The 141,785-nt window shown below is 40.0% G+C and overlaps 8 protein-coding genes and 20 non-coding genes across 53 annotated transcripts; 12 read left to right on the top strand and 16 right to left on the bottom strand.

Moving 5' to 3' along the window:
- Positions 1-11,795: 11,795 nt before the first annotated feature.
- LOC145518451 (olfactory receptor 2M4-like) lies at positions 11,796-37,959 on the bottom strand. Of its 2 annotated transcripts, none has more exons than XM_081523072.1 (4): positions 37,649-37,959; positions 36,747-36,835; positions 20,434-20,499; positions 11,796-13,243 (listed from the first exon to the last, which is right to left on the bottom strand). In XM_081523072.1, the coding sequence occupies exons 2-4, from the start codon at positions 36,747-36,749 to the stop codon at positions 12,287-12,289; spliced, it is 1,026 nt and encodes a 341-aa protein (XP_081379198.1). In that variant the 5' UTR covers positions 36,750-36,835; positions 37,649-37,959; the 3' UTR covers positions 11,796-12,286. The 2 variants fall into 2 exon arrangements, with proteins under 2 accessions (XP_081379198.1, XP_081379199.1); XM_081523073.1 differs by having other exon boundaries at positions 37,793-37,959.
- ZNF322 (zinc finger protein 322) lies at positions 25,541-37,959 on the bottom strand. Its single transcript, XM_081523049.1, has 3 exons — positions 37,649-37,959; positions 36,747-36,835; positions 25,541-29,933 (listed from the first exon to the last, which is right to left on the bottom strand). The coding sequence occupies exon 3, from the start codon at positions 29,750-29,752 to the stop codon at positions 28,544-28,546; it is 1,209 nt and encodes a 402-aa protein (XP_081379175.1). The 5' UTR covers positions 29,753-29,933; positions 36,747-36,835; positions 37,649-37,959; the 3' UTR covers positions 25,541-28,543.
- A 6,082-nt stretch (positions 37,960-44,041) lies between these two features.
- On the top strand, positions 44,042-44,114 carry TRNAA-AGC (transfer RNA alanine (anticodon AGC)). The gene has a single exon. It is a non-coding gene; the product is annotated as a tRNA-Ala (tRNA).
- Positions 44,115-44,676: 562 nt separating this feature from the next.
- TRNAA-AGC (transfer RNA alanine (anticodon AGC)) lies at positions 44,677-44,749 on the top strand. Its single transcript has one exon. It is a non-coding gene; the product is annotated as a tRNA-Ala (tRNA).
- A 6,493-nt stretch (positions 44,750-51,242) lies between these two features.
- On the top strand, positions 51,243-51,315 carry TRNAM-CAU (transfer RNA methionine (anticodon CAU)). The gene has a single exon. It is a non-coding gene; the product is annotated as a tRNA-Met (tRNA).
- Positions 51,316-52,505: 1,190 nt separating this feature from the next.
- On the bottom strand, positions 52,506-52,578 carry TRNAA-AGC (transfer RNA alanine (anticodon AGC)). The gene has a single exon. It is a non-coding gene; the product is annotated as a tRNA-Ala (tRNA).
- Positions 52,579-53,038: 460 nt separating this feature from the next.
- On the bottom strand, positions 53,039-53,111 carry TRNAV-AAC (transfer RNA valine (anticodon AAC)). Its single transcript has one exon. It is a non-coding gene; the product is annotated as a tRNA-Val (tRNA).
- A 2,274-nt stretch (positions 53,112-55,385) lies between these two features.
- Positions 55,386-55,458, bottom strand: TRNAM-CAU (transfer RNA methionine (anticodon CAU)). The gene has a single exon. It is a non-coding gene; the product is annotated as a tRNA-Met (tRNA).
- Positions 55,459-57,313: 1,855 nt separating this feature from the next.
- Positions 57,314-57,386, bottom strand: TRNAA-AGC (transfer RNA alanine (anticodon AGC)). Its single transcript has one exon. It is a non-coding gene; the product is annotated as a tRNA-Ala (tRNA).
- Positions 57,387-60,506: 3,120 nt separating this feature from the next.
- On the bottom strand, positions 60,507-60,579 carry TRNAM-CAU (transfer RNA methionine (anticodon CAU)). Its single transcript has one exon. It is a non-coding gene; the product is annotated as a tRNA-Met (tRNA).
- A 5,388-nt stretch (positions 60,580-65,967) lies between these two features.
- Positions 65,968-66,040, bottom strand: TRNAM-CAU (transfer RNA methionine (anticodon CAU)). Its single transcript has one exon. It is a non-coding gene; the product is annotated as a tRNA-Met (tRNA).
- A 1,498-nt stretch (positions 66,041-67,538) lies between these two features.
- Positions 67,539-67,611, bottom strand: TRNAA-AGC (transfer RNA alanine (anticodon AGC)). Its single transcript has one exon. It is a non-coding gene; the product is annotated as a tRNA-Ala (tRNA).
- A 2,219-nt stretch (positions 67,612-69,830) lies between these two features.
- TRNAM-CAU (transfer RNA methionine (anticodon CAU)) lies at positions 69,831-69,903 on the bottom strand. Its single transcript has one exon. It is a non-coding gene; the product is annotated as a tRNA-Met (tRNA).
- A 3,958-nt stretch (positions 69,904-73,861) lies between these two features.
- Positions 73,862-73,934, bottom strand: TRNAR-ACG (transfer RNA arginine (anticodon ACG)). The gene has a single exon. It is a non-coding gene; the product is annotated as a tRNA-Arg (tRNA).
- Positions 73,935-79,112: 5,178 nt separating this feature from the next.
- LOC145518477 (transmembrane protein 225B-like) lies at positions 79,113-82,501 on the bottom strand. 24 transcript variants are annotated; one of them, XR_014062934.1, is made up of 6 exons: positions 82,392-82,501; positions 81,595-81,802; positions 81,089-81,313; positions 80,694-80,831; positions 80,114-80,266; positions 79,113-79,323 (listed from the first exon to the last, which is right to left on the bottom strand). XR_014062934.1 is itself a non-coding variant. In XM_081523104.1 (6 exons), the coding sequence occupies exons 1-6, from the start codon at positions 82,434-82,436 to the stop codon at positions 79,166-79,168; spliced, it is 846 nt and encodes a 281-aa protein (XP_081379230.1). In that variant the 5' UTR covers positions 82,437-82,501; the 3' UTR covers positions 79,113-79,165. The 24 variants fall into 24 exon arrangements, 5 of the variants coding, with proteins under 5 accessions (XP_081379230.1, XP_081379232.1, XP_081379231.1 ...); XR_014062920.1 differs by having other exon boundaries at positions 80,694-80,716; positions 81,089-81,232; XM_081523104.1 differs by having other exon boundaries at positions 81,089-81,232.
- A 3,555-nt stretch (positions 82,502-86,056) lies between these two features.
- Positions 86,057-86,150, top strand: TRNAI-UAU (transfer RNA isoleucine (anticodon UAU)). The gene is made up of 2 exons: positions 86,057-86,094; positions 86,115-86,150. It is a non-coding gene; the product is annotated as a tRNA-Ile (tRNA).
- Positions 86,151-91,653: 5,503 nt separating this feature from the next.
- On the top strand, positions 91,654-91,735 carry TRNAS-GCU (transfer RNA serine (anticodon GCU)). Its single transcript has one exon. It is a non-coding gene; the product is annotated as a tRNA-Ser (tRNA).
- A 7,237-nt stretch (positions 91,736-98,972) lies between these two features.
- On the top strand, positions 98,973-99,044 carry TRNAP-CGG (transfer RNA proline (anticodon CGG)). Its single transcript has one exon. It is a non-coding gene; the product is annotated as a tRNA-Pro (tRNA).
- A 6,615-nt stretch (positions 99,045-105,659) lies between these two features.
- On the top strand, positions 105,660-105,741 carry TRNAS-GCU (transfer RNA serine (anticodon GCU)). The gene has a single exon. It is a non-coding gene; the product is annotated as a tRNA-Ser (tRNA).
- Positions 105,742-106,873: 1,132 nt separating this feature from the next.
- Positions 106,874-116,097, bottom strand: LOC145518502 (histone H2B type 1-J). Of its 2 annotated transcripts, XM_081523158.1 has the most exons (3): positions 115,661-116,097; positions 109,913-110,227; positions 106,874-109,601 (listed from the first exon to the last, which is right to left on the bottom strand). In XM_081523158.1, the coding sequence occupies exon 1, from the start codon at positions 116,042-116,044 to the stop codon at positions 115,664-115,666; it is 381 nt and encodes a 126-aa protein (XP_081379284.1). In that variant the 5' UTR covers positions 116,045-116,097; the 3' UTR covers positions 106,874-109,601; positions 109,913-110,227; positions 115,661-115,663. The 2 variants fall into 2 exon arrangements, 1 of the variants encoding a protein (XP_081379284.1); XR_014062941.1 differs by lacking the exons at positions 106,874-109,601; positions 115,661-116,097 and adding an exon at positions 115,046-115,122 and having other exon boundaries at positions 110,150-110,227.
- A 237-nt stretch (positions 116,098-116,334) lies between these two features.
- On the top strand, positions 116,335-119,112 carry LOC145518495 (histone H2A type 1). The gene has a single exon (XM_081523150.1). It carries the CDS (start codon positions 116,365-116,367, stop codon positions 116,755-116,757), a length of 393 nt encoding a protein of 130 aa, XP_081379276.1. The 5' UTR covers positions 116,335-116,364; the 3' UTR covers positions 116,758-119,112.
- A 2,074-nt stretch (positions 119,113-121,186) lies between these two features.
- LOC145518510 (histone H4-like) lies at positions 121,187-124,756 on the top strand. Its single transcript, XM_081523166.1, is given in 2 exon segments — positions 121,187-124,508; positions 124,510-124,756. Coding segments are annotated over 2 exon segments (306 nt in total). The 5' UTR covers positions 121,187-124,449.
- LOC145518505 (histone H2B type 1-K) lies at positions 124,112-125,477 on the bottom strand. Its single transcript, XM_081523162.1, has one exon. The coding sequence runs from the start codon at positions 125,437-125,439 to the stop codon at positions 125,059-125,061; it is 381 nt and encodes a 126-aa protein (XP_081379288.1). The 5' UTR covers positions 125,440-125,477; the 3' UTR covers positions 124,112-125,058.
- Positions 125,478-125,744: 267 nt separating this feature from the next.
- LOC145518497 (histone H2A type 1-H-like) lies at positions 125,745-128,846 on the top strand. Its single transcript, XM_081523152.1, has one exon. It carries the CDS (start codon positions 125,778-125,780, stop codon positions 126,162-126,164), a length of 387 nt encoding a protein of 128 aa, XP_081379278.1. The 5' UTR covers positions 125,745-125,777; the 3' UTR covers positions 126,165-128,846.
- Positions 128,847-130,605: 1,759 nt separating this feature from the next.
- On the top strand, positions 130,606-130,677 carry TRNAH-GUG (transfer RNA histidin (anticodon GUG)). Its single transcript has one exon. It is a non-coding gene; the product is annotated as a tRNA-His (tRNA).
- Positions 130,678-131,112: 435 nt separating this feature from the next.
- TRNAV-UAC (transfer RNA valine (anticodon UAC)) lies at positions 131,113-131,185 on the bottom strand. The gene has a single exon. It is a non-coding gene; the product is annotated as a tRNA-Val (tRNA).
- Positions 131,186-134,828: 3,643 nt separating this feature from the next.
- TRNAT-AGU (transfer RNA threonine (anticodon AGU)) lies at positions 134,829-134,902 on the top strand. The gene has a single exon. It is a non-coding gene; the product is annotated as a tRNA-Thr (tRNA).
- Positions 134,903-137,233: 2,331 nt separating this feature from the next.
- TRNAI-AAU (transfer RNA isoleucine (anticodon AAU)) lies at positions 137,234-137,307 on the bottom strand. The gene has a single exon. It is a non-coding gene; the product is annotated as a tRNA-Ile (tRNA).
- Between the last annotated feature and the right edge of the window lie 4,478 nt (positions 137,308-141,785).

Here is a 141,785-nt window from a genome sequence, read left to right as displayed (position 1 = left end):
CTCATGGTCTTTGTTGCCCTGTGGTATGTGGAATCTTCCCGGATCAGGGATAGAACCCATGTCTCCTGCAATGGGAATGCGGATTCTTAACCATTGACCTTCAGGGAAGTCCCAGGAAGAGAGCATTTTTAATGCCATTGCTTATATAGTAAAGTAAGATAACTACAACTAATAACCTGTTATTAGTTGTAGACATATTACATTTGCATTTATGTAATTTTATTTGTGCACCAAACTTAGAGCACAAATAGGACTACTAGTTATACAATTATACAAAAGATGACCCTCCAGTGCAGAATAATTGGTAAATAATTTCAAGGAATCTATGCATTATGAATAGGCAACTTAGTTGCAGATGAGGAAATGAAAAATCAAAATCATCATTTATGAAGAAAGTAAGATGGGTGGAAGGCAGAGGTAAAACAAGCATTTATGTCTCAGTTTGAGACAGGTAGTATCTTAAGACTAGTTTTCACATTCACCAAAATGAAGAAAATTTAAGAAGGTATATAAGAAGGTTCAAAAATTAGATAACCTGTTAGTCTGCCGAATTCTTAAATCAGTATCTAATGGGGCAAAAGAAACAAATGTCTTATATGTCTATCAGTGTGACAGTGAGCCAAGACCAGTTTGTTGTGTTTAGGGAAAAGAGGAATTGTTTTACAAAAGATTAGACAAAAGCAAAGTAAACAGAGACAGCTTTTTATGTTGTTGAAACATCAAGGAAGACGAATCCTTCCACGCCAACCTCATGATGTAATTATTTTGTCATTAAAGGAAAGGCCTTCTCTCATGCTGCCCACTGCTGCCTCAACCCATCTGTGTTTAAAGATTGGACAGATTTCATGCTTTTATTCCCAAATGCTGTTGAAGCCAATTTTCAGTGGTCCTGGTCTAAATGTCTCTGGCTTCTCTAGTTCATCTCCATCCCAAGAAATTTTTCAGGCAAAGAGGTAACACATTTTTAAACCTCCTCATTCTCATACCTCTTTTATGTATTTTCATCCTTACCCAGAAGAGGATTTAACTGAAGCTTAAGTCCAACACAAGGACCTAGCAGTTCTTTATTCGACGTTGTGTATCCCTTTTTCTCTTAGGACACTCAATGTTTTAGATATTTCAAACCCAGCCAGAACTGGCCTGCCTTTGCTCTCATCCCTTCATTGGTGAAAGGCCTGTGCAATTCTTTCATTCAGAGACTGCTTTTCTTGTATTATCTCTTTAAGTTGTAAAATATTAAAATTCTATTTCTCTTTTTATTGGATTCATAAGAAATATGAGCATCTAATATCTCTCGTTGTGTTACTTCACCATCATTTCCATAGAAACATTGTCCCTGTTGATAACATTTATATATTTTCAAAAGATTGCACTGATTTGTCTATCAATTTAAATACTATAACCCCAGCACAACTTTTGTAATTTTAAGTCTATGCAAATCTTAGGAGCACAAATTACTGTCTTTTTATAGAGGTCTGCTGAAGGGGGTAGCTGAATTGTGAAAGCTGGTCACTTAAGTGGAGCCTGCAAATGAGAAAATGAGATGTGGACGTTGTAAGTGGAGAGTTAACCATTAAGATGGGCTTGCTGTACACCTAATTAAGGAGAGCTTTATGTAGGGGTGCCAACACCTGAGGAGAAATCTTAATCTGAGTCAGTTTGATTGTTGTCCTAGAGAAAAGCGCCAGTTTCGTTTGTTTGGCTTCCAGGTATGCTGTTTGCTGCCAACTGCTCTGCATGATGAGTGAGGGTGAGGGGGAATGGTGGTGGGGCTGATTGGAACAATACTCTTTAAACAGATCTTCAGTTAATGTCTTTTCACAGGGGATCTTTGTGTGTGATTCAGAACTGCCTCAATTTCTGATTTGTTTTGTTCATCAGATATCCATGTGTTTTTGATCCTTCCATGTATCCCTTGTAATATTTAGCTTGCTGATCATCTCTTCCCTCTTAATTATTGTCCTTATTTATTGCTACATATACTTCTCAGTATTCTTGAGTTGGAAACCTTCTACCATTTTCTAAACATACCTCTATACCAGCACTTATCAAATTGTATTGTTATCATTATTATATTCGTACTTTTGGATACAAAGGTATATGCAATACATGTTCTCACCTCCATGAGATATAAATACATTATTACCAGTGTCCTTGGCCGTTTCTTTATTTTGTCTTCTGAAAATATTTATAACCATAGTCTTCCTTAATTCTTTCATTGTCCATCTCAGTAATCATAAAACACAATTCTGAATTTTTCACTCTTTTTTATTCCCAAAGTCTCAGTAGCACAGTCATACAACTTTGTCATAAAAATTTACGCTGTCATTTATACAAAAGCATCAGGTCTTACACCCATAACCCAAATCCTAATCATCATATGTTGATTGTCACTATACAAGGTAATTACCTTTTATTTCTGAAGATTCTTATATTTCTCGCATATCCTGAACATATATATTACTGGTCATAATTGTATTTCACAAACTCTAGAAACTTCAACTCAGAGTGTTCAATGATGTACTTGATTTGCTAAATAAATTTTCATTTTCCATAGGAAGCTTGTACTTCACTCAAACCAGCATATTTACTGTTTGTTATATACGTTAAATAACAACATTGAAAACATTGAAATAAGCCAAAAAGGCAGTTGGCATTGCTTTTCAATATCATACAAAGGCATTGTTAAGCTGACTCTCTCAAGAATTACTTAATTCAGGGACTGTACCTGTGTCTGTGTAGATGTTTGTGTACATATCAGTACATAATGGAAATATGTAGTGTTTTCTTCATCCCTTACAAATTAAGAACTTGTGATCAAAAACTAATCTTTAAAATTTGCTAGGGAGCTTTAAGAAATAACTGATTAAAACATCTCTGCATGGTCACACCTGCAAAACTAATCTTACAGTAATATTAGTGGCCAAAGAAATTATGGCTCAATAATTTTCAAGAACATCGTAGGCTGTCTTTAGTTATACAAATAGTAACATACATTAGTATATAAAACCTAATACACTGAAAACTTTAAATTGTCTTAGTTCAATCTTTTGTAAATTATTTTGCTTTCTTTCTCACAAAAGAAAATTCCCATCCACATGCTCACAATATGCTTTCTGCTGTGTAATCCTGAACTAAGGGCCCATGTGTCAATGATCATCACCAACACTATCATTAAACACTACACAGCTATGCATAATTACTTCATTAGAGTACAGAATTAGACTGAACTTACCTATATTACCACTTATAAGAGGAGGATGCTTTCAAAAATAAATTAAATGCATATATATGTAAAAGGAGGGAACAGAGAGGAGGAACAGAGAAAAACCTCTGTTGAGGAAGATGACTGGATTAGTTTAAATTCTGAGCAAAAATCGACACTTGTGAGGAAGAAGAACAGAGGCGAGGCCACATGGAGAGCACAGATAAAAATTTAGGCACAGTCAGGGCATACCAAGTATGAACAGGTCAATTCCTCTGTGGATGCCAGACTAACTTGTATTTTCCCTTAGTTACTACCCAGCAACACCATCCTCCAGTGGAACACAGTAATAAGCCTGCCACAAGATAGGTGGATTTTCATGGCACATAAGCATAATGTAAAGATGGTTAGAAAGTACTCATTTAACACAGTGAATCTCACAGTGTGATCCCCTGACCAAGTACTAGCATCACTATCACCTGGGAACTTGTGGGAAATTCACATTCCCAGGTACCACTCCAGACCTACTGAATCAAAAATATGTCTCAATAAGCCTCCAAGTGATCTGGATGCTGGCTAATGTTTGAGAACCACTGCTGTAGTCTATCTTCCTGCTTCAACGATGACCTTTGTATGGTATTCCATATACAGAACAGCTAGTACATGTTGGAAGACAAACTTCTATGTCTGAAAATTTCCTCTGCCTCTCCCAGTGTCATTAAATTTCCAATACAGTAAATCCTTTATTTTCCATCCTGTGGATACAATATCCCTGATTATTCTAGTACCGTTATGTCACACTTCTCATCAGAGACTTCCACAGGTTCCAAACTGTGAGACAATCCAGTGACAACTATTTATTTTGGGGTTCAGGATACTGCAAAAGAGGTTTCCTCTCATTGTTTTTTAACACAATCCCTGAGAACTCTACTCCTTCATCCCCAGGAATTTCTAATGTGAGAACTTGGCTTAGGTTACTTCCCTTAAGAAGAATAAGCTTTGTTCTCCAAGCCATTTCCAACTTTTTAAATTTATTCCTTGATTCCAACTCTAGAGCAACCACATCATCCTCATTAAGTCTATTTCATTTTAATAGATAATCTGCTCCCCGCTCGCTGAACTCAGTCGTATGGTCTCTTCTACTGCTCTTAGAGCAGAGGGCTGAACTGTGACTCTGAGATCAGACAGAATCTTTGCTCTACTGCCAATAGTGATATTATCAGGAATCTTCTATTTTTTTTAAACAAAATTCTATAGTAACTAATGTCATTTCTCAGGATTGTTGCAAAGATAATAAAAGATAACATAATGCTTAGTTAAGATATAGGCACTCAGAAAATATAATATCTTAATCAATCAAATATCTTAATCATTGCCATTGTTTTACTTTTGGTATTTAATCTCTGTATTAGTCTGTTAGACTGCCATAACAAGGTACTGAAAACTAGGAGGACCGAACAATCAAAACTTACTGTCTCACAGTTCTGAAAGCTAGAAGTGTCAGATCAAGGAGTCAGCAAAACTGGTTCTTCTGAAGGTTGCAAGGAAGAATCAGCTGAACGCTTCTCACCCAACTTCTGGTGGTTGCTGGCAATCTTTGATATTCCCTGACTTATAGACAATAACTCTGATGTGTCCTTCATCTTCACATGGCAATCTCACTGTGTCTGTGTCTGTGTCCAAGTTTCCTCTTTTTATAAGGACACAAGTTATTTGAATTAATACTCACCCTCGTGAAATCCTGTTAACTTGGTTACCTCTGTAAGGACCATATCTTCAAATGAGGTCACATTGTGAAGTACAGAGAGCTCAACATATAAATTTTGAGGCACATGATTCAACCCCTAAAATATATATTAATTTCCATCTTTAATTTTATCCTATCATTTTGTATAATGATTTATTCTCGACACCGGAGTATAGGCCACCAAAATGTATTGTCTTACATTTAAAAAATACTATTTTAATCAAACAGAATTGTGCTTTATACAGAGTTGAATATGTGCTTCTTAGAGGGAAAAAACGCGCTGCATTAGTGAAATAGATCCATGAAAAGATTCTCTGAATGAGTTTTAACCTAGTATACATGATAGAACAGTCAAATTGTGATAATGCCTTGTGTTCACCTAACACCATTTAAAAAGAACCCAAGACATAGTCAAAACTAATATTACTCAAGTTTTAATATGGGATGAATAAGGTACGATGGAAATATATCTATTGCTTTGGAAGTATCTAACACAGTATAGATTTTCATCCATTTCTGCTTCGTTGAAACCCAGAAAATGCTAAAAATTTTGTGATTTAAACTTTTTTTTCCCAACCTTACCTTCTGGTGTTTCCCAGGAAAATACAAGAACACTGACTGAGTAAATAAAAAGGCTTAAATCCTAGGTTTTTTTTTTTCCAAGTTAAATTCCTTTGTCCACAGGGACTTAGTCCCTTGCCTTTAATTACATTGATGATGTTATCTTCAATTTTTTCCGAGGTTCTCAATGTAATTTTTCCTGTTTCCAAGATAAGCTTTGTTTCTTTTTATACCAGGTAGTAAGGGGTTATCTGTTTTTTTCATCATCATTAATGTAGATTGCTTGAAATATTCACCTGTCTAATGTCTGGCTTTTAAAATCTTAACAATTTCTCATGCCTCTATCCCAGTGGTTCTCAAATTTAGATACTTATTAGAATTGTTTGAAGAGATTTGAAAATGTTATCTAGACCAGACTTTTCCGAACTCATTAAATTAGAATCTCTTCGGAAGAAGCCAGGCATTGTTATTTTCTGAATCTCCCCAGTTGATTCTATTGTGCAGGCTCTATTCTTTGCAAAGTTAACAATGCCATCTTGGTCCTTGGATTCCACTGTTCTCTATTCCATGGCAAAACTTGTTCAACAAACTTTTTTAGTCCCTCATATTTTTTTGGTCAGTTGATACTTTTAGATTAAACTACTAATAAGCCCAAAACATGCTTGTTCTTCTTTAAACAGCTTCCATATAATGCATAGGCTTGCTGCCAGAGATGTTTCACTTTATTATGGCTAAGGAGCAGAATTATTTCTTACCTCATCAGCATAGAGCTTGAGATAATTTACAAAATAATGAAGGATTTTCCCTTTTTGTACCACTTTATCATTATTATTTTTGGAGGGAATATTTCAAATGATCAAGAATGACCACACATTGTCTTAAAATAGACATCATCAGTCATTATTGATCTCTTTTTCCTATTGACAGTAGTTCTTATTTCTCTCTCTTTATGACTCTCCCTAAAATTTCCTGCTTGACACTAGTCTTTAAAAGCTCAGATTCAAATGCCTGGTACTTCTCATCAGTTGGACAGTTTGGGAAAATGTGTTAGTTCCTCCAATCACCAGGAAACATGGAGTTGTCTCATTTCTTTGAGAAGGACCCATAGAGGAAGCAGTCCAGTAAACACTCAGAAGCCCAAGTATCACTATGAGTAAGGATAGTTGGAGAGCCTCTCCCTACAAGTGACAAATGAAGGATAGATGGAGGTTTACCAAAATTCCACCCACCTTATTTTATTTCTCTCCCCCCGCCAACCTGATTAAACTACTTCATAGCTGATTCAGAGTATTGAGCAAGTTGCTCTGTAACTGGGCTTTGTGATACCAGGTCCAATGGTGCATACAGGGTCTGTGTTAAATGGAGATGCTCTATTGAGCTTCTCTCCATTTCCAGGGAAAGAATACTTGAAAAGAAGCTCCTTACTCTTTAGTGGATTTGTAGAGACTTTACATTGCACAAAAAATGCCCCTGTGACCTGAGCTATCCTTTAAGTACTATGTATCATCTGTCCCACTATCCATAAAATCATGCCTGCTCAGCAGATTCATTTGTCCATGGAACTATCTCCTACTGTTATTTCTAGTTTTCAGAGAATGGACACCAGAGAGTCTTTGAATTCATTGCAATTATTATTTATAATGACTTAGAACATACAGCAACCCAAATATCCATCAATAGGAGTATGCATGAATAAGTTGATGGTATATTTATTCAGTGGGATATTGTATAAGTATTTAAAAATTCATGTGAATAGACTTGACATATCAAAGTAAGTTAATTTTAGAAAACATAATGTGTGAAACATGCAAGTTGAAGAATTATGTGTAGAGTATAACATCTATTGTATCATATTATGTAATTTTTATGAAGACATACACATTCAGCCAAATATAGTACCATTGCTGGTAATATTCCATCAAAAATTAAAGTCTGTGATTATGGCAGGAAATGTAAGAGGTGCATGGTATGATGGTGAGGAGTTACACAAAGAGCATCAACTCTAGCTGGAATCTCGTTTCATTAAAAACAGGAAAAGGAATAAATTCATCAGGTTAAGATAAACTCTCATATGGGAATGTGTCCATACTTCTTATACCATTCCTTTTGTACTATGCATTATTAAAATATTTTAAAATAATAAAGCACTTTTTAAAAATAATAAGTTAATGCCAAGAATAACAATATATTTCAGTTTTATTTATATTTGCAAATTTGTTATTTAGAGAGTTATGAAGCTTGATTAGATGATTCAGTTGGTTGCTGAGAACTATACAGTGTTGCTATTATTGGCTTTTAAAAAGAGAAATATTCTAGTCTGACTCAGTGCATTCAAAGAAGTCTATGTAAAATCAGTTGATGAAATAAATAATCTCTTATGGTCTAGTTATTAAGATGAGTATTAGATTATTTTCTATATAAAATATTCTAGATTCATAAGGAAAAAAGCACTTTTAATTACAAATACATAAATTTGTAGTGATATGATTTTCACTTTACACAGTTACACAGCACAAGGCAAAATTTACATCACAACAGCCCTAGCACATGCTCTACTATTATATTAATTAGCATGGAATGTTTATATGCTAACTGGTTTCTCAAGTGTATTTATTACCCTTAGATTTATTTCTCTGTCAAATGTCACCAAAGTAACCAAACAACTCTGTCCTTTTGAGTTTGCTAATCAGGACAGCTTCTGCCTTTCACTAGTTGGCACTTTGGTCTTCGGTCCAAGGAACCATATAAGGCTTTATACTTTTCCAATTAGGTAGCTATATAATTGAGGTCTTCAACTTTGCATGCTCGTTAAAACTTTTCAGCCCCCACAAGACACCTCATTTAGTGAGTCCTCGAATAATTTCTTTTCCTAAGAATAGTACCTCTCTTTTGAACTTGAAGCAGAGAACCGAAGTTGCTAGTGATCACCTGTCTGAAATGGTGTTCCACTCCAAATGATGTTGGAGAACATCAGGAAACTCAGAATAAATTTTAGATTATATGGAAACATCTTGAAACCTACAAGATTTGTCATGTATGTTACAAATCTGATTATGAAAGATATAGCTGGAAATGACTCTACACAACCTCATTCAACAGACAGGTAAATTTACAAGTTCAAATAGGAATCTTTAAACAATATTATATTGGATCAGAAAAAAAGTGACCGCTATAGAAACAATCATGTTTAATTATGTTAGACTCTGTTGACATCCTCTCTAAATTTGAATACTGGTGTGGTAAGTTTCCTAAATTTTCAAGCTATCTTTGATGTGTTTATGCAATCATCATAAATCTGTGACTTGGATAAAAACCATTTCATATCTCTGGACCTCGTCAGCTACATCTGATTAGTGATGGGATATAGAGGTCTTTTTCAGCTTTACTATGTCATAGTGAGGAAATAATCACTTTAAAGTTAGCTTAATGGATTCTGAAAATTCTAAAGCTTGCAAATTTGTTTAACCTCAGTAGAGATGATGGTATTTATGCCAACCCTCAAGATCACAGGTGAACAGTGCAGGGCCTACCACCACCCACCCTCAGATCAGAGTAGCCTGGAAGAAATTATTTCAGAAGCCACTGTCAAATAAATACACATTTATGACTTTCATAATATGAGCCCCCTCCATTATCTCAATTTAATTGTCATGGAGTTGGATTAAAGTGCATGCTAGGAAAAAAAAAACTGTCATATAACATAATAGCTGGCCAAGGGGTTTCTCTGCCGTTTCCTGACTATGTTCATGGATAAGTTCAGCCCTGTACACTTACCTCTCCTGGTGAGGAATCCCTATAAGCCAGAAGGGGAGGAGAGAGAAAGCATTCCCTGAAAATTTAGAGGCACACTTGATCTAAACCATCCACCCAACATCCTCTCTAGGAAGAACTGTTTACTGGCAGAATCTATTGTTCCTCACTAAAAATACTGAAAAGGAGATATTTAACCCTTTCCCCATTCACACTAAGGTTCTCTGTAGTCTCACTATAGCCCAGTATACATCCTTATTAGTGACCCACTAGTACCAGCACTCCTGCCCAGGGAGTGGAACAGAGAGAAGCAGGTAAGTAGGGATTGAGCTACTCTAGGGACAAATATTCTCCCATGTTTATTCTTTTTTCTTGGAAACCTGGATATATTTACTATCTGGGTCTGTAACTATCCAGATATTTGACTCCATATAGGTTTTCAGTGGAACAGTGGTGGCCCTCAGCTTACTCCTTATGGTTCCACTGCCCACACCCAGCAGAATATCCATACCTTTTGGTACAAATAAATGTTCATTTAGAGTCTTTGATGCAGGAGACATGGGTTGGATCCCTGGGTCTGGAAGTTCCCCTGGAGGGATCACAAAGAGAACGACTAAGCATGGCAACCTGCTCCAGTATACTTGGTGGGAAATTCTCACAGACAGAGGAGCTTGGTGGTTATGGTCCAAGGGGTTGCAAAGAGTCAGATTCGACTGAAGTGACTCAGCCTGATGCATGATTAGAATCTGTGAGGTCAGTCAGAGTTTCTCTTTGATGATGGTGATGAAGCAGTATGTCCTGAAACTGATTAATGGACCAGAAACGCACTTAATGAAGTCCTTCTTGGGGTCCATTGCCTTTTCTCATCATGAAGGGTGGTCAGCGAGTTTGTACAACTCAGCTCATCACTCATCATTATAATATGTACCAGATAGAGTTTCACCCAAATAATGTTAGCTACCATTATGTGAAATTAGATATGAAATAAATAGTGCCACCACCCTCTTCTCCACTTATCTATTAAGATACGGATTCCAATAACTCTTGCAGAGTACTGAGTGCCTTTAGTGGGCCAACTTCCATTTGAATATACATAGCTGCTTTAGCATCTCATTGATACATAATTTAAACCTTTGTTTACGTGTATACAAGGTCCAAATATTTCTGTGGTTTTCAGAAATTAAGAGTATGATAACACTGTGCTCACATGAACAAAATTTACAGGTTGTAGTAGCCACTTCATATATAAGCAGTAATTAATTATTAATCATACTTTTTCTAAGGCAAAGTCAACCTCCATAAAGTCAATATAAAAAAATTAAAACTATAGTATGTTTTTCATTAATAGTATATGATATCTCAGAAAGATAGATATAAAAAAAGAGAAACAGATGAAAGAAAGAAGAAAGTTTAAAAGACTTATTTTGATCATGTGACCTTATAACCTCAATCAGGAAAGATCTCATGTCAAGAATTCTATTTTGGCATTGTCTTTTTTTTTATCTTGGTAAAAAATTCTACAATTCCTTAAATATTAGGGAAAGAACTGTGAAATATTTCTATCTTTCAAAATTAAAATATATTTAAGAATATTTCATGTAGGTGTCATCATTTCTGTAAGGATCCACTCTCAATGATACTCATCACATTCTCGGAAAACTCAACAATCCCCTTTTCCATTTACTCATTGGTTTCAGTGTTTTAAGGTGGTTAATGAAGGGCTGTAATAAGAGTACATATCTAATCATAAGACTCACAACTCCACCCTCATGTAAATGAAGCCACGACTTTTTTCCCCCTATTTTTTAAGTAAATTAATACCAGTGTCTTATTTTTAGATATATCTTTTTATAGCAACTCCAAATATCAGGTGTAGATTAAAGAAGTATATGCAAGTTCCATGAATGAAATCCCAATCTTTATAAGGTTTATCCAATTTCCCAGGTAGAACCAATGTTATAGAAATCTGGTCTTCTATGGACACAAAAGTGTTTCACTTTGTGCTGTTACCTGTCCCAAGATGAGGAGTTTCTACTGGATTTGAGTATATTCCTTTGGGAAGACCATGTACATTGTCCCAGAATGGGAGATGGGGTTTCCACCAAGGCTATCAGAGACCAGTCAACATTTTCATTCAGTTACCAACCATGTTCATCAGGAAAACAAAGAAAAAAGTAGGCAGCTTCTGTGATAATAATATTATTACACCTTTACTGCAATAACTACTAAATTCATGGAAACTTTTCTACACACATTCAAAGGGTAATGTTCTGATATGAAGAATAACAATATTCCCATCATGGTTCAGTATGTAAATATGATATAGATCATAGCTTCTGGGTAGGACTCACAGCCCTGGGATTTCATTATATCATAGTGGATTTTTAGGATACCAAAAAAAACCCTATGAAATATAGGTTGATGATACTGCATCATCTGTCAAAACTCTGGAAATAAGTGGTTCTGCTATAAGAAATCTTCAGATATACAAATGTTCAGTGTATTAGAGAAGTCAAACAAAAGAAAAAAGTCTTTTTGGCCAAAATAAGTAGTATTTATTATAGAATAAGATTTTTGGTAAATGAGCAAATATCCACGACTCTCTGGTGGCTATATTTTGAAAGAACTAATGACAAAATGAAATAGACAAGTGTGGTATTTAACTCAGTACATAAATCATTGAATAAGAATTTCAATAAGAATCTGGTTTGTGAAAATAAGGGAAAGCATTTGAAACAGTTTTATTTATTATTTGGTTCTATAAATAGGAGTATATCTGTTTGTTGACTTAATTATTCACTTCTCAAGAACTTTGTTGAGTGTATTTAAAACCAAAATGAATATTCAATGAATGCAAAATATATCAATAAACTAAATGTGTACCCAGAGTTTATCAACTTTGATGACTATTTTAGAAAAATTATACATTTATTGCTAAATTTTGTTATTTTTAAATAAATGAACTTGCCAGAGAGAGAGACAGGAGTTATGAAAGAAAAAAATCCCTGCAACCATTATCCAATTTATTCTCTAAATTTCCTCTTCCCTAGTACCTTACTGAATGCTTTGGCCACATCTTTGTTCCGAAGGCTGTATATAAGGGGATTCAGCATGGGAGTGAGAATGGTGTAGAAGGTCGATACCATTTTATCCTGGGTTGGCGAATGATTAGAATTGGGTCTCATATATATGAACATAGCTGCTCCATAATACATCCCCACAACAATAAGATGTGAAGTACAGGTGGTGAAAGCCTTGTGCCAACCCTCCCCAGAACTCATGCGAATGATGGTTATAATTACACGTGTGTAGGAGATGATGATGAGTGACAAAGGGAGGAGCAGCATTACTACACAACAGATGAAAATAAGTGTTTCGAATGTGGAAGTATCCGTGCATGAGAGATGTAGGAGTGCTGGGACATCACAGAAGAACTGAGCTATTTCTCGGGATCTACAATAGGAGAAAGACAAAGTAGCAGCTAACTCAACAATCCCATCAAAGGCACCAAGGAACCATGTAGAGACAGCCATGAATCCACAAAGTTTCCAGTTCATGAGACTGGGATACTGAAGAGGGTAGCAAATGGCAACATAGCGGTCATAGGCCATGACAGCCAGCAAGAAGCACTCAGCGCCAAGGAGAGACACGTAGAGGAATACTTGGGCTTCACATCCTGCTACAGAAATGGACTTCCTGCCAGACAGGTAGCTGTGGGCCATCTTGGGCACAGTGGTGCAGATGAGCATGAGGTCCATGAGGGAGAGCTGGCTGAGGAGGAAGTACATGGGGGTGTGGAGCCGCGCGTCCAGGTAGATGAGGAGAACCATGAGAGTGTTTGCCAAGAGCGCCACTGTGAAGAGGCCCAGGACCAGAGAGAAGAGAAAGATGTGAGTGGGCGTGTAACTAAAAATTCCCATCAAGATGAAGTCAGGGTTGAATGTCTGATTGTCCCACTCCATGATGAATGGCTTCTTTATCTAGAAGCACAAGAAGTCACAAACGTTAACTATCCAAGTTATTATTTATTCATCATCCACTCTATGTGTGGTACTCTAGTAAACCAACATACATGATATGGTCAGGCCTGAAAAAGAATGAGCAGAGACTTTGCAGTCAGGTGGCATTAATCACACTCAAGCTCCACCACTGCCAACCTACATGTCCTCTGACAAGTTACTTCTCTGTGCTTTATTTTATTTCCTTTACACGGCAGAAATAACTTTTTAATTGAGTTGCTATAATTATTAAATAAGATATCAATGCAAACCATAGCATCCAGACAGAGTGTATGACTCCTCAAGAAACATATAACAAATTATTAAATAGGATCATATACATAAATTTAACATGTGTCAGGATGTATAAATTCTGTAACAGAGGAAAAGAGCATTTTGAATGTCATTGCCTATATAGTAAGATAACTGCAACTAATAATCTGTTACTTCTAAGAGACATGAACATTTGCATTTATATAACTTTATTTGTGCACCAGACTTACAGATCAAACAGGACTACTAGTTAAAAAATTATACAGAAGATGAACCTCCAGTGTAGAATAATTGGTAAATCATTTGAAGTAACTGATGCATCATGATTAGGTGACTTAGTTGTAAATGAAGAAGTAAAAAAATCAAAATTATCATTTATGAAAAATAATAATATAGGTGGAGAGAGGGGGAAAATTTATCATGTATGTCTCAATTTGAGAAAGGTAGCATGTTGAGATTTCCTTTCACATTCACCAAAATGAGGAAGCTTTAAGAAGGTGTATGAAGATACCCAAATTTCATAACTTGTGGTTCTGCTAAATTTCATTAATTAGTATCTAATGATGCAAAAGGAAGAAAGAAATGTCTTGATATATGTCTATCAGTGTGAGAGTGAGCCAAGACCAGCTTATTGTGTTTAGAGGAAAATGGAACTGTTTTACATGGGATTAGACAAGAGCAAAGTAAACAGAGACAGCTTTTTATGTTGTTGAACCATCAAGGAAGAGGAATCCAGGCAACCTCGTGGCATGATTTATTTCATCATTAAAGGAAAGGTGTTCTCTCAAGGTGTCCACCATTGCCTCGACCCAATCATGTTTTTTTTTTTTTAAAAAAATTAATTTATTTATTTCAGTTGGAGGCTAATTACTTCACAATATTGTAGTGGTTGTTGCCATACATTGATATGAATCAGCCATGGGTTTACATGTGTTCCCCATCCTGAACCCCCCTCCCCAAACATGTTTAAAGATTGGATGGGTTTTGTGCTTTTACTCTCAAATGCTGTTGAAGCCAAGTTTCACTGGTCCTGGTCTAAATGTTTCTGGCTTCTCTAGTGCATCTCCATCCCAAGAAACTTTTCAAGCAAAGAAGCAACACATTTTTAAAGCCCTTTATTCTCTCTACACTTTGTTTCTTCATCCCTACCTAGAGGAGGATTTAACTGAAGCTTAGGTCCAGTTCAAGGACCTAACCACTCTTTATTCATCACTGTGTATCCTTTTTTTCTTAAAGTGGGCCCCTCAACATTTTAGATATTTCAAGTCCAGCCAGAATTGGCCTTCCCTCGCTCTCATCCCTTCACTGGTAGAAGACCTATGCAATTCTTTCATCAAGAGACTGCTTCTCCTTGCTTTGATGTTGGACTGTGGCAGGTGACCCGTCATTTCCCTCTGGGTATCATTTGCAGACAGTATTTTTCCTTTTCTCTCTGACTCTCCTTTCCTAACCTGTGCAGATTGCATGTCCATTCTAGATTGCCCTTTCCTGAAAATTTTATGTTGCAATTAGTGATTCACGTGTGTGATTTATGGAAGGAAACTACAAGGGCTATAATGTGCCTTGGTCTAGTCTTTCAAACAAAACTAACTTACAACACCGACCAAATCCATATTTAGCCTTTTGCTTTTCCTAGAATACACTGGGTTTTAGGTCTAGAGACTTTATAATGCAAAAGAAAGTAATGGTAGGTACATTTACCTCTATGTACAGTTACACAACATCTCGATTTTTCTATAGTATAATATTTTATGCTTAATAAAATGCCAATGAAGTCAACTACACAAATAAAAATATACAAATTAAGAAAATTCTTGGACTTCCCTGGTAGTACAGTGGATAAGAATCTGCCTGCCAATGCAGGGGACCCATGTTCGATCCCTGGTCTGGGACAATTCCACATGCCATGAAGCAACTAAAGTCAGTGTGTCACAACTACTGAGCCCGCGTGCTGCAACCAGTGAAGCTCGTGGGCCTCGAGCTTGTGCTCTGCAACAAGAGAAGCCACCACAATGAGAAGCCGGTGCACCACAAGGAAGCGTAGTCCTTGTTCACTGCAACTAGAGAAAGCCCACACACAGTAATGAAGACCCAGCGCAACCAAAAAAAGAACATTCTTAATTAAATTAATATAATTAGCATTAATTCAGTCAATACTGAACTAAAACTTCCATGTTCAGAGGATTATTTTGTAAACATCAAATAATCAATATCCTTATTTACTAATGATAATATTAACTGGCAAGAATCTTACTTTTCACACGCAAAATTATTTTCCTAATAACTGGTTAGAGAAATAAACAAGTTTACATGGAAAGAAGGTTACCAAAAAGAGGGTTTTATCAGATTCATAAGAAATATGAGTATCTATTATGTCTCACTGTGTTACTTCACCATCCCTTCCATAGGCAAATATTGTCCCTATTGCAACATTTACTGGAATATCTTTTCAAAAGATTGTACGGATTGTCTATGAATTTAAATATTATGACACCAATACAACCTTTGTAATTTTAAGTCTAGGCAAATCTTAGGAGCACTATTACTCTCTTTTTGTAGAGATAGGACTGATTTCCTACAGTCTTTACCCTGAAGCGGTAGCTGAATTGTGAAAGCTGGTTACTTAAGTGGAGCCTGCAAATGAGAAAATTGGATGTGGGCATTGTTAGTGGAGAGTTAACCATTAAGATGGACTTGCTGTACACCTAAATGAGGAGAGCTTTATGTAGGGGTGCCAGCACCCGAGGAGAAGCCTTAATCTTCTGAGTCAATTTGACTGTTGTCTTAGAGAGAAGTACCAGTTTAATTTTTTGGCTTCCAGGTATGCCCTTGGCTGCCAATTGCTCTGCATGATGAGTCGGGGTGGGAGAGAATGGTGGTGGGGCTGATTAGAATGGCATTCTGTAAACAGATCTTCAGTTAATGTCTTTTCACAGGGGATCTTTGTGTATGATTCAGGACTGCCTCAATTTCTGGTTTGTTTTGTTCATCAGATATCCATGTGTTTTGATCCTTCCGTGTAATATTTAGCTTGCTGATCATCTCTTCCTCCTTAATCATCGTCCTTACTAATTTTTTCTTTTCTTTTTAATTAGTGTTTATTGGAGTATAGTTGCTTTACAATGTTGTGTTCATTTCTGCCTTACAAGAAAATGAATCAGCCTTACATGACATATATGCCCTCCTTTTTGGACTTCCTACCCATTCAGTTCACCACAGGGCAGTTAAGTAGTGTTTCCTGTGCTATACAGTATGTTCCCATTAGTTATCAGTTTTATACATAGTATCGATAGCATATATATGTCAACCCCAATCTCCCAGTTCCTCTCACCATACCTTTCCCTTTGTATCCATACATTTGTTCTCTGCAGCTGTGTCTTTATTTTTGCTTTGCCAATAGGATCATCTATACCATTTTTCTAGATATTTATTGCTACATACACTCCTCAGTATTCTGAGCTGGAAATCTCCTAGCACTTTCTAAACACAGTTCTACAATATCATTTATCAAATTGCATTGTTATAATTATTATATATGTACCTTTGGATGCAAAGGTATGTGCACATGTAAGTTCTCATCTGCAGGAGACATAAATACATTGTTGCCAGTGTCCTTATCCATTTTTTTATTCTATTTTCTGAAAATATTTATAACCACAGTCTTCCTTCATTCTTTAACTGTACATCTAATCATAAAAAACAATTTTAGATTTTTCTCTCTTTTTTATTCCCAAAGAATCAGTCACATAGTCATACAAATTAGTTATTAAAACTAACTCTCTCAGCGACTTCCCTGTTGGGTCAGTGATTAAGACTTCCCGCTCGCAACGCAGGGGCCATGAATTCTGTCCCTTGGTCCAGGAACTAAGATCCCACCTGTCCCTGATTGTTGCAGCCACTGAACCTACACGCTCTGGAGTCCACGGGCCACAACTAGAGAGAAGACCAGACATTGCAATGAAAGATCCAGAATGCCACAACTAAGACCCAGTGCAGCCAAAACAATAATTAATTAACAATAAGAAAAAAGCAGCTCTCTCATTCATACAAAAGCATCTGTTCTTATATTCATAATCCAAATCCTAATTATCACGTTAATAGCTATTATACAAGCTAACTAACCTTTATTCCTGAAGATTCTTGAGTTTCCAGCTCATCCTGTGCATATATTAGTGGCCATTACTGTACTTCACAAACTCCAGAAACTTCAAGTTAACATCCAGAGTCTTTAAGGATATACTCTACTAACTAAATAAAATTTATATTTCCATAGAAAACTTGTACTTAGTTCAAGCCAGCATATTACTGGTAATTATATACTTTAAGTAACAGTATTGAAAACATGAAATATGGCAAAAAGGCAGTTGGCATTGTTTAACAGACTCTCCCAAGAATTTAATTCAGAGAATGAACCCGTGTTTGTGTGTGCATCACTATTCCTAGGAACATATAGTGTTTCTTCATCCTTTACAAATAAAAGAATTTGTGATCAAAAACTAATGTTTGAAATTTGTTGGGAGATTTAAAAGAGCAGATTAAAACATACTCTTTATGGTTACACCTGCAAAACTGCATCTTGTAGCGATCAAAAAAACTGTTGTTCAGTAATTTTCAAGAACATACTAGACTGTCTCTAGTTATACAAATAGTATTACAAAGGGTTTTCTATGGTGTGTGTTAACCACTCAGTCGTGTCTGACTCTTTGTGATCCCAGGGACTGCAGTCTGCCAGGCTTCTCTGTCCATGGTATTTCCCAGGCAAGAACACTGGACTGGGTTGCCATTTCCTTCTCCAGGGGATCTTCCCAATCCAGTGTAGTGCAGTCAATAATCTTAAATTATGTTAGTTCAATGTTTTGAAAAGTATTTTACTTTCTTTCTCACAAAATAAAATCCACTTTCAGATGTTCACAAAATGCTTTCTGCTATGTAATCCTGAATTAAGGGCCCAAGTGTCATCGATCATTACATGTATCATTAAACACTACATGGCTATACTTAATTACTTCATTAGAGTACAGAATTAGACTGAGCTTACCTATATCCTTACTTAAAAGAGGAGGATGCTTCCAAATATAAATTAAATACATATATATGTAAAAGGAAAACTGGAGGAGGAACAGTGAAAAACCTCTGCTGAGGAAGATGACTAAATTAGTTTAAATTTTGAGCAAATATAGATACTTGTGAAGAATAAGAAACAGAGGAGAGACCAAATGGATAGCACAGATAAAAACTGGACATGATCAGGGCATACCAAGTAAGAAGCGGTTGATTCTCCTTGGGTGCCAAGAGTAAGTTGTATTTTCCCTTAGTTATAACCCAGCAACACTATCCGGCAGAGCACATTAAAAAGCCTGTCCCAGGACAGGTGGATTTTCATGGCATGTAAGCATGACTTAAGATGGTTAGAAAGTACTCACCGAGTGCAGTGACTCTCACAACTTGATTCCCCAACCAAGTACTAGCATCAACATCACCTAGGAACTTGCAGGAAATTTACATTTCAAGGCACCACCCCAGACCTACTGAATCAGAAATATGTTTCAATAAGCCTCCAGGTGATTTGGATGCTGGTTAATCCCTGGTGGCTCAGTCGGTAAAGAATTCGCCTGCAGTGCGGGAGATGTGGGTTCGATACCTGTGTTGGGAAGATCTCCTGGAGAAGGACATGGCAACCCACTCCAGTATTCTTGCATGGAGAATTCCCACGGACAGAGGAGCCTGGCAGGCTATCGACAGTCCATAGGGTCGCAAAGAGTCAGACACGACTGAGCACATAATGTTTGAGAACCACTGCTGTAGTCCCATTTTTCTGCCTTCAAAGATGACCTTCTCATGATATTCCACATAGAAAAAAGATAGTACATGTTGGAAGACAGACTGCTATGTCTGAAAATTTCCTTTCCCAGTAGCAACATTAAATTTCCAAGAAAGTAAATCCTTTAAGTCCCATGCTCAGTTGTGTCCAACTCTCAGTGACCTCATGGACGGTAGCCTGCCAGGGTCCTCTGTCCATGGGATTCTCCAGGCAAGAATACTGGGAGTGGGTTGCTGTGACCTCCTCCAGGAGATCTTCCTGACCCAGGGGTCAAACCCAAGTCTCCTGGGTCTCCTGCATTGCAGGCAGATTCTTTACCCACTGAGCCATCTAGGAAGCCCACCTTTTTCAGTACCATTGAGTTATGTCACTCTCCTCATCAGAGACCTCCACAGGTTCCAAACTGACAGAAAATCTAACGACAACTATTTCTTTTGGGGTTCAGGATACTGTGCAAGAGGTTACTTTCACCATCTCAAGAAGTTTTTTCTCATTTTTTTTTTTTTTAAAAACAATCCCTGAGAATTCTACTCTTTCATCGCCAAATATTTCCAATGTGAGATTTTGGCTCAGGTTAGTATGCTCATGAAGAATAAACTTTGTTCTCCAAGTTGCCCCTAAGTTTTCAGTTCATTCCTTCATTCCAAACTCTAGAACAACTACATCATCCTCATGAAGTCTATTTCATTATTAGACAATATGCTCCCCACTCACTAAACTCAGTTACATGGTCTCTTCTACTGCTCTTAGAGCAGAGTGCTCAACTGGGACTTTAAGATCCGACAGATCTGTGGTTGAATCACTGCTCTACTGCCGACAGCACTATTATCAGGAATTGTCTCTAAAAACAATTCTATAGTGAGACTAATATCATCTCTCAGGGTGGTTGCAAAAACAATAAAAAATTATAACTCAACATAAAGCTTAATCTAAAATATATGAACTCAGAAAATATAAGATTTGACCATCTTAATCATAACCATTATTACATTTATGGTATTTAATCATATTGTATCTGCTTGCTACATATCCATAACAAAGTATCAAAAACAAGGAGGATTAAACAATCAAAACTTACCATCTCACAGTTCTGAAGACTAGAAATGTCAGATCCAGGTGTCTGCAAAACTGATTCTTCTGAAGGCTGCAAGAAAGAGTCAGTTTCATGGCATTCTCCTCGCTCCTGGTGGTTGCTGACAATCTCTGCTGTTCCCTGGCTTGTACAAAATAACCCTGATGTATTCCTTCACCTTCACATGGCAATCTCACTGTGTTTGTGTCTTTTTCCTAATTTCCTCTTTTTATAAGGATGCTAGTCATTCCCATTAATACTCACCCTAGTGACCTTATTTTAACTACATCACCTTTGTTAGGACCATATTTCCAAATAATGTCACATTCTGAGGGACTGGGACTTCAATATATAAATTTTGAAGAACACAATTCAATCATTGTGTTAATTATTTGGTGTTAACACAAATTAATTTGTGTTAATTATAATGATATTAAGATATATTAATTTCCATCTTTATTTTTATCCTATTATTTTGTATAATGACATTTTCTAAACTAGTTATAGGCCACCAAAATGTCTTAAGTTTTAAAAGTACTATTCTTAAATTATTTTTAAATACTATTTTAATCAAACAGAACTGTGCTTTACACGGGGTTTCATATGTCCTTTCCTAGGGGAAAATGTCTTGAATTAATTAAATAGTTCCATGAAGAGATTCTCTGAATGAATTTTAAAATAGTGCTCATTAGATAACAAATAACAAGAATGCCTTATATACATCATACCCTTTAAAAAGAACCCAAGACCTAGCCAAGACTAATATTATTTAAATTTTAAATATGGGATGAATTAAGGTAGGCCAAGTTAAGAAGAAAATATGTCTATTGATTTGAAAGTATCTAACATAATATAGGTTTCCATCCGTATCTACCTCACTGAAATCAAAAAGGTGTTAGAAATTTTGTAATTTAAGCTTCTTTTTCCAATCTTACCTTCTGGTGATCCCCAAGAAGATACAATAGCTCTGACTGAGTAAATAAAAAGGTTTAAATTCCTAAGTTTTTTTTTCCCCTAGTTAAATTTCTTAGTCCACAGGGATTTTGTCTCTTGCCTTTAATTACATTGATGAAGTTATCTTCATTTTTTTCCAAGGTCATCAAAGTAATTATTCCTGTTTCCAGCATAAGCATTGTTTTTTACACCAGGTAGTGGAGAATGATCCCTTTCTTTCATCATTAATAATATACACTGCTTGAAATATTCACCTAATGTCTGACTTTAAAAATCTTAACAATTTCTCATGCCTGTATGTCAGTGGTTCTCAACCTTAGATACTTATTACAATCTTTTGAGGAGATACAAAAAAAATGTTTTCTAGGATCAGACCCTTCTGGATTCATTGAATCAGCGTCTCTTTGGAAGAAGTCAGGCCTTGTTATTTACAAAATCTTCCCTGTTGATTCTATTGTGAAGGCTCTATTCTTCCCATTTAACAATGCTATCTTGGTCTTCGGATTTTGTTGTTCTCTATTCCACAGCAAAACCTATTTAAGCTTTTTTCAAGTATCATATTTCCTTTGTCAGTTGACACTTCTAGATTAAGGTACTAAAAAACCCCAAACATGCTCGTTCTTCATTAAACAGCTTTCGTATAATGCATAGGCTTGCTGCCAGAGATAATTTACTTCGCTATGGCTAAGAAAAGGCGCAGAATTATTTGCTAACTCATCTGCATAGAGCTTGAGATGATTGCTGAGATGATGAGGGATTTTCCTTTTTGTACCTCGTTTTAAATTATTATTTCTTGGGGAATATTTTGAATGTTCAAGATGGCCACACATTGTCTTAAAATAGACATCATCAATCACTGTTGGTCTTTTCCATATTAATAGCAGTGAATCAGATATCGGGCCCTTACTCAACAGTCATTACATTCTTAGCTCTTTCTTTGTACGTCTCCCCCTAAAATTTCCTGCCTGACCCTAATAGAAATCTTTAAAAGTTCTGATTCAAATGCCTAATATTCATCCTCAGTTGTGCAGTTTGTGGAGATGTGTTAGTTCCTCTGATCACCAGGAAACATGGAGTCATATCATTTCCCTGAGAAGGACCCAAGGAGGCGAGTCATTCAGTAAGCACTTAGAAGCCCCAGTAACACAATGTGTAAGAATAGTTGAACACCTCTTTCCTGTAAGTGTGAGGGATACATGGAGGCTTATCAAGATTCTACCTACTTCATTTCATCTAAGTCCATGAAGTTACTTTGTAGCTGATTTAGATTATTGAGCAATTTGCTCTGAAACTGGGCTTTGTGATACCAGATTCAATGGTGCATAAAGTATCCATGTTCAGTAAAGATGCTCTATTGAGACTCTCAATTCTCAGGGAAAAAGTATTGAGAAAAACCTCCTCACTCTTTACCGGTCTGTATAAAGATTAATGCTGCACAATGAAACACAAAGAATGGCCATTTGAAAACTGCGCTTCCCTTTAAATATTGGTTATCATTTGTCCCACATTTCATAAAATTGTGCCTGCCCAGTAGAGTGCTTTATCCATGGATATCTTACACAGTCACTTCTGATCATCAGAGAATAGATACTAGGGAGGCTAGTGATAGGAAATGAATACTTAGAGGTGGAGGCAGTATGATTTTTAGCTGGTGAATTCTGGAATGGGGAAAAAAGAAGAGAAAAACTAGCATATTAAGGGCAACCTAAACTTAAAAAAAAAAGACAGGGAATGAAAGGACATCTATATTTTTTTGAAGATGTGAGGGAAAAATCTTAATGAAAGAAATAAGTGAAAAATCCATAGAGAGATAAACAAGGAAGGTTCCAGAGGTTGTTGGAGAGAATGAGCTTGGCATGTTAAATGAGCTAGGATATTTATTGCTTCAGGATAAGAAAGGCAGGGTAGAGAGATGTGAAGTGGTCAGGAGGTCTCTGACTACTGGAGGTTTTTCTTGGTGTAGTCGATGATCTTATGGGGGTGGTGGTGGTGGTGGCTGAATAGGGATGGAGAATGAGGCCTGAGAGTGTGGGCTTATGACGTTGACAGAAAAGCCAGGTCATGGCAGCAGTGACAGTTCCATACAACTCCCTTATCAGTCCCCTGCCCAGTCCGAACTACTGATCTGGTTTAAACAGCCTGCTGGCAAACCAGGATATGGCCCTACTGCCCCCAAACTGTCCTCGTGTGTTCCAAAGCAGCACCAACTTCTCCACCTGGGAGACAGACTCCTCATTTAGAAGAGGTGCAGGATTCGTTAGTGACGAGGTCCACTTAGAATTCTGTATAAAATACTTCTCTTTCTCAGATGTATTAATGCAACTTTTTGAGGCAGGAAATTAAGACTAAAGATTCCCGGGTACAAGAGGGTTGCAGAGAATTTGAAAGTGGGTATAAAAGATAAACATCAGGAGTTACTCCACGGGTCTTCTCTTTTCTTCACTGATTACCAGTTATTTGATGTTATCAGTCACTACTGATAGTAGGATCCCTATATCTTTATTTTTAAAGTGCCCTCTGCCAGGTGGAAAAAAGGATTCTTTCTGCAAGGCTTAACAAACAGCCTTCAGGCTCCCTCACTTTTAAGTTCAAGTCTCCACTTGGGTAGAGTAATGACACAAGCTAACGTTTGGGGCGTGAAACAAGAAAGCTTCAGTTGCATTACAAATCTGCCCCACCCCCGTCATCCCAGAAGCAATGTGAACTATTTCAACTCCGGTGGCATGTGTGTGTCCTGGGAAGCACCTTTCCCTTCTCCTACCCAGAGACAGTGTGGCACCATCCCTCCTCTACTTACTTGTAAGGGATATGCCTAGAGTTTTTTCCAGAAATATTTCTCACCACAGCCCAGCATCACTTTAAGTGGGGGGAATAAGCAGGAAGGCCACAGGCCTTTTCACCAATTGTCCCCTCCCCTTTTCACCAATCCAAATTTCAGACAACACAAACTGTCTTAACTCTTATTCGTTTCCCACAATGAGAGCCACTTAAAACATTGGGACCTATTCTGTGACAGAGCAAGTAGATGTAAACTGGAGCAAACTTTGTAATGGGAGGTACACCAATGCCATCATTTTTACCATCTCCAACAAATGATAAGACAAGGTGGGAGAAAGGTAGAACTAGAGTCATATGTGGATTCTACTTACTGGGAATTGAAAGTTCAAAAATCGTCCTTTGAGGGTGTAGCTTTGAAGAAGGAATTCATAGGGCCTGGACTCTATCTTAGGCCTGTTCATGCTGATCATGCTCGGCTACCTCTCTAATGGACTCTGAACTTTGTGCTTAGTGCCTATGCAAACGACAATAGAAGGATAAGACCCCTGCCGGACAGGGGAACCTTGAAGATCATATCCAGGTTACTCATCACCTAAAACACACTGATCCCCCTACCTCCGGACAGGTCATAAATTTTTCTGTAACCTCGGGCTTATTGATTATTGACTCTTTGAACACATAACACATGAATGATGGGGTTATTGTGATCGTATTTACCTTTCCTTTGTTTATGTAAGTCTCAAGGAATTTGGGGTGGTGGGTTCAGACACGTACACATGGGGTATAAAAGATTTTCACAAATGCTGGTCGGGGTCCTTGGCTAAGAGGAGATTCTGCCTTGGGCCCGCCGGTGTAATAAACTGCACTTCACTATCTGCATAGTCCTTCTGAGTGAGCTTGTTTCCTGGAAAGCGTGGCTACAACAGCTTACTAACATGACAGTTTTGCTGGCTTCTGAGTTTTAGCCCCACATATGGTTAGTTTAAGCTATTTCTCCTCCCTGCACTTGGTATGTAATGCAGTGGGGAGGCCCCAAGAGGATCCAAAGTCTACAGCAAAGACAGTAATCCCTTCCAGGTTTCCAATCATCCTCTTTCTTAACATCAAAAATTCCCAGGATCCTATTTTTTAAAAATTCCTGGAATTCAAGCGATGGTCCGATGGCTAGTGTCACCAGCAGGCCTAAGGGTCACATGAATATCCACTTTATTCTTTTTCCCTAGCTTTATTGAGGTGTAACTGACAAAGAAAATGTAAGGTATTTAAAGTATACATGATGATGGTTTAATATATGTACACACTGTAAGGACTCCTGAACATCTGCTTTATTGTAACACAAATATAGGGGAAACACTTTTTCTTAGTACAATGGAGGCAAAGATGGAGTTTTCAGAACAATGTTTTTATTTAAGAATTAAGGGAAAACAAAAACATTAAAGCATAGGAATACACTGACTGAATACAAGTGTTTTGTTTGGTCTGAAATCTTGACAAAGTTCCTCTAACTACTTACCTGAGGTAGATTTAGGTTGGCACTGTCTCAAGAGAACCTCCCTCCATTCCAGAAGTTACCTTCTAGTTTTGGTTACAGGCTCCCAAGTGGTCCTCTCCAACCTCAGGTTATTCTATGAGTAATACCAACACCTTTTTTTCCCCATGGTTAAAAGCCCTCAGACCTATTTCATACCCTCAAAGTTTTGGTTGAGGGATGGTCCATCCTTAATTCACTTAAAAGACTAGAGACAATTACCAGTAAGATTAGTTGAAAGGGGCAGATCATTGCCCTACCAAAGTTACAACTGTGCCCTTCTCCAAGTTCTAATGACTAACAAGTAGCCATAAGGACTAATTTTCATCACCACCAAGCCATACATCCAATACTATTTTAAGAATTACAACTGTCAAAAAAAAAAAAAAAAAAGAATTACAACTGTCAAACATATACTAGTGATAGGCATGATTTTCATCAAAGAGAAACAAATACATCTCGTGTGTCTTATCACACTGAGCAAGTTTTTATGGTGTAAGAGCTAATGAAAATTATGAAAACACATCAGATCAAATGAACTTCCAGGATCTGTTTTCTAAAAGAAAGAAAAAATGGCCTAGAATCAGATTCCTTATCACTATGAGTTATATCCTCTGACCCTAAGATTACCAAGGTCACCAACCTGTCATTAGGATCAGAGCTTGGAGCCACACACAAAATGGCCGTGTAGCAGCTGGCCACCCCCATGAGTCCAAACACCAGTGCTGTCTAGAGTTCAGGATCTGCTAAGATAAATCAGAGGACCGCAAATATTTATTCACCAGTCTACAGTCCCAAATACTGTATGACTCTTAAGTATTTATATTAAATGTCTTTTAATCTGAGGGAAAGGGAAAAAAAAAACCTCACAAGCATGCATTTATAGATCCCTGGATTAGAGTATTTCCGGAGAATGTTAAAGGTAATCATTACACTAAATTGGAGATAAGTGCTTATCCTGAAACCTCTGATGAATCTGCCAACTCCTTTTCCCTTCTAGCATTTAGAATCCTACTTTACAAGCCAAATGTACACCTTATATTGTGGTGACTTGTCTTTTCCCCAGAAATAAAAGAGTATTCTCTTTCCTTGGCAGAACCAAAATAAATGAAAGGTATATCATTATGAGGCTTGGATTTGCTATAAACAGGATGATGGAGTGGGGGGAAAAAAAAACCACCACCAGCTTTTCAGTCAGGATTCTCAAAATCAGTCGTTTCTCCATTAATAATGCATCAATATGTGTTTTACTCTGTGCCGACTCAGACTTGAGTCTTTCTGTCAGCCTTCCCTTAAACATTTTGCAAGGAGTTGATTGAGTGTATCTTACCGTTGAAAGAAACATGATAAAAGAAGTCACAAAAATATGGCAACTAGCAAAATCATAATGATCATCCTGGAATTTGCACTTCTGTGTTGATAAACAAATCCCAAAGCTGAATCTGCAAATACCAGTAATAATCCGAAAGATATTTTAGGGAGAGGCTGAAGGTATGCCTCAATTCACACCAAGTAAAATGCTGAGCATTCTGCCTTGTTATGAGGCTGGTCCTCCAAAGGGGAAATTCTGGGGAGTGTTTTGATTTAGGATAACTACTCCCTAGCTGTTTAGTTCTTTTCACAACCAGCAGAAGGTTTCCAAGCTGGTATCAACACACTAGTCCCCATTCTACCCAAGAATTAGAAAATCAACAGAGGCAAAGTCAATGTACTTCTTTCCCCAACAGTAACACATGCCACACTTTCTATCTCAATTACAGTCCTTTCTTTTATTGGAGTTCCAAATTTTAAAAACTGAAAGTAAAGCAATCATTCAGTGGTTCAGATAAAAGAAAAGCATCTTTACCTGAGTTACCCATCAGGCCTACTCTGACCTGCCCTAGCTCTTCCCAGAACAAGTTTCTGGGTATCTAAACAAAACTGTTTGCATGTCGACTCCATTAAAAGTCATCTCTACTACAAGCGTCAACTAACTATGAGAACAGTTCTTCTCATACATATTAAATGTACACAGTCCACAGTTAGACCTCTATAGAGGTTTATAAAATGCTCTCCAGAGTAGTTTCTTTGGGGCCCAATAAGGTAGAGATTTCCTGCAAGGCTTTTGTTTTTTTCCCCCTAGACTTAGGGATATTTATAGGGTCTTTCACTTATACAAGTTCCCTGGTGTACAAGAACTGATCATTGACAGAAGTTTTTCTCATTCAGAGAATTCATAAGGTCCTTCATCAGATTTTTTTTTTGGGGGGGGAGGTGTTGCAAAACCAAGAAGGCTCTCCATTTAATGCTTCTGCCACATTCAAGGCAAATACACAAATTTTCACCTGTATGGCTTCTCTGATAGGTAATAAAGTCACAGTTATGTTAAGAGGCTTTTTTCACAACTGTTGGGGTTTCTCTCCAGTGGGGCTTTCTGATGTCCAATGAAGCGTGCATACTGTCTGAAGCACTGCTTCAAAGGGCATTAAAAAAAAATATCATCCTCTGGTCTGAATTCTCTTGGAATGAGAGGTGAGCATTGCTAGAGAGCTTTCTCACATTCACCAAACTTGCTAAGTTTCCCACCTGTATAAATCCTCTTGTGGGTGATCAGATATGAGCTTGGACTGAAGGTTTTCCAAAAACTCAGGGCATTTGTAAGGTTTCTCACTGCAGTGACTGATAAGGTTCTGTAAAGACAGCTCTCTGGTCAAACCATTTCTCAAGTTCCTACAACTGCAGATTTTCTGGTCCCCAGTGAAGTCTGGGCTCTGAGGAAAGTCTGAGATTTGCTTTGAGTTCTCCATCTTAAATGAGTTCTCTTACATTGTAAATACATCTTTTTTTTTTTTTATGGTATAACAACTTCTTGTCTGGTCAAGACATCTGTGAGGCTTCTGATACACGGGGAGGGCTGAGCTCAAGACCTTTTTCAGCCACATTACAGATATATGGTTTTTCACCGATGTGGATTGTCTGATGTTGAAGAAGGGCTGAGCTCTGGTGAAAGCTTTTATCACAGACACTGTATTTATAATGCAGCTCCTCTGTCTGAGTTCTCATTTTCTGTTGGGCAACGAAGTCCATGCCTAGGAGGAAGCCACTCTCACATGCAGACCACTGATGCGGTTTCTCTTCCACGTGAATTCTTTGATGTACAATAAGGTCTGAACTACAGCTGAAGCTCTTCTCATATTCAAGGCATTTAAAAGTGTGAGTGTGAGTTGCCTGGTGCCTGATGAGGTTGGCACTCCGGGTAAAACTTCTCATACATTCCAAGCATTTATACGGCTTCTCACCTGTGTGGACTCTCTGGTGCACAATAAGGTCTGATTTCTGGCCAAAGCATTTCTCACAGGCACCACACTTATAGGGCTTCTCCCCAGTATGTACTCTTTTATGAACAATGAAGGCTGACCGGTGTCGGTAACTTTTCTCACACTTATTACATTTGTAGGGTCTTTCACCAGTATGAGTTCTCTGGTGGCTAATAAGATCGGATTTCCCACTAAAAGCTTTTTCACACTCCAGACACTTAAACGGTTTCTCACCTGTGTGAGTTCTTCGGTGCCTTATGAGGTTTGTACTTCGGCTGAAGCATTTATCACATTCACTACACAGATACGGTTTCTCGCCTGTATGGCTTCGCTGGTGGACAAGCAGATCAGAGCTCTGACCAAAATTCTTGCCACAGATATCACATGTATAGAATTTTTTACCTGCATGTGTTCTCTGGTGTCCTGAAAGGGCTAAGTGGTGCCAAAAGCTCTTCTCACATTTACTACATTTATACGGTTTCTCGTAACTGTGGATCCTCTGGTGTGAAATAAGATCTGAGCTTTGGATGAAGGTTTTCTCACACATATCACATCTATAAGGTTTCTCCCCAGTGTGGGTTCTCTCACACATAATAAGAGCTAAGTTTTCACAAAAGTTTTGCTCACGTTCAAGGCACTGGTATATCTGATCATCTATTTGAGTAATCTCATGCACATGAATAAAAATCTTTTTACCCTTCTGAGGGCATACATGATATATTTTCCTTTTTTGAGTTCTCTGATTATATCTCTCTTCTGAAGTGTACATTTTCTATGGCTCTCTCCTAGGGAGTTTTCCACTGGTCTTCCTGACCCATCATTTTCTTCATAGTCATTTTCTCGATAAGAATTTGAAAGATACATCTGTTTAGGCCTTTCAGTCATGAGCAGTTCCTCTCTACAAGTTTCCAACATCACATGCACTCATTCTTTATGTGGTATTTACAACCCTGTGAGACAAAGAAGAAATATTATTTATATTTCCATAACTAAAATGCTCAAAATTAAAATTGCTGTAGAAAAGACAGAATTTCTGCATCGAATTCCACAAGTGCTCTACGTTTCACACGGGTTGAAAACAGTAAGTTTTTCTCTAACTAAAACAAATCAGCAACACATACATGGGAAGTACCAGGAAGAATTGTTTCTTTAATCAACTCAAGTGATCTCAAAACCAGGATTCCTCCTCTTCCCTTGGTTCAACTGAGTAATCAAGACATCTAATAATTAATGTGCCTGCTCTTGAGGAAAACAACCCAAAAGGGACTACAAATACCTGTCCAGTCTTTTCTGTAGAACGTTTGGAAGGAAATGGTTAATGATTATTAGAATTCTCAGTGTTAAAGAGAGAGAAAAGTTTCTCTTACTATCATCCTAGCTGTATGATGTCTGGCAAGTTTCTTAATCACTCTGTAGCTAGTTTCTTCATTTATAAAATGGATGAATGATGGAAGTTACCTCACATCATTGAGTTGAATAATAAGTTAATCAGTATTTCATGGTAAGCATTCTGTGTTAGCTCCTATAATGACCATAGCTAAAAGCCTGGGCTTCAAACCTGTCTTTAATGCCAGGCTTTTTTTTTTTTTTGTACAGTGATGGGATATGGAACAGGTTTTCTTATTTTTAGAAGGATGCACATGTATTGAAATTCCCAAAGATTGAGCATCTTAAAGAAGTGCTTATACACAGAAAGATCACAATTATATAATTCTCCTTTATAACATTGAAAAGGGCCCTGTGCTCAGAGTCTAACCACTCTACTCCTCCTCCCCAGTAAGACAGACAATCACATCTTCAAATGACTGGGAGATTAAAAAGGAGAGACAGACAGAAGAGACACTGAGGTCTTTCTGTTGTTGTCTAAGTCATGTCCAGCTCTTTTGCAACCCCATGGACTACAGCCCACCAGGCTCCTCTGTCCATGCATTTTCTCAGGCAAGAATACTGCAGTGGGTTGCTCGTTGCTTCTCCAGGGGCTCTTCCTGACCCAGGGATTGAACCCTGTCTGTTGCATTGGCAGGTGGATTCTTTATCACTGAGCCACCTGGGAAGCCTGAGGTCTTTCTACTCAGGCCCTAAATTCTGTAGGGCTACACCACTAGATAAGTTAAAGATTCAAGCCCAACAGGAAATACAGGAATATAGACTAACACTAAGGAAAAACAATGGGCTAATTCAAGGGAGAAGACGACAAATGTAATAAGCTATTGTATTTATCAACTGCCAATAACATACTAAAGAAGAAACAGAGGGAAAGAAACACCATTTTCCATGTCCTTCACACTTACTCTTTTCAATGATCATTTCATGGTTGACCTCATATATTCAAACCCCCTCCTCTGTAAGAAATAAAAACTGATGACTGTGCTTTCTAATGTACATAGAAAATCTAAGGAAGGCAAAAAACAAAAACATATAAAACGCTTGCACATGCTCCCACCACAACCAACCTCCTGCAAGTGCGGTCATGCACTCCATCTCTCCTTCTGTTACCACGCATGACAACTGCCCCTCTCAATCCAAGGACAATCTGTTGGTCGGGGAACTGGATTCCATCCCCTTTTCACCACACGGACATCACTCCTGCAATTCTATCCTCTCTTCTGCAATACCAATTTGTTCTTTTCCACTGGATCATACTAATCCCAAACTAGCTGTTACCTCTCCTAAAACAAAAGCACCAACAAGAAACTTCTCTCAACCATCTCACCCTCGAGCTACTCTCACTTCTTTGTTTCTTCTCTTTACAGCAAAATTCCTCAAAAGAAATCAATCTGTTCATTGTCTTTAATTCTTATCTTAAATCTTATCAAGGTTGCTGGAACATACTGCAAATTCTCACTTTCACTGCTCCAACAAAACTGCTCCTATTAGAACCTACAAGCCCCTAGGAAATCTGACTCCTAGCTACCCCTCTGACACACTTCCCTGCTCTTCTCATTTGTACTGCATGCCAGTCATCTTGGTCTCCTTGCTTTTGTTCAAACAATCCAGGTTCACTTCCATTCCAAAGGTCTTTATGCTTGTAAGTCTCTCCCTGCTCAAGTGCTCATCCTCAAGATCTTCAAGGCTCCCTTTCTCATCTCACTCTAATCTTTGATAAACTGTCATATTCTCAGTAAGGCCGTAACTGACCATCCTATTTTAAATTATGACACATCTCCATCCCAGCTGACCCACACATACAACACCTCTCCTCTCCTTTCATGTCCTATTTTTCCCCATAGAACGTAAGCCCCTTAAAGATTTTAGTTCATTTCATTTGCTGCTGTTTCTCTAGCACCTGGGACAGTATCTGGCACAGAGCAAGTATGTTCACATATAATGAGGTACTCTGTAGCTGTGAAACAGGATGAAGGTAACTCTTTTGAACTGATGTGGAGCAGTTTTCAGGATAAATTGTAAATTTTAGAAAGCACTGGTATAAAAAGTATGCTACATTTTCTGTAAGAATGAAGTAGAAATTTAAAAAACTACACATGGATCTATTCATTTGGTCAAAAAGAAACTTAGAAAAGATAGAACTAATGAGTTTGGTTATTACAAGGCAGATGGAAATGGGATCAAAAGGACAGGAAAGTGAAACTGGTACCAAAGGGTGAAGGAAAGAGAGTCATACTCTTCTTTAGTATACATTTTTGTAAAAACACACATTTTAACTTTTTAAACTGCTAGATTTCACATATTCAATAAATAAATAAACAGAAAAGCTAGGGGAGAAAATAATAAAAATAGAATTCAAATAAAAACAAAGAAGTCTGTATTTCAAATTAATAATAAAACCACCCAGGAGGCAGAAAATAACTTAAAAAATCCTGTAATACAGTATTAGAATTATACAAACTGAAACTAAAGATAAAAAGAACTATAAACAATTACTGAACTGTAATTAGTAGGAGTTTTTCCCCATGTTGGTAAAGGTTCACTACTTAACGCACAGACTAGGAATGACAAAATAAGTAAATATAACGGCAACCAGATGTCTCACTGTCAGATAAGGGAGTCAGAAACATAGAAAAGAGAAAGGCTAGAATGAACTCTATATCTACAGTGTTTAACTGGAATTAGAAGTATCAGTAGGAAGTCAAAGTTTTGAAGTATATACAGAAAAAATAGAAATGTTATTTTTTTTTTTGGCTCCTAATGTCTGCTGAGAGGTCACAGAAGCAATGAAATCCCAGTAGTAATGAGCATACCAAGCACTCAGATTTTGGTTTCTAAACACCACTTCCCACTGAAAGGAACCAGGGCTCACTGAAGAAATGGTTAATTTCAGGTTTAGAGTGTACACAATGAACCTGGAACATCTTGTTGTGCCAGAAAACAAGGAAGTGCTCAAAAAGTGATGATAATATGCTAAGAGGACCAGAAGCCTCACTGAAGGGCTGCCACTACACAAATCTGGAACAAACAACATCAAAATAAATATAGACAGTAACAAATTAGTAATACAGTAAGAATCGATGTATCCATACTCATTTAAAAAGTGAGTAAATAGTAAGGGAGAAGGGAAAGTTTTTTCCTTTATTAAAGAAGCCAACAATTAAATGTAGAAGAAATGATGGAATTAAAAACATCACATGTCTAATCAAACAAAGAGCAATAATTGTTTCAAGCAAAAATACAGTGAATGAAAAGCTTTATGAGAATCAGAATATTTACACAATCAGAATATATCTCCCCACTAGATATTTAATAATTACAAAGACAAAAAAAAAGTAATTTCACAGAAACCTGGAAGATGCCATCTTAACTAATGATCAGTTAACATCACCAATAACAAGATATAAAATTGTCTCCTAATATGACACAAAGAGAGGAACAGAATATTAAACATTACAACCCGAATCTCATCAAGAGGAAACACTAGATAAAGCCAAATTGAAGGAAATTCTGCCAAATAAATGGCTGAAACTTAAAAAAAAAAAAGTCAAAGTTATGGAAGACAAAATCTGAAGATATGTTCCACAATAAAGACATGACAATTAAATGAAATGGGTGATGGTGGATTGGATCTTGGACAACAAAAAAAACTTGTTTTTCTTTTCCTAAAAGGACATTAGTGGAACAACCAGCTAAACTCTAATAATGTCTCGAGATCAGATAATAGTATTATATGAAAGTTAATTTCCTAACTTTGATAACTATAATGATAATAAAAGAGAATAGACTTGTTTTTAGGGAATAAAAAATTAAGTATTTAGGACAGGCTTTTTCAATTAGTATTCTGGGAAAGAATGAAGCCCTATGGAAAATGATTTGAGTAACTATTTTTTAAATTCTCCCAAAGATGCATATAGCTAGTAGCACTACATGGGAGAAGTTAGTTCATTAAATACCTATGACTTTAGGAGTTAATTCTCTTAGGATTTTAAGGCTTAGCATGTCTTAGGACTTTTTTCTCTCATCATTTGAGATGAGGCATTATGTCTGTAACTTACTCTCAAAAGGTTCAGAAAAAAAACGTACACAAAGGTACATGTATGTATAGAGAAGTAAGTAGACAGACTCATAAAACAAATACACTAAAATGTTAACATTTAGGGACTGTGGGTGAAGGGTGTATGAGCATTCTTATATTATTTTCCAATTTTTTGTAAATATGAAATTGTTTCAAAATTTAAATGTATCTTATCTTGTGTTCTAAAAACATGGGAGCTGAGAGTTGGTATACTATGCCAGCTGAAGTTGAATGTTCAAACCCTGGAATCAGATTTTGGTTCAAATTCCCACTATGTTCTTTTGTAGCTATGAAAACTTGGGTAAGTTACTTCCTTCAGCTTTTATTTCCCTTTTGATAAAATACGGAAGATACTATTACATGTCTTAAGGAGTTGCCATGAGAACTAGGATACTGTCAATAAAGGACCTGGCTCAGGACCTGGGTGCTCAATTATCAGATGCTCAGTAAAAGGTAGGTTTTATTATTTTCTTAATTCCATCTTCAGGGTCACAAAAACCCTAACATTTCTTGAGGTCATCCTCTGTGCCTGTCTCTTATGCAAAGCCTTGTTCAAAACGCATTAACATAATTAACTAAATAATAAATAATGAAGTAACTCCACCAGTTAATGATTAATATGAAGATTATGCAAAAACTAGAAAAAAAAAACATATACGGAGAAATGTTAGAAGGAAAAGGAAGACTTCAGAATCACAGCTAAGTAAAACTCTGGAGTCATGCAAACAGCCATAAGACAGTGGTTTTCTGGGAGTTCTATCTTATTAAAATGTGTACAACTGTTAAGGTCAATAGGAGAGTTAGAGTATAAACATACAATCCTGAACATGGTCATAGCCTGGTAAATGAATTATAATATTCCCTAATTTTATCAGTTCAGGGTGTCATATTTGCCCTAAATGGCCAATAATTTGTAGGGCACCAAGGAAAAAAAATTAAAAATAAGGAAACCATTTTCTTATTCATATTTGAGTCTTTTAGATGGATATCAGCACCTAGAAAATAATATACAGTCTGGCTGTCAAAATTTAAAGTAAATCATGATACTTCCCTAGTGAAAAATACTGTAACTGTTTCTACCACACTAACAATAAAACCTAAGGTTCTCACTGCACCACCTAATGTAGTTTCCCAGCCTCCCATAACACATCAGAGTCTTTACACTTGCTCCATCTACCTAGAATGCTCTTCACCCAAGAGGTTTGCTCCTTTATTTGACTCAAGTCTCTGACTGAAAATTATTTCCTCAAAAAGAGGCACATCTTGGCAACTTTAACTAAAATAGCTATGTCCTCTTAGCATGTATTATTTCTCTCCATAGCACTTATCATCCAACTTTGTGGTATTTTATATCTGTTTGCTTGTTTCTCTCTCCTGTTAGAATATAATTTTCATTATGGTTAGGACTTAAGTCTTTTGTTCACTGCAATATTCCTAGTGTCTAGAATACGTCTGTTGAATGAATGAAAAATATGAATGAATATCAGAACCAAAAAAGAGTCATCATCATCCTTTAAGCCTCAGTAGCAATCTAGGCTAGGCTAACAGCCCTAGCTGTTTCAAATGGCAAACCAAAATACATCCTTCAAGTCTCAGCTTCAGAGTACCCTTTGCTAAGAGGTTTCTCTTATCTCATCCTAGGAAAAGACTGGTTCTCCCTTCATGGCTAGGACTAGAGTGCACAGAACAGGCAGGCTGGCAGTAAAAGTCCAAGCAGACAGGCTGAGTGTAGAACTTCAAAGACCAAGGCCATCCTTCCAGTTAAAGGATGTATGGAACAAGTAGATTAAAGTCAATAAAGCACCATCTGTTAATGCTTACTGTATCAGGCCCCAGGCTAGGGATTATCTCATTTATTTTTCAATGATTACATGGATTATCTCATTTCATCTTTCCAAGATTGTAAAATAGGTATTAAGAGCAATGTTTGTACCTTACAGATAGAAAAACTGATGCTCAGGGCAGTTAAATAACTAAGAACTCACAGGTAGTAAATAGCAGAGCCAGGATGTAAATATCCATCTTCTGACTCCAGGGCCTGCCTAAGCATCGAGTATGCTGTCTTTTGGGGGCTGCAGATCAATCATGAAGGAATAATTAAAAGCCTATGGTGAAAAAGCATGTTGGAAAGGAGTAGAAAATACACTAACATTGGTAGGCAGGGTTACCTCAGAAGCTAAGAAAGGGTCATGTATCTTCTTTCCAAGTATCTTCTCCCATTCCTTGTTCTCCAGTTTCCCTCACTTGTTCCCTAAAACTCCACCATTAATATAGAAACACAGTTTGCTATGCTACTTACCATAACAAGAAAGACTCAAGACTGTCTTCCTTTTGGCTCCAAAAGGTCTCCAGTCCATAGTTATTAACAATACTCAATTCTTCCCTCTCCTGGAGGAAAAATCAAAAATGTAGAAACTTAAAATTTTTGTGAAACTTTTATTTTTCTGGCGCTGGACATCTAAAAATTGGTCCCCTTTACTTCCCAGTCTGGTCAGTATCTTTCAACCATAACTTACGTCTTCCCACCTCTCATATTGTTTTCTCCTGCAAAAACTACATGCCACTGGTGGCCATCGGCTCCTTCCCAGAGAGCTCTAGACAAAATATTGAAAGCCGTTCTGGGTAATGACTAACTTCATAATAAAGCCCCGAATCCTGTTCTACTTGTTTCAATCTTTCGCCTGTAAGTGTATTATCTCAACTTCTGAGGTCAATGACCCATTCTTCTACCACTATAAACCTCCAGATGCAGTTGATAAGTGCATACGATACAAAGTTGTATATAATGCCGGTTTCCAATAATAATTATGGGATGATAAAACCAGATTCTTCTGCATACAGACTGGATGAAACATGACTGATCTTTGCCTTAAACATAGGGATGGGCTTTGGGTGGAGAACTCCATTCAACGTCCTTGTTTTTTTCCCCCAAAGTGAAAGATACAGATCGCTTAGAAAAGTGTCTGGCAGTGTTTGCTATTATCTCCAGGAACGATAGTACTATGCTTCTCTTCTTTCAACTTTTCATTGACCGCCTTTCGGTCCGCCCTCAGGGGGGTTTCCAGACCTTCCACCGTCGCGAGGAACAGAGGCTGCTCCTACCAGGCAGAGGCCGAGGCATCTCCAGTCCCGCCGAACCCCTGCACACAACCCTGGGCCTCGCAGGCCATGCCCCTCCCAAGCCCCGCGGGCCGCGCTTACCCCGGCTGCAGCCGGCGCCGCCCCTCCGCCTGGGAGGGCACTTCCGGTTACTCTCCGGACACTCGGGGTTTGGCTTTCCCGGCGGCCGCAGGCTCCGGACGGTGAACCTAAGGGCCCACCTTCGGGAAAAGAAGGAAAGCAAACCTGGGAGGCCGACGAGAGCCAGGAGCATCCCTCTTCGCGCGGCTCGGCGAGGGTAGCTGGGGCCAGGCCATCTAGTACGCGATTTAAGGGCCAACAAGGCCAGCTAGCTTCCCGAGCCCTCTCAGCCTGGCTGGGAAGCGGCCGGCGCAACCCCGCCCCCGAGAATCACATGATCTCCCCGGTTCCGAAACCGGGGCGCTTCATCCCCGGTCTCTGGGCCAATAGGGACCGAGTCTTTGAAATGGGGGGCGGGGCCCTGGGGCGCCTGCGCTCCAGGGCCCGTGGTGTTTCGGGGCGGAGCTGAAGGAATCTACTTAAGGGTACTTTCTGACTCTGCGAAGGTATGCGGGGTGACTGGAGGACCCCACTGCCAGCTTGTCTAAAAAGAAGCAACCCTGTTTGTATTACAGTTTCCAACTTCTGTTCTCTTTCTTCAATGCTGTTGAAAGATAGCCGTAGGCCGGAGTAGCATCACAAGAGATGGATGCCTCCGACCCTGGGGAAAACACCCGGGAAGGATCTGGAAGAAACTGAGGCTCCCAAAGCACAGTGGAAGCGTAAGATGTGGCCAGAGAGATGGATGATATCCTTTAAAGAGGGGGTAGTGTTGGCTTTGTGTGGATACAGGAAACTGCAGAGGAGTATAGAACTGCTCTGATTATAGGAGGTTTCCCAGTCCTTCACGATTTTGCTCCAGGGCTGGAATCAACTTAAGTAATGACATGTTTGGGTTGGAGCAGAAATGAGTTTTCTTTCAGGTTGAAGTAAATGTATCTGTATCTACATCTCCCCCTGCTCAGTTGTTCAATGAAAAAGTTTCTTAAAAGCCCTCAGACATCAAAGGGGAAGGATGAGTACTGGGAATACAGAGAACTAAAGCCTGGATAATGTGACCAAGGACTTGAGTTGGGAGCACAATACTGAGATTAGGGAGTGGTAAGAGCATCATCAGGGTCTTAATACTCTTCAGTTCAGTCGCTCAGTCGTGTCCGACTCTTTGAAACCCCATGGACTGCAGCACGCCAGGATCCTCTGTCCATCACCAACTCCCGGAGTTTACTCAAACTCATACCCACTGAGTCGGTGATGCCATCCAACCATCTCCTCCTCTGTCGTCCAGTTCCCCTCCCACCTTCAGTCTTTCCCAGCATAAGGGTCTTTTCCAGTGAGTCAGTTCTTCACATCAGGTGGCCAAAGTATTGGAGTTTCAGTTTCAGCATCAGTCCTTCCAATGAGTATTCAGGACTGATTTCCTTTAGGATAGACTGGTTGGACCTCCTTGCAGCCCAAGGGTCTCTCAAGAGTCTACTCCAGCACAACATGTCAAAAACATCATTTCTTTGGCACTCAGCTTTCCTTATATTACAGCTTACACATCCATGCATGACTACTGGGAAAACCATAGTTTTGACTAGACAGACCTTTGTTGGCAAAGTAATGTCTTTGTGTTTTAATATGCTGTCTAGGTTGGTCATAATTTTTTCTTCCAAGGAGCTAGCATCTTTTAATTTCATGACTGCAGTCACCATCTGCAGTGATTTTGGAACCCCCTAAAATAAAGCCCCCCCAAAATGAACAGTTTCCACTGTTTTCCCATCTATTTGTCATGAAGTGATAGGACCAGATGCCATGATCTTAGTTTTCTGAATGTTGACTTTTAAGCCAACTTTTTCACTCTCCTCTTTCACTTTCATCAAGAAGCTCTTTAGTTCTTCTTCACTTTCTGCCATGAGAGTGGTGTCATCTGCATATCTGAGGTTATTGATATTTCTCCTGGCGCTGTTGATTCCAGCTCGTGCTTCATTCGGTCCAGCATTTTTCATGATGTACTCTGCATATGAGTTAAATAAGCAGGGTGACAATATACAGCCTTGACATACGCCTTTCCTGATTTGGAACCAGTCTGTTTTTCCATGTCCAGTTCTCACTGTTGCTTCTTGATCTGCATGCAGATTTCTCAGGAGGAGGGTCAGGTAGTCTGGTATTCCCATCTCTTTAAGAATTTTCACAGTTTGTTGTGATCCACACAGTCAAAGACTTCGGCATAGTCAATAAAGCAGACGTAGATGTTTTTCTGAAACTCTCGCTTTTTCGGTGATCCAACGGATGTTGGCCATTTGGTGCTAGAGCGACTTTGAGGAAGCCAAGGGCAAATGAGAAGCCACAGCAAGACAGTAGGAGGGGCGAAATCGTGTTTAGAATCAAACCCCATACCGTCCAGAGACACTGAGAGGGCTCAAACATACCTTAACACTCTTACATTCAAGATAAACTAATTATGTTCCTAATTCTGGAATTCTTCCCCAGAGGAGCTTCAGCTTAGTTTTATGTTTGTTTTTAATGAAAATTTCCAAGTAAGGCCCAAATATTCTATACAGAGCCTTTTTAATATTTGAAATCATTTTTAATAACTTCAGAGTATGTGATATATTCCAGACATTGTTCTCATTTTACATGTATTATCTCATTATTGTGTTGAGTCACTAAATCACATCCAACTGTTTTGTATCCCCATGGACCGTGGCCCGCCAGGCTCCTCTGTCCGTGGAAATTCCCAGGCAAGAATACTGAAGTGGGTTGCCATTTACTTCTCCAGGGGATCTTGCTGCACCCAGGGATGGAACTCATGTTTCTTGCATTGTAGGCAGATTCTTTACCACTGAGCCACCAGTACTGCCTATTATCTCTTTAACTTGTAACAAAAATTCTATAAGATGTTTGTTATTATTTTTATCTTAGGAGGAAACTGGTGAAGGAAGAGATTGAGTAACTTGTCCAGGATCACACACTTAGTAACTAGTGAAGCTGAAATATGAACAGTCATACCAGAGCCTGTGCTTGCCAGGATTGTATTATATGGCTACATCAATAGTAGTGACTGTATTGTGGTAAAATATTGAATTCTGATCTCTGCATTGTGGATAGGAAGGTCTCAGTAAGTGTTGAATTGAACTCTGCAGCTTTTTCTTTAGAGATACATTGACCCAAGCAAAGTGCTCGTTTTATTCATTGTTTCATTTACTCAACATATGTTTATTGAACACTTCCAATTCACCAGACAGCAGGCTGAATGTTAGGAATCTAAAGGTAAGAAAGACTCAGTTCCATGCCTCTGAGGCTTCATAGCACCAGGTGTCACATGGTGTGACAAAGGTAGAAGTTACATAAAGTAGTGTGGGAACAGGGAGAAGGCGCACTTGTTTGAGAAAGGGTCAGAAATGACTCTGTACAACGTGAGACTTGAGGTGAAGCTTGAAGATTAGAAGGAAGGAGTTGAAGATGGGGCTGGAATTGAGGATGGGAAATAGGTCAGAGATTTTCTAATATGATTTCAATTCATGAATTTTATCTTGTAGGAAATGGGAACCCATTCATAGAATAGTTCAGTTATCCCCAAACTTAAAATCTTCAAAAGTATGATTTTGTTTTAGTTTTAAATACAGAGAGTGGCAAAACAGGAAGCCTGAAAACCAAGATAAAGAATAAGAAAGAGCAGCCAGCAAATTAGGAGAATGAACAAAAATAAGTCATGACAATCAAGGGAGAATTTCAATTAAAAGGGTGTTGAGAACAATGTCAAATATTATGAAAGATACTGTATGAGATAGCACCAAAGATTATTGGATAAGGTTTACATGGTAATTTCTATCTTCTAGGTGCTGTTTTAAGCACTTGATAGTATTAGCTCACTTAATCATCCAACAACCTTATGTGTTTTAGTCCTCACAATAAGCTCTTGTTGTAAATGAGGAAGATGAGGTACAAAACTTGGGCACAATCATGCCCAAGTTGATAAGAGGCAGAATAGGGATTTAAATTCTGGGAAATCTGGCTTCTAAGTCTGTGCTTGTTACCACTACTCTATTCTGTCTCTCTAAAACAGCTCTGTGGAATTTAGGAAAAAAGAGGTTTTCGTCTTTAGTAAGGGCAGCTTCTGTGGAGTGTGGTGGAAAGGGAAGTAGGGAATGCAGGCAGTGTCATCATCTTCTGAAGCATCTTTCAGAAGCTTTGCTGTGAAGATGAACGAAGACCATCTCTAGCATAGAACACAGGACTTAAACATTGAGCAGGGCCTGAGGCTTCAGGGTGCAGGAGATTTTAATATGTTGTTAAAAGGAAAAAGTCAGTAGAGAGGTTGAGGATTCAGGAAAGGGGTATTTGATGTAGAGAGGCCACTTAGGAGACAGAAGAGGCTGGCGACTGCAGTACGAAGAGGAATTCGCCCTGAACAGAAGGTATCAGACATCAAAGCAGAGAAATGTATCTGTATTGCTTTGGTCTTGTTCAGAAATGATTAAATCCAAATTAAAAACCAGCAACCTGACCTGCCTCCTGAGAAATCTGTATGCAGGTCAAGAAGCAACAGTGAGAACTGGACATGGAAAAACAGACTGGTTCCAAATCAGGAAAGGAATATGTCAAGGCTGTATATTGTCACCCTGCTTATTTAACTTATATGCAGAGTACATCATGAAAAATGCTGGCTGGAGAAAGCACAAGCTGGAATCAAGATTGCCGGGAGAAATATCAATAACCTCAGATATGCAGATGACACCACCCTTATGGCAGAAAGTGAAGAAGAACTAAAAAGCCTCTTGATGAAAGTGAAAGAGGAGAGTGAAAAAGTTGGCTTAAAGCTCAACATTCAGAAAACTAAGATCATGGCATCCGGTCCCATCACTTCATGGTAAATAGATGGGAAAACAGTGGAAACAGTGAGAGACTATTTTTGGGGGTTCCAAAATCATTGCAGATGGTGACTGCAGCCATGAAATTAAAAGATGCTTGCTCCTTGGAAGAAAAGTTATGACCAAACTGGACAGCATATTAAAAAGTAGAGACATTACTTTGCCAGCAAAGGTCTGTCTAGTCAAAACTATAGTTTTTCCAGTAGTCATGTATAGATGTGAGAGTTGTACTTTAAAGAAAGCTGAGCACCGAAGAATTGATGCTTTTGAACTGTGGTGTTGGAGAAGACTCTTGAGAGTCCTTTGGACTGCCAGGAGGTCCAACCAGTCCATCCTAAAGGAAATCAGTCCTGAATATTCATTGGAAGGACTGATGCTGAAACTGAAGCTCCAATACTTTGGCCACCTGATGTGAAGAACTGACTCATTTGAAAAGACCCTTATGCTGGGAAAGATTGAAGGTGGGAGGAGAAGAGGATGACAGAGGAGGAGATGGTTGGATGGCATCACTGACTCGATGGACATGAGTTTGAGCAAGGTCCAAGAGTTGGTGATGGACAGGGAAGCCTGGCGTGCTGCAGTCTATGGGGTCGCAAAGAGTTGGACACAGCTGAGCAACTGAACTGACTGACTGACTGAACTAATGTATTTTTAGAAAATAAATCAACAGGTTCATGCTTCAACAATGTCAATAGGATAGCAACGCTGTTCTTCACCTCCTGATTTCCTAGGGTATCTCAGATTTTTCCACTGAAGTATAACCAAACAAAAGGAGAATGAACAAATGCCTCAAAATGGTTTCTCACAGTTGTAAAATTCATTTGGGTGTCTCATTTATCATTAAAATTCATGCAGTTTGCAGTCTACCCTACGATCTATTTGGGCACTGGAAATAGGAAATTTAACAAAAATTGGTTCCTATCATTAATAAATCATTGTTAAAAATGAAATAGATATTTGCTTAGTTCATGACAAATCTGTGAGACAAATTACTAATTTCCTTCCCCATATCCATAGTACTAACACCAGTCAGTGGTGAATTTTCTTTTCCACTTTACAAAAACTTAACCTCAGATATCTTACAATACCCACTGTCTGTCAGTCAATCAAGATGGATTTTGTTTTGCTATCCCTGTGCATGAGACAGCCAGTTCAGTCACTCAGTCGTGTCCGACTCTTTGCAACCCCATGGACTGCAGCACGCCAGGCTTCCCTATCCATCACCAACTCCCGGAGCTTGCTCAAACTCATGTCCATTGAGTCGTGATGCCATCCAGCCATCTCATCCTCTGTCATCCCCTTCTCCTTCTGCCTTCAATCTTTCCTAGCATCAGTGACTTTTCCAAGGAGTCAGTTCTTCACATCAGGTGGCCAAAGTATTGGAGCTTCCGCTTCAGCATCAGTCCTTCCAATGAATATTCAGGACTGATTTCCTTTAGGATTGACTGGTTTGATCTCCTCAAGGACCTTGAAATTTTCTGAAGTTCAGGCTGCTCAGAAAAGTAAATAAAGTGGGGATGGTACTCTGAAAAGCTAGAGGAAAATACACAAGCATGAAGGTGGGGAATTAGCTCAAGTGGTAGAGCGCTCGCTTAGCATGTGAGAGGTAGTGGGATCGATGCCCACATTCTCCAGTTTTGGCTCCTTCAACTAAGGAGCTCCAGCTGACAACCACAAATCTTGCAACCTATGCAAAGAAGTGAGAAAAGTAGACAGACATTACACTCTCCTCAGGGCAAGGATAAGACTGGTTCAACTGCCTTTTTGGTATGTGTATCTACTCAGTTCAGTCATCCAGTTGTGTCCAACTCTTTGTGACCCCATAGACTGCAGCACGCCAGGCTTCCCTGTCCATCACCAACTCCTGGAGCTTGCTCAAACTCATGTCCATCGAGTCAGTGATGCCATCCAACCATCTCATCGTCTGTCATCCCCTTCTCCTTCCGCCTTCAATCTTTCCCAGCATCAGTGACTTTTCCAAGGAGTCAGTTCTTCACATCAGGTGGCCAAAGTATTGGAGCTTCCGCTTCAGCATCAGTCCTTCCAATGAATATTCAGGACTGATTTCCTTCAAGACTGACTGGTTTGATCTCCTTAAGGACCTTGAAATTTTTTGAAGTTCAGGCTGTTCAGAAGAGTAAATAAAGTGGGGATGGTACTCTGAAAAGCTAGAAGAAAAAACACAAGCATGAAGGTGGGGAATTAGCTCAAGTGGTAGAGCGCTCGCTTAGCATGTGAGAGGTAGTGGGATCGATGCCCACATTCTCCAGTTTTGGCTCCTTCAACTAAGGAGCTCCAGCTGACAACCACAAATCTTGCAACCTATGCAAAGAAATGAGAAAAGTAGACACGCATTACACTCTCCTCAGGGCAAGGATAAGACTGGTTCAACTGCCCTTTTGGTATGTGTATCTACTCAGTTCAGTCGCTCAGTTGTCTCCGACTCTTTGTGACCCCATGGACTGCAGCACGCCAGGCTTCCCTGTCCATCACCAACTCCCGGAGCTTACTCAAACTCATGTCCATTGAGTTGGTGATGCTGTCCAACCGACTCATCCTCTGTTATCCACTTCTCCTCTTGCCTTCAATCTTGCCCAGCATCAGGGTCTTTTCTAATGCATCAGCTCTTCGCCTCAGATGGCCAAAGTATTGGAGCTTCAGCTTCAGTATCAGTCCTTCCAATGAATATTCAGGACTGATTTCCTTTAGGATTGATGACAAATTTAACTCAATAGGATATGAACTAGAAAAAAATATCTGTACAAAATTCCATAAGAATGTTGAAGGAAGTTGGTTATTCCGTCTAAAGGGATCAGAAGAGATTTGACAAAAAGAGATAGCAGTCTCTGGCTGTTAGGATCACTTTGTTCCACAAAATATTCAGGAAACCAAGTTTCTTCCAGTTCACTGTCCACTATTCCTTCTGCAGGCTGAGGAATAATATCTTTAAGTTAATAAAAAGCTTTTGTGCTCTTGTTGATGTTTGTTGATGTGTTTAAGAAAAGAGAAGCCTTCAAAATAAATATAGAAGAAACTTTGGAAGTGGGGGTAAGAGAAAAAAAAGAAAAATCAAGTAAAACATAATAGAGAAGTATTAATAACTTGTGGCTCAATAGATTGTTTTGTAAATTAATACATGGCTCTTCTTTTGGAGGACAATTACATATTAGCTCAACATTAGCCTACTCAATAATCTACATACACAAATGAGATACAGTTTCAATTTACTCATTCAGTTAGTTATAAGTGTGAGTGTACATGTGGGCTAAGTCACTTCAATCATGTTTGACTCTTTGCAACGCTAGGGACTGTGTCCTGCCAGGCTCCTCTCTCCATGGGATTCTCCAGGGAGAATACTGGAGTGGGTAATCATTCCCTTCTCCAGGGGATCTTCCACACCCAGGGATCAAACCCATGTCTCCTGCATTGGTAGGTGGATTATTTACCATGGAGCCACCCGGGAAACTCCTCAGTTAATATATATCAGACACTAACTGAGAGGCTGAGGGACATCATACCCTGAAGTTGCTTTGAATGAAAGAAATGGCAGCGCTCAAGACAGGTATGACTGTAGACTCCTTTGTATTCCCTAGAGGTGTGAATCAGTTCTTTATGGTCCCTGTAACAAAGCCACTGGGCTTCTCTGGTGGCTCAGCGGTGAAGAATTCACCTGCCAATGCAGGAGACAGGAGTTTGATCCCTGGGTGTGGAAGATCCCCTGGAGAAGGAAATGGCAACCCACTCCAGTATTTTTGCCTGGAAAATCTCATAGACAGAGGAGCCTAGTGGGCCTCAGTCCATGGGGTCGCAAAAGAACTGGAAATGACTTAGTGACTAAATGACAGCAATAAACAAATTACCACATACTTTGCCAACAAAGGTCCATCTAGTCAAAGCTATGGTTTTTCCAGTAGTCATGTATGGATGTGAGAGTTGGACTATAAAGAAAGCTGAGGGCCGAAGAATTGAAGCTTTTGAACTGTGGTGTTGGAGAAGACTCTTGAGAGTCCCTTGGATTGAAAGGGGATCCAACCAGTCAATCCTAAAGAAAATCAGTCCTGAATATTCATTGGAAGGACTGATGCTGAAGCTGAAACTCCAATACTTTGGCCACCTAATGTGAGGAACTGACTCATTGGAAGAGACTCTGATGCTGGGAAAGATTGAAGGTGGGAGGAGAAGGGGATGGCAGAGGATGAGATGGTTGGATGGCATCACTGACTCAATGGACATGAGTTTGAGTAAGCTCGGGGAGTTGGTGATGGATGGGGGAGCCTGGCATGCTGCAATCCATGGGGTCACAAAAAGTTAGACACAACTGAGCAGCTGAATGGAACTGAACTGAACTGAACTAGTGGGTTAAACAATAAAAATTTATTGTTTTTCAGTTCTGTAGTTCAGAAGTCTAGTTCAGGGCACACTGGGTTAAAATTAAGGCATTGGCACTGCTATGTTCCTTTCTGAAGACTTTGCTTCCTCACTCTTTCCAGCTTCTAGGCTTCCTGCAGCTTTTGGCTCATAGACTTCGTCCTCCATCTCCAAAGCCTGCAATGAAGGACCATTTTCTTCTCATGCCACATCTCTCCAAGCCTTATGTCATTGCATAACTAAGACTATAGCTGGAAACTTTCTCTATTCTTAAGGACTCAAGGGATTATATTGGGCTCACCAGTGTATTTCCTCATCTCAAGATTGTAACCTTGATCACATCCACAAAGTCCTTTTTGCCATCAAGGTAATAAGTTCACAGGTTCTCCCTGTACTGATAACTGATGTCAGGGGAGGACTCTGACTGCTTGGAGGGAAACAGAGATCGTCATTATTGCCAATCATCAGAAATAGAAGTCCAGTCTGCTCACTGCACCTTGGTATCAGGGTCACCAAGGAAAACACAGCAACACAATCAAGCACAGGATAGAACAATACCTTACTTCCGTAGGGAAGAGACAGAGCAAGGTCAGCTTTAATGATGTCTGTCAGCTCCCCATGTCTAGCAGGTCCCCACAGCAGCCATACACACCCCTCTCATGCCACAGTAGGACCACAACCCCTTCCCTGTGGAGTCTGAAGTGGTGGAAGCTGTGAGCAGGCCTGAGGGTCACTGATGAAAACGTAAGCTTAACAAAAGAATACACATTAACTATGAAACAGGGAAATAGATTGCCACATAGGGCTATAAGCCCGACATAGGCTATGTGGGCTCTTTATCTCTTGGTCAGGATGTGTTTCAGGCAGAAGGCCCATTCTTATATGCCAAGTAGGGGCTAAAAGACTGTGCACAGGAGACTGCCTTTCTCATCACCCACCCACCCCCATTCTACTGAAACGATAGATAAAGCGTGTCCAATCTGGTAGGACCTTTGTTGTTGTTGTTTAGACACGAAGTGTTGTCCAGCTCCTTTGTGACCCCATGGACTACAGCCCACCAGGCTCCTATGTCCATGGGATTTCCCAGGCAAAACTACTGCAGCGAGTAGTCATTCCCTTATACAAAAGATCTTCTCGACCCAGAGATTGAATCTGCATCTCCTGGATTGGTAGGTAGGTTCTTTGCCTAAGCCACTAGGGAATCCAGGTAGGAACCTAGTCTACCTCAAGTTTGGAAGGTAGTCTACCTCATAAGTTGGGTCCAGTGGATTCCCTGAACTATCTGGCAGTTCACTGGCAGAGACTTTCTGTCGTTTTGAGAGAGCACATTACCAGGATCACCAAGAGAAATAGACCCAGGATTATGGCCGGTCCTCCCTGGAGCCTGTTCCTCAGCTATGAACCCCAACTACCAGGGCTGAGGCAGCTGAAGAGGCCAAAGAATGACATGGCCTTTAAGTATGACATCTAAAGCTCAAGCCAAAACAGCAAAACTAAACCATACAGAATTCGAACCTGCCACTTCACACAACCATAAGAATATTCCATGAAATAAATGTCTATATGTGGGGAAAAAAGAGCTAGGGCAAGGTTGAAGATAAGGTTCATTTCCTATGTGAGACCACTCCTTCAAGATTGAGAAAGCTCTGTTTTATCTAGTACATAGAAAAAACACAGAGGAATAAAATGAGGAAACAGGGAATATGTTCTAAAGGAGAAAACAAGATAAAACCTCTGGGGGTGGAGGGTTGTAATAGTAAAATGGAGATAAGTAATTTACTCGATAAAGAGTTTAAAGCAGTGGGTAGTAAAGATGGTCACCAAACTTGGGAGAATGGATAAGCACAATGAAAACCTCAACAAAGAGATAGGAAACATAAGAAAGTATCAAACAGAAGTCACAGAGCTGAAGAAAACAAATTTGAAGTGAAAAACACGCTAGAGGCTTCCACAGCGGGTTCTTTTCCCGGAGCGGATAGCCTCTCACTCTCTCTTGTGTTTATCGATGGTATTGCAGGTTCTGTGGTGTGGCCTCAAGCTGTCAAACTCTCCTTTGTTCTCAGGGGCCCCCAGGCATCCAAAGTATTCGAGTTTGGTATGAGCACTTCTAGTCAAGTGAGAAAGAAACCAAGGGACCCTTGGGCAGACTCCCCCCAACCCCTGAAAACCCAGAATGTTTGGCATATGTTCCATTTTTCCCTTTCCATCCCAAGAGAGAAGCAATCATTTGGTCATTTTCTCCTGATCTCGCTGAGTTTTTTCAACTTGGAGGAAAATCTGTAGTGGGTGGAACACCATAGTTTTATTTATCCATTTCAATGCAGCTGTTCCTGGCTCTGCGCTACTTGGGGCTACTGCTACTTCTTAACTGGTTTCTGGAGAGCTCATAAAAGCTATTTGGACCATATACTGATGTTAAATTGGTGTCTCTGTCAGGGAACAAAGTCTGTGGCTTTCTATTTTGCCATCTTGCTGATGGTCATCCCTTCTCAGCAGTATAATTTAAAGCTCTAGAATTTATACTTATTCGTTTTAGCAGGCTGCCTCTGATGGTAATAAAATATAGCGAGGTTTTGTTACTATCTTCTATATAGATTTAATTTTAAGCAATAAGTTAATGCTCTATTTAATATTCAAACATTTCCAACACTTGGCTATGCCTCCATCAATTTCTTTCTACTGATTATCAGGGATGGTCATCTGACTGAACACTGGCTTGTTCAGTGACAATTGTGATAATTTCTGTCTACAGGAGAGGAGGTTGGGTAGGGGACCCATGATAAAAAAAATGAATGCATAAATACATGAGAATTTTTTACCTATAAATTCAAGATGTATAGAAAAGATTCAGGAAGTCCAATTCACCAAAAGCTGGGAATATAAAAAGAGACCCATAGCTAGTTACATCACAGTGAAACTGTAAAAGAAGAAGAGGAGAAAAAGGAGAGGAAGAAGGGGGGCAAGAGTACCAAAATGACACTAGAGACTAACAATAATTCTCAAAAAATAGAAAAGAGATTGCCTGCAAAGGTGACACTGTTAGCTAGAAAACAGCTCAAGGTAATTTCCAAATTGAAGAAATAAAATAACTCTTCAACTACAATTACACTTAGCGACTCTATTTTTGAAGAATGATAGTGATATAAAGATAGCATGAGACAAAAGAAAAATTGAGACTTTATCCCACAGAGACCCTCAAAAAAGGAAATCTCAAGAATACACTATAAAAGGAAGGAAATTTTCATAGATATACCCCTCAGTAAATATTTTCAGACACACTGCTCTAGACTTTTTGGACAAATTAGTAAACAAAAAGGACAAAAAATTTGCATTCTATTAGAGCGAGTGAGTGAAGTCGCTCAGTCGTGTCCGACTCTTTGCGACCCCATGGACTGTAGCCTACCAGGCTCCTCCATCCGTGGGATTTTCCAGGCAAGAATACTGGAGTGGATTGCCATTTCCTTTTCCAATTCTATTAGACTTACAGTGCAAATGAAGAAGGAATTCATAAGGCCTGGACTCCATTTTAGGCCTGTTTGTGCTGATCATGCTTGGCCACCTCTCTAATGGACTCTGAACTCTATGCTTAGTGCCTGTGGAAACGGCAATAGAAGGATAAGACCCCCTCTGGACAGGGGAATCTTGAAGATTGTATCCAGGTTACTCATCACCTAAGAGAAAACATACACTGATCCCCCTACCTCCGAACAGGTCATAAATTTTTTCTGTAACCTCGGGTTTATTGGTTATTAACTGTTTGGAATGTAACCTTGGGCTTATTGATTATTGACTGTTTGAACACATAACACATGAACGATGGGGTTATTGTGATTGTATTTACCTTTCCTTTGTTTATGTAAGTCTCAAGGAATTTGGGATGGTGGGTTCAGAAACGTACACATGGGGTATAAAAAATTTTCACAAATGCTGGTCGGGGTCCTTGGCTAAGAGGATACTCTGCCTTGGGCCCGCCGGTGTAATAAACTGCACTTCACTATCTGCATCGTCCTTCTGAGTGAGCTTGTTTCCCGGAACGCGTGGCTATAACACAAATCATGGTGAGAAAATGCATAGACAAAAACATAGGTAAATCCAAACACACATTAACTTTTTGAAAAATAATGCCAAGATGTACTTTGGAAAATATGGTAGAACTAAAATATTGGGCAAAAAAAATTACATACATGTTTCAAGGTATGAAAATTTTCTATAGATTCACCCAACTATTTGGTGAGAGTCTATTATTTCAGAGAGAAGACTCTGGATGGTGAAAATTTTACTGTTAACTCTGGGGGACCAATGATCCAGATGAACAGAAAATAAGAGCACTAGCCAGAGGACAAGCACTGGCTTAGATAATTTCTTTATAGCCAAGCCAACGACTTAATTTCAACGCCCTCTTAGCGCAGTGGGCAGCGCGTCAGTCTCATAATCTGAAGGTCCTGAGTTCGAGCCTCAGAGAGGGCATACCTTTTTCTTTTTGCTTGCTTTTCCTTAGGCGCGTTCATTTTCTTTGTGTTTGTCTTTGCATTTATTTACCTCTGGGATACAGTTTGCTCTGCTGTGAAGTATCAAGACGTGAGATTGTGTCAGAGTTTTCTCACGATAACCGTTCCGGGTCCCCATTTAGACGAACACTCCCGCAGTGGCTGTTCCTCCGGAAGTTCTAGAGGATGCTCCGCCTTGACGGCAGTGACTCTTGAATCTTCAGATTAGTCCCGAAAAACCAAGGAGGGCATAAAACTTCTAGTGCCAAAATAACCGCAAGCTCAAAATACACTGTCGCGGCGAACTGTACTTCACTAACTTCACTGACTGGTGCCGGCAGGGTCTATGCCCGCATTCTCTGCCTGCGCATCTCCTTGAGCTCTTGGTCGGTAACCGCAACTTCCCAGTTGACTACAGCTCAATACGGATGTAGAAAACATTGACTTTGGCGGGGTGGGCAGGGAGAGTCTTTGATTTTTTTTTTTTATGAGCCCGAAGAAGACAGAGAAATATTGGACGTGTAATAAATCGGATCTTTCTGATTCCCCCCCCCCCTTGTATTCACATATGTCAGAGCTGGAGATGTCTTAACTGACAAGCCAACTTTGTAGCCAGTGGAGGAAAACAGTGGACGAGAGATGAGGGGTCTCGAGCAGCCCGAGGTGCTCAAAGAGGAAGAAAGTCTGTGAGAGGCTGAGCTGGTCATTTTCCATCTTAGCAATTCGATGTTGGTTGTTGTTCAGGATCAGAGCCACTTATTCACAGCTCGCGGGTGCATCCAGAAGTTAACTAATAACTTCACGTATTTGCTTCCCATGGGGTCTTTCCCGATATTTTTTGGTTACTTGGGGCACTCGGTTTCGGCCCCTGACAAGAAAGTTGGGGCTTTATTGACCCTGCTCTGCCCTGCGCTTCTCAAGATTGGGCACCTTGCGGCCAAGTGCATGAAGAAACGGGGGCGGGGGTGGGGGGTGGTGGAGAGGAATTGGGCGTATCCCTTGAGATGACCCAGCTATTCTGTAGCAGAACACAAGTCATACTTTGGTAGTAGATGCACGAACCAGTAGAGCCCTGGCTATCCTGTCTTGTCCTTTCCCTAAGAAGAGTCTAAAGTGTCTCATTTCTTTCTAGAGATTGGAAGATCGGAGCGCCTCAGTTCAGAGTAAAACTGGAGAATGTGGGCATCGATCCCACTACCTCTCGCATGCTAAGCGAGCGCTCTACCATTTGAGCTAATCCCCCACTATGCGACCCTGTATTTCTCTTCTCCCCCCACCCTCCAGTTTATCAACACACCCTCCTCATTATTCCTTCTTTTGGGTGGTCCAAACTTCAGGAAATGTCAAGCCTACTAATGGGAATCAGAATTTGGGCTAAGGGCACATCGTCTCAGAGATGCCCCGAGGGAAGAGTGCAATTGGTACCTATTTCTCTGCCAGGAAAGGAGAAAGTAGCCATAGGAAAAGTTTGGGACTCCAAAGATTCCCGATTCAGATTTTCTGGGACAGAAGAGAACACGTCCCAGTTGGAAGGAGTCATCCAGAACAGTCGGCTAATGCGACGAGACTATCTCAGGATGATTATCTGTTTCTTAAAAAGAGGACCCAAACAACAAAAAGAAGTGGGTTGATAACTCGTTCCTTTTAGGGGAGGCGGTGAGCTGATTTTTCCCCGGATGACTGAAGGTAAAAAAAGTAGCCACTGTTTCCGCTCGGTTTCGAACCGAGGACCTCTCGCGTGTTAGGCGAGCGTGATGACCACTACACTACGGAAACCCGCACAGTAGCCCACCTTTGAGATACTCAGTTCTTGCTGAAGTGGATCATGAAAGGTTTCACATCTACATCATACAAAAGAATAACCAAAACAAACAAACAAAAAAACCCTATTACAAATAAGACCTATCAAAAATAAGAAGTGAGATCCTATGAACGAGAAAGAGAAAAAAATACGGACATTGAGGTGTGAGGATAAAGAACAGGGTGGAAGGAACAGTCAAGATGGTAGGAATTCCTGTGTTCAGAAGGATACCTGTGTAGTTGGAGTGGAGTGTGCGAGTGTGTGTGTGTGTGTGTAAAATAGACATGGAGAGAAACAGTGATTGAAAAAGCCTGAACACATGAAGATACATGGCAGAAAAAATTGGGGAGGCTTAAAAACCCTTGAAAAACATGCAGGCACGTAGCTTTAAAGTCAAAATATTTTATGAAACTTTTTTAATTTTGAATGCCAAATAGGTAGGAAATGGAGAAAATAGATTTAGAGAGAAAGAAAAAGAAATTGTAAAATCTTAAAGGGTTGAGGTTTATTCTTTAAGCTCTGAGATTAATAATAGCATGAGTCTTTCTGTACCTGTGGCCCAGTACACTAGCTGGCTCGGAATACATTCTTCATAAGCACAGAATGTACAAAGACATAGGTACATGAGAAGAAAGAGAAAGATTCTGGAGAGCTGTGCGGGAAGGGTCTACAGTATTTAAGCACATATCAAGATACTGGTTGTAGAGATTTGAAGGAGAAGAAAGAGTCAAAGGCATGTAGAATACTTCAATCTTGGTGGTAAACACAAGTGATTGTGAATCAATATCTGATGCATGGAAGATTAAATCCTCTCATTTATAATAATAGTGAATTAATGAATGAATTGGTCTGGAGGAAAAGACTAAGTGCAGGGTTAAAGGAAAAGGCTACATTTTAATATAGAAAAAAAATCAGCTTTGCGCTTCTGGTTTTGCTCTGTAGAGCCACACGAACTGAAAAAAAAAAGATGGTTCAATTATTCTAAGCTTCATGATATTTGGGAATAATGATATTTGGATGAACTGCAAAACTAAATCAAACAACTTGCATAAGGTTAATAAACATGTAGTACAATTTTTAGCACCCAGTGCTGAAAAAGGATTTTTTTCATTTCTTTTCATTCTTTTGTATTTGGTATTCCAAGTCCCCAGTGGTGGTCATCCATCTCTCAAAGGGTCAGAGAGGCAGCAAATAGAGGTGACTAGCATGGTGCTTTCTGCAGCCTGAAGGTGCCTCCCTTCCTTGAACCCTTAAGGGGAAGCAACAGCAAGGTCAAATCTGCAGGAAGGAAGCTCCGGACAAGCTAACCTTCAGAAATCCATCTCTGAGTATCATTTTGGTAACGTGTATAAGAAGTAAAACAGAGTATCATTTCTCTTTCACATTTTAAAGGAAAATCAACTGGGCAAAGTTGGAATCCCACAATCCATAATCACATATGTCACCATATTGTTTCTGGTCCCCAAAGAATAAAATGGTTTCAAGATATTTGATTATCCTGAAAAGGCTACTACACTGTCTACACTGTCAGCATGCCAGAAGTGACCTCTGTCTCCGCTTTCTCCCTCCAGCCTCCAAGCTCACAGAATGTCAGAGGTAAAGGGTAAGGACCCTCACAAGCCTCATTAGGCAAATCTTCAAGCTGCCTGCATCCTGCCACTCGAAAAGAAGCGAAAGATGGAGGGATGTAGCTCCACAAGGAAGGAAATTTGGAGATTTTATTCACTCTTGATTCACTGCAACCAAAATAATTGTGTAAACAAGAATTGCTTGTTTCATGATTAAAAGAATAAATGATTTTACATCTTCCATTCCTTAATTGCCATTGGGCGTCCTTTAGAGCACCAGTGTGAAAGAGAAGTCTTCTATCAGATGGAGAAGATACAAAAATATGATATTTTTGTGCTGTGGTCTACATTACTTCATCTATGATTTTACTGAAGTTACTGGAAAGTGCAACAGACTTGAAATCTAGTATTACACTCCTGAGCAAATAAAGGCTCCTTTATCAAATGCTTATCTGGAAGCATTTGATCATTTTACTTTGTCGTTCAGTCCCTCAATCGTGTCTGACTCTTTGCGACGCCATGGCTGCAGCACCCACGCTTCCCTGTCCTTCACTAACTCCCAGAGTTATTTTATGTTGATTTTTTGTTTGTTCCTTTCGGTTTGGTTTTGGTGCAGCCTGTATACGTTTTCTTTTTAACAGAGTAACATTAGGCTAGTTAGACTGGGAGGAAAAAACGAGCTGCCCTCTCTGAGGCTCGAACTCAGGACCTTCAGATTATGAGACTGACGCGCTGCCTACTGCGCTAAGAGGGCAGACAAGCGAAGATTTTCACATTCTAATTAAAATAGGAAATAATATTTTTCAGGCACACCTATCAGTTTCCAGCTTTTAAAAAAATGTAACCAATGTTCCTTGAAAACCATTCCATATAAGACAATGCTGCACCCGGCGGATTCTACACTCTGAAATGATGGCGTCCACACCTTTCCGGTATACAGCCACCAGTTGAAGACTGGCCAGCAAGACCAGGAACAATCCTGTCTTCTGCGGCTCTTTTCCTCTCTTATGTTCCAATGATTGGCCTCTTCTCTCCCTCAGAGATCTCACTCTTGCACTTTCTTTATATTCAAAAGAAACTTAGGCGATATCCAGTTAATATTACTTCACTGACTGAGTGAATGAATGCTCCTCAAATTTGTCTACACTCCATATGTCTTTGTCTCACTCTACATCTCCACTTGCATGAACACAACAGGAGATGTTCTGTCTCAAAAACCACAGACTGGGAAAAAAAAAAATCCAAAAACTACAGACAGAACTTAACAAAAGAACCTCTCTGTTTTTCTTCAGCCTATTAATTAGACTAAGAGATTTATGAAGATTATTCATATATTCCAACTGAATTTTGACAACTAGGTGTCATAATTTGCATTTTCCACATATGTTGGCAACTCAGAGAAGTTATGTGTCTGCTAAGCTGTAAAATCTGAATTGAGAAGCAGATTATCTAATTCCAAATTATGTTATTTTTTTCTCCTGCAGCTGATAATCTCACTGTACATTCTTCTCCACAAGAGCTCATTCATACACACTCTAATTCCCAATCTCCTCTCTGCTGGCCTTTCGGGCTTAGACTTCCAAGTCAAACTTTAGCTCATTCTCTTCCTTCAAAATCCACTTTCACTGAATAATATTGGCAAATCTGAACAGTATTTTGTGAAGCTCTCTTGAATCTATTACTTCCTTTCCATTCAGTTAGCTCATATTCACTGGGGAGCTGCTCTGTGCCTGGTACTGCAGTAGCTTCAGGTGTTTCAGAAGGAATCTGATCACCCGGCCATCTGGAGCTACATGTATAAGAGACAATCCTCTTTCAGATTCACCACTTTGAGTCTTCCTGGCATTTACAGCTAAATAATAACTTTAAAAATATGTGTTCATGATGTCCCTCTGCTTCACTCTGACCATTCTTGATTTTTTAGTTTTAATATGATCTTGCTTTTCTCTCAACTCTTTGGCTCTTCTTTCCACCTTTCTATATTGTGATTTTGCTCTATCGGGTCAATTAGATCCATTGTAGTTTAGTTAACCACTAGATCTATCATTAATGAGAGAGAAGTTTTGACACCTATAATGATAACTGTGGGTTTCTCTATTTTTCCTTTCAAGTTTATCAGTTTCAGTTCATGAGTTTTGAAGCTCAGTGGTCAGGGACATATACACAGAGGATAGTTTATTTCATTGGTAAGCTAACACTTTATAATTATGTAACTTCTCATTTAATAACTGGAAATTCAAAATCCACTTGGTCTGACGTTAATATATCCACTTCAGCTGTTTTTTGATTAATACTGTGTGGTGTCGGTTTTCCCGTATTGACCCTGCTCTGCCCTACGCGTCTCAGGATTAGGCAGCCTTGCAGCCAAGTTGCAGGAAGAAACAGGAATAAAAAGAGCATTTGGGCATATTCCTTGAGATGACAAGCTATTCTGAACAAACAAAGCAGATTATAGGTTGATAGTAGATATACATATCAAAAGGACAGTAGAGCCAGTCTCATCCTTGCCCAGAGGAGAGTGCGATGTGTGTCTACTTTTCTCATTTCTTTGCATAGGTTGCAAGATTTGTGGTTGTCAGCTGGAGCTCCTTAGTTAAAGGAGCCAAAACTGGAGAATGTGGGCATCGATCCCACTACCTCTCACATGCTAAGCGAGCGCTCTACCACTTGAGCTAATTCCCCACCCCTGTGTTTATATTTTTCCTCTAGCTTTTCAGAGTACCATCCCCACTTTATTTACTCTTCTGAGCAGCCTGGACTTCAGAAAATATCAAGGTCCTCAAAGTGAAACCAGGACTGGACTAAGGGCTGCTGCTGAGTCACTTCAGCCGTGTCCGACTCTGTGCGACCCCAGAGATGGCAGCCTACTGGGCTCCTCTGTCCCTGGGATTCTCCAGGCAAGAACACTGGAGTGGGTTGCCATTTCCTTCTCCAATACATGAAAGTGAAAAGTGAAAGTGAAGTCGCTCAGTCGTGTCCGACTCTTCTAGACCCCATGGACTGAAGCCTACCAGGCTCCTCCGTCCATGGGATTTTCCAGGCAAGAGTACTGGAGTAGGGTGCCATTGCCTTCTCCACTCATGTACTAACATATGCATAATGGGAGTTCCAGAAGAAGAGATAGAAAGCAGCCGAAATAGTTGTTCAGAATTAATGGCCCCAACTTTTATAAAAAATTATACATCCAAGAACCTCAAAGAACTTCACACAGGATAAACTCAAGGAGAGCTGTGCTGCAACACATTATAGTCAAGTGTGGAATGCTAAAGATAAAAGAAAATCAAGAAAGCAGCAAGGGAAAAGTGACTAATATTACACAAGGACTAAGGACACATCTTCTCAAAGATGCCTAAGGCAATAGTGTGATTGTTATCTATTCCTCTGCTGAGGAAAGGAGGAGAAAGTCACCACTGGAGAAAGAAGAGACAGAAGAAACATTTTGGGGTTTCACTGTTGACTGAAGAGAAACCAGAAATTAAAAACCCATGTAGAAAAAAATGGTTGAAAGAAAATACATGCAAAAGGAAATAGGCTTTAAATTTGTTCTAGTTTTCACCCAACTTTAAACGGTTATCCAAGAGAAGGGAATGGCCACCAACTCCAGTATTCTGCCTGGTGAATCCCATGGACAGAGGAGTCTGGTGGGTCACAAAGAGTCAGACACAACTGAGTGACTAACACTAAACTGCTATCTGTTGTGGTTTTTGTAACAGTGGTCCTAAACATCTGTGTTCCCTTACATCTTTTTTTGTTATTCACTAATTCGGTTCAGTTCAGTTCACTAATTAGAAGGCAGAAAATTCTGTCTGGGAAAATTTTAAGTCATATAAACTGCCATTCATCAATAAAATTTAAAACATCGAGTAAGGCATAAAGAAAGAGCAAAATAAATTGATGGAAGCAGAGAGTAACATTTTGAAAGTTAATAAAATAGTTTATTAATTTGATCTACCTATTCCCTATCCTTACCTAATACTTCTGTTTCAAGGCAGAAGCCATAATTGTGCCTTAACTCCAGGCACTGAGGACACAATGATTTGAGCCTAAAGATCCTTATACTCTAGAGGAGAGACAGGAAGTTTAAATGAAAATTCATAAGACAATTTCTAAAACACAGTGCTTGTGAGGAAGGTGGCATAATTGATGGACAGATTGAAATGACCATAAGAGGCATTAGCTAGGGAGGGGGCCTCAGTAGCAAAGTAACATTTGACTTAGGGACTGAGTGCCAAGAAGTAGGCATATTACTAAGTCTGATTCAAAATGAGAAGTTAGTCAGGATCTGAGAGGTGAAGAAAAGTCCTCTGTGTGCATTTGGGAAACACAGACAGAGCCCCATTACCAAATACCCACAGAAAAGTCAAAATGTAAGAAAATTTCCAGCTCATTTCAAGACTGTAGTGCCAAAGGCCTAACCAAATGGTGGGCTTGCTGAAGGATCACCCTTTCACAGAGCCTCCAAGGGCAGCATCCATAGGATTCTTTGTGTCTGGAGAAGCTTAAGATCAAGTTGAAGGAGAGGGAAGTCTTTCAGTGAAAAGCAAAGTGCAAGGGCTGTTAACAGTTCTGCATGGTAGAATCATGACCCTCTTTAACGTTCCTTCCTGTTTTTGGACTTCATCAGGATCTGATCACTAATGCTGTTAAATATATTTCCTATATTACCTGCTGGAATCCCTCCTGCCTCATTTAAAATATTTTAGCTGCCTGTGCAAAGAGGAAAAATTCTGTTTGGGATTCTATGTGTGGAAGTCAAATATCACCAGATTGTTTTAATTCTTGGAGATATTTCTGAAGGTGTTAATTTGGACTGTCACTACAGGTACTGTGATGGTTGGGTTGGAATAGATGGATAAGAAACTTCCATAAGGAAGAACTACCCAAAGATCCTACTCCCATTCTTGTTTGTAAGTTTTCTCTAAGAATTCCCCTGATTTCACATCTTCTTTTTTAATTTGTTTTTGACAATCTGGATCTTTCTGGTTCCCTCTCAGACCCAGGCAACTCGGTCCTCAGACCCACAGGTTCTGTTGTCCATCTTGTCTCTCTAAATGTCCCTCAAAAGACTTCCCTCTTTCCCCAGGTCAATAGGTCCCATAAATGTCGATTACAAACTAGCCTTCTTTTCACCAGATTCTCTCTGTTTACAAGGATGGGAGGTCTACTCTCCCACTAGCCAAAAGTCATGAATGTTAAGAAGGAAAGGCCAGCATACTCCAGTACAGATCATGCTCACTCCCTTCACACCACGTTTTCTTTCCTTGTTGTAGCAATAATGACAGAGTGGATGCGTGCGTGCTCGGTCACTCAGTTGAGTTCAACTGTTTGCGACAAAGAGTATTGGTCAAAGACCAAGTCTGCGCTCTATTCTGGGTAAAATAAGAAAAGAACCAGAAATTCATAAATCGTCATTTTAAAAAGAAATCCAGTATTTCCAGAAGTTGGGTTCAGGAAACAACCTCTGAGGACTCAGGTCCTGTGGAGAAGAAATGATAGAGCAAAACTGGTGGAAACAAGAATCGTTCCCACTAGCTTTCAGTGCAAAGAAGGCTTTGTAACATTGAACCTAATTCCCACGTTCTAACCCTCTTTTTGATCTGGGATCTTTCTGGTGAATCTAAACTTCTTCACCAATGATTTTACTGAAGTTACTGGGAATTGCGACAAACTTGAAATCTAATTTCAACCTTCTAAGCAAACATTCGGTCATTTTTCAAAAGCTTTGCTGGTGCCCACCTAATTTTACTTCCTGTTGGGTTTTTCCTTCGACATAACTTTGGCCAGGGCAAAAAAGGTATGATCTGCCCTCTCTGAGGCTCGAACTCAGGACCTTCAGATTATGAGACTGACGCGCTGCCTACTGCGCTAAGAGGGCAGACAAGTATAAGCAGCAGGTATTGAAAGCAGAGAGGAAATAGTATTTTCCAACCACCCACACTTTAATCAGTTCCTAGTTTTTAATAAATACTTGAAAATCATTCCAATAAACCAATGACAAACCCAGTGGATTCCACATTAGGAATGATGTAGTCCATGCCTTTCCAATATTCACCCAAAAATAAGATCATCTGGGCTGCATGGCTAGGAACAATTAATGTGCTGTCTTCTTAGTCTTGTGTTCTAAAAATGTGCTTTTTCCTGCCCTCAGAAATCTCAGCTGATCTTACATTTTCCGTGATCTCCTTGTTGAAAGAAACATAGGAGTTGCCTAGTTAATATTAGTTCACTGAGTGAATCAATAGTCCACAAGTCTGCACTTCTCTGTCTTGCTCCACATCTCCATTTGTACCTACATGGCTGGAGACATTCTTCCTACAAAACCCACAAACTGACAAAAAGCTACCTTGCTTTTTCAGCCTTACATACTAATTCATACTAAGAGATTTAGGGAGATTATTTCATATAGTCCACTTGAATTTAGGTAATAAACCTATATATCATATTTTGTACTTACCAGACAAAATGAAGGCTCAGAGAAGTTAAGTAATATTTCTGTTAAACAGCAAAATATGAATTGAGAGAAATTATTAGATTCCAAATTGTGAGTTCTCTCTCTACTCCAGCTCACATCCACTATCTAATTCCCAACTTCTGTGATGGACTTTTGGGCTTAGATTTCCAAGTCCTTCAAAACCCATATCAACTGATCTGCCAAATGCTAAACATTATTCTTGTGCAGCTTTTTTGAATCTATCACTTCCTTTCCATTCATTCAGCGCATTATTGTTGTGGAGCTGCTCTGTGCTAGGCATTGTAGCAGGCTCAGGGGACTGAGAGGGAATCTGATTATTCCAGGCCTCAGGAGTAGGAAGGATAAATATGGACAAGGAATGATCCACTTCCAGTTTCACCACTTTCAGTCTCCCTGGCATTCAGCTAAATAACTCTTTCTAAAATACCACTTTTCTGCTTCACACTGACAATTTTTGGTTTCTTTGTTTTGATATAATTTTGCTTTTCTCTCAACTCTTTGATCCTTCTTTCAACTGACACTGCAATTTTACTTAATATGGTCATTTAGTTTCAGTGGTGGATAGTGTTTAGTTCCACACTGTATTTGCCAATTTGTTATCTACTAGATCTACCAATTAAAGAGAGAGGATTGTTGACATCTTCAACAATAATTGAGGACTTTTCTATGTTTCTTTTCAGTTTCATTAGGTATTGCTTATGGGTTTTGAAGCTCTGTGGTCAGGGGCATACACATTTAGGATAGTTATTTTATTAGTGAGTTGACATCTTATAATTGTATAGCTTCTCAAATTAATACCTGGAATTTTTCTCTGCTTTGAAATCCACTTAGTCTTATAGTAATATATCTACTTTATTTTTTTCTATTAATGCTTGCATGAGGTCTGTTTTCCTATTCTTTCCTTTCAATCTCCTATGTAACTTTTAATCTTGAGTACAGCTTTTCATCTCACAACTAACTGTATTTGAAGTGGATTTCTTCTAATCAGTATATATTTTTTTAATATATTGTGACAAACTGATTTTGCTATATCTGGATTGTTAGAATGCATTAAAAATAAATTGCTGACTATAATAACTCAAATAATATTATTACTAATAAGTTTGGTTTTAGACTTACTAAATAATTTATTGATAGCTTGTTTCCTTTGTTTCTTGTTTTTCTCTGCTCCTCTTCCTCCCTACCCTTACTTGACTCATTTAAACATTGTTAGTAGGTGGTGTATTGATTACCATATACATCCTTAATATTTCACAGTATACTTAGAATCAATAAATTACCATTCAAGTTGTGTATAGAAACCTCACCACCATCTAGTCCCTTTACCACAACCCCTTCATATAGTACATATAGATACAATGAATATTCCATCAGACAATGTAATGATTTTCACTTTCAAGCATCAAACATACTTTAAAGAATTAAAGAGGAACATAAAAATCTATTATGCTTTCCCAGTTATTTCCTTCTCTTCTACGGTTCCAATGACAAATTGAAATCATAAGGGAGTAATCACAGTTCAGGCATACAAAAATGGGGAGGACAGCCATTGAGGATCTGGCCTTAGATCAGTCCCTATATCACTGTACCAAACCCAGGGCCACCACCAGCCATAGTCGGAACAACATCCACCAGCTGCAAACTTGTAGTCTCAAGGTTCCCCCTTGTAACTAAGTAACCATTGCAGACCCTAACCAATTCTTGCTTAATAAGCTGTCTTTCTTCTCATTAGCATCAATTACAATGCTAGACAAACAACTTATGTCACTGCGTGGCCTTGCAGTTTTTCCCTTTAATAAGCTTCCTTCATTTTGTAGTCCAATGCAACACAACTCTTGTGCTTCTTAAATCTATGTTTCCCAGGCTGCAGTCCTAGTAAACTTCCAATATGGGCTATTTAATTTCAAACGAGTTTCTGTTTCTGAAATTTTGGTTAACTTTCTTCATTTGCACTATCCTATATATTTCTTTCTAGTATCATTTTTCTTCTCTCACAGCATTACTCTTTTTTAGAATTTCCATTAGCAATGGAGTCAGTCACTCAGTTTACCTTCAAATGAGAAGGTAAACTTTATGTCTGTCTGAAGGGTATTTTTGCTATATTTAGCTATTAGATTGACAGGTCTTTTCTTTCAAAACAACATAAAAATCATGTTATTTTGTTATAGTTCTTACAGTTTCTGATGAGAAATTAACAGTCATTCAGATTGCAGTTTCCCTTTCATTTTCTTCTGGTACTTTAGAGCATCCCCTCCCTTCTAGTTTCAAGCAGTTTAATTGTCATCTGTCTGGCTGTGGGTTTATTTGATTTTATCCTGCTTTAGGGTTGCTGAATGTTTTTATTCTGGTTTATATCTTTTGCCAAATCTGGGTAACCAGTCCCCCCCCACCAAAGTTTCCCTTCTTCCTCTATTGGGTCTCCAATGATGTGAATGTAAGAACTTTGCTATTTTCCCGTTTGTCCCTGAGGTTCTGTCCGTTTTTTAAAGTACACTTACCTCTTTGTCATTTGGATTGACTGTTTACTATTGTCCTATCTACACATTCTTTTTTCAGGTCTGAAGTTGCAATTTGGATGTATATTTTTTTGCCAGTGCTTCTTAAAACCTGGAGAATGTGGGTATCAATCCCACTACCTCTCGCCTGCTAAGCAAGCGCTCTTCCACTTGAGCTAATTCCCCACCTTTATCGAGCTCTTTCCCCCAGTGTTTCAGAGTACCATCTCCATTATTCGCTTGAAACCAGGACTACTAAGGAAATGTCTTCCCAAAGATGACCTGAAGCAACAGTGAGATTGGTACCTATTCCTCCTCTAAGGAAAAGGGGTGAGGAGTAGCCATGGGAAACATTCGGTGCCCCAAATTTCACGTGTCAAACTTTCTGAGATAGAAGTGAAAATGTCCCAGTTGGGAGGACTCACCCAGAACAGCAGGCTAATACAACAGGACTACCTTAGGATGATTATCTGTTTCTTAAAAATGAGATGAAAACGACAAACCAACAGGAGTGTGATGATCACTGATTCCTTTTAGGGGAGAAGGTGAACTGATTTTCCCTGGATGGTGGAAGGCAAAAAACACAGCTGTTTCTGCTTGGTTTCCAGCCAAAGACCTCTCGCGTGTTAGGTGGAGTGATGACCACTACACTAAGGAAACTCACGCTTTGTTCTATTTTAAGATATTTTTCCATTGTTACTGAGGCAGGTCATGAGAAATTATATATCTACACCATATGATACAGCAATAAAAAAGTACAAAATATTACAGATAAGAACCATCAGAAATAAGACACAAGAGCATGTTACAATGAAGGGAAAAATATGGACATTGAGTGGTACAGGTGAAGAGTGATGCTGATGCTGTTAAAAGATGATTGTGTTAAAGTGCTGCACTCAGTATGCCAGCAGATTCGGAAAAGTCAGCAGTGGCCACAGGGCTGGAAAGGTCAGTTTTCATTCCAATCCCAAAGAAAGGCAATGAATGTTCAAACTACCACAGACTGTACTCATTTCATATGCTAGCAAGGTCATACTCAAAATCCTCCAAGCTAGGCTTCAACAGTACCTGAACCAAGAACTTCCAGATGTACAAGCTGAATTTAGAAAAGGCAGAGGAACCAAAGATCAAATTGCCAACATCCGTTGGATCATAGAAAAAGCAAGAGAATTCCAGAAAAACATTTACTTCCACTTCATTGACTACGCCTTTAATTGTGTGGATCACAACAAACTGGAAAATTCTTAAAAGAGATGGCAATACCACGTTACCTACCTCCTGAGAAACCTGTATGCAGGTGGAGAAGCAATGGCTAGAACGGGAAATGGAACAACAGACTGGTTCCAAATTGGGAAAGGAATATGTCAAGGCTTTGTATTCTCACTTTGCTTATTTAACTTATATGCAGAGTACATCATCGAAATGCCGGGCTGGATGAAGCTCAAGCTGGAGTCAAGATTGCTGGGAGAAATATCAATAACCTCAGATATGCAGATGACACCACCCTTATGGCAGAAAGCAAAGAGGAACTAAAGAGCTTCTTGATGAGGGTGAAAGAGGAGAGTGAAAAAGCTGGTTTAAAACTCAACATTCAAAAAACGAAGATCATGGCATCTGGTCCCATCACTTCATTGCAAACTACATGGGGAAACAATGGAAACAGTGAGATACTTTATTTTCTTGGGCTCCAAAATCAGTACAGATGGTGACTGCAGCCACGAAATTAAAAGACGCTTGCTCCATGGAAGAAAAACTATGACAAACCTAGACAGAATATTAAAATGCAGAGACATTGCTTTGCTGACAAAGGTCTTTCTAGTCAAAGCTATGGTTTTTCCAGTAGTCATGTATGGATGTGAGAGTTGGACCATAAAGAAAGCTGAGTGCCAAAAAATTGATGCTTTTGAACTGTGGTATTGGAGAAGACTCTTGAGAGTCCCTTGGGCTGCAAGAGATCAAACTAGTCAATCCTAAAGGAAATCAGTCCTGAATATTCATTGGAAAGACTGATGCTGAAGCTGAAACTCTAATACTTTAGCCACCTGATGTGAAGTACTGACTCACTGGAAAAGACTCTGATGCTGGGAAAAATTGAAGGCGGGAGGAGAAGGGGACAATAGAGGATGAGATGGTTGGATGGCATCACCAACTCAATAGACATGAGTTTGAGCAAGCTCCGGGAGATGGTGAAGGACAGGGAAGCCTGGGAGATAGTGAAGGACAGGGAAGCCTGGAGTGCCACTGTCCATGGGGTTGCAAAGAGTTGGACAAGACCGAACAACAAATATAAAACACCTGCCCTCTCTGAGGCTTGAACTCAGGACCTTCAGATTATGAGACTGACGCGCTACCTACTGCGCTAAGAGGGCAGATGGTCAGGCATCCTGGCATTGAAGGTAAAATATAAAATAGTACTTTCTATCCATGTCCATCAGTTTCCAACTTTTAAAGAATGTAACCATGCTACTTGTAAATCATTCCATTTAAACCAGTGCTGCACCTGAAGGGTTCCACATCCAGGAACGGTGGAGTCCACACCTTTCCAGTGTATACCCAACAATTGGACCCTGTGGCCTGCAGTACCATTTGTACTGGTCCAGTAACGATTGTACTGGTCTTTTGCTGCTCTTTTTCCCTCTTTTGGTCTAATGATCTGCCTGTTGCCTCCTTCAGAGACCTCAGTCACTCTTACACTTTCCTTGAAACCTTATATTCAAAACTTATATTCAAAACTTAAGAAGTACCCAGTTAATACTATTAATAGTTCACTGACTGACTAAGTGAATGAATACTCCTCAAATTTGTCTGCACTCCATACTTCTTTGTCTCACTCTATGTCTCCAGTTGCATCTACATGCCCAAAGATATTCTCCTTACAAAAAAACACAAACTGAACTTAATTCAAAACCTTCTCATTTGTTTCAGCCTTATAATTATACTAAGGAATTTATGGAGATGAATTCATACATTCAAATTGAATTTCAGCAACAGAAGTATGCATCATAATTTACATTTTTGGGATATAATGAAGACTCAGAAAAGTTAAGGTCCCAGAGCTGCTAAGTAGCAAAGCATGAATTGAGAAACAGATTTTAAATTTCAAATTGTGATTTTTTTTTTCTGCTGCAGCTGAGGATCTCACTGTCTGTTCTCCAAAATAACTCATTCATCCAAACTCTTAATTCCTAACCTCTTCCGTGCTGGTGTTCTTGACTTAGACTTCCAAGTCAATTTTGGCTCATTCTCCATCTTCAAAATCCACATTCACTGTCCTGGCAAATACTATTATTCTTGTGAAACTCTCTTAAAGCTATCACTTCCTTTCCATTCAGTCAGGACATATTCATTGGGGAGCTGCCCTGTGCTTGGCACTGCAGTAGGCCCAGTTGATTCAGAAGAAATCTGACCACCCAGACCTCTGGAGCTAGTATGTATATTGATGAGGGACAGTCTTCTTCTGGTTTCACTACTTTCAGTCTCCCTGGCACTTACAACTAAATAATACTTTAAAAAAAAAAAAAATGTTTGTTTCCACAATGTCCTTTCCTTCAATCTGACCATTCTTGATTTTTTATTTTTGATATCATCTTGCTTTTCCCTCAACTCTTTAGTAGAACTTCATTGTGATTTTGCTATATAAGGTCAGTTCAATCCATTGATGTATGGTGGTGTTTATTTTTTAATGTGTTTGTTGATTTTTATTATCTACTAGATTTATGATTAATGAGAGATGTACATACTGAAGGCCAATAGAGCCAGGGCTGTCCTGTTTTGCCCTAGCCCAGGGAAGGGTCCAAAGTGTCGAATTTTTTCCTTTCTTTCCACAATTTGGAAGATTTGCAGTTCCTCGGCTGAAAGAGTAAAAACTGGAGAATGTGGGCATCGATCCCACTACCTCTCACATGCTAAGCGAGCGCTCTACCACTTGAGCTAATTCCCCACATCCAGCATGCATTTTTTTCCCTCCATTTTTCAGTGGACTGTATCCACGTCATTATTCATTCTTCCAGGCTGCCAGAACTTCAGGAAATGTCAAGGTTTTTAAGCTGGACTAAGGGTCCATCTTCTCAAGGATCCTCCAAGGCAAGAGAGCAGTTGGTACCTATTCCTCTGCCAAGGAAAAAAGAAAGTCACTGTGACAAAATCTGGCCAAAAAACTATGGGTTTCAGATTTTCCCAACAAAAGAGACCACATCCCATTTGGGAGGACTCACCCAGAACAGTGGGCTAATGCGGCCGGATTATGTCAGATTGATAACCTGTTTGTTAAACATGAAACTAAAACAGCAAAGCAACAGAAATGAGATGATCACTGATTCCCTTTAGGGGAGGCAGAGGGCTGAGTTTTCCCAGATGGTAGAAGGTACAAGGGAGCAATTGTTTCTGCGCAGTTTTGAACCAAGGGCCTCCAGTGTGTTAGGCAAGCGTGATAACCACTACACTACAGAAACTTACACAGTGCTTTATTTCTGGAATATTTATGGGATTCTTGCTGAGGCAGGTCTTGAGAAGTTACATATTTACACTATATGCAAGAACAAAAAAGAAGTACATACTATTACATGCAAGAGCCATCAGAAATTAGAGGTGAGACATAGAGAAAAGGAAAAATGTATGGACATTGAAGGATGTAGATGTAGAGTGGACATAGGATGGAAGGAAAAGGCATGGAGGGTAGGGATTCCTGTGTTCAGAAATATAACCTGTTCAATTGGAGTAGGTGTATGTGCGTTTGTGTGTGTGAAATAGACATGAAGGGAAACAGCGGTTGAAAAGCCTGGATGCATGATGATACACTGGGGAGAAAACTGGAGTCTTAAGAACACTTGAAAAAATTCCGTGCAGACAGCTTACATAATCAAAGTAACATTTTATGATAAATTTTTAATTTCGAATGCCATATAGGTAGGAAATGGGGGAACTGGAATTAAGGAGAATGAAAAAGAAGTTATATTAAGGGATTGAGGTTTATTTTTTTAGCTTCTGAGATTAGCAGTAGCATGAGTCTTTCTGCATCTCCAGTCCAAGACACTGTCTGGCACAGAATACTTTCTCCATAAACATAGAATAGATCAAGCATAGATGCATGAGAAGAAAGAGATTCTGGAGAGTTGTGTGGGAAGGATCTACAGTATCTAAGTATGTGTCAAGACACCATATGTAGAGATTTGAGGGAGAAGAAGTAGTCAAGGACACTTAGAAGTCTTGAACCTGGGTGGCAGACACAGAAGTGATTTTGATTGAGTGTCTGATGAGTGGAAAAATAAATACACTCATTTAAAAATTTGTTCTATGAATGTATGAAGGGAGGAACTGGTATTCCTTATAGACTTATGAGACTATACCTTAAACTAAAAGACACACTCACATCTTTTCATATAGAAAACAAACAAACAACCAGCTTTTCATGTCTGGTTTTGCTCCTTAGAGCTAGCAGACTTGAGAAAAATGATTCAACTCTCCTGAAATTCAATTCCATCTTTCAAATGGGAGTGATGATATTTGAGTTATTTGCAACACTAATCAAATGACTTGCATAAAATCAATAAACTTTCAGGACACTTTCTAGAATGTGGTACAGATTAGGTCTACAGAAACTACCCTAGATCTACAGGTTAGATCTACAAAAGCTACCCCACTCCCTCCTCCTATATATATGCCTTATTTCCAAAATCTTGTAACAACCACAGTTGTTTTTATAGAGACATACACAATGAGTGGGAGAGCCCCAAATTCTCAACTACACCCGGAACAGTACATTAACAAGAAATATTTGTTACATGATTTAAAAAATAAATGATTTTACCCTTCCCCATGTCTTAACTGTGGTTGGACAATCTTTAGAGCATAAATTTGGAAGAGAAAACTTCCCTTGCTTCTTCCACCAGGAGGAGAGGAAGGTAAAAAATATAGTATAACTTTTGTTTTCTGGTGTAATCTAAATTTCTTGTCCATTTCATTCAAACTGCTGAGAGGTGCAACAAGCAAGAAAATTGATTCCATCTTCTTGAGAGAATATTGAATATTGGAACATCCACCCAATGCTTATCTGGCAGCATTTGCTGATTTTCTTTTGTATTGATTTTTTTAAGCACAGATTACACACACTTTCTTTCAACTTGGCTTTTCACCAGGCTGACTATGAAAAAAGTGAGGGCCTGCCCTCTCTGAGGTTTGAACTCAGGACCTTCAGATTATGAGACTGACGCGCTGCCAGCTGCGCTAAGAGGGCAGACAGTTTAATGTCTGTACATTGAAATTAAAATATCAAACAGCATTTTCCAAGCATGTCTACTTCATCTGTTTTCAGCTTTTAAAGAATCTACTCTATGTTATTTGAAAATCATGATGTTTAAGTCAATGCTACATGGGTAGGATTCCATATTTATGAAAGGTAGAGTCCATGCCTTTCCAGTATTCAACCTAAGACAGGACCATCTATACTTCAGCACTAAGGACAATTCATTGTGTCTGTCCTTTGCTGGTCTTGTGTTCGAAAGACATCGTGTTTCCTGCCCTCAACCGATCTTACATCTTTCATGATCTTTGTTGAAGAAACGTAGAAGGTGCTCAGTTAATATTATTTCTCTGACTGACTGAATCAGTATTCTTCAAATTTGTCTATAGCCCATACTTGTCTATCTTTACATCTCCACTTGCATCTACGTGACTGGAGACATTCTTCCCTACAAAAACATAAACTGAACTTAATTTTAAAAAGTCTTCCTTTTTTTTTTTTTTCAACTTTATATGCTATTAATCATGCTAAGAGATTTGTGGAGATTATTTCATATAGTCTAATTGAGTTTTGGCAACAAAACTATTTATCGTAGGTTACTAAACAAAACTTTGGGCTGCTGGCCCCAGAGCAGCAAAGCCAGTCTGCTGCCATCAGGTTGTGATGAAGGAAGGTGAAGGATTTATTGCAGGGTGCCAAGCAAGGAGAACTAGCTCCACAGATTCAGATACCCCAAAGTCTTTCAAGGCCGGGTTTTTAAAGACAGTGTGAGGGTGACTGTCTCAGGGTGTATAATCAAGGGCTTCCCAGGTGGCTCAGTGGTAAAGAATCCACCCGCCAATGCAGGAGATGCAAGAGACTCAAGTTTGATCCCTGGGTGGGGAAGATCCCCTAGAGTGGGAAATGGTAACCCACTCCTGTATTCTTGCCTGGGAAATCCCATGGACAGAGGAGCCTGACCGGCTACCATTCATGGGGTCCTGAAAAGTTAGAAGCGACTGAGCCCAGGACAGTGTGACAGCGTGATAGTGTGAGGGAGACTGTCTCAGGGTGTATTATGAGCCAATGTGCAATTCTTTGATTGGCTGATGGTGAGGTAATAAGGTAGTATTTTGGGTAACAATTGTCAGTTTTTGCCTCCAACCAGTCTGAGATCTACAAACTATTGGTCAGCATGTAGTCAACTTTTTCATCTGGTGGGAGTTTTAGTATCTGCAAAATAACTCAAGGATATGGCTCATAGTATTAACCATAGCCCTTGAGGAGAAACTAAAGGCTCTCCGCTCTATTTTATGGCTAAACTATTGTCTTTTTTGACTGCTTTCCTTTGTTTCTGCATTTTCTCACTTCTCTGATTAAATTCGCTCTTTGAAGTTGAGGGAAGATCTCAGATGCTAAATTTTTTTTTACAAACAAGAGGCAGGGGGGACACGGGGTGAGGCTGGTGTCTGTCTCTGGAGGAGGAATTTGCTTTTAATTTTGAAGTTGAATGCAACAGCCTCATCCAGTAGGGTGATCAGTGAAGCTTTCCTTTCCCATTGTGAAGATACTAATGTGGGGGTTCAATGTGAATTTATTTTTCTGTGTACAGAAGGTCAATCGAATTGACTTGTTTTGAGAAGAAAGGGAATCCAATCAACAGAAATGTTAAGAAAACCTATGCTTCCTTTTACAAATAGCAGGTTTGGGACTGCAATCAGAAGTTAATGCAAACTTCAGGAGAATCAAAATATCTACCTTTATGAAAAATGGGTGGAATGGAAACTGGGATTTGGACAAGAATCCAGGAGCAGAGGGACTGAATGTATGTATTTATTTGTTTGCCTTTGATCAACATGACTGTCTGGGAGAGGAAGAAGAGGAAATTTGGTGTTCTGTCAGCGAGTGTCATTCAGGCCCTATAGAGACAAATAAAGCAGGAAGTGGGTCTAGAAACATTGAGGGCTATGGGGGTAACAGGGTAGGTTGCATTTTAGCTGAGGTCATCAGACTGAGCAGATGACATTTGAACTTTCCTACTGTCAAGTTTCATAGTTACCAAAGTTTCAGGCTAATAATAAAGAGATGATAAAGTCTTCCTAATGAATTTGAAGGAGGGGAAAATACTGGAACGTGGTTTATTATTCAGCTTTCGGGGAAACACTTGAGAGATCTGATGAGGGTGTTAGTTTTCTCACAGTTAGGTTGGTTACAGCCTGCTGTTAACTCCATTACCTTGAAGAAGGAAAGGAACAGGTTGCCCTGACTGGACTGACTCCATTTTTAAAAGGAAAGGAACTCCATCTTGCCCTCTCAATGAACTTTGGCCTACTTATCTGGTAACCATGGAGACAACATACCAAATGGCCTAGCAGCTCCCTTCCCCATCCCCCCCAAGGGACAAATACCCGACCAGGCTGAACTCGCACCTAGCCTCCCTGGAGCCAGGAAGAGTGTAATAAACCACTATATAATCAATCACCTCTGTAATCTTTGTAATGCCCATTGATGTGGGCTACTCTGCATGACTAGGTGACCTTCAGATTGTGAATTATGGCTGTAACCTGATTGTATCTCTTTCTAACATTTTCCAGAGCAGACTTGAGAAATTTGGGGATGTGGGCTTGGGCACGTACACTTTAGGTATAAAAGGTTGTTACAAAAATCGGTCGGGGTCCCTGGCTCAGAAGGAAACTCTGCCTTGGACCCGCCGGTGTAATAAACTGCACTCCACTGTTCACGCTGTCCTTCTGAGTGAGTTTGCTTCCCGGAGCGTTTGGCTACAACTTGGTTAGTAATCTAGATAATCAAGATAGCCATTACCTTGTTAGAAGTCCCCTGAACAGAGTGAATCATAACTACAACGAGTGGCTCGTTAGAGGGAGGGGTCGGTACTGATGAGTCTGAAAGCAGGAAGGGAATGAGAATGCAAATTCGTAAAGAATTTCCTCCTGCCGGGCACACTTTGGCTCAGCAACCCGGGCGGTGGTATTGGTGGTGTCTGTCTTTTGACTCTAGAAATGTACCTCCTATTCCAGGCTTTAAAAGAAAAAATTTGATCTACAGTATCCTAAAAGGCCACAACGCAGCCAGGATGAAAGGAGCCATTCTTCCCTTTCTTTCTCTTTGTTTTCGTTTCTCTTGTCTGTCCTCGAATTTCTTCAGCCGCCTCCAGCGCTCTTGCAGCGTGGATCTCAGGAGACAGGTTGAGAAAAATTCGTCCATTTACTGCCCTTCTGTCAGCTGACCCGGCTGCTTGAGCGTCCTCGGCCCTTACGAGGAGTCACTTCTTGAGGGCAGCGACCGCAGGGACTTCTCAAATTTGAGTCGCCGACCCTGGGCTGCGCTTGCTGCGCTTAAAGCGCGGGATTGGGTTGATGTTCTGCAGACACCTGCGGGGCAGGGAAACATGCTGGCAGCTCCTCCCAGCAGATCCCATTCGCATCGCCCAATCCTTGCTAAAGATCCACATCGTCCTCGTTTACTGTGTGAAGACCTGAACGCTTACGAACTGCTTTTCCTCACTCGAGGTTCTTCTAAGACCTGACCGCCGATTCCCACGCGTTCTGCCCTCCCTACTTACAGTTATCTCCTTTGTTGTTTAAGACATCGCTGTTGCTTGTTTCGGTGTGGACTCGGACAGCTGCACGTTGGAGAAATTTTAGCAGGATTCGTCGAGGATTCTATTCTCTAGAGAGCACTATATTCTCAAGAGGCAAGTGTTCTCAAAAGGGAGAGTTTTCCATGCAACAGGCGATAGTACAAAAGATATTAGGTGATGTGCAAGATTCCGGTCTTATTCTTTTGAGTATCTTTTCTAGCCCCGCCCCGGTCACCTTCCCTCCATTCTTTGTGGTGATCGAACAAGTGACAATAAAGGTTTTAAGAGGACTTCCTCATAATAAGAGAGTCTCAGGTGGGTTGTAAATAACACACCACCCTACCATCCCCCTAAAGGGGGGAGAGGTGACCTCGAGCCAGCCAGGAGTCGAACCTGGAATCTTCTGATCCGTAGTCAGACGCGTTATCCATTGCACCACTGGCCCTATTCGTATGGGTGCTCTTTAAACCATCATTAATTAGCCTTTAAGAGGTTTTTGCATTTTCATATCATGGTATTTCTGGATGTAGCCGATGTACACTCGCTCTTCTTTTGATTTGTCTGCCGTCTACTTTCCCAGATGAGAGGATATAAAGATTTACGGTCTACTCTGAAGCCTCATTATAGCAATAACCTGCCAGCCTAAGGTCCTTGACCTCGTGGTGAAGGGCCTGGAAGGAGCAAATGATGGAGTTCTTAGGACTTTGCTAATGAGAGTGGAAGGAAACCGGGACACAGGGGCCAGAGTAAACAAATAAAATAACAGAAATACTCGCAAAGCTAATCGAGTTCTTAATTCTTCCCCCGTTTGGATCGTGTTCTTTCCTTGTACACCTAGGGTTCAGAGCACACCCCTCATTTCGGCATTTATCACACTGTTGTGAACAGCTGTTTGCTCAGCGGTCCTCTCCACTCAATTGTATATTCTTAAGGCCAGCATGCTCTGTATCTACAATGACTAATTTTATACTAAAAGTCTGCATGCATGAATGAAGAGTTGAGAGAAATGCCTGTAAGCATCAGGAAAACAGTTTGGTACAGGTAGGCATCATGAGTCTGTAATTCCATGCTATCTCAACCCAGATGTTTCAAGAGCAAAGGCATGCTAAGTACAGCAGTAGAATTCTAGTTTCCTGAATATACTTTGAGGCTCATGGTGGCTGTTTATGTACTCAGGGGTAGAGGCTGGGCATGTGTCCATTAAGTCTGAAGCCAGTGACAATCAGACAGTAGGGCTGGGCTGGAGCTAGCGGCTGAGAAGTAGGCCTTCTAAGCGAAGAAAATGCCGAGTCTGCTGATGGCAATGAAAAAACAGTGAACCAAGGGCACACCAGACCAATATTTTTAATACCATTTAGGTAGCTTGTTTTGAGTTTTCATAATGCCAGTGATCAGGAGGACTTGGAACACAATTCTTACAGAACTATAAGACATATAGCCCAAAGATTCTTCCCCAATAAAGGACACTTTCAGTAATAGCTCTACAATTATTCAAACGACAGCATTCAACTGACTTACAATGGATTTACTATCATACATGACAAGTCAAGAAGGTAGGGAGGCTATGAGCCTCATTAATTCAGTGACTCTATGATGCTATTCAGAACCAAGATTTTTTGAATGACCGAGTCTTTGCATTCTGTCATTCTCACTATATGGATCTTATACACCAGCTGGTTTCTTCGTAGTACCTCTGACTCTCACTATATCAAGATAAACTCCAGGAAAATAAGCAGACTTTATTGTATCTCTTGTTGAGAACAACTTCTCTTATACATTCCTTAGTGGATTTCCCCCTCACATTGGCTAGATTCGTATCACACATTCTTAACTAATCCAAGTACTGCCAAGAATGTGACCACTGTGATCAGTTAGATCAATCATAACTCTTCCTCTGCAGCTGAGATAGGGTCCACCTCCTGCAAAGCCAAGGCAGTATAGAAAAGGTTATGTGAATGAAATCATGTTTCTGTTCGAAAGGAGGAATAGGGGCTCTGCTGTTGGTGACTGGTGGTGGAACAAACAAGCAATATTAGTTGCTGTACCCTACACCATCCCCATATTTGAAATAAAATGAAGTAAGCATTTTTTAGCATGTTCAAGACCTCCATTCCTTATCTTATTAACTCACATTGAGGCAGGAGACAGTGGGCCTCTGGGCCAGACACTTGGTGTTTGTCGAGTGGAGTAAAATGGAGCCTTTGTTCTCACCCAGACACTCCAAGGACAAAGCTAAAAGTTGAGCTCTGCTAAAGAGATAAGCTGCCCGCTCCTGAGGTCAAGCAAGACTTCCTTGTCATACACACACAGGAAGGGCTTCTTGGGGGTCGAAAAGGGAGTGGGCTCCATTTCATAATAAATGTGGACAGGCAGTCATAGGCCTCTGTGGTGGGATCCATCTTAGAAAAATGTTGCACACACATCTTGGAGAGCATCCATAGACCAGTCAGATGTGAAGTAAGGAGCAAGATAATTGGCCAAAGGTAACAAAGACCCACGGAGAAGGCAATGGTACCCCACTCCAGTATTCTTGCCTGGAAAATCCCATGGACGGAGGAGCCTAGTAGGCTACAGTCCATGGGGTCGCTAAGAGTCGGACACGACTGAACGACTTCACTTTCACTTTTTCCTTTCATGCACTGGAGAAGGAAATGGCAACCCACTCCAGTATTCTTGCCTGGAGAATCTCAGGGATGGTGGAGCCTGGTGGGCTGCCGTCTATGGGGTCGCACAGAGTCGGACATGACTGAAGCGACTTAGCAGCAGCAGCAGCAACAAAGACCCAGAAGGACTATCCTATATAAGTGGTTTACATCACCTCGTTACTGAGCTCCTCCACGCTCAGGACGCCTTGCATTCTTCTCCGGGTGTGTCTCTCTGCCTGGCTTCTGAGTTAGATAGAAGCTAGTTTTCTATCTAAGTTAGTTAGTCTTCTATCTAAGCTAGTTAGGTAGAAGCTGTTTTCCTGTGTGCTCTCCCATACATTGTGCTGTGTCTCTGATAATAAACTTTGGACCTGTTTTTATAGTTTTTGCCTCCTTGCAACACTCTTGCTTTCAAACAGGGGCAAAAGCTGGGGCCATTTTGCTTCTAGCTTCTAGCCCCCAGTGGTCTAGTGGCTAGAACTTTCAGTTTTCATCCAGGTTCCCCAGGTTTAATTTCTGGGCAGGAAACCAAGATCTCTTTTCAGGACTGCTCACTGCTCTCCTTCTGAGATCATTTGGTACCAAAACCCGGGAGTTCAAGGCAAACTGCAGGTCCTGTCCAAACTGCTGACTGGAGACTCCTGCCTTTCACTCTCTCTCCCATACTTCTTTGATTTTCTTTCACACCTTTCTTGCACAGAAAGGTTTCTTTTTTTTTTTTTTTTTTTTACCTAATACTTTAATACCCTCTTGGGGAAGAACTAACTGAACCCTTGTTGCTGCCTAGTCCACTGTTGTCAGTGTCAACATTAGACATAAATTTCCAGAGCTAACCATTACAAAAAGCATCTGATATACAGCTTATATTCAGTATTTGTATTTAGAACAAGTACATTAGTTGTACATGATTACATGTTGTTGTTCAGTTGCTAAGTCGTGTCTGACTCTCTGACCCCCATGGACTGCAGCATGCCAGGCTTCCCTGTCCTTCATTATCTCCTGGAATTTGTCCAAGATCATGTCCTTTGAATCACTGATACTATCTAACCATCTCACCCTCCACAGCCCTCTTCTTTTTCCTTCAATCTTTCCCAGCATAAAGGTCTTTTCCAACGAGTTGGCTCTTCGCATCAAGTGGCCAAAGTATTGGAGTTTCAGCTTCATCATCAATCCTTCCAATGAATATTCAGGGTTTATTTCCTTTAGGATTGACTGGTTTGATCTCTTTATAGTCCAAAGGACTCTCAAGAGTCTCTCATGATGACATATTGACTTATAAATCAGAACTGTATAAGTGTGGTTGTTACTAATGCCATACATCACAGATCTTAACATGACTGCATAGTAAAATGACACTACAGTTTCCGAATTTAAAGTTTCAGAGGCTAACAAGTGTATGATAGTGTAGCGATCTGAAGCTCAGCCTTAAACAGTTTCAGAGCAGGGCAGGAGTCTTAAATTCCTAACTCTGGAAATCAGTAATTTATGCTACCTAAATTTGTCTATAAAAGATATAATGCTCACTGATCCCCAGGTTTATTTTTGCAGCGTCTTTAACAGTTGACACTTTAAATTTATTTCTTAATCACAATCTGTTCCTTTCCAGCATAAGCATAGTTGAACACTTTCTGTCTTAAAATTTACTCTCTATTTTTTGTATGTTTAAAGTTTTTTCTTTTTAATTTTTATTGGAGTATCATTGATTTACAATGTTGTGTTTGTTTTGGACGTACAGGAAAATGAATGTTATACATGTAAAAAAATCTACTCTTTTTTTTTTTTAAGATGCTTTTCCCATATAGTCCATTACAGAGTACTGAGAAGAATTCTCTGTGCTACACAGCAGGTTCTTATTTATTCTCTATTCTTATCACTGTTCATGTAGAAGAAACTTGATATGGAAAAATGAGAGCAGGCTTTAGAGAGAGACTGTGCCCTTTACTAGAATATGTGAATTTGGGCCAATCACTTAACTTTTAAGTCACCCCATTAGTTTATCTACAAAATGGAGATGATACTTACTTTGCAGGTTTGTGGTGAGATTAAATTACATAAAGCAGGTCAAGTCCTGGCAACTATTTAGGCTGTCAATAAAAAGTAACCATCCTTAATAGTAATGTCCAACTATTCCCAATATTCTAAAACTTAATCTTAATAACTCCAAAGGCATTTACTGAATATTCATTTACAAAGCAGAATGTGAAACTGGAGGATTCAAAGGTAAAGATTAATCTGAGTTCCTCAAAGAACTAACATCAAGTCAGAAAGACAAATCTAAATCCATAATTACAACAGGAGAAGTGCTACTCCAGAAATAAAAAAGAAAATGTGCCAGCAGCCTGAAAGTGCTAATCACACAGTTGTGTCCAACTCTTTGTGATCCTATGCACTGTTGCCCACCAGTCTCCTCTGTCCATGGGATTCTCCAGGCAACAACACTGGAGTGGGTTGTCATTTCCTCTTCAAGAGGGTCTTCCCAATCCCGGGATGGAAACTGGGTCTCCTGTATCACAGGCAGTTTCTTTACTGAGCCACCAGGGACTTCCCAGCAGAATGGAAGTATAGCAGTTAACTCTGGAGGGGAAGTTAGGAGAAGTTTTTCTTGCTATCACATTTGACTTTAATCTTGAAGGAGAAACAAATTTGACCTTATAAAGAAGGAGGAAATAAAAAGCCAGAGTATTCGGTATTTGTGTGAGGAGAAGTTACAAAAGGTCTGTTTGAGGAAAGCAGTTTCTTGAGGTAGAACTACAGTTTTAATTGGCATAGGGAAGAGGAACTGGAGGAGCAGGAAAAGTGGCTGTAAAAGCTTGTTGGGGCGCATTAGAGGCTTCTAATATACCAGCAATATTATTTTTTTTCTAGATATGGTGGTTCCTTGCTTATCCTTCCAACTGTACATATTGTGATATTTTTTGCTTATGTGACATGTATGAGATGCATCACAATAAAAGAATTAAAACGTTTCAAAAGATAGGTTGGTGCCAATTTGTAAATATCTTTATTTATCAAGATAATCAAGATAAGAAATTTATCCTGAAGACAGAAGGCGGCGAAATAGGTCTTCAAGGAGAACATTCTCAGCTCTGTGTTTGAGGATCAAATTGGGCAGTATTTGTAGAGGTAGACTGAAGTGCAGGGAGAGGCCATGTGTAGAGACACCATGGTCTGGGCAGGAATAACAAAGGCCTGTTACAGATAACTAGGTGTGAGGAGGGCTCAGAGAGGGGAACGGAGGTTTGGCTGAGGTGGAAGTGACAGGCTTTGATGATTCATTGAAAGTGATGAACAAATGGAATTTAGGATAGTAGATCTGTGGACTTTAGTATTTATGGATCAGGAAGTTCCATTAACCTTTAATACATAGTGGGGAAAAAAAATATCTTGAAGGAAATGAGTTCCAATTCCACTCCCCAACATCTCTCATGTAACCCTAATTATATCAGAACTTTCTGTGAGTCAGTGAGCTACTCCTGCATCTTTTCCAATATATTCATTTTATGTTGTTGTTGAGGTAGTTTGGATAAGGTTTTGTTATATTCAACAACATAGAGGCCTGAACAATACAGTAGTTACAAGATTCCACTCATAAAATTCCTCAGGGAAAATTTTTTTTTATCAAAACGAAGGCTTCACAGAAGAAAGAGTTTTGTTACTGTTTAAAAAAAAAATCTATTTCCAGGAGACCAGGAATACCAGTGAGAGGGTTGGGAGGTGGATGCCTAGGGAATCTTCAAGGTGAAGAGTTTTTTCGCTTCAAGTCCCCAGAGCCAAACACACTCAGCCCTCCCCACATCCCAACTGTGTCTTCTCTCTAGTGAAAGACCTAAGTTCCTGGAATCTTAATCCATATCTGAATAATGATTAGTAACAAGTCAATTCTTTCTAGTCTTAGTAATTAAACAAGAATGTGTGCATAGCTGTGAAGTCTTGAATTACAGGGTAGACATGATTTTTCTTCAGAAATTGGCCTTCTCACCATCACTGACGTTAGGATACCCATCTCTACCCTGTATCCTTTCTGTGGCTGAGTTCGCATTGTCCACTGATATTTGCATGGGTTTCACTTGGATTGGTTGCACTAGGACACACTGAAGCCAACAATGATGGGTGCTGTACAAGCAGAGAATTCCTGAGGAAAGAGTGATCATGTTGAAGATGAAAATGACTATAACTTGATATTTACTATGAAATTTAGTTTTTAAACAGGATTAACAAATGACAGTATGGTCTAGGACCTAAAGTACCAATCTGTCAATACCAATCTTCACCCCACCCACCCTTCACTCTACTACAATCTATCTTATAATTTCTCTCTCAATCTCTAAGACATGGTTCTTACAGTATGTACAGGAGAAATGCATTCTATGTCTTCTATAAAGGCAACATTCTAACACTGTAGAGTAGGAGGAGCTGCAATGAGCAAATGAGATATCATTGCACCAAATCCATGTCCGAAAATTAGCAGTACTCAAGGGAAATACTTGAAACCCATAAATATAATTGTTCTGAATTCAGTACCTACCCCCACAAACTCCCTAAGCCCTAAGAACACTCACCAGATAAGAAAAACAGTATGGTGCTGAATATAAGGAAGAAAGAGGGGTAGAGAAAGGTGATTTTCAAGTCCTTATAAAATTTAGTTGTCTTCAAAATATACAGATAATGCAGTAGTAGTGCAAGGAACACACAGATACCTGTTATGCAGAAAAAAAAGGAGGTGGGGGGACAACAACCCATCTGGTTAGCTTAATCTATGGCCTTAGGACTAATTTCCAAGACTTAAGTTGTTGCCTTAACTCCCCATACTCTATATTTCTTTCCTTTTGATGTCATTGTATTACCTTTGCCCTGAACAGTCCCTCAACAGTTTCTAAGAGGTTATGCCCAATGGACCACCACCCCAGCCCAGAACCAGAATGATTGAAGGAATCCTCTTTGTTTCATCCCTTACCTATGATGAAGAAGATGGTTGTGAAGATGAAGTACTGTTTCCGGGTATCAGGAAGGGAATGAGGGAAGGCCAGGAGTATAAAGCTCAGGAAGAAGGAGAGAAGAAGGGCGCTGATCATGAAAATTTGACCAAATATGTAGTAGTCTGAATTAGGGAGGGAGAGGGGAGAAAGGCCAGGAGCTCCCTCTAGGGCCCCCTTCCTTCTGGATCTGAATCCCTAGAAAACTAAAGAAGCAGTGCAGACTTTAAGGTAGGAACCAATGGCAACTGATGGGAAGCTTAGGGATGGAGGGAGAAGTAAGCTGCCAAAAGATCTAAAATAGTGATTCTAGCTGGGCTGGTATCCCTTGAGAGGCCTGGTCCCCTGGCTCATTCTGAAATGAGCCACTGTTACTGGTGGGCATATAATTGCTTCCTTCAGGTATGCTGGGGCAGAAAAGGAGGGTGAAAATTCTGGGAAGGGACAGGGTTGAAACAGGGCCCTCCCTTTCAAGGCCAGAACTTACTTGATTTTGATGGTAGAACCCAACATTTGATCTCACCACTGCATATTGCAAAGAGAGCACTGAACAGGGATTGGTTTGAGTTTTCTATCTTCATCCAGGTTGAGAGGCTGAAGGCCCACCACAGAAGGGCTGAACCAGTGAAACTGCAGATGAGGATAAGAACTCGGTATGGTTTAACTATCCCACATTTCACACAAAAGGGTGCTGACTGAAAAAAAGGGCAGGGGGAGGCAAATGAGTCAGATGCCCTCAGTTACTTTGGGATTTCTCTCCATTCTGAAACACCCATACAAGCCCATATAAGTCCAACCTCCTTGCCTTTCATACTCAGGCTTGCAGAACTCCCCTTCCCATCTCTTAACCAAACCCTCCACAGGTCACAGACTGACCCTATGTCCCTCACCAGCAAGAACTGAGATCTTTCTCCTTTTTTCTATATATCGTGTCTAAACCACTTGGACACAACCATCCACAACTCTGTTTTGTTACTATGCTTTTCCTGGGTGTCTGGGTATTGTGTCTTACCACCTACACTAGAAGTCCCTGGAGAACAACAGCCCTGAATTCTTAATTTCCTATCACGTTTAGCATAGTGCTTTACATGTAGCAGGATCTCAGTGAATATCTGTTAACAGAAAGGAAAAAAAAAATGTGCACACCAAATACATTCCCTAGTGATGTCAAGAGAAGTAAAAATTTTCCTATGCTCTGCAGTCTCAACATTGCCCTCCATCATCACTCCCCTCAAATCACAGCCCCTTTCCCCTCTTCTCTTGCTGTTAAAGATCCAAAGTTACCTTTTCTCTTATTTCTTCTCTTAATATTTCTGTTTCAGCTTTCATCTTTTGATTACATTTTGTTTTCTATAGTACTTTTTAACACTGAGGCCCATCCTAGCCTTCTCTTCAAGAGTAGAACCTTGTGGTCCCTTCCTGTCTCCTCATTGGCAGAAATGTTTAGTGACATCATAAGTATGTGAACTCTACATCCCAACAAAAATGTGAGATCCTATCCTGCTGGTCCTGTTTTTTTTTTAAAAAAATATGTCATTTCCCACCCCCTCCACCCAGCAGTGTCTTTGTTTTCTTTGGTACACGCATGCTGCAGAGGTTATGGCTTGTGCCCTTAGTCCTGACTTCTAATATGGAATAGGCAGGAATACTATATCTCTGCACAAGATTAAAGAATGCTTGATAGAGAGAAAACAGGATAATCAGGGAAATAACTGAAAGATGTAAGTGGAAACCAGTTTTGTGTTAAGGGTACAGTGGTTCACTCTACACCCTTCAATTCCTCCACCCGAATGATATTGACATGTAATACTTTCTGATCTCAACCTTGTTGTCTAAGATACCACTTGGCAATGATGGACACTCTGTGTGTTTTTTGATAAACGAATTAACAAATAAATGGATAAATGAAAGAGAGACAAAACAGAGGGCTGCTAAGAACCTCTGTTTAAAATTTTCTTAAATGTAAGCTCTGGGAAGGCAGAGATTTTGTCTATGCATTCACTTATGGATTCTGCCACAAGGCAGGTGTTAAGTAAATATTTGTTGAATGAATGACTAATCTAGGAACAAAAGGATCATCTTTAGGACAGGGGGTTGGTATATCTGTCAGTTTCTCTCAGTTGAATTTTTGTTGTATGTGCACTACACCAACATATTTCTAGAATAAACTAGGATGTTAGAGTGCGCAACAGTAATATATTCCCAGCTTAGAATTATGGGTTTATGTGTCAATCAGTAGAACTATTAAAAGAAGATAGCCTGATAATGCTATTGGTTGAAAAAAGAAGGATTATTCATGAAATCAGAGGAAGCAAAGTGAAGATTGCTTTCAATGATCATATGCACGTGGAAAACCAGCCCTGAGACCTAGGAAAAGTAGTTACTGCAAAACAATATCTTTAAGTCTCAAGGTTGGTAGAAGGCCCCATTGAGAAGAGTGCCATATTTTATCCTGAGCTTTGAACTGACCCCAGAAAACAAAGTAGATGGGTAAACAGATTTCTGTTAATGTCAGAAAAGGAATAAAGGGAAACTATAAACATATTTAGCAAGCAAATTGTTTACTCTAAACAGTTGTCATTTACTCTCTCCCTTATAGACAACCTCTCAGTCTAAATATTTAAAAAAATTGTTAATTACTCCACATTCACTTGGAGAAGGCAATGGCACCCCACTCCAGTACTGTTGCCTGGAAAAGCCCATGGGCGGAGGAGCCTGGTAGGCTGCAGTCCATGGGATTGGTAAGAGTCAGACACAACTGAGTGACTTCACTTTCACGCATTGGAGAAGGAAATGGCAACCCACTCCAGTGTTCTTGCCTGGAGGATGCCAGGGACTGGGGAGCCTGGTGGGCTGCCGTCTATGGAGTTGCACAGAGTCGGACACGACTGAAGCAAATTAGCAGCAGCAGCAGCAGCAGCAGCAGCAGCAGCCACATTCACTTGAAGGCACACACTCCCTTAAAGAGGACAACTCTTTCTTTGTTTAAAATGGCTTGGAAAAGCAATCAAGTACGAGAAGCTAGAGCCAGAGAAAAGTATTAATCACTTAGTCATATTCAACTCTTTTTGACACCATGGACTATAGTCCACCGGGCTTTTCTGTCCATGGAATTCCCCAGCAAGAATACTGGAGTGGGTAACACCGGATCAAAGCCAGGTCTCCCACATTACAGGCAGATTCTTTACCATCTTAGTCACCAGGGAAACCCCAAGGGCAGAGAACCTGGATTCAAATCTTAGTTTTGCCACTTACTTTTTGGCCCAGTCACTTCTTTTAGTAAGAGATTACTGCCAAATTTGCTGAATGTGATAAAGATATTGCACGTACATTAAAAAAAGGAAAAGTGAAATAAGATAAAAAGAATTCTTATCTCTAAGACGTACAGACTGAAGAATTAGGGTGAGATGATATGTCTAGGTTTTACTTTAAAAAACCTCCACTCCTACCTTCAATCACCTACACCTGACCCCCCAACAAAAATAATAGTGGAAAGATAAAAGGAACAAGATTAGTAAAATGTTGATGATTGTAAAATCAATTACATGTGAGTTCATTCTCTAATTATGTCAACTTCACTATGTTTGAAAATTTCCATAAGTTTACAAATAGAAATTTGACATCTCAGTCACCTAAAGGGCTAGAAGCTAATTTCTTTTTCTTTAGTAAACAATCTGCCCACATGAGTGCAAATGCTGTCTGCTCTCTATTATATCCAAGTGTGTTCACTGATACATTTTTAAAATTGTATGACTTTTCTGGGTTTCTTACATATAAACTCCACAAGAGATTGACTGTGTTGTTCATTTGTACTTATTTTTTTTAATCACAGTAAGTGATTAGAGAGTATCATTTATATATTACTTCAATAAAAAATCTACCTCTGTAGGATTGCTATAGAACTAGATTGAGAAAGTAAATGTAAAAGTACTTTTAAAAAAAGAAATCCTATATAAATTCTACTCAAACCATCATCATAGTTACTATTGGAAATCTGAATCCTTTGCTCCATCTTTAAACATCATACTAAAATTTGATATTAAGTATTGCTCCATGGAGATCCCTATTAGCTTATTAAGAAAACTAACTTTAAAAAGTAAAATGAGACAGTTTTAAAGAATCTTAGGACAGTAAAAAAATTTACACACCAAGTGGTTTGTATTCTTGCCAAAATTTAAAACCTAGCAGCACACAGGCTAGAATGAGTTATCATTGCTTGAAACTATATACTTGGATTCACAACATTTAAAAGTCAACTGGGTCACAGCTGGCTGATGATACAAATATTTTAGATACAGGTCACAGCTGGCTGATGATACAAATATTTTAGAGTCAAATACTATATTCTTAAGTTATCCAAATATTGCATTTTAAAAAAGTCAAAGACTTTCAACAAGAGGTATACCTTGGGGGTAAACTGTCTTCCAACTCGTGAAAGAAGATTGCCGCCTGACTAAAGAGGACTAAGTAAACGTGCCCTGGAAGCCCACAGGAATTCTGGGTGCTCACACACTCTGAGATAGCCTGCAACGGCTTCGTGGTCCTCCCACCTTCACTCTCTCCCCAGGGTCAGACAGGAAACCTTCTGACGCCCCAAGGAAAAGCATCCTGGAGAGAGGCAAACGGAAGGACTCCAGCATCCACGCAGCCGCAGAAGACTCGCCAGCCCAGGCAGCCCCCCGAACGTCCTCCTCGGAATGCTCGAGGCAGTCAGAGGCTCCCGGGTGCCAGGTGTCTGCACTTTTCGCAGTTGTGTTGAAAGTATCCATCCTCGTTTCCGCTAGCAGAGCACCCTCTGCCCTTCAGGATAGGTGGCTGGGTAGTGTCTGCAGCTGAACTTGTGTCTTTGTGCTCAGGATGCAGTTGCAGGACTCGGAGACGGTGGTGGTGGAGATGCAGGGACTGGGGTGCATAGGCGTGTAATGAGTGACCGGAAGCGAGACGCAAGAGCTCCAGTGGCGCAATCGGTTAGCGCGCGGTACTTATACAGCAGTATGTGTGCGAGTGATGCCGAGGTTGTGAGTTCGATCCTCACCTGGAGCACTGTTTTGCCAGCATCTCTGAGACGCTTTTCCGCTCTCCTTTCCTACTACACCATCTTTGATGTGTTTAAATTTGTCCTATAGAGTTTATTCTTACCTGTCCCTTAGCACTGTTAGAACCAAGCAATGACTTTGTTGTGCTGCAGTGGGCTAGCTTTTGTAATTTTTTATCCCCCACCTTGTCTTGTACAGTGAAAGTCACTCAGTCGTGTCCGACTTTTTGCGACACCAAGGACTATAGTCCATGGCGTTCTCTAGGCCAGAGACTCGAGTGGGTAGTCTTTCCCTTCTCCAGAGGGTCTTCCCAACCCAGGGATAGAACCCAGGTCTCCCTCATTGCAGGCGGATTGCCACAAGCAAAGCCCTCTTGTTTTGTAAGCTGACTTCTAATAAAGAACATCCGCCCCCACCTTTGGTCTTGTAACCGTCATTCTTCAGGTATCCTCTGGCGGGTACTTAGAAATCGCTAACCAACTTGTGATCACTCACCTAGAGCCAGACATCCTGGAATGCGAAGTCAAGTGAGCATTAGGAAGCATCACTACTGAATAAAGCTAACAGACCTGATGAAATTCCAGTTGAGCTATGTCAAATCCTAAAAGATGATGCTGTGAAAGTGCTGCACTCAATATGCCAGCAAATTTGGAAATCTCAGCAGTGGCCACAGGACTGGAAAAGGTCAGTTTTCATTCCAATCCCAAAGAAAGGCAATGCCAAAGAATGCTCAAATTACCGCACAGTTGCGCTCACCTCACATGCTAGCAAAGCAATGCTCGAAATTTTCCAAGCCAGGCTTCAACAGGATGCGAATGGAGAACTTCCAGATGTTCAAGCTGGATTTAGAAAAAGCAGAGGAACCAGAGATCAAATTTCCAACGTCTGTTGGATCAGTAAGAGAGTTCCAGAAAAACATCTACTTCTGATTTATTGACTACACCAAAGCCTTTGACTGTGTGGATCATAACAAACTGTGGAAAATTCTTAGAGATAGGAATACCAGACCACCTCACCTGCCTGCTGAGAAATCTGTATGCAGATCAAGAAGCAACATTTAAAACTGAACATGGAACAACAGACTGGTTCCAAATTGGGAAAGGAGTACCTCAAGGCTGTATATTGTCACCCTGCTTATTTAACTTATATGCAGAATACATCATGTGAAATGCTGGGCTTGATGAAGCACAATCTGGAATCAAGGTTGCCGGGAGAAATATCAATAACCTCAGATATGCAGATGACACCACCCTTATGGGAGAAAGCAAGGAAGAACTAAAGAACCTCTTGATGAAAGTGAAAAAGGGGAGTGAAACAAGTTGGCTTAAAGCTCAACATTCACAAAACTAAGATCATGGCATCCATTCCCATCACTTCATGGCAAATAGATGGGGAAACAATGGAAATAGTGACAGACTTTATTTTGGGGGGCCCCAAAATCACTGCAGATGGTGACTGCAGCCATGAAATTAAAAGATGCTTGCTCCTTGGAAGAAAAGTTATGAACAACCTAGACAGCATATTAAAAAGCAGAGACATTACTTTGTCAACAAAGATCCATCTAGTCAAAGCTGTGGTTTCTCCAGTAGTCATATATGGATGTGAGAGTTGGACTATAAAGCAAGCTGAGCACCAAAGAATTGATGGTGTTGAACTGTGGTATTGGAGAAGACTCTTGAGAGTCCCTTGGATTGCAAGGAGATCCAACTAGTCAATCCTAAAGGAAATCATTTCTGAATATTCATTGGAAGGACTGATCCTGAAGCTGAAACTCCAATACTTTGGCCACCTGATGCAAAGAACTGACTTATTGGAAAGGACCCTGATGCTGGGAAAGATTGAAGATTGGAGAAGAAGGGGATGACAGAGGATGAGATGGTTGGATGGCATCACTGATTCAATGGACATGAGTTTGAGTAAGCTCCAGGAGTTGATGGAGAGGGAAGCCTGGCATGCTGCAGTCCATGGGGTCACAAAGAGTCGGACATGACTGAGCAACTGAACTTAATTGAACTGAAAATAACTTCCCAGGGGTGAATCAGCAAAATGAATCAGTTGTATTCTGGGTTGTTTTTTTTTTTTAATGAAGACACTGCCCTCATTAGCTAATCATCTCCCAAAGCCCCTGCCTCCTAATACCATCGCCCTGATCATTGCATTTTCAACATATGAATTTTAGAGGGACACAAATATTCAGACCATAGCACATAGAAAACAAACTAAATCTACTAATATATATTTTCAAATGCATTTTTTGAATAAAAAGAAAAATGTAGTCAGAGCATAATGTAGTCAGAAAATAATGAAAAAGAAATATCAGCTTAAAGTTTATATGAATCTGTCAAGACTCCACTTAAGTTTCAGTTCTAATCCTTAAAAGCTTTTATGATTACAGAGAATAAAATAAATTCCACAAGGAATTTTTGTCCACAGCCTTCTTTTTTCCCTCATTAAATGCCATCACTTGCTCCGGATTTGTTCCCCACCACTGTGCTCCTGTCTTGGATGCTGTAGAATGGTAAGCAACCTAACAGGAAAAAAGTGAACGTTTTAACTACCTCCCTTAAGATACCCGGTTATTCCTGGCTTTGAATCTGCCTCATAAAATCTGCCTTCCCAAAACTGGAGAAGGCAGGCATTGATCCCACTACCCCTCTCTCAGGTAAAGGTAATGTTCTGCCATTTGAGCCAATTCTGTCTTCAGCCAATGACAGCAGTTGTCAATTTCATCTCTATATCCAAATTTTTTTCAGACCCTTCAGGATCCATTGGTGACTATATGCTCACTAAGGCCAAATTGTATGGAATGGAATTGAGACAGTTCATAAGCAGCCTTGGGAAGGCATCCTGGACCACCGAGCAAAGGAAAGTGAAAAACAGCTAGACCTGGAAGGTTACTCTAGACAAGCTCTAGCTTTTTGGCACTTTAACTTCCTGGACCTCTCCACAGAGGAAGAAGAGGCCCTGTGCAGGACAACTGGGTTCATTATTTAGGTCTCTCCGATTTCTCTGTGGTTCTCTTTTGTAATGAGAGCCAGGCCATCACTGAATAGAACAGTTTAGAAATTTCTGCAGATATAAAGAAAAGCAATGCTCAAGCACAGCCTCATGGTCGAGGCTTTTCCACATGTGGCTTGTGAAAAAATATGAACTACTCTCACATGTTTTCCCCAAAGAAGATACTTTGATTTTCCTCAAATACACTGTTACCAAATAGAGAATGCAGCCAAAGTGTGACTGGAAAAGGGCAGAGGAGGCTGGTGAGAGAGGGTAGAGGACTGTCACCAGCGGGTAGGTGGTTGATAGTTGTTAAAGAGCTTTAGGCAGGCTTTATAGTATGCTCAGGATCTGGGTTTACAGTCCTTGATGTCTGGGTAGACAGTGGGCTGGAGCAGGCTCACTGGTTACTTAAGCAGAAGACCTCTGACATCCAGGGGGCATGGCCAGAGAGTGAGATAACTCACTTCGAGGTATTTGAGAGCTAAATCACCATGAGAAGCCTAGAATTGGATACCTAAAGAGGGAAGAAGAGATAAGTGAAAGTGATGAGCAGTTATAGACGGAATCTTGATTTTAAAATGCTGGAGAAGAGAGTGATAGAGCAGACTATTAGGAAGGTAGTAGTCTTGAACTTGCAAGCTTATGCTACTCAAGACTTGCACTTTTGTAGAAATTCACTGAGAATAATTTTGCTTCTTGTTTTAAGCACCAACCATCTCATTTTAAACAGTTAAATGTAGAATCATTCCTACTTTGTAGACTTTTAATGACAATAGAAAATAAATAGAAACATAGGTAATAGCATCATAAACAAACAAAAACTGTTGTCCTCGCGCCACTGTTGTTCCTGAAAACAGTGGCAGAATTGGCTGATTGAAAATGATTTGTTCAACAAATTATACTCTAGAAGTTTTGAAATGAACACTAGTAAATATTCTAGTAAGTATTCTTATTGAACAAATGAAAGGATATACAAAATGTTACACTGCCTGAGATTAACTTTGAAATAATATGGAAAACCAATTTGACAACATGTTGATAATTGCTAAAACATGTGTCAGGCATACTTGAGACACTTAACTCTTTCCTATTCTCTTAATAATTTCTTTTGGGACTTTAATTAGATATATGGTAGAACTTCTCTACTAACCTTAGTTTTTCTTATCCCTCTTCCCTAATTTCCAACTATTTGTTATCAGTGGATAGTATTTTACATAGTTCCCTCAAATCTTACTTTCAGTTTCCTAATTCTCTCTTCTGCTCTATCTAATAAATCTGTTTATGTATATGTTTTCAGTGTTTTAACTTTCAAATTCCTCTTTAATAATTTCGAATACGTGAGTTAGTGTATATAATTTCCCCAATGATTCACCACTACTTCCTGAGAAAGCACTATGTATTTTTGACAATTTTTTTTGTTGTTGTTAATTACACTGTTCTTCCTTGTGAAAAGAATATAACTCCTTTATCCTTTGCTATCAGAATTGACAACAGGATGAGTCATATGATTGCTTTGCACGCCTCCTTGCCTTTGCTCAGGCCCTTTCGTCTCAGCCTGCGACAACAGCATTCTTCGCGCCCACTAGAAAACTTGCTGGTCAAGACTCGCCTTCAAAATTACCTTCTTTTCCCAGGCATTTATGATCAATCTGATTAGTCAGAATTACTTCTTATTCTTATTCGTTCTTCTGTCTGTTGTGTTTATTCTTATGAAACAAGGAAGTGGATGGAACTGAACACTTCCTTCCCGCCCCCCGCCCCGCCTTTCTTTCTTTGAATTATTTCTCGCTAGTGTTGAGTTTCTTGCTATTTTCAGTACCAGAACGCCTGGAAAACCTAGTGAAAGTTGGACAAACTCTCCTTAGAAAACACTCAGGTAGCGGAGTGGGAAGGATCAGAATTCGTGGTTCCTCTGATGAGGATGACCCGGGAGAAGAGCGCCGCGAAGCTAATGATTCTTCTCTATGCAGTTTCACCCTAAACTTTTGAAAAAGCGTCAGTAACACTGAACAGAAATTGGGCCCGACTCAGATCCATCGTCTAATTTTCCAGACTGTTTTATTAACCACAAATTAGGAGTCCAAATTCACCATCTCCGCTGAGGTCGACTCCTGTGGACCCGGCTCTGGGAAGCTTTGCCCCGGTGGACTTCCGGCAGCGCGCTCGAACCCGGGACCAGGCTCCCCTGACAGCAAATTGTGGTTCAGCCCAAGTTCAGTCCCTGCCGGGAACGAGACAGCCCCAGAAAGGGAGAGAAAGCTCAGGCAACTGCGTTTCTACCACGTGCGTTTCCACCACTTTTAATAAGACGCCTGTGAAAGCTAAGCCTGTTTTTTTCCCCGTCGCAGCTTTTGCAATCCGGTGCTTTGTCCATTCGCGTGGAAGCTAACCACCTCTACGCCTCCCAGACGTCTCCAAACCATCTCCTTCCTAAACATCATTCTATCTTGGGTAGACGGTTCCCAAGTATAAATTCTGAAATAAAGCACGCCAAGGAACAAGTACACGACGACGAGGTGGCCGAGTGGTTAAGGCGATGGACTGCTAATCCATTGTGCTTTGCACGCGTGGGTTCGAATCCCACCTTCGTCGGGGATGTACTTTTGATAGGAGCAATCGGGTGTGTTTTCGAAAGCTTCCTAGCATTTCCAGTTGGGTCACGCTCACTTCAAGTACTTGCTCAGTATTCTGAGTTTGGCGTGATAAATGCTATCTCCCTCTCCATTTTCTATGAACTCTGTCATATTTCCCTTTCCTCTAAAAGTGTGAAAGTTCCTACATTTAAGGCCCTGACTGATTAGAACAGGTTTTGAAGATTATTCCTCAGCTTTAACCAATCCAACATATTGTTCTTTTGACATTTAGCAGACTCCTTGAAGGAGCTTTTGTTTTCAACCAGTTCATAATTAGGAGAATTAATTGGCTAAGGGTTTTGAACTCTAAATAGGCTCAGACGGTGAAGAATCTGGGTTCGATCCCTGGGGCCAGAAGATCCCCTGGAGAAGGGAATGACAACCCATTCCAGTATTCTTGCCTTGGAAATCCCATGGATGGAGGAGCCTGGCGGGCTGTGGGGTCTCAAAGAGTCGGACACAACTGAGTGACTAACACTTTGAACTCTATGTATCTTTTTAACCAGTAACCAATTTTGTTTCCAAATTTGTTGTTTATTATTTTCTTCCGATGCTGCCATTCATACTTGAGTAAGCCAGGTTCTTCCATACAAAGGACAATCTAGTTCCACAATGATTTTAGTATATTTATACAACATTAGAGTACAGGGTTCAGTTCAGTTCAGTTCAGTCACTCAGTCCTGTATGACTCTTTGCAACCCCATGGACTGCAGCATGCCAGGCTTCCTTGTCCATCACCAACTCCCGGAGCTTGCTCAAACTCATATTCATCGAGTTGGTGATGCCATCTGACCATCTCATCTTCTGTCGTCTCCTTCTCCTCCTGCCTTCAATCTTGCCCAGCATCAGGGTCTTTTCCAATGAGTCAGTTCTTCACATCAGGTGGCCAAAGTATTGGAGCATCAACTTCAGCATCAGTCCTTCCAATGAATATTCAGAACTGATTTTCTTTAGGATTGACTAGTTTGATCTCCTTGCTGTCCAAGGGACTCTCAAAGGTCTTCTCCAACACCACAGTTCAAAAGCATCAATTCTTCAGCGCTCAGCTATCTTTAAGGTTCAACTCTCACATCCATACATGACTACTGGAAAAACCATAGCCTTGACTAGACGGACCTTTGTTGACAAAGTAATGTCTCTGCTTTTTAATATGCTGTCTAAGTTGGTCATAGCTTCTCTTCAAAGGAGCAAGCATCTTTTAATTTCATGACTGCAGTCACTATCTGCAGTGATTTTGGAGCCCAAGAGGTATAGGGTATTGTCTGCATAAATGTTTCAAATCTATCCAATTAGGAGAATGATTGGAGGTTTTTTCCCTCTTCAAATTTCAAATAGTTTTTTCCTATCACATTATCTTCTCTTTTCAAATTATTATCTTTAACATTATTTAGTAAGAATATTTTTTCTAAACTCTTCAGTTTGGGGAACAAAAAGTAAAAGTAAAAGCATTTTATTGTGGCAATTTTAAAACACATTGAAAATTAGACATAATATTTTAAAATATACGCAAACTCAACTCATCTCAGATCTTCAAATAATCCCCTCTACTGCCTGACCTGGCCCATAGGTCTCCTCCCGATTTGCTTTTCCCAATTCCTCTCTTTGGGAAATTAAAAAATCATCAGGAAACTGAAACTTGGCAGCAACTTCTCCATATCCCCTCCCCCACTCCCCCACCCTCCGGTCCCCCCACCACCACCACACCTCGCCCCCAGTGATTACCATCTACAAACTTCATTAAGCTTGCTTGAAAACATTTAACATTTAGAGTCTTTGGCTATTTATGAAGAAGAGAAAAAGCAACTGCATTAATGGGAAAGGGAATCTATGGATCTTATAAACCAGCACCAGTGACCTCTTTTGCTGTCTTCTAGACACTGTATTGGAGAAGGAAATGGCAACCCACTCCAGTATTCTTGCCTGAATAATCCCAGGGACGGAGAAGCCTGGTGGGCTGCCGTCTATGGGGTCGCACAGAGTCGGACACGACTGAAGCAACTTAGCAGCAGCAGCAGCAGCAGCAGACGCTGTCTATCATGGGAATCCAGTATGCTTCTTCCCACACTGAATGATTTTTCATTATCAATGAATATGGTAGTTTTAAATTATTTTTAAGATGGCCACTTTAGGTTCTCAGATGTTTCTTCCAAATTGTTCCTGACCTTTGGTGGTGAATGGAAGGTGTGACAGGAGTCTGCCTGAGTGCCAAGACTCTACAGTTGTGTCTGACTTTGTTGTGTGACCCTATGGACCATAGCCAGCCAGGCTCTGTCCATGGACTTCTCTAGGCAAGAACACTGGAGTGGGTTGCCATTTCCTTCTCCAAGGAGCCCTTTACCCCTGTTGAAGTCAAAGCTTAGAATGTTGACATCTTGACAACAGTGAGAGTTAGCCTCTGAATACTGGGGCTTGGGGAAATATAAACAGGGCCTGGCTGGTGCTGTTCTGCCAGAACACCACATAATGTTGCACAGAGCTACCAAGGTGAGTATACCTAACAACTATGGATGGGACTACCTTTGGCTTTGGAAGGGAGGCTATTTGGGGTAGGGCTGGTGAGGAACAGGCTGTAAGAGAGAAGAGTCTGAGCTCTTTTGTCACTTAAGGGAGAGGAAGGTGCCAGACTGAGGAAAAACAGCTGATCATTTCCCAGCTGCCATACAGAAACATCTGCTTTTGTCTGGTCCATGAGGGAGTTGATCCGTTAGATTCTTCAGGGCAATATCTGAGTTTAACCCATTTTGAAAATCTCAAACAAGAAAAATGCTTACTAGTGACACATATAGATACAGATACAGATATACGGGTGCATGCGTGCTCAGTTGCTTCAATTGTGTCCAGTTCTGTGCAACCCTATGGACCATAGCCAGCCAGGCTCCTCTGTCCGTGGCACTCTCCAGGCAAGAATACTGGAGTGGGTTGCCAAGGGATCTTTCCAACCCAGTAATTGAACCCAGGTCTCTTATATCTCCTGCACTGTCAGGAGATACAGATATATAGATGGTGATAAATGCAGTCTTTAGGTCAGAATCAGAAGTGAGGCATTACATTACCAAGATTAAGTATTTACAACTTCTAGCAACTCTCTTCTTGGTGTTGAACCCACTTTCCTTAATTACAGACTTGAAAAATAATCTCACTAGTGAAGACTTAAACATCACTAGGCTGCCTAGACAGATACCTCACTGAACCTTGGGGTTACGGTGGTTCTCATACAGCAAGGCTCTGCCAAAAAACTTCAGGAGGAGTAAACCATGTTCCCAGATTGCCTTTAGTTGATCCTTAAATGCTAGCTGTAAAAGCCTTGCAAAGGTTTTTGTTTGTTCTTTTAAAAAATATATGTAGCTTCTCATCTCTCCCAGCAACCAGAGTAGACATAAAAGTATCACCTGCCCCGTCCATCTTGTTGTAAATAGCAAAGAAAAAATCTTCATTCCGAAAACTGGTATGGGTGTCTCAGAGTGGGGTGCCTGTCAAGTAACTACTGAATCAGAAACAGAAAGAGGAAATGTAAATTTTTCAGAGTTTATTGTGTCTCTTGAAAGATGACACATGTGTCTTATTGGAGCTGATAACATTAATGGGAACCTTGAAATTCAAATCCACCCATTTATCTGAGGAGATACTGAGGTCCCTAATAAAGATCATTCAACATGGATTGACTTGAGTTCTCAGGTCATCAGCTTTTTAAATTCACAGAGAAGAAGAATCTCCTCAAATGTCCCCTAACTTCTGTGTCATTAACATGTACTTTCACAACGATAATTCCATGCTTCATTTGATTATTTATTTATAAACTGTTTATTTAACATTATTTTACAGGCGCAAAGCCTGGTGATTTAGATAATAGGCGGTGAGTGAGTAAGTTACTCATGTAGTTTATATATCCAGGCCTCACACTTGAGTGGAGGGTGAAAAACAAGAAGTAATGGCATCACAGTTCAATGAGTTCAGTGAGAGCTTGTTATGCAAGGGAAGTTTAAGCTTGTGTCTTAATCTGTTCAAGCAGCTATAAAGAACATCATAGACTGGGTAGTTTAAATCACGTATATGTGGTCATGTGAAACATTCAGAAGGTAATGGTCACAGAATAAGGTGGATTATGTAATGTGGGAGAGAAATAATGTGCTGGACATGTAGATATTGGAGTCACCACCTTCCCACCTTCTATAAATCAACTGAGAGAGAAGAAAAATAAAGTGACAAACAGAAAAGGCATGAATTGAAAAGAATGCATAAACAGAACCATGTACTTTTACGCTTTAGTGTTCCAGCTGTTCTTTTCCTTTTTAGTAAACTAGAAAGCCACAGACATGAAATACGTCATCCTTATATATTTGTTTTTTCCTAAAGGTTTTTCCTGGGACTGTCCATGAAATTAGAAGATGATTTTGAGTGATCTCATCCAGGGAATAATCTTCCTATTGCTGTATCTCGCACTGGAGGGCACTTCTTTTTGTTTGTGGCCATGTATACGTGTTTGTCACAGGAAGAGAGAAAAAAACCTGTAGACCTTATTCTTATTCACCTGCCTTTTGCTAACACAATGACACTTTGTGCCAAAGGAACCTCAGATATAATACCAGCTTTTCATTTCAGTAACTCTTCATATGGTGGTGGTTGTAACGCTGTGGTGTATCTGCTGAGAGTGGCATGTGGTCTTTCGATCTGTACCATCTGACTCCTCAGCGTGGTTCAAGTCATCACCAGTAGTCCTAGGACTACTTTATGGAGGAAGCTCAAACCACTGACTGCATGGCAAGTTCTTCCCTATCTCCTCCTCTTCTGGATCCTTAATTTCCTGATAAGCTCTAACTTGCTCTACTACATCACAACAGTCAATACTATGAACAAATCTGGAAATAAACCGTATGTTGAGTATTGCTATATGCTACCATCTAGGCAAATAGTTAGGTGGCTTTTCCTCACTGTCATGTCTCGGCAGGACATCTTCTTCCAGGTTCTCATGGGCTGGAGCAGTGGGTACATGGCTTTTCATCTGTATAAGCAGCATAAGTATGTCCTCTAATTTCAGAGCTCCAGGTTTCCAAAACACTCCAGCCCAGAAATCAGAGCTACTCAAAGTGTTCTCATTTTCATGATCTGTTTCCTTTTCTTTTGTTGGGCAGATTCCATTTTTTTCTCCTATTTAGATTTGTTCTTGATTAAATAATAACATATTATCAAATCTTAAAATATTTCTAACATTTGGCTATGCCAGTCTCGGCCTCTTCGTGTTGATCAGCGGGAATGTCTACCTAGCTAACTGCTGACACACTGGAAAACTGGGAAAACTACTTTTTATATTGATTCCTCTAGTTACTAAAGGAAGATTATTTAGTCACTTTTATTTTGCCCAGAAAAAATTCTGTCCAGCATAAATTAGAGGCTAAGACTTGTAATTAAGATAAAGGACACAGTTTTGTGATGTTAGGTTCATTAACAGGATGAGTCAATCCATTATTTTAAAGTATTTAAGTTCTGAAAAAGCCTTAAAATATGCATCTAGGAGGTTTGAATTTTTCCCTTTTTACCTCTCACTTTCTATCAGGACACAGTTTTGTGATGTTAGGTTCATTAACAGGATGAGTCAATCCATTATTTTAAAGTATTTAAGTTCTGAAAAAGCCTTAAAATATGCATCTAGGAGGTTTGAATTTTTCCCTTTTTACCTCTCACTTTCTATCACCCAGTGTTGAAGCTGTGACCTAACACAGTCGGCTGGGGAGAAGAAAAAATTGGATGTATTTCTTAAAGGATAACCAAAATAAAAATCAAGAAATACAGAGTGAGAGTGAGGGTGGAAAGCAAACCACTTCCTTGTAGTTTCATCCTGTTGTAGTCACTGCCTGTCCCAAGGAATTCATGCAAACTTCAGTGGTGGAAAAAAATTCAGAGTTGTAATCTAGGTGCCTACTTTGCAGACTAGGACTTGAATCTTATATCCTCAGTTTAAAATGTTGATGTACTCTTGACTGAACTACAGAAACTGTAAAGTATCTTAGAATTAAAAGATAGAAAAATCTGTAACTGCCATGTGAGTTATTTCATGTCCTTTTGAGGATTACTTCAGGCACTCTCTGATTACACACAAAACACCAGCCTTTAATGTGCACTTTGTATAAAATACCAATTTTTATGCCTTTCAAATATATATTCCATCTTTGCTGATCAAAAGTTTCCACATACATGGTGTTATGGGGAAAGTAGAAAAACATTGGTAAAAAACTTTTTTAAAAAATTAATTGAGTTGATGAACCAGCTTTCAAAGGAGCTGGCACTTCAAATTCCTTTCTCTGAATCCTTACTGAAATGCCAAAACCTTCTTCTAAAGCTGAAGATACATACAAGAGGCAGCCAAACTAAGCATTCAGCTGCCAGCATTGCCTTTTTTTCCAGCGAAGTATTATGAGAAACTCAGAAAGCAGGGATACCAATCTATATAGAATTTGAAGACAGCTGCTTGCACCAAAGAGATCTTTGGGAATCTTTTTCTAAAGTGTTAAATCTTTGAAGGATTCTGTTCTTAGTTCTAGCAGAATATAGAGATTTCAAAGTCATAAAACAGATGCAAAAACAATGACCTGTGCTTGGGGTACAATACTGTTTTAGGGGACCACATATTGAAATAATATCTTGACAAAAATGCTTACTTATGACTAAGCAAGTTTTCAGGGGACTTGTCAAAGAAAACGTTAATTTCCTCTATGAAAGTAAAGTATAGAAAACTAATATGAATGTTACTCAAATTATTTGTCACATCACGAAGTATATAATGAAATTTGGAACATATACCTCTTTAGACAAGTTACGAATCAAATCTGAAACTAACAATATTGTGAGTCAATTATATTTCAATTTAAAATTTATATTTCAATTTAAAAACAGAGTACTTTCCTAATGTGACCTTTATGATGTAATTTTGTCAGTTAAGTCATAGATTAGTATACAGATAGAACTCACTTTGTAGGGGTTATTGTATAACTGACAGGAGGAAGGATGAGAACTTTAGTAACTTGGGCCTAAATTAAAAGGTCGTCATAAGACCCCCAAATGTATATTAGTTGTTATTTAAATATAGTTATATTGATTAAATAATCAAGAAAATCGGGGCTCATACTTGACTCCGTGTGGGGGGCAAGAAAATTGATTCTAGTTCTTCTTATATTAAACCTGGGAAGAAAGACCATACAGGTGGCTCGTTGGTCTAGGGGTATGATTCTCGCTTCGGGTGCGAGAGGTCCCGGGTTCAAATCCCGGACGAGCCCACTTCCTTTTCGACCAATTACAATAAATAATGAGGAAAAGTATTTTCTCTAATATTCTTGCCAAAAAGATGGGATTTCATTGCATTGACAATGGCATTGTCTTCCGAGCAGCTGGGTACTTAATGCCAGATCTTCTTGATTGGGAGCTATCTGGAGTGTTAATGCGAGCTCGCAGACGACCCCACCCCCACCCCCAATTCCTGTTTTCCTGTGGATCTCTTGCCAAAAGTCAAGAACGAAGGCCTTGGACACCTAGTTTGTGCCTACGTGTGTACGTGCCTACGTACGTAAGTGTGCGTACTTGACTGGGTGGGGCGGAGCGGGGAAGTGTGAATTACGGTCAACCAGTACCTGCCTTCCTCTGGTAGAGATGTGGATTTGCATTTCCACTGCTATCTCCAACTTGAGTGATCATTCTCCCACTCGCAGCAGTTACTAGTACCGCACTGACTAAAGTAAAAGACACTCCTAGTTGCTGCCGCCGCCACTCCCACTGTAATCAACGGTTTGGATGTAAGCCTCTTTCTTTTCCTGCGTTGCACCTTGGAGCTGCACTCCCTGGTCAGAGTTCATTCACCTATTCATTCAACGAATGAATATTCAGTGAATACTACGTGTCAGCCTCTGCTGGATCCCAGGGATGCGGTGAGGGACCAGGAATAAAAATAATAAAAATAATAATAATTAAAAAAAAAACAGTTTTTCTTTCTATGAGATTTAATATCGCAAGTAACTAAATTTTGCAATTACCTTGCGACCTAAGAGGAAGTGTAGAATTGCCACAGCACAAATTTTCAGAGCCCACCTGTAGATTTCCGGGGAATATTGCCGGCCACAGGTTGTCCACCAGAAGAGAAAAACCACGAGGAGAAATCACTAACACTTGGAAGTCCAAGGGCTTCCCTACCCCACACCTGGAAACTTGCCATACCTTCTCCTTGACCCCAGGAAAATCTCTTGAAACTGTTGAAAACGTTCAGGTGAATTGATTAATGAAATTTGGAATATGAAGAAATAAGATGGAGAGGGAAGGTATTAATCCAGTTACTTTGCTCATGCTAGCTAAATTAAGATACATCCTCAGGATAACCATCTTATGTGGTCGAAACTTAGTGTGAACACACACACAAACCACCACAGTTTCTTCCTTGCTTCTTGATACCCTAGAGACTCACCTGGCCCTGCTCATCTTGGTATTCTGAAATATTATCTCTTTTATACCTTTCCTTGTTATTTTTTGTCTTTCCTTGATCAATTTTGGGAACCCAATAAGTATGAAGGTACACGTTTGGAGAAGGATTTCCTCCAACCTCTGTCCTTTAAGAATTTTCTCAGAATTCAAGAAGTCAATTTTACATCATCTAAGAAGATTTAATGATCCTTTTTCAAGGGATTTTACTATCCCAAGAAGGATGAGTTAAAGATATTGCCTGATAGTAAATGGCACAGGTAGATCACTTTACAAGTGAAGCCCGCAGTCAATAAACTAGACTCATAATCTCATTTTCAGTCATGTTTAGGGCCTAATTATATCTGCAGACCAGCAATCAAAGATCACCAGACATCTAAAGTGAAAGTCTAATATGAAAGACAGAGATGAATATGAACTAAAACAATAGAGGGAAATATTATGCAGAGAGGAGAAAACAATCTCAGGCATGTTATTACAGCTATTCTTGTTTTAAAAGAGGCTGCTGTGCCACGAGGTAACTGTTAGGTACAGAAGTCTCAAAGTTGAAATTGTGAGAGTAGACATGAAAAACTTAATAGAATAGTTGAAATAAAATGTAAAGGACATTTTCCAGAATGTGGAGTAATACTATAAGGGCATACTCCTGCAGTCATGCTCCTTCATATTTACCCAAATGAGCTGAAAATCTATATCCACAAAAAAACCTGCACATGAATGTTTAGAGCAACTTGATTCATAATTGTCAATACTTAAAAGCAACCAAAATGCCCTTCAATAAACTAATGGATAAACAAACCGTGGTACATCCATACAACGGAATATTAGTAATAAGAAGAAATAAGCTATCAAGTCACAAAAAGACATGCAGGAAACTTAAAAAACATATTACTAAGTGAAAGAAGCCAATTTGAAAAGGCTGCATACTGTGTGATTCCAACTATATGACTTTCTGGGAAAAGTAAAGATATAGAAACAATAAAAATATCAGTAGTTCTAGGGGATGTATGGATGAAGATATGGAACACAGGGCAGTATAACTATTCTGTGTGATACTGTAATGATGGATACATGTCATTATACATTTGTCAAACCCAAAGAATGTCTAAAGTGAAGAGTAAACCCTAACATGAAGAATGTTAATAATAATGTATTAATATTGGTTCATCAGTTGTAACAAACGTACCAAATAATATAAGATGTAAATCATAGGAGAAGCTGTGGGGGATAATAGGAGATATGTGTGGACTCTGTACTTTTGTATTAATTTTTCTGTACACCTAAAACTGCCTTAAAAATAGAGTCTATTAAAAAATATAAACAGATTGTAACTAGCAGAAAATAATACTTTTTGAAAAGGAGAGGAAACATCCCAGAGGTTTAAAATCCAAGTATAAAAAATTCTAGGGAAAAAAAGGTAAAGAGAGATAATACAGAACACATAAGTGAGAAAACTGACAAAAAAGTAAAGTTAATTTCTCAAACTGAAATAGATGATTTTTCCAAATTTAATGATGTAATAGAGCTCCCAGAACAGTGGATGAAAATAGACACACACAAAGGCATATCTTTCAGACATTTTAGTACATTAAAGACAAAGAAATCATCTTTGAAAGAGAGAAAAACTAATTACAAATGAAGCATAGTAATTAGAATGACTTTGTAATTCTCAAAAGCAACATTGAAATCTAGAAGAAAATGGAGAACTCTTTCAAAATCCTGAAAGAAAATATTCCCTAGCATTCTATACCCAACCAAATATTTAAGCAAGTGTCAGAGAAATATAAAAGATATTCTCCAACACCAAAATATTAAAAAATTTTATCTCCAATGAAATCTTTCTCAGGAAGACATCAGGATGAAAACTGTATAGCTAGTATGGAAAACACCCAATTTCTTTTTCTGTCAAAGCTTTTATGGTTATTTGTGGTAATTTGAGAAAAAACTTTAATGTTCAGGAAATAAAAATATCATGAGAGACCAGTGAATGGTATTTTCCAATCATAATATATGAACAGTGATACTAATTCAATAAATATTATGATATAAGTAAATTCAGAAGAAAAATCAATAGTAAGGGTATCTGTATATGGTGATATTTAAGGTAAGGAAAGAGAAATTAATCTTCTTTTTATATAAGAAGTAATCAATAGAAAATACGAAACTGAAAAAAATTTAAAAGTAGAAATAAAAGCATCTGTATTAATTAAAACACAATTTGGTCTCTGTAACAAAGACCCCAAGGAACTGTACGTTAAAGGAAGCAGAAAGAAAGAAAGATAGCATTAAGTCATGTCCGACTCTTGCAATCCCATGAACTGTAGACTGTCAGTCCCGTCTGTCCATGGAATTCTCCAGGCAAGAATACTGAAGTGGGTTGCTGGTTCCTTCTCCAGGGTATCCTCTCGGCCTAGGAATTGAATCCAGGTCTCCCACATTGCAGGCAGATGCTTTTTCCAACTGAGCTACACAGGAAGCCCTCATGATCTCTCATGTAACAGTCTGAAGGTATAATCAATTCCAGAGTGGTATTTTGGCTCTAGGGTATTGGTTCTAATCTTCTATCTCATGGTTCCCTCCTTCCTATGGGTTAACTGTTTCCAATCTCTTTATATTTCATGACACCTTCATTCCTATAATGTTGCCTTTTCCAGCAAGCAGATACAGTTGGAAGAGAGAAATGAATGGTATTTCTTTCCTCTTCTGAACATAACTTGAAAGCTTTACATCCACTTTTTCTCTAATGCCCTGGTTTAGAAATTGGCCACATGACCATGCATCAGGGAAAGTTGTGCACTGTAATTTTTTCATGGATGGCAATGAACTCTACCAAATTTCCATTTCTTGGAAGGAAAGAGTAAATATTGATGGTAACTAGCCATCTCTGCCATAGCATGATATTTGGAAACATGTTGGTAAAACAAAAACAGCACAAACAAAAAGTCAAATGACTGAAAATCTTTGCCTCTACCAAAGGGAGAAGAGAACCTCCTTCTAACACACACATATTTCCAAAGTACTTGAGATTTTGAAACGTGTGGTTAACTTTGATTTAAACATTTTAATTAAAAAAAAAATAAGCTTTAAGCTGAGAACCAAGGGTAGATAAAAAACCTTATCCAGGTTAAAATGAAAAAGGGCAAGAGCACTCCATGAGGGAAAATGTCTTGTTGGAAGAAAGCGGAAATAAATTTTTCTTGATATAAAATCGTGAATTGGACTGAGCATGAAAAATAAGGTGGAGGGACATGGGTTAAATTGAGGTAAGATCCAGGTAGAACAATGCAGCCTACATTAAAATATAAGGACTTTTCCAAAAATGTTTTAAATTTATTTATTTCTAGTCGAAGGATAGTTGTTTTACAATACCGTGTTGGTTTCTGCCATACATCAATATGAATTAGCCATAGGTAAACATATGTCTCCTACCTCTTGTCTCTCCCTCCCACCCCCACTTCCCAATTTTTTTTTTTAAGGGCTTTTCCAAGCAAGAAGAGAGACTGATTCTCTGGGACAAGTTAAGCATGGTTTTCACTGAAGAAAATGTTAGCGCAACCTAAGGTAATGTCCTCATGAAATGGAGTAGGACCACATGATCGTTGCCCCGCACCCCCCATGTCTTCTGCCTGCCTTTTGCCTGTGAAAATTTAGTCAAAGAATAAGTTTAATCAGAGAAGTGAGAAGTGCTGGAACAAAGGAAAACAATCAAAGGAGACTACATAATAACAATGCAGTCATTAAGCACAGTTAAGTACCTTTCCTCAAAGGCTATAGATAATATTCTGAGCTATATCCTGTGAGCTGTCTTACAGATACCAAAACACCAGGTGGAGAAGTTAACTACCTGATGACCAGACTGTACCCAGGATATGAGCTGCCACAATTCTGAGAGCTGACTGCAAAGAAATGGGAACAAGTGCACCCTGGAACTTGAGTAACTGTACCTAAAACAACCAAGATGATGCTGGTCAGACCACTGACAACTGTTAGAAATGACTGTGCTGTTTCTGCATGTAGCCCCTCCACCAAGGACTCTGTCTATAAAAGCTCTCATCCCCTGCTTGTGGTAGGGGGAGAGCGGGGAGTCGGCCTTTGGACAGATGTCCGCCACCCCCACGCTCAGTTGCCAGCATCTGAAATAAAGCAAACTTTCCTTTCCACCAACCTGGCCTGTTGACTGGCTTTTGAGCAGTGAGCAGCCGGACCTCCGCCATGCACCTTTAGGTAACACTCACACTAAGAGTGTGAAAATGAAGCAGGAATCTGTTCCTACAGGATTTCTTCCATGTTTGCTGCTGTTCATCCTGTGATTGATTTACTTAATCTTCACAAGAAAAATCTTCATGACCAGGTTCCATTCTCAGATTTATTGATGTTTCCTGACCAGCCTCTCACGTGCTTCAGCAACCCAGCCACAGTGATTTCCAACAGTTTTCTAGATATTCCTCACCTTTGAACACACCCTTTCCTCAGTCTGGGATACCCTCATTTTTCTCACCTCGAGAAAATTTGCTCAAGGCTCACCTTCAGTATTACCATCTTTTCTCAGGCATTTATGATTCATTATAACTAGAGTTAGTCTGTACTCATGTTCATTCATGTGCATGTTATTCATTCCATGAAACAACCAAATCAATCAAAGCTCCCCCAAAAGGCAGCTAAAATATATTTTTTCACTCTTTCCCAGAAACATTTTTTCAACTCATTTTAAAAAATGAGTCACTTAACGTTTTTAGCACTGTACCCCTTGTAAGAGCAAATGAAAGTTGGGAAACATTTCCCCTAGAAAACCATTCAAGAAACACACGGGTATTTGGAAGGAAAACAGGGTTCATGGTTCCTCTGATGAGGATGATCCGAGAGGAGAACCCCAAGAATTAAGGATTCTTTTCTACACAATTCACCCTAAAGTATTGCAAAAGGGGCAATAACACTGAATAGAAATTGAGCCCTATTCAGATTCATCGTTTCATTTTCCAAATTATTTTATTACCGCCGAGTTAGGAGTCCACATTCGCCAGCTTCCCTGACAACGACTCCAGGGGGAGTAGTTTTGGGAACCTCTGCTCCTTGCGGTCTTTTCCGGGGCGCTCTGGGGGCGCTGGACCAGGCTCCCGGGACGCGAGAGGGTGACAGCAGACTCGGACTTGATGCTGAGGTGCCCCCTGCCCGCAGCGGGAGAAAAGGAATGAAGGCCCACGCAAATGTGCTTCTACCAAGTCTCCTGTGAGAGCTAAGTTTGGTGTTTTTTTTTTCTCCCCGTCGCAGCTTTTCCAATCCAGTTCTTTGTCCATTCGTGTGAAAATGGGCCACCTCCACGTCTCCCAGACGTCTCCAAGCCATCTCCTAACCGTCTTTCTCTCTGAAACAGTGAGTTCCCCAGTATGAACTCTGAAATAAACCTTGCCAAAGAGCTAAAATGTGAAGACGAGGTGGCCGAGTGGTTAAGGCGATGGACTGCTAATCCATTGTGCTCTGCACGCGTGGGTTCGAATCCCACCTTCGTCGGCTTGGTATTTTTAGTAAGAGGAAAGAAAGATCACCTACCCAGATCTAAACTTTGAATTCCCCTACGAGAAAGCTGCTCTTACTTCCCTACTCACAATTGTTACAGTGGTATGTGTGGATTTTCCTAGTTTCCCTTGATGGTTGATTTGGCTACTGTCACTTGATGAAGTTCCTCCAGGGAAGTGGAGGAAGAGATAAGTGAAAGACAGACAAAGCTGGTAGAAACTCGAATCTGCTTTCTCCAGTCCCTCATTTTAGAAGGTATTACTCCAATGAGCAATAAAATAAATTCATCAACAGATACAGTCAGCAGAACACACAGACCAGGGCAGAATTTGAATTAGATTCTCAAGAACAAATCTACCGACCAAAATTGAAAAAAAGTATAGCACTGAAGAGATGAGTACATGAGATTTTAAAAGATCAAGGAATTTGGAGGTAACTTAGTTTCAGATGACAACCACACAAACCTCTTTCTAAGAGGCCACATTCAGTATGCTGCTTGAGGGTGGAACCAAGAATCTGTTGCTGAAGAGTGATTGGATCGGATATTTCCAAATTGTGCCTCTGAGAACTTGAAAATGAAGACACCCTGTGTAAAGGCCACATGAAAAGAAACATCATTTAGAGACTGTCAGAATCCCAGGATTTGGTAGGGGAGATGGTTGGGAAAGTCTGGGTAGAGTGACTTGCAGGACTCCATCTGAGACTTTCAATGAATTGAAGGTTGTATCATAAAGCAACAATAAAGTCATATTTTACCCCACTGGGAGATTAAAATTTGTTCTTTGTGGTAATAGACATGACGCACATGTTCTTCACTCTACCACATTGCAGCTAAAGTACCCCAAACTGAAAGAAAGGGTGTCCTCTTTCCCTGAGGTACTCATATTTAATCTTCTTGGCCTACTAGGAAGTGATATCCTTGACTGTACATAAGGTGAGAGTCTCATAAACCACAGAATAGATATCAGACAAATTTTCCTGGGTGAACTTCCCAGGCTCTAATTCATTTCCACTGGTGAATTAGAGTTCTTGTTCCTTACTTGTAGGCTTTTCATAACTAACTTTAAAAAGGTATATTGCAGTTTTGCTTTTTCCTATTATATTTTAATTTGACCCAAGAACTGAATTTTTACTTTTATTTTTAAAATAGCTTTATTAAAGTATAACTGGTATATGATGAACTGCATATATTTACAGGGTACATTTTAATGAATTTTGACATATGTATACACATACCATGACCCCAATCAAGATAGTGAACTTATCTGTTGTCCCCGAAGTCCCACTGTCCCTTTTAGTACTTTTCTCCTGCCTCCCCTGTGCTGAGTTTTGAAGTATGTTTCCTTAGCTGAGTCAGAAAGATTACAAGATGGTGTAACTAGAGGTGCAGAAACCAGAAGTTATTCAAACATGGAAGGGCCCTAGATGCCAGACTGTGTACCTTCTATCAGCCTCTAAAGTCAGAGGTGGCCTATATGTGACACAGCATTTCCTCCATAGTACTATTTACCACGAATGGATGAAGAAATAAGTGAAAAGAAAAAGAATGTGCAGGAAAAATCTACAAGATTTGGCAAGTCTTTGGAGTTCGGATATGTATTTAACCGGTGAAGAAATCCTCAAATCTATAAATACATATTAAGAGAACTGGCAACCACATGTGAAGAAGGAATGTGGAGAGAATACGAGGTGGATGAAAGAACACACATTTTAGAGTAAAAAAAAAAATCTGCTTTCTACTAGTGGCTTTGCCACTTAGCCATGTGACTTGAAGAAGCTATTTTCCCCTGAGCCTCAGCTTCACATCTTATATGAGGATGATTATATGTGTTCATGAAAAATTAAACTGGACTCAATAAAACAATGTGAGTGATTCATTTTCTATCTTTCTCTGATCTACAGTCCTGAATAGATAGTGGCAATTATTGCTGAGGTCCTTTTGGTGGTATTTCAAAAAGTATCTCAGGTCATTTGTTTGCAAGTGCAGATTTAAAGTAAGAAGGAGTTTAGGCTGGAGATAAATTCAAAGTAATTCATTCCTTCATTGGTTGGACTAGATGGGATACTCCATCTAATATGGCCAGGGAGGAGACTATGGGTAGTGAAAAAAGAATGACTGAAATTTCAGAAGGTAAGAGAGTTTGAGAAAATCAGAGCTGGTGAAGAAAAAAAAAACTAGCCAGAGGCAAACATAACTGTCCTCACTCAAAAGTCCACCAGGTCCTATCGCTAGATGAGCATGGAATGTCATCTACAGCACCACCCTCTAGCGTTGGGTCCCTCTAACCGCAGGGGTAAAATGGAAGTCTTGTTGACCCATATAGAGAATTCCTTAGACACTGGTGTTTCTCTTCTGAGAGAAACATTAATCCAGAAAACAGTACTCTGAGGAGAGGTGGATTTGTCATTTCCTGTTAACCGAAACCCTGAAGCCAGTGAGGGTGCATGTCTTTCCTGACAGAATGGAGATTCAGAGAAGACAGAATATCTTGAAGTGACTCAACATGACAATGACATTTCCCTTTTTTTTTTTGGCACATAAAAATAAAATAATGTGTGTAACAATAATCATTAATAAGCAAAATTCATGAAGAAGGAGAAACCTGAATTTTTAACAAAACCTAAGGTTGTTTTTTTTTTTTTTTTCAGGGGAAGAAAACTGGGAGTTCAACCAGAAGAAGCACTCAGAGAATGGCAGGAAGTAGAGACAATTTGTTTGGTTTTTTTTCCGCTGAATCATCCACCCAAGAAAGTAAAGTTTTTGAGGGTCTCCCATAACAACAGGGGAGAATATTACTTCATCCATTTATTCAGAGATATACTGTGTGCCAGGCACTGTTCTAGAAGCTGAGGGATACAATGATCAAAGTAGACTAAAACAGAGAAATTCAGCTCTCAGTTGACTTACATTCTGGTGAAGAGGACGGTATGATGAAAATAATAAGCAAAAAAATAAGTAAAGTATACAGCATGTCAGATCTTGATACATATTATGAAGAACAGTAAGTAGGAATTGGAAATTTGCTTGGGGTAGCTCAGATAAAAAGATGACATGCAAAGAATGCTTCATCAACAGGACAAATGCCTATGTTAGGACTTCAATGTCCCTTCCTTACAAAGCACAGTGGTCCCATTCCAGGAAGGGAACATGAATTCAGCCATCCCACAACTCCTGACCAGGTTCAGCTCCTGAGCAGCTTGTCAAGTGACCCATGCTTCCTCTCAAATGGGCATCAGGCTAATTTTCAGGGAAGATGCAGCTAGTGTAATAACAGCTTTGGCCTCTGATTACCCTCCTCAGGTCTGGAGGGTAATCCTGTTCCAGTGCACCTGTTGAGAAGTCTTAGCTACTCTACTTACTGATAGGGAAGAATTCCAAGCTCGATAATGAGAAAAGCAAGGGACAGAACTTGAGAGGAATATAGCCATTGGCCATTTGAGTTAAAGGGGACATAGAGAATCCACATTTATATATTCGTGTTTGTATAAAGACATTCCAGATGGGTACATAAGAAATTAATAACGTAGTTCTTTGTTATTAATGAGAGAACTTGGTCAGATGAGAAGTGTGTTTGAAGTAGTATTGTTTCTTGCATTTTTACATATGCAGTTATTTAAGTGTAGCAATGGACTGCCTAACAGAAACAACAGAACAAAATATTAACTGTATTATCTTAAAGGGCCACAAGATGGCGACAGAGTTTCTTGATTGTCGAGCCTGCGCGCTGGAAGAAGGGGACCCCTGCTGCTATGAACTCCTCCCCTGTGCAAACCGCCTCTCTCCTGGTTTCCTTAGTTCAGTCTCCAGAATTTCTCTTCGCCAACATTTGATTCCTCTCATTATCACCTCTTGACTGGAAGAGAATTATGTTCGTTAATTGGGCCAGATTTTTAAAGAAACATTTTTCGGGGAAAGGGGAAGGGAGGCAGGGAAGGGAGGCAGGGAAGGGACACATTGAAAGTATACACAAAAGTACACAGAAGAGAGTAAGATACTTCTAAGCGCCCCTCAGGCAAAGCTTCAACAATTAACCAACATCTCTTGTGTTGGTACACTGTGGGGGAGGGTTACAGTGTAAAGAAATCATAAACATGTTGTTTCAGTCATGAATATTTCAAACATCCCAACAGATACAGAATTAAACAAAATACAAGATTTTCTCACCTAAGAAAAATTTTAAATGATTTGTAACATCATCCAATAACTAGTACTAGAAAAAAAATCTTCAATTGCCTCAAATATTTTATTTTTTTACAATAATTTTTCTGATTTGCATTCCATTAGATGCTGGAGTAAAGAGATAAGATGATCACTCCGGAGGTTAAGGAGAGCTCCCTGCACATACACACGCCTTGGGGTTGGGGGTGAGGTCAAAAGAGAGGGAGTGCCATCCCATAACAGCTGATGCCAAACTTTCCACAGGCTTCAGTGGTGGAACCCATCTTGAAGAAAAGATGTACTCTCATGTTGAGGCGTGTCCTAGAACAGGTCAGATGTGGGATTAGAATCAAGATAATTGGCCAAAGGTAAACACAGACCTGAAAGAACTGCCCGATATAAATTAACTGCCTCTTTACTATACTCCTCATTAGGAAGGATACCCACACCCTTTCTCTCTGGGTGGGTGTTTCTATCTTGTTTTCGTCTTAAAAAAAAAAAGACAAACTGTTTCTCAGTGTGGTCTCCCACTTATGCTGTGTCTCTAAATAATAAATTTTGTACCTGTTTTTAAAGTTTTTGCCTCTTAGAGAAATATATTTTTTAAACAGAGCAAGAGCCAGAGGAACTTTGCTTCTAGCCTCTAGCCCCTGGTGGGTTCCTGGTTTTCGTCCAAGCTACCCAGGTCTGGATTAAAGATTTACTGAGCATGGCCCCGCCCATCAGAACAAGACCCAGTTTCCCCCACAGTCAGTCTCTCCCATCAGGAAGCTTGCATAAGGCTCTTATCCTTATCCCTCAGAGGGCAGACAGAATGAAAACCACAATCACAGAAAATTAATCAAACTGATCACATGGACCACAGCCTTGTCTAACTCAGTGGAACTATGAGCATGCCATGTAGGGCCACCCAAGACAGCAGGTTATGGTGGAGAGTTCTCACAAAACGTGGTCCACTAGAGAAGGGAATGGCAAACCACTTCAGTATTCTTGCGTTGAGAACCCCATGAACAGTATGAAAAGGTAAAAAGATACAACACTGAAAGATGAATTCCCCAGGTGGGTAGATTGCCCAGTATGCTACTGGAGAAGAGTGGAGAAATAACTCCAGAAAGAATGAAGAGACGGAGCCAAAGCAAAAACAGTGCTCAGCTGTGGATGTGACTCATGATGGAAGTAAAGCCTGATGCTGTAAAGAACAATATTGTATAGGAACCTGGAATGTTAGGTCCATGAATCAAGATAAATTGGAAGTGGTCAAACAGGAGATGGCGAGTGAACATAAACATTTTAGGAATCAGTGAAATAAAATGGACTGGAATGAGCAAATTTAACTCAGATGACCATTATATTGACTACCATGGGCAAGAATCCCTTAGAAGAAATGGAGTAGCCCTCATAGTCAACAAGAGTCATAATGCAGTTCTTGGGTGCAATCTCAAAAATGACAAAATGATCTCTGTTGGTTTCCAAGGCAAACCATTCGATACCACAGTAATCCAAGTCTATGCCCCAACCAATAATGCTGAAGAAGCTGAAGTTGAATGGTTCTATGAAGACCTACAAGACCTTCTAGAACTAACTCCCCAAAAAAGATGTCCTTTTCATCATAGTGGACTGGAATGCAAAAGTAGGAAGTCAAGAGATACCTGGGGTAACAGGCAAATTTGGCCTTGGAGTACAAAATGAAGCAGGGCAAAGTCTAACAGTTTTGCCAAGAGAATGCCCTGATTTTAGCAAACACCCTCTTCCAACAACACAAGAGATGACTCTACACATGGACATCACCAGATGGTCAATACTGAAATCAGATTGATTATATTCTTTGCAGCCAAAGATGAGACGCTCCATACAGTAAACAAATACAAGATTGGGAGCTGACTGTGGCTCATATCATGAACTCCTTGTTGCAAAATTCAGACTTTAAATTGAAGAGAGTAGGGAAAACCACTAGACCATTCAGGTATGACCTAAATCAAATCCCTTACAATTATATAGTGAAAGTGACAAATAGATTCAAGGGATTAAATCTAATAGACAGAGTGCCTGAAGAACTATGGACAAAAGTTTGTGACATTGGACAGGAGGCAATGATCAAGACCATCCTCAAGAAAAATAAATGGTTGTCTGAGGAGGTCTTACAAATAGCTGAGAAAAGAAGAGAAGTGAAAGGCAAAGGAAAAAAGGAAAGATATAAGCATCTGAATGCAGAGTTCCAAAGAATAGCAAGGAGAGATGAGAAAACCTTCCTCAGTGATCAGTGAAAAGAAATAGAGGAAAACAATAGAATGGGAAAGACTAGATATCTTTTCAAGAAAATTAGAGCTAACAAGGGAACATTTCATGCAAAGATGGGTACAATAAAGGATAGAAATGGTATGGACCTAATAGAAGCAGAAGATATTAAGATGAGGTGGCAAGAATACACAGAACTATACAAAAAAGATCTTCATGACCTAGATAACCATGATGGTGTGATCACTGGACTAGAGCCAGCCATCCTGGAATGCAAAGTCAAGTGGGCATTAGGAAGCATCACTACGAACAAAGCTAGTGGAGGTGATGGAATTCCAGTTGAGCTATTTCAAATCCTAAAAGATGATGCTGTGAAAGTGCTACACTCAATATGCCAGCAAATTTGGAAATCTCAGCAGTGGCCACAGGACTGGAAAAGGTCAGTTTTCAGTCCAATCCCAAAGAAAGGCAATGTCAAAGAATGCTCAAACTACCACACAATTGCACTCATCTCACACGCTAGCAAAGGAATGCTCAAAATTCTCCAAGCCAGGCTTCAACAGTAGGTGAACTGAGAACTTCCAGGTGTTCAAGCTGGATTTAGAAAAGGCAGAGGAACCAGAGATCAAATTGCCAACATCCGTTGGATCAGCAAGAGAGTTCCAGAAAAACATCTGCTTCTGATTTATTGACTATGCCAAAGCCTTTGACTGTGTGGATCACAACAAACTGTGGAAAATTCTTAAAGAGATAGGAATACCTGACCACCTTACCTGCCCTCTGAGAAATCTGTATGCAGGTCAAGAAGCAACAGTGAGAACTGGACATGGAACAACAGACTGGTTCCAAATTGGGAAAGGAGTACATCAAGGCTGTATATTGTCACCCTGCTTATTTAACTTATATGCAGAGTACATCATGTGAAATGCCAGGCTGGATAAAGCACAAGCTGGAATCAAGTTTGCTGGGAGAAATATCAATAACCTCAAATATGCAGATGACACTACCCTTATGGCAGAAAGCAAAGAGAAACTAAAGAGCCTCTTGATGAAGGTGAAAGAGGAGAGTGAAAAACCTGGCCTAAATCTCAACGTTCAAAAAACTAAAATCATGGCATCAGGTCCCATCACTTGATGGCAAGCAGATGGGTAAACAATGGAAACAGGAGAGACTTTACCGGGAGAGACTAAACGGGAGAGACTTTTTTTTTTTTTGAGCTCCAAAATCACAGCAGATGATGACTGCAGCCATGAAATTAAAAGATGCTTGCTTCTTGGAAGAAAAGCTGTGACCAACCTAGACAGCATATTAAAAAGCAGAGACATTACTTTGCCAACAAAGGTCCGTCTAGTCAAAGCTATGATTTTTCCAGTGGTCATGTATGGACATGAGAGTTGGACCATAAAGAAAGCTGAATGCTGAAGAATTGATGATTTTGAACTGTGGTATTGGAGAAGACTCTTGAGAGTCCCTTGGACTGCAAACAGATCCAACCAGTCTATCCTAAAGGAAATCATTGCTGAATATTCACTGGAAGGACTGATACTGAAGCTGAAACTCCAATACTTCCGCCATCTGATGTGAAGAACTGACTCGTTAGAAAAGACCCTGATGCTGGGTAAGACTGAGGCAGGAGGAGAAGGGGATGACAGAGGATAAGATAGTTGGATGGCATCACTGATTCGATGGACTTGAGTTTGAGCAAGCTCTGGGAGTTGGTGATGGACAGGGAAGCCCGGCATGCTGCAATCCATTTGGTTGCAAAGAGTCGGACACAACTGAGCAACTGAGCTGAACTGAACCCCGGTCTGATTCCTGGGCAGGGAACTAAGATATCTCTTTAAGACTGCTCACTGCTGTCTCTCAGAGATCAATATATGAGACACTATGGAGGCAGTTTCCAAATGCTGGATAAACTGTTAGAAAAAGCTCAAAAAATGGGAGGATATTTTGGAAGGCAGGCAAAACTGAAGTGCGGGTTGAAACATGGGTAGGCTTTGGGTCAACAAAGGGGAAGAGTACCTTTGATAGTGGATTTAACGAAACACTAATTGCTTTTAGGCATTATTACTATGCTAACTTTAGATCCATTTTAGATAAATTAGGTAATTTCATTGAAAATTACCACCTAAACCAAAAAACAAAACCAAACAACAAAATAAACAGCCATGGTGAACTTCTCCAAATGATTTATAAATCACGGCTTTTTACCCCAAAGGGACACATAATTTTGAACAATAATTTAGAGAAGCACTGTTAGTGCCTAGTTCTCCTTTGTGACAACCTGAATAACGCTGGTCCTCTTCACTGGTTCCAGGCAAAGTCAAAATAGGATTTAAAATACCAGCCAAAGGAATGTTACAATAGAAACTGATCTTTGTTTTAGAGGAAAGTCTGAGACAAGCGGCCTCAAGTTTCTCTGCGTTCATTGAACAGCAAAAAGCCATGTTTCGTCTCTTGCTGTTTCCTATTCTATGCTGCTGCTGCTGCTAAGTCGCGTCAGTCGTGTCCGACTGTGCGACCACATAGACGGCAGCCCACCAGGCTCCGCCGTCCCTGGGATTCTCCAGGCAAGAACACTGGAATGCGTTGCCATTTCCTTCTCCAGTGCATGAAAGGGAAAAGTGAAAGTGAAGTTGCTCAGTCGTGTCCGACTCCTAGCGACCCCATGGACTGTAGCCTACCAGGCTCCTCCGTCCATGGGATTTTCCAGGCAAGAGCACCGGAGTGGGGTGCCATTGCCTTCTCCGTCCTATTCTATGAATATAGGGCAAAAGGAAAGCAGTACCCTAATTAGAAACAAAGCGATAGTATTTCTCAGTCTGAAAATATCCACTAGCTTCCTTAGTCTCCAACGAACATTTCGAGAGGAAGTGATACATCTTATTCTCGAAAGGGACTAACCTCTAAAAAAGACGGAAAAATGAAAAGCAGGATGAACTAGCCGAAAATGTTTATTCAAGGGGTTTGTGAGTGCTGGGCTGGGCGGCAGTTAGTCGGCTTGTCCCGCGCAGGGAAACCAGCGGTTCCTTCCCGGATGCCGGCACCCAATCAGGACCTAGGAGGAAGGGCTGGCGCTCACCCGCCAAATTTAAACTTCCCGCCTAACCTCTGCACCCAGGCAGGACTCAACACTCCTTGTCCCAGACCGGCGACTAGGAAATATTTGTGTTATGAATTAAACTTCTCTTATTTAACCCTAATGGCTATCAGAATGAGTAGCAGAGCTCTTTTTAAATGTAGGAAATTCCTGAGTAACAGTAAAGATCAGAGCCAAGGCTACACAGGGAACTTCAGAGCTTTGCCAGGGTCAGGCAACGTTGTTTTGTCATTAGTGGATCGGGAGCTTACTGTGACAAAAACTCCCAAGATTGTTCGGGAACCGCTCTACCTCCCAGACCACATACTGTATAAAGTATTACAAAGACCCAGGGAAGAAGGAAAATAAGCATCAGCTCCTTCTCTGAGAACATGGGTGGCTCTTAAAAGAGCCGTTAGAATGGTTTGCAACCGACTCACAGTTTACTTGGCACTAGTGTACTTGGTGACGGCCTTGGTGCCCTCAGACACGGCGTGTTTGGCCAGCTCCCCGGGGAGCAGCAGGCGCACCGCCGTTTGGATCTCCCTGGATGTGATGGTCGAGCGCTTGTTGTAATGCGCCAGGCGCGACGCCTCACCCGCGATGCGCTCGAAAATGTCGTTCACAAAGGAGTTCATGATGCCCATGGCCTTGGACGAGATGCCGGTGTCCGGGTGGACCTGTTTCAGTACCTTGTATACGTAGATAGAGTAGCTCTCCTTACGGCTGCGCTTGCGCTTCTTGCCGTCTTTCTTCTGCGCCTTGGTCACCGCCTTCTTGGAGCCCTTCTTCGGGGCCGGAGCGGACTTAGCCGGTTCAGGCATGACGAGTAACAGGTTAAACAAGTTCAAAGGAAGAACACATAGAAGACACGATGAGTCCTTTTTATATAGAAACTCTTATGCAAATAAGGTGATACATTAAAGTCTTAGTCTGATTGATGGCTATTCCAGAAGACTTCAGAAATTAATTCTGCCCAATTAGAACGCAAGAATACCAATTTTGCATTCCCATTGGCTAAAATGAAGCCAAAAATCCTAACCAATGACATGTCTTCTTTTTCGCGCCTAATGAAGGTTATAAAAAATGCTACCCTTACAATTTCACTACTTCGGTAGCTGTTCGGGGTAAAGATAAGCTTATAATGTCTGGGCGAGGTAAACAAGGCGGCAAGGCTCGTGCCAAAGCCAAGACACGCTCCTCGCGAGCTGGGCTCCAGTTCCCCGTGGGCCGTGTTCACCGGCTGCTCCGCAAGGGTAACTATGCCGAGCGGGTCGGGGCCGGTGCGCCCGTGTACCTGGCGGCGGTGCTGGAGTACCTGACGGCCGAGATCCTGGAGCTGGCGGGCAACGCGGCCCGGGACAACAAGAAGACGCGCATCATCCCGCGTCACCTGCAGCTGGCCATCCGCAACGACGAGGAGCTCAACAAGCTGCTGGGCAAAGTCACCATCGCCCAGGGTGGTGTCTTGCCCAACATTCAGGCGGTGCTGCTGCCCAAGAAGACTGAGAGCCACCACAAGGCCAAGGGCAAGTAGTTCCCTGGATTATAGCAACTCCGATGAGTTCAAACCAAAGGCTCTTTTTAGGGCCACCCATATTTTCTGTAAAAGAGTTCGACATTTGTTAATAATGTTGGATGGCAGAAAAAATACAAAACTTTAGTAGGGAAACTTTTGGCTTCATATTATGGCATATATGGATTCCAGGTCAAAAACCCTTAGTGTAAAATTTGGTCAATTCAGCTCATTCTTTCTCAACTTTTTTTTTTTTTTCTCAGAAATTGCTTCTTCCTACGTGGAATTTTTTTAGCACTTAGTCTACTAATACCTCACTCATCCTATTATTGTATGTTTAAAATCCTGGTATTAACGTAAGTAAGACTTATTGGAATAAATATTGACAATATCTAGCAATCCTAGACACTGAAGTGGCTTATCAAAAAAGTAAAATGTTTGACTTTTAACAGGCTGTTCAGAAGCTATGTAGCCCAAGTGATTTCATTCATTTTTCAATTGTGTTTAAATATGTCTTCCAATTGTAGGGGGGGAAAAGTTACTTTTTCCCACCTTTGTGAGTTTTTGACTGAGAGCCTGTAAGCAGATGGGTTAGGGATTCCCCAGAAAGAACCAGGAATGGCTTTCTCTTTTTTTTTTTGGCGGCGCCCTGCAGTTTGTGGGGTCTTAATTCCTCAATCAGGAATTGAACTCGCCCTCGACAGTGAAAGAGTGGAGTCCTAACCACTGGATAACCAGAATTTCCCAGGAACGGTTTTGTGACATAAGCCATTTTGGCAAAAATAATTTTTTTATATAAGCCTAGTGGCAAAGGTTATTGTTTAACAGTCTCAGTAATCAATGATCTGAAGAGAAGTAAGAGAATGCAGGAATAAAGGAAAAGCAGTCAAGAGATAACAGTTCAGCAATAAAACCAAGTTCTAGTTCCTCCTCAAGGAGTATAGATAATCTGATACAATCTTTGAGTTCTGCAGGAAGGACCCCACCTAGGTGGAGGATGGAATGCTAATTTTGCCCCTGGTGACCTGAATCAACTAAAGCTTGGACTCTGCCAACCTTTGCCCCAGTTTTATGCTGATTTTTCCTCTGCTCCAGACCGTTATGAATATGCAAGTTCCCTTCGCTTAAAATCCCCAATTTTGCTGTTCAGGGAGAAACTGCTTTGGGAATATCCTCGGTGTTCTCTTTAGTTGCTGCTTGTAATAATAAATCCTTTCTTCCTTCTGATCTTTGGCTTGGTTGTACCTTTTCGTTTGATACCCACCAAGGGGCAAAACCCAGTTTTCAGATAACAACTCTTGTAATAAAAGACAAATTCTAAAGAGAAAAACAAGTTTCTTAACCTGTGTACCTCATGTAAACATGGAAGAAACCCAGAGAAAAATGAATACCTCCCAAGGTGCCTTAGAAGACCAGGAGTTCTCTGGAGGCTTTCACTGCTGATAACGCAAATTCAATTCCTTATTGGGGAACTGCTAAGTCGCTTCAGTCGTGTCCGACTCTGTGCGACCCCATAGACGGCAGCCCACCGGGCTCCCCCGTCCCTGGGATTCTCCAGGCAAGAACACTGGAGTGGGTTGCCATTTCCTTCTCCAATGCATGAAAGGGAAAAGTGAAAGTGAAGTTGCTCAGTCGTGTCTCACTCTTAGTGACCCCGTGGACTGCAGCCCACGAGGCTCCTCCGTCCATGGGATTCTCCAGGCAAGAGTACTGGAGTGGGGTGCCATTGCCTTCTCCATTGGGGAACTAAGATCCCTCAAACTGTGAGGTATGGACAAAAAAAAAGAACTCCACCAAAAATACTATCTTCTGTTGAAGATGTGAGGTCAGTTATGAGGAGCTTACCAGGGAAAAAAGAGTAGATTCTTTTAGGCATATTTAAATTGATATCTTCTCCATTGTCTATTGGGACCAAAATTGTCCTTCCTGGTAGAGAGGAGGGACATCTCTGTCAATTTGTATCCAACTTTTAGGAAAATCAAAGGAAGGCAAGAAGACTTTCTTCGATCTGCTTCATCTCAAATGCTTCAGTTGGGCAAATCAATCCTTGTGCTAAATGGAGTATCTTGGGGTGGCCTATTCTATCCTTTAACACCAACTACTAATATTTTGTTGATTTACACTGTTGTCTGTATTAATAAAAAATCTGAACTCAGCCTTATATTTATAAATGATAGACAGAGAATATTTCTAAACAAGTTTTAAAGCAAATTAAAGCTCTTTCATTACAATACAGGCTGCCCCTATGGCTCAGGGGTAAAGAATCCGCCTGCAGTGTAGGACACGCAGGAGACTCAGGTTCGATCCCTGGGTGGGTCGGGAAGATCCCCTGAAGAAGGAAATGTCAACCCACTCCAGTATGCTTGCCTGGGAAATGCCCTGAAGAGGAGGCTGGCGGACCACAGTCCATAGGGACCTCCACCATTGCAATAAATTTTAAGGTTTTTTTTTTTTTTTCATTTCAAATCCAAAGTTCTGGGTTAATAATGTAGTTAAACATTTTTTTTTCTTATATTTGTAAGTATTTCTGCTCCATTACAGACAGTTTGGGTATCTATTCATTTTGAGACAAGAAGATAAAGATCAAGTTTAAGGTCAAGAATATTTAAGGAAGATCAAGAGCAGAGAAAACAAGGGTAGAAAGGGAGTTCACAGAGGCAGGAAGAGATCAGATCATGTAGGGCTTCAGGATCATGTAGGCTTTATATGCTATGTTATGTTTTTACAGATCATTCTAAGGGTTTTGAATGAAGGAATGGCATAACCTAATTTATATTTCTTTGAAAGTTCACTAAGGCAACTATATGGTGAATACAAAGTTTAGAGGTAATGATATAAATTAGGAAGCTATTGCAATGGTCTTTTTGAGATATAATGGCGGTTTGGCCTAAACTGGGGGCAATAGATGATGGTTTGGTATAGATATATTTCACAAGTGTGACCGATAGTTTGCTGCTGGATTTGATTCATACTGTGTAGGAGAGGGGAAAAAATATTTTTCCCTTTGAGTTCTTGGCTGAGACTTCCTATAAGACAAGTTCAAAATCACCAAATTTTTATTAACATGTATACCTCATGTATATATGAGAGACACTTAGGAAAAATGAGTAAGCTCCTCAAGATGACCCAAGCCACCACGTTACATATGATCTTTGTTGTTCAATTGCTAAGTCAAATCTGAATTTTTGCCACCCCATGGACTGCAGCACACCAGGCTCCTCTGACCTCTGCTATCTCCTTCAGTTTTCTCAAAGTCATATCCATTGAGTTGGTGATACTGTCTAACCATCTCATCCTTGGTCTCCGCCTTCTCCTTTTGCCTTCAGTCTTTCCCAGCATCAGGATTTTTTCCAATGAGTCAGCTCTTCACATCAGGTGGCCAAAGTATTGGAGCTTCAGCTTCAGCATCAGCCTTCCAATGAATATTCAGGGTTGATTTCCTTTAGGATTGACTGATTTGATCTCCTTGCAGTCCAAGGGACTCTCAAGGATCTCCAGGACGACAGTTTTAAAAGCATCAATTCTTTGGTGCTCAGCGTTCTTTATGGTCCAACTCTCACATCTATACATGACTACTGGAAAAACTATAGCTTGACTATGCAGACTTTTGTTGGCAAAGTGATGTCTCTGCTTTTTAATATGCTGTCTAGGTTTGTCTTAGCTTTTTTTCCAAGGAGTAAATGTCTTTTAATTTCATGGCTCCAGTCACCGTCCTCAGTGATTTCGGAGCCCAAGAAAATAAAATCTGTCAATGATGGTACCAGATGCCATGATCTTAGTTTTTTGAATGTTGAGTTTAAAGCCATCTTTTTCACTATACCCTTTCACCCACTTCAGGAGGTTCTTTAGTTCTTCACTTTCTGTTAGAGTGGTATAATCTTCATATCTGAGGTTGTTGATATTTCTTCTGGGAGATTTAATCCTGATTCCAGCTTGTGATTCGTCCAGCCTGGCATTTCCCATGAAGTACTCTGCATAGAAGTTAAATAAGCAAGGTGACAATATACAGCCTTGTCATATTTCTTTCCCAGTTTTGAATCAGTCCGTTGTTCCGTGTTCAGTTCTAACTGTTGCTTCTTGACTTGCATACAGGTTTCTCTGAGACAGATAGGGTGGTCTGGTTTTCCCCTCTCCTGAAGAATCCTGCAGATTGTTGTGATCCACACAGTCAAACGCTTTAGCATAGTCAATGAAACAAAAGTAGATGTTTTTCTGGAACTCTCTTGCTTTCTCCATAATCCAACGAATGTTTGCAATTTGATTTCTGATCCCTCTGCCTCTTTGAAGCCAGCATGTACATCTGGAAGTTCTTGGTTCACATTCTGCTGAAGCCTAGCTTAAAGGATTTTGAGCATAACCTTGCTAACATGAAATGAGCTCAATTGTACAGTAGATTGAACACCTTTGGGGACTGAAATGAAAGACAAAACAAAGTTGTATGAGGGCAGGGGTTTGGGGCACGGGTTGCCGTTAGAAGTTTTCCCAAAAAATGCATAGTAAACAAAGGTAAGGGACCTCCTCAGTGGCTCACAGGTAAAGAATCCACCTGCAATGCAGGTTTGATGCCTAGGTCTGGAGGATTCCCTGGAGAAGGGCATAGCAACCCACTCCAGTATTCTTGCGGGGAAAATCTCATGGATAGAGGCTGGTGGGCTACGGTCCATGGGGTCAAAAAAAGGCATGACTGAAGCCACTGAACACAATGCAGATTAAAGTGAGTGCTTTGTCCCAGAATCCTTTTTTACGATTTAGAATCTTCCTTCTCTGCTTAATATGGAGAGGGAGACATAAATGGAGCTTTCCTCTATAAGTGTCTCTTACAAAAGTATAATTTTTGTTTCAGAAATTCTCCTGTCTATGCTGTTTCTCAAAAATAATTAGTTCAAAATAATCCTTAGGACAAGAGGGGTGGCATAGTTCAGCTACACTTCAACTGTGAAAGAACCTAAAGATATAAAGAAAATTCTTGATTTAAACTAAAGTTTATCTTTACCTATTAAGTCATTTACTATGTATTTTTTAAACATAGTATTGTATAAAATACTATACAATACAAAGAGCATTGTATCTTTATAATACATTGTATCTTTATAGAATAATAAACCTTTGTCTCTCAATTTCAGAAATTATAAAGAATCTGACAAATTTTTCAGATATACATCCATTACTAGTCTTACAATCACTGTTATGCAAAAACTCGTGAAATTGAAGAAGGAATTCATAGGGCCTGGACTCCATCTTAGGCCTGTTCGTGCTGATCATGCTTGGCCACCTCTCTAATGGACTCTGAACTCGGTGCTTAGCGCCTGTGGAAACGACAATAGAAGGATAAGACCCCCTCCGGACAGGGGAATCTTGAAGATTGTATCCAGGTTACTCATCACCTAAGAGAAAACATACACTGATCCCCCTACCTCCGGACAGGTCATAAATTTTTTTCTGTAACCTCGGGCGTATTGATTATTGACTGTTTGAACACATAACACACGAACGATGGGGTTATTGTGATTGTATTTACCTTTCCTTTGTTTATGTAAGTCACAAAGAAATTGGGTGGTGGGTTCAGACACGTACACATGGGGTATAAAAGATTTTCACAAATGCTGGTGGGGGTCCTTGGCTAAGAGGAGACTCTGCCTTGGGCCCGCCGGTGTAATAAACTGCACTTCACTATCTGCATAGTCCTTCTGAGTGAGCTTGTTTCCCAGAACGCGTGGCTACAACAAAATCAGATAGGGAGGGAGGCTAGTAGTTGGTGGGAATTTTACTGATTTTTTTAAATTACAGAAGGGTTTGTAAAATATATTCCAGTTAAGTAATGTTGGAAAAATATAATTTAAAACAAAAGAAGAGAAAATGTATTATCGACTAAGCTTCATGCTTATTCAAAACGTGCTCAACAGAGGCAATGTTTTATTAAAGAGATTTCAAAAAGAGGGAAAAAAAAAACTTGTTACATAGGTAAGAGGATGCATCCATTACATTAGTAGGCTTTGCAATCTGGAATCAGAAAACTGGGAAACAGCACTTTCCCTTGTTGATTACATTTCAAAAAGAGCACTCTGAGGTCCTTAAGGAAACATTCTTGAGATAGGAGGCTAGCCAAAGGGTGTTTTTAGCCATTAAGAAAATCTACATACTTTTGAAAAGCACAGAGAAAAAAAATTTGAAAGAGAAAAAGGAAAGGGAAGGGACCCTCAGGGATAATTAAGCCTCTTATTTTCAATTTGTATTTGCCCTTAAATTAACTTGAATTAACCTATACTAGCTATCTACTCCCTCTATAAAATATACTCAATTTTGTTCCTGTTGTTTGAATCAGTTGTTTTTTCAAAAGTTTTTATTAATTTCATAAAATTGATAATTTATAGGAGTCCTTTGAAAATTCTATAATGCAAGCTTGTTAAAAGTAATTCACTGAAATAAAGTAAGAAAATCATTGAATAACAATGGGGTTACGTACTAATGCTGAAAGAGATTAGAATTTCTCAGAATGTAAGCAATAGTTAAATTATAAATATATTTTAAATTAAGCATGTATAAACAGGAATGTTTAAAATACATAATCTTTTTTAAATAAACACTTATTTAGAAAGACAAAGGTAGACTTTCTTTTCTCTTTATTTGAATTTTGTACTATTCACTCATAAAAATTAACTGCTTTTCTAATTAATGAAAGTAAAATTTTAAAAAATTATATGTTACCTAGAAAAACATCTGCAAGACATTTAAAGACTCGGATTCAGTATTTTTCAGATTAGGAGGACAAACTATTTCAAAAACAACAAATTTACCCTAATAAATGTATAGATTTAATACAGTTAAGAGTACTAAAAGAATTTCGTTCTTGCAGCTAGATAAAATGATTTTTGAAGAATAGTATAATAGTAAAAATTAATTTGAAATAAATAATTGTGAGGTATGAGTTCACTGGCAAATACTTACATTTCAACATTACAAAAAATTAAAACCCTAGAGCACTGTAATAGACTGATCAGAACAAGAAAAACTCTAGAAGTAATTTTAAGTGCAATACTCAATAAACGATCAATTAAGTTCCTCCAATCAGTGGAGAAAGCATTTATTACGTTATACTTATTAGCCAGCAGGTTAATTTTTTTTAAAGTTAATTATCTACAAAGAAACCAAATCTAGATCATTATAATGTTCGGTTTTTTTTTTTTAACGGTTCTACACATTATCAGCAAAATAATAATAGGAACTTACTAAAAAAGAAAATTGACACTGAATAGAATTTAGCAATAAACCTGGAAGGTCTTTAAAATTCTCTTATTAGAACATCTTGTTCTATTTCTGGAAGTTAGTATGTTTCCCTCATATATTAAAAGAAAAACAAGATATAACATTATGCAAATACTATGAGAAAGTAAATAAAGATAAAGGAATATTTTATTCTCTGTGCTATTTCATGTATCATCTACAAGGTTAAGGTTTTGTTATTTAACGAGGATGAGGAGCGAAACACATTAAATGAGAAAATGGGAGATATACAGCCTAGGCCTTGAGGAATCAAAAGACTTCACTGAAAGAACAGAAAGGGAGTAATACGGCTGGCTTGTTTCTTTAAGAACCCTCCCCCAACCTAGAGGGCTTCCCGCCAAAGCACTTTAGGTTTTCATTCTGGTCCGCAGATTCTACCCATTAAAGGGGCTGCAACAAACTAAAGGTACTTGACTGTTCTCGGGTCTCGAAATGTCCGGGCGTGGTAAGGGTGGAAAAGGTTTGGGGAAGGGGGGCACCAAGCGTCATCGCAGTTTTGCGAAACAACATCCAGGGCATCACTAAGCCCGCTATCCGCCGCCTGGCTCGGCGTGGAGTCAAGCGCGTCTCCGGCCTCATCTACGACGAGACCCGCGGGGTGCTGAAGGTGTTCCCGGAGAATGTTAGCCGGGACGCGGTCACCTACACCGAGCACGCCAAGCGCAAGACTGTCACCGCCATGGACGTGGTCTACGCGCTCAAGCGACAAGGACGCACCCTCTACGGCTTCGGCGGCTGAAAAAAATAGTATATGATCTTATTTGCTTACCCGAAGGCCCTTTGTAGGGCCCGCCAGTTTTCACTGAAAGGGCTCAAATAATACAATTCTGGAACACGATTTAGCGATAGCGGCCAATATTTCCCCCAAGAACACTGCGGTGTTATACTGAGGCATTGTTTTGCCGATAATGTCTAAATAAAAAAACTGCTACTCAGGTCACTAACAAAGATTAAGCACGTGTTTACAGTTCTTGACACTGACAACTTAGTGGCTCTTAAAAGAGCCTTTGTGGTTTATCTAAGGACGGATACTGAACAACTTTACTTGGCGCTGGTGTACTTGGTGACCGCCTTGGTGCCCTCAGACACCGCGTGCTTGGCCAGCTCCCCAGGCAGCAGCAGGCGCACTGCCGTCTGGATCTCCCTGGATGTGATGGTCGAGCGCTTGTTGTAATGCGCCAGGCGCGACGCCTCGCCCGCAATGCGCTCGAAGATGTCGTTCACGAAAGAGTTCATGATGCCCATGGCCTTGGACGAGATGCCGGTGTCCGGGTGGACCTGCTTCAGCACCTTGTACACGTAGACGGAGTAGCTCTCCTTGCGGCTGCGCTTGCGCTTCTTGCCGTCCTTCTTCTGCGCCTTGGTCACAGCCTTCTTGGAGCCCTTCTTCGGGGCTGGAGCGGACTTCGCTGGTTCTGGCATGGTTGTAAAGATTCACACGGTCGCCTAAGACACAAACCAGAAACAAATGAGAGAACCGCAAAATGCCTCTTTTATATAGAACCTCCTATGCAAATAAGGTCATAGGTTAAAGTCTTAGTCGATTGGTTGCGGTTGAAAAAGACGTCATACATTAGTTATGCCCAATCAGAACGGAAGAATCCCAGTTTCTCATTTCCATTGGTTAAAAATGAAACCCACTAATCTAACCAATGACACGTCTTCTTTTTCGCGCCCAATTAGGCTGAGCCTTATAAAAGGCTCAGCACTTGCAGATTTATGTTAGTAAGTTTACTTGCGCTGCAGCGGTACGAGTGGAAATGTCTGGACGTGGCAAGCAAGGTGGCAAGGCCCGTGCTAAAGCTAAGACCCGTTCCTCGCGGGCTGGACTCCAGTTCCCCGTAGGCCGCGTACACCGCTTGCTCCGCAAAGGCAACTATGCTGAGCGGGTCGGTGCTGGAGCCCCGGTGTACTTGGCGGCGGTGCTGGAGTACCTGACGGCTGAGATTCTGGAGCTGGCGGGTAATGCTGCCCGCGACAACAAGAAAACGCGAATCATCCCGCGTCATTTGCAGCTGGCCATCCGCAATGACGAAGAACTCAACAAGCTGCTGGGAAAGGTTACCATCGCTCAGGGTGGTGTCTTACCTAACATCCAGGCCGTGCTGCTACCTAAGAAAACTGAGACCCACCACAAGGCCAAATAGATTAGGAAAGGTGAAAAAAAACAAAGGCTCTTTTCAGAGCCAACCTACATTGTCAGAAAAAAAGCTGTGATTACTGAGCATTTCGAGTGCTAAGCTTACAAGAACTTAACTGAGGGTGTGAAGCAATTCTGATTGCGTTTCAAAATACGGTCTGAATTGATGTTCACATGGACTAGTATATTCACGAGACGCTTACTTAGAAACTGGGAGGTGAATCAACAGGTAACTTCTTGAAAGTCAGATAACCCTAATGTTGCCTAGTAGTGTTCTTACGTAGTCAATATGGCAGGCACTGGTTACTTTTAGAAAACATGTAGTATAAAACTGAGTATAGTAGATCCTTTGAGGAACATTGTGAGTAAGTGACCTGGCTAAAGAATAGTTTTTATCATGTGAAATTATTGAGTTCTGCTTAATTACTTTTATTTTCTTGAGGATTTATCCTAATGGGAAATTAGCTTGTCGATTAGAGTTATTTTCTTAATCTCGTGTAAATCCTTGCACCTATTTCTTTGGGATACATATATTCATTTAATGCACTCCTGTGTAGACAGTCAAGGCGACTCAAAATCTGCCTCCCTGGAAGATTCAACTTCCAGTAGACTTTGAGCCTCATATGCTCATTGTCCGACTCTTTGTGACCGTATGGACTACACAGTCCATGAAATTCTCCAGGCCAGAATACTGAAGTCGATAGCCTTTGCGACCCCATGGAGTATACAGTACATGGAATTCTCCAGGGCAGAATACTGGAGTAGGTAACCTTTTCCTTCCCCAGGGGATCTTCCCAACCCAGGGATCGAACCAGGGTCTCCTGAACTACAGGCAGATTCTTTACCAGCTGAGCCACAAGGACAGCTCTGAGGCTAACTGTAAAAGGCCAAAAAGTGAGTGGTGGCCCAATTCCTGGAAATCTCTGCCCTTTTCCCAAAATAATTGGAATAATCTACTCATTAGCCTATGCAATTACCCTGCCCATAAACTAACCATGCCATATTTACTGGCTCACTGTCCCTCTCTGCCTCTGCCCTCAAGGCCTCCCATCTCTAAGTTGGAGGTATAAGTTGCAGTACACAGCCAAGCAGTTCTACTAGTGCCAAAATGCTCTACAAAGTCAATCAAAACAGGCCCAGGATTGTTAACCCTTTGTTAACTGGTCATAGGGAATTTACCAAGAGGTTATAAAAAAGAATTGGTTGAAGGAGAGGCAGCAACACAATTTTCTCATTGAGTTACACAAGGCTGTGATCCATGTGATCATTTTGGTTAGTTTTCTCTCATTGTGGTTTTCACTCTACCTGCCCTCTGATGGGTGAGGATAAGAAGTTTGCACAAGCTTCCTGATGGGAGAGATTGGCTGTGGGGAGAACTGGGTCTTGCTCTGGTGGGCAGGGCCATGCTCAGTAAATCTTCAATCCAGTTTTCCACTGATGGCTGGGACTGTGCTGCCTCCCTGTAATTTGGCCTGAGGCGGCCCAGTCCTAGACTTTGCAGTCACTATAGTAGACTACATGCTCTATGGTACAGGTAATGGCAACCGCCTCCCAGGACTGCCGCTGCCAGTGCCCCTGACCCCGCGACAGGCCACTGTCAACCCACACCTCCCCCGGAGATTCCTAAACACTCACAGGCAAGTCTGGCTCAGTCTCTTGTGGGGTCACTGTTCCTTTCTTCTGAGTCCTGGTGCACGAGGGTTTTGCTTGTGCCCTCCAGGAGTCTCTGTTTCCCAGTCCTGTGGAAGTTCTGTCATCAAATCCCACTCGAAATCCTTCAAGCTAGGCTTCAACAGTACGAGAACCAAGAACTTGCAGATGTACAAGCTAGATTTAGAAAGGGCAGAGAAACCTAACTACTGGACCACCAGGAAGTGCCCCCTACAGAGATTTTTTTAAAAATAATATAGGAAAGGGAGATGGTAGGGTTCCTGGAGCTATACCCCTAAGTAAGAGAGAAAGTTTTAAGTTTATCTTGTTATAGAAAACTTAAGAAAATCAGAAGTAGAAAAGTCCATGGCACTGATAAGCATAGAGCTAAGAAGTTGCATAGGCCACCCTCTTTTTCCTACTCAGAACCACTGTAGTAAATGTGTCAGACAGAACTCTCAGAAAGGCTTTCAGAAATAAAAAGCACAAGAAAAGAGGCCATTTTCTAAGCTTTGTGCTGAAGAGGGAATTCACAGGGCCTGGACTCCATCTTAGGCCTGTTCATGCTGATCATGCTTGGCCACCTCTCCAATGGACTCTGAACTCTGTGCTTAGTGCCTATGGAAACTACAACAGAAGGAGAAGACCCTCTCTGGACAGGGGATTCTTGAAGATCATATCCAGGTTACTCATCACCTAAGAGAAAACATACACTGATCACCCCTGCCTCCGGACAGGTCATAAATTTTTCCGTATCTATCGGAAAGTAACCTCGAGCTTATTGATTATTAACTGTTTGGAATGTAACCTTGGGCTTATTGATTATTAACTGTTTGAACACATAACACATGAATGATGGGGTTATTGTGATTGTATTTACCCTTCCTTTGTTTATGTAAGTCTCAAGGAATTTGGGGTGGTGGGTTCGGACACCACACATGAGGTATAAAAGATTTTCACAAATGCTGGTCAGGGTCCTTGGCTAAGAGAAGATTCTGCCTTGGGCCCGCTGGTGTAATAAACTGCACTCCACTACCTGCATTGTCTCCTTCTGAGTGAGTTTGTTTCCCAGAGCGCGTGGCTACAACAGTGCCACACCACGGACTAGCAACAGGATTAGCTTTTCTCCCTCTGTATAGGGAACCACATGGAAATCAATCCCATTGCTAAAAACACCACAACGGAAAATACAGAAAAGCACTTGTGTCCGTAAATAGGGTGCTTTCTAAATAGGGTGAGAGGAAGTCCCTGAGGGAAAGAAAGGAAGGAGAGGTCCAGCTCACACAAGCCTGAGACAGAAGCAGCCTACATTCCCTGTAGAGCAGCATTTTCTTTCCTTCAACTTAACTGAGCTCATTTCCTTGAGACAGAAAATCCCTACCTCTCTTCCCAGATCAAATTAATACTGGGAATTCTTCTGCAAACCTGCCAGTAATGAGGATGGCTTTGTGTGATCTAGAAGGAAGGAGACAAAGAAAATCTCAGAAAATTAAGGACATCATTTTGGCTCTGCTGAGAAGCTTTTTATGGACAGCTGCTGTTATATGAACTATTTGCTTTCATTTTCTATTGATCCTTTCCTCCCCACAGCCCTGCCTGCTAACGTCCTCCACACACAATAAAGTCATGTGCTTGGCCACATGCTGTTGGGAGCCTGCTTTCATAAAGCATTGGATTGGAATCTCTGCATATTCATTCATTCATTGTGGGGCCAAACAATATTCATAAAGAACTTAACGTGGAGCCCTGGCGCTAAACTATTGAACAAGACAGTTATTGCCTCTTGGAACACAGTGAGGGTGGGAGGGAAGAAGGGAGGAGACTGACATTAATTTAGAATAACTCCAGTAACTAATTAATCATAAAAAACTGATATAGGGACATTGATGAAAAAGCAAAAAAAAAGGATCATGGAACAGAGAAAATAAAATTTGACTTAGACTGAGAGGAATATGTTGTATGGAGACAGGAGGTCAGGAAAAGCTTCCCCAATGAATTCAGTGGAAAGCTGAATGAAGCAGGAATGAAATTTAACCAGGTATAGAGAAGAAGGGAAATCATTTCCTACCAAGGAAGGAGCACTCCAGGACTCTGACCCTAGGGTCAATATTCGCAGAGCCATCTGTGAGGGGTTGGGGGTGGACCATAGAGCTTCCAGGCCACACAAGAAGCACTTTCCCCTCTGGCAACCTAAACCTAGGTAAATGGAGAAAGTAGTTTCAATGAGATGTGTGGACCCTAGACACCACACTTTCTGACAGTTTCAGTTGGGCGGGATGAGTCCTGGCGGGCTGAACTCACAGATGTGTGGGCAGAATCGATCCATATTCGTTGCCTTGAACTGACTTCTGGCACCTGGTATGAGGCCAGATTACACACCAAGCACCCAAAGATTCTGACCAGTTTGGCCAAAAATGGGAATCAGTAGGATTCACTTCAAAGCAACCACCCTCCCTGTTCCATAGCTGGAGGTCTGAGGACTACACTTTGTAAAACTAAGCAAGAAATGTGCATGGATTAGAAGTGGAAGTGAGAGTAGTGATTTCACAAGTGTTAGCAACCCAGAGAGGAGCCATCATGTTTGAAAAATTGCACGAAGTGAAACAATTTTTGTTCCTTTTGGTTTGTTTGCCAGGAGCAAGATATTGGAAAGTGGAGGAGAGAGTAAGGCAATTAACTGAGAAGGCATTTCTAAATAAGGACAGAAACAAAGTGCCTGTTTCTATGGATGACGGGAATGGATGTTCCTGAGAAAAGAGCAGAGGTACAACTCAGAGGCAGGTGTGTCTTCATGGCTTGCCGTGATCGTATAGTGGTTAGTACTCTGCGTTGTGGCCGCAGCAACCTCGGTTCGAATCCGAGTCACGGCAGGCAGGAGCTGCATTGCTCATAAGCACCTCACTGTTTTTGCAACATTGCCATGGAGACAGCCTTGGAAATGCCCTTGCGAGATAGAAGACAAATGTTCTGCATCCTGCCCGCACTTGCCAATAATGGCTCTCTTTTACACTCATACTTTATGGATTCTTAGGTTTCATGTAGGATTCTACAGTGGATTTCATTTTCTTCCAGATTTATCTCTGGTCATTATAAAAGTCAAGGAGAAATAGGTGACAACCTGATGCTCCACACTGCCTCACAGAGCTATGCAGTATATGAAAGTGGATCTCTCAAAGAGAAGTCAGGGGAAAATCATATATTGTTTCATAAAGAGCTATTAGAAGTCTAATCTACAAAACGCTGAAACCTCACTCTGTTTGCTTTGGAGTTGAAGAAAAAAAAAAAAAGATGTAGATCTTCTCAGCTGGTTCCACTGGGGATCGAACCCAGGACCTTCTGCGTGTAAAGCAGACGTGCTAACCACTACACTATGGAACCAGGAGCTAGTAGGTCTTCTGTCCCCAGATACAAAAGTTTCTCACAAAATATATCAGCAAATATAATGATTGATTCAGAGATAGGTAGTTTTGAACACAGAAACTTTTGGTGTTTAATTACATTTCTAGTGCATTTCACTCTCACACAAGCTTAAAATATCTTCAAGTTGCATCATTTGTGAACACACTATTCTTGATTTGTGCCCCTTTGAACACTTCTAGACTAATCTATATTTATCCATTCACTCAAAGAGTATGTATGTTGAACATGTGGGCCAAGCACTTGTCAAAGTGCTGAGTATAGAGCAGGGCAACAATCAAAACCCCTGTGTATACACACCTCATCACCTTATCTTACCATGCTGTAGTTCCTAGCAAATAACAGGTGCTGAATAAATGTATCTATTTCAAAAGAATTATAAACAAAATTAGCAGCACTCTCATGACCTCTCTTTTTTGCAGCTGAGTTACAGCTAGACAATCGGGGGACTGTTCGCTAGGTTAAACGTAGGATATCTGTGCATTAATGCAGATGGAAGGCAAAAAATAAACAAATGTTTTCAATTGTAGGGGTTCAGAGAATGCCATTTCAAAATATTCTCCTCTGATATGTTGATTTTTTAAAAGTCAACCACACTTGAAAAACAGCAGATCCAAAAAGGGCACTCTTACCTTCCTTTTGATTCTGAAAGCAGGAGATGAAATATAATATACCCTGCCTGTACCAGGAAGAAAGAAGCATTCTTATTAACAGAGACTGGGGAGTCCAAGCAGAGAGAAATCTTTCCAAAAAAGAAAAACCTCCTTAAACTAACCCTTATCTTCCAAGTTACTTTTCCACGATTAACTGCCCTAGTCCAAACCCTTTCGTCTTGTCACATTTTCATGTTTGTCCAACCTAATACATAAGTGTTGGACTCTAATTGCTTCTTTAAGTCTTCATTTTTCTTGTGAGGGCCCCCACGTACAACTTGCTTAATAAAATTTGTATGGGTTTCTCCTATCAATCTGTTTTATGCTAGTTTAATTCTTAGGCCCAGTCAGAAACCCTAAGAGATTTTACCTCTCCTACACAATCTCTCTCTCCTCTCCCCTCCTTCCTTGTAATATATTAGTGGTCTAACAAATCTTCAAATTCTGGGCCCTGATTTCCAGAGCCTTAGTGAAGAGTTGGGAGACTTTTAGAAGTTAAGTCACTGGTGAGAAGGTTGTTTGAGGGTCCACATAATCCTAGTTGTTCAAGGTCTTCTCAGTTTTCATTTCTATTTACAATTAATTTACAGTGGACATAAAACTGATGGGTTTGGTCTGGTTTTACCAAATTGATGGTGGGCAAGGACCATGGTGGAAAGATATACCTATTAAACACTGCCTACTAGGATTTTTTTTTCCTAGGCTTTGGAGGTAAGGTATAGAATTATAGGAGAGCAAAAAATAACCAAAGAGCCTGAGCACAAGACAGAAACTCATAGGGTTTCTGGAACAAACATAAGGAGTTTCCAGTTTTTAATGAAAAGGATCAATTAAAAAAACAAGCTCACGTACCAGAGCAAGGATTGAACCTAAGTAGATACACAACTTACAAACTTTAATTTCAAAACCTTCCCACTCACCAATGACAGCAACAGGATTTTGTTCTCATATCTTTTCTGATAAGAAACCAAAAAGTATTTGTTTACAGTTTGGAAAGTCTAGGATTGACTTCATAGGCTCATGAAACATTGGCCCAAGCTTACAAGAATATAAACAAAAAACAAATCTTTGGAAGGCTCTTTGATAGGAAATTCATAAAATATAATTGAAACAATTATTTTCATAAAATTTACTATTTATGTGCTATGACTTGTGATGGGTTGTTAGAACTCTCCCTCACCTTGCAGATATATATTCTAACAAGAAAAACACATAATTTTACTAAATACCTAATTTCATGAAAATACAAGGAGGCTAAGTTAAAGGAAGTATAGGATGCTACATGACCACCTACACATTCTGAAGACCCTTACTAAACTAAAACTTTAAGCACTAGAAGACACACCTCCAACAGACTGTCATATAAAAAACCAGTAGACTTCCCTATATGGCTAGACAGATCATGTTTCAAATTTAAAAGAAGAAAATCTATACTTTTTTAAGAGAGAATATTTTTTAACCTAGTAGCGAGAAAAATCCTTTAAGCATAACCTCAAAAGTACAAACCATTAGAGGGGGAAAAGGACAGCAGATAGGAAATATGATACCCATTATGGAATTTTACACAGAAATTAGAAGCAATGATTTAAGTGTACACAAGGCAACTTTGATGGATCTTAAAGTCAAAATGCTTTTTAAAGCCATAAGTATATAATATATCATTCATATAAATTTATGTGTTCAAAAAACAAAAATATCATTTTGGTATACATGTGTGTGTGTATATATATATATATATATATATATATGTATGATCAAAATAATACAAAATGAACAAATTAGAAAACTTGTTTATGTAAGGAGAGGAATGGCAGCAGGACATAAGGACAAAGGAAATGAATAAATTTTGTTGTAAGAAAGGGTGAGTAGCTTAGGCACAGGCTACACTGGCAGAGAAGAGCTGGTGGGTGCCCAGAGGAAATCAGGTAGATTTGTCACAGGATCTCAGTGATTTCTCTGTTCTCCAGGGTCTTTCATTTTGTGGGTGCTCAGTGAATGCATAAGCCTTCAATGCTTCTCCATAAAGCACAAAACACAGGGAAGTTCTTTAAACATTTCCAAAAGATGGTCTCGTCTATTCCTTCCCCACCTTAAGCTGTATTTGGCCAACATGCCACAGACCCTTCTGCAATCATCAACCTGACATGGAAACTGGGAAGAGAGGTCACGTCACTCTGCTAAGACACCCTGCACATTGCCTCCTGCCTCCTGCATTCTGCGGGAAGTATTTACCACACCGCACCCTAATTTTCCTTACTTCTCTGAATCCTTCACCCACTTTTACCGTCAATGAAGACAGAGATCAAGTCAGTTTTAACTCACTGGTGCAATGAGCAGAATCTCCTCTGCATCAGTGTGTCCTTATCTTTGCTCGCTTTCTTGTGCCAGGTCAGAGAAAATAGAAGGAAGCATGGTAATCTTGCTCTTGTGCAGTGAATTAGCTCAGAAAGTAACATCATGGAGTCTGTAACCTGGAGATTGGGGAACTGGTGCTTATGTCTCTCATTTGTTTGGAGGGGGAAGTTTTTAAAACTCTCTTTATTTATTTGTTTCTAGAATATAAATCTTAAAGATAAAGAAGTTTTTGTTTTGTTCGCTGTTCTATCTTCAGTACCTAGTAAATTACCTGAAGTACAATAGTGACCACACTTGTGAACAAAATGAATTAATGGATAAAATTTTTTAATGTGTGGCAATATCCAATATTTCCTCTAGAGGGCGAAAGTAACCATGAAATAGGAATTTCACTCCAATGTAAAATAATTTTTAAAACCTCGCACTGAAGAATGCATTATTTTTTATATATTGAAGTTTCTGCTTTCGTATAGAAATAGGGTTTGGAAATATAGATTTGTTCTCTTTGTCACAAAATCATGTACATTTCTGTCAAAATGCTGCATTTCACAGAAAATATTACAAATACCATATAACTGAATCTTAGTTAGAAAAGCGGCCCTGTGGCTTAGCTGGTCAAAGCGCCTGTCTAGTAAACAGGAGATCCTGGGTTCGAATCCCAGCGGGGCCTTTCTCATTTGGTTTTTATATTTCAACAGAGTTGTTGCCACCAAACATCTCGGAGATGCATTGAACAATCTATATTACTGGTAAATCCTGTATAAAATTCTTATTTCGATGTGGACAGTCTTTTTCCAGCATCACAATATGAAGATCTGTGGTGAAGGGAAAAGTGAGTAAGTTTCCTGTAAAGGCTAGAAAGTGATGGATTTGCTAATGATTGGTATGTGGATTGAGCACAAATTATCTTGCAGTACCTGATAGAGAGCAAAATTTCAAATTCTGTCTTGGAAGTTCACTTTCAGCTCTCTTAACCTGTGACATCCAACATTTTCAGCTAAACGATGGAGTTTGGTTATCAGCATCAGGTAAAGAATTAATAAGAGATTTTTAGAATCAGACTCATTTCTATTTCTGAGAACAAGTAAGAGAGGAATGTCAAATTTAGACTCACATCATTTTGGTTTTGTACAGCCCTCAAAACTGTATTTGTTTGTGCATTAGTAGAACCATCTGGGAGTGGAAATTGGGAGCTTAATGATATTTTGAGGAAATAAATCATAAATCAATTTGTTGAATGTTAAATGATATCAGAGTTTACTAGCTAAAATGTCACTGCATAGCACTGGCCTACACATTGGGTTTTTCCCTTTTATTAAAAAAAAAATCAAACATTATAATTGGAGTTTTACCAGAGTCATTGTCTTTTCAGTTCCATAGAAGTAGTTCTGCATTATGCCTGAAACCTTGTTTATACTTCCTTGGAAACCTGGTTTCATTTTCATTAGTTTATCCATAGCAGTTCTTACCCATGTACTTCCCAAGGAATATAAGCAAAACAGGTAGTCATGAAGAGTAGCAGATTATGCCATCCCAGTAAGTCTGGAGTAGGTCCTACACATTTATATATTCATAAGGCTTCATATGTAAGTAATGTAAATCCTCAGTTGAAAGCCAATTGCCTAGAAGATGTTAGACTCAAAGCGCAACCAAGGTAACATTTCGAAAGTAACTGAAATTATGTCTTGCTGTACTCTGCTGCTGTTGTCTGATATCAGGCAAAACAACACCAGAATTCCAAACATACTATGAACAGTGGGCACTGATAAATCTCTAGGAATTTCTCATTCCTTGAAGGCTGTCAGCTAACAGTTATTCTGTTTCTAGTGAATGTCCACATTTCATGGCCTGTGGCCTCCTTCATCTCCAAAGATAGCAGTGACCTGTTGAGTCTCTCTTGTACTTCAAATCTGTAAGTATATTATTTAATATGCAATGGAGTAATAGATATCCTTTATTAATTAAAAAAAAAAAAGTTTTTCAGGTGCTGGCTTTGATACCAAGGATGCAGTACTGACCGAAACAGAGGAAGGCCTTGCCATCTTGAGCTTGTTAAGCACCCACTATGTCCCTGGAACTGTGCTTGAGACATTACTTAGGTCATTACTTAATCAATATCATGCATGTTTTCTTAGTAACCGGGTACTTTTAAACAAGAGAAAAAGTAAAAATATTTTGGGAGTCTGAGGGACAGTGCAAGGGTCGAGGGGAGAAAAAGGAGGAGGCTCGTGCTGGGCACACAGAGAGCCAGGAGCCAGACTCAAGAAAAGGGACCGACAGGGAGAGCAAGGAGCTTCGACTGAGAGCGGCCCCAGGGGCTCTTGCCCTCCTATCCCCCACTGCACACCCCGTTTTCATCATTCAAATCTTAAGTCCAGAGATTTTATGATAAACGTTCAAAACAAAAATTTTTAGACGAGTTTTAAATGGCTTAGTAAGTGGCAGCACAGAAGTAACGGTCAGATACAACCCAAAGGCTGACCATTGCACCATTTTACCACAGAGCATTCGCGGTTGCTGGTCTGAGGCTACGCGAACAAGCCTGAGATATTCTCGTATTGAGAAAAAGGAAACCGAAATACCACCAGGCATATATCCCCGAGGGGATCGAATCAGCGACCTTAACACTATGAAAACAATACCCTAAGCAACTGAGCAGCTCACCATGCAGAGGAATGATGTTTTTACATTTCAGAAATATAAACTATATCAAAACATTATTGCCTTAAGTTTTTTCCAGAATGATTCAAGAAATTCTCTAATTCTCCCTATTTCCTCTTTCCTAAATACAGCCACCTTACCTTGTTCAAGCTTCTTTGAAAGCTCTTCATCCTGACTCTGGTATGTTATTTCTTATAAAGAAAAAATACACACAATCAAATCGTTCAGTGCTGGTGGTATTAGGACTATCTGTAAGTGGATGCATGGCAGCACGTTCCACCTGAGATGTGGTCTAAGGATAAAAAGGAGAGGGGGGAAGAAAAAAAAAAAAACCCAACTCTGGCCCGTACGGGGATCGAACCCGCGACCTTGGCGTTATTAGCACCACGCTCTAACCAACTGAGCTAACCGGCCACGCTTACGCAAAAGCTTTACTTAACCTCCTTTCAAGTCTGATCTAATTAAAGTAGGCCGTTTTTCCAAAAGGTTTAAAAATGCTCTTTTTTTCTACCATAAAAGGAAAAGATAAATCCCAGCTGCCGGCACAAATAAACCATGCTTCCCACCAGGAAAACAGATTATTTCTCAAATCGACCAAGGAAGACGCAGACCAATGTCCGGAAACAACTACTTCCTTGCAACTATTCCCAGAAGGCCTAGGGTAAATGCAAAGCTCCTGTGCGCCTGAGATGGCGGCGGGCGGATCACGGAACTCATCACAGAGCCCCACCAGTGCAGGGCTCAGAGGACCCGGCTTCCGAGCGCGGGGTACGGATTCTCTGCTCCGGGAGACCATTCCGGGCGGGTCACCTCTTCCCAGAGGCCTCTAGCCGCTTGGCCTCAGGGTGGTTGCCTGGTTGCCCCAAAGCAAGTCTGTTATCTAGCTGTTCGTCCCGAGCGCAGTAAGACCGTGACCTGACGCTGCAGTACCGACCGTCGGACACTTGGTGGCGACAGAGGGCGAGGTTGAGGTCTCCGGAGGCAAAAGGACTTCTCCATCCTAAAACCTCCAGGTCTTTAACGAAAGAAGTCGAGACCAGGACGAGTCCGGGTCAGGGCCCGGGATCCGGACCAGGGAGAAACAACGGAATGTGAAAGAGGCAAGAGAACTAGAGCCAAGATCAGGCAACACTGGAAGGAGTTAGGAAGTCTGCCCTTTTGAGCCTAGCTTGATCCACTTGCAAGCCGTGTCAACTCTGGCAGGGCCCAGCGGTGCAGCAAATTTCTACTTGCTTTCTTTTCTCTGTTGGACCCTACAACCCTCTCTCTCTCTTTTTTTTTCCCCCTACTTTTTGCATCTGAAATTAATTGACTCATTTTATGTATCTATATAGTATATCGAGTAAGCTCTGAAAGACTATTCTAAAGAGAGCTATTTCTTTTAATGAGACAAGTTAACTATTCATTTACTTGTTTTATATTATGCAATTTATAAATTTTCTTTTTAATTGTTTAAAAAGCTGTAAGATGGTATTTATCTTTAGTATTGATACACTGATAAAGAAATATGTATCTTTAACTTTGTATCAGCACCCACCCTATGAACTAGTAGCTGTCTTCATTTTCTTTGTCCTCAAGTAAAAATTTGGTGGAAGGTGAGCGCTAAGAGTCGGACACTACTGAGCGACTTCACTTTCACTTTTCCCTTTCATGCACTGGAGAAGGAAATGGCAACCCACTCCAGTATTCTTGCCTGGAGAATCCCAGGGACGACGGAGCCTGGTGGGCTGCTGTCTATGGGGTCACACAGAGTTGGACAAGACTGAAGCGACTTAGCAACAGCAACAGAGCGGGGAAAATCAATTTTTTAATTTTAATTGTATGTGTTTATTTCTTTTCATTAAAAAATGTTTCTACAGTTCTTGATCTGTAGCCTTTTCTCCTCTCTTTGAGCTTTACTGCCACTGTCCCAGATTTCCAAACCCTAAGAAACCTCCCTCTGCTTAAAGGCCAGAACATCAGCTGTTTGGGTGACTGGGCAATCTCTTGCTCTCCTTCCCTCTCCCAGGCTGTTTTTGGCAGGGAGCTCTCTCCACTCATTAAGTCTTGGAGAGGTTTCTTTCAGCTCTCTAGTCTTGGCTGTTGGCAGCTAAAATACCAGTACCTTGTACTGGTTGCTCTTCCTTTTTCTGCCCTGCTCCCCAACTTCAGAAGGTTTTGAACTAGAGAGTGCCTCAGTGGGTATTTCCACTTTCTGGTCTTTTCCCTCACCACCTTTTGACCTACTCGCCCCTAGCAGAAATAACCAGAACTGGTTTGGCTACTTGGAATTCTGTTTGGGTCAAGCAAGCCCACAGCATATCTTTAAAATTTCTTAGTTTCTTCTGGTTCCTCTTAATCTGGTCTTCACAGGCTTTTTCTTCTTTGTGACTGCCCATCTGCCAGAGATAAAGACAGCCAGAGACTTCTTTTCTTCAATGAAGGCCTCTTTCTAGAATTTAGGTTACTTTGATTCTTTTGTATCCTCAACTCCTGATGGGTTCAGAAAATCTACTCCTCTTAAGCTTATGGTTAGTTGGTTATTAGGTTGAGAGGACAACCTAGTTAGCAAGTTGAGAGGACAACACTCTTGCAACTTCCTACAGCTTAACCAAAAATGGAACTCAGTGCTTTATATTTTTAAAATATTTCTAGATTTCTGTGCCAAAACTGCTTGTGTCATTCCTTGAAACTATTTCCTTTAGAATATATAGAACAGACTAGCCTCTCTCAGTAAGGAAATTAACTGTTCAAGGGCCTAATGTTGCCAAGTGCTTTGCATATCGTTTCAGGTTATCTTTATATCACATATCATTTAGTCAACTGATGTTTTAAAATAGCTAGCTTTGTTCTTATACTAGATTAGAAGTGAGATATAATATCCACATGACACCATGAAAACTTCAAGAAGGAAAATGGCTGACCACGTGAAGGTGTGTTGCCAGATTTTACTTAGACTTCCAAGTGAGACTGCTGGGCATGTGCATGGCAAAAGGATGTCACATGAAATTTGGATACATTTCAGAAAGTTACCTCTAATATTGTCCCCTGATTTGACAAATGTTTATTGAGAATCTACCATGATCAAGTCTAGTTTTCATTACTGACATGATGGTCCCAAAGCCACACATGGTCCTTCCCACACCCTTCCAGAGCTTAAAATCCAATACCACCATGACTTCTGACTAACTGTCAAATAATGGAGATGGTTTTCTCCACATAGGCATTATTTTCATTTTACCTTTAAAAAGATCTTCTTCAGTCTTTTGTGTCTGATACTGGTGTATTTTCTGCACAAATGATCAGGACAGATGAGCAACATTATCCAATGAAAGCACTTATACTATGTGTCATGGAAAACTTCTGTATATGGGTACATAGCTTCCATTATCTTGGCATATCTACTTAAATATAATATCCGTTTGGAATTCTTTTGCTTTTTGCAATTTTCGGGAATAATATCGCCAACAATTTTTAGAAGTTAAAGAGTGAAAGAAATTGTGAACCTTGTTGTCACCTAGGAAATGAAAATTTTGAGGTCAGGAGATGACAGTGTGCTATTTTGTATAGAAATACTGAGGTGGAAGAATTCGTTTATACCAAAGACTGCATGAAAAATCACTCCCAATGGGGCCTCGAAAGAGTAACTTAAATTCTGTCTTGGAAACTGTAGCATGCAGAATTCTCATTCCATAACACCAGTAAATTATGGAGAGCAGTGGAGTCTGAATCCAAGCATCAGAGCTTTAAAAAACAAACAATAACAACAAAACTAATATCCGTCTGTTCAGTTCAGTCACTCGGTCGTGTGCGGCTCTTTGAGACCGCATGGACTGCAGCACACCAGGCCTCCATGTCCATCACCAACTCCTGGAGCTTACTCAAACTCATGTCCATCGAGTCAATGATGTCATCCAACCATCTCATCCTCTGTCGTCCCCTTCTCCTCCTGCCTTCAATCTTGCCCAGCATCAGGGTCTTTTCCAAGGAGTCAGTTCTTTGCATCAGGTGGCCAAAGTATCGGAGTTTCAGCGTCAGCGTCAGTCCTTCCAATGAACACTCAGGAGTGATCTCCTTTAGGATAGACTGGATGGATCTCCTTGCAGTCCAAAGGACTTTCAAGAGTCTTCTCCAACACCACAGTTCAAAAGCATCAATTCTTCCACACCCAGCTTTCTTTATAGTTCAACTCTCACATCCATACATGACTATTGGAAAAACCATAGCTTTGACTAGATGGACCTTTGTTGGAAAAGTAATGTCTCTTCTTTTTAATATGCTGTCTTTGTTGGTCATAGCTTTTCTTCCAAGGAGTAAGCGTCTTTTCATTTCATGGCTGCAGTCACCAACACATCTGCAGTGATTTTGGGGCCCAAAAAAATAAAGTCTGTCACTGTTTCCATTGTTTCCCCATCTATTTGCCATGAAGTGATGGGACCAGATGCAATGATCTTCATTTTTTGAGTGTTGACTTTTAAGCCAACTTTTTCACTCTCCTCTTTCACTTTCATCAAGAGGCTCTTTAGTTCTTCTTCACTTTCTGCCATAAAGGTGGTGTCATCTGCATATCTGAGGTTATTGATATATCTCCTGGCAATCTTGATTTCAGCTTGTGCTTCATCCAGCCCAGCATTTCGAATGATGTATATGTATGTCTGCATATAAGCTAAATAAGCAGGGTGACAATATGCAGCCTTGATGTACTCCTTTCCCGATTTGGAACCAGTCTGTTGTTCCATGCCTAGTTCTAACTGTTGCCTGCTGACCTGCATACAGATTTCTCAAAAGGCAGGTCAGCTGGTTTGGTATTCCCATCTCTTGAAGAATTTTCCACAGTTTGTTGTGATCCACACAGTCAAAGGCCTTGGCGTAGTCAGTAAAGCAGAAGTAGATGTTTTTCTGGCACTCTTGCT

The sequence above is a fragment of the Giraffa tippelskirchi genome, chromosome 8 (assembly GCF_054371585.1).
Source record: "Giraffa tippelskirchi isolate mGirTip1 chromosome 8, T2T-mGirTip1v1.2.pri, whole genome shotgun sequence".
In the NCBI taxonomy this organism is placed as follows: Eukaryota; Metazoa; Chordata; class Mammalia; order Artiodactyla; family Giraffidae; genus Giraffa; species Giraffa tippelskirchi.
This window is presented reverse-complemented; position numbering and strand designations above follow the sequence as displayed.

What these genes read in the sequence shown, in the direction of transcription:
- LOC145518502 (XM_081523158.1), bottom strand. Translation starts at nt 116,044, where the DNA reads ATGCCTGAACCGGCTAAGTCCGCTCCGGCCCCGAAGAAGGGCTCCAAG.
- LOC145518495 (XM_081523150.1), top strand. Translation starts at nt 116,365, where the DNA reads ATGTCTGGGCGAGGTAAACAAGGCGGCAAGGCTCGTGCCAAAGCCAAG.
- ZNF322 (XM_081523049.1), bottom strand. Translation starts at nt 29,752, where the DNA reads ATGTACACTTCAGAAGAGAGATATAATCAGAGAACTCAAAAAAGGAAA.
- LOC145518505 (XM_081523162.1), bottom strand. Translation starts at nt 125,439, where the DNA reads ATGCCAGAACCAGCGAAGTCCGCTCCAGCCCCGAAGAAGGGCTCCAAG.
- LOC145518477 (XM_081523104.1), bottom strand. Translation starts at nt 82,436, where the DNA reads ATGAAAGCTGAAACAGAAATATTAAGAGAAGAAATAAGAGAAAAG. An exon ending in GGTTCTACCATCAAAATCAA is followed by an intron (nt 81,233 to 81,594) that starts GTAAGTTCTGGC and finishes TCCCTAATTCAG; the next exon opens with ACTACTACATATTTGGTCAA. An exon ending in GTATCCTAACGTCAGTGATG is followed by an intron (nt 79,324 to 80,113) that starts GTGAGAAGGCCA and finishes TATCTGTAACAG; the next exon opens with GCCTTTGTTATTCCTGCCCA.
- LOC145518497 (XM_081523152.1), top strand. Translation starts at nt 125,778, where the DNA reads ATGTCTGGACGTGGCAAGCAAGGTGGCAAGGCCCGTGCTAAAGCTAAG.
- LOC145518451 (XM_081523072.1), bottom strand. An exon ending in GTCTTCAGAACTGTGAGATG is followed by an intron (nt 13,244 to 20,433) that starts GTAAGTTTTGAT and finishes TTGTGCTTCTAG; the next exon opens with ATAAAGAAGCCATTCATCAT.